At 40.0% G+C, this 144,179-nt stretch overlaps 2 protein-coding genes across 10 annotated transcripts; one reads left to right on the top strand and one right to left on the bottom strand.

The window, feature by feature from the left end:
• The first annotated feature begins 67,123 nt into the window (after positions 1 to 67,123).
• Positions 67,124 to 94,731, top strand: LOC107793267 (uncharacterized). The gene is made up of 22 exons (XM_075256055.1): positions 67,124 to 67,526; positions 67,735 to 68,119; positions 69,447 to 69,563; positions 69,667 to 69,749; positions 72,537 to 72,683; positions 72,776 to 72,924; positions 73,010 to 73,140; positions 73,254 to 73,376; positions 73,456 to 73,529; positions 75,884 to 76,471; positions 76,585 to 76,696; positions 76,812 to 76,949; positions 77,148 to 77,477; positions 85,947 to 86,196; positions 86,308 to 87,575; positions 87,907 to 88,300; positions 88,385 to 89,304; positions 89,429 to 89,494; positions 89,567 to 89,692; positions 90,105 to 90,349; positions 90,426 to 91,620; positions 94,421 to 94,731. The coding sequence occupies exons 1-22, from the start codon at positions 67,378 to 67,380 to the stop codon at positions 94,424 to 94,426; spliced, it is 6,996 nt and encodes a 2,331-aa protein (XP_075112156.1). The 5' UTR covers positions 67,124 to 67,377; the 3' UTR covers positions 94,427 to 94,731.
• Positions 94,732 to 101,633: 6,902 nt separating this feature from the next.
• On the bottom strand, positions 101,634 to 137,449 carry LOC107779489 (uncharacterized). 9 transcript variants are annotated; one of them, XR_012711001.1, is made up of 17 exons: positions 137,022 to 137,448; positions 136,791 to 136,846; positions 122,288 to 122,325; positions 121,328 to 121,421; positions 118,407 to 118,512; positions 118,242 to 118,312; positions 117,997 to 118,066; positions 117,361 to 117,423; positions 115,484 to 115,555; positions 115,293 to 115,394; positions 113,396 to 113,470; positions 107,412 to 107,528; positions 105,674 to 105,790; positions 105,172 to 105,228; positions 102,330 to 102,437; positions 102,114 to 102,261; positions 101,634 to 101,965 (listed from the first exon to the last, which is right to left on the bottom strand). XR_012711001.1 is itself a non-coding variant. In XM_075256053.1 (15 exons), exons 1-15 carry the CDS (start codon positions 137,283 to 137,285, stop codon positions 102,381 to 102,383), a joined length of 1,359 nt encoding a protein of 452 aa, XP_075112154.1. In that variant the 5' UTR covers positions 137,286 to 137,449; the 3' UTR covers positions 102,061 to 102,380. The 9 variants fall into 9 exon arrangements, 2 of the variants coding, with proteins under 2 accessions (XP_075112154.1, XP_075112155.1); XR_012711003.1 differs by having other exon boundaries at positions 102,114 to 102,243; XR_012711002.1 differs by having other exon boundaries at positions 102,114 to 102,180.
• Between the last annotated feature and the right edge of the window lie 6,730 nt (positions 137,450 to 144,179).

The following is a 144,179-nucleotide window of genomic DNA, read 5'->3' as shown; positions in this document are numbered from 1 at the left end:
ATCCCCAACCACGCTAAAATCATCCATGAAGACCTCCAAGATCCTCCACCATGTCGGTGAAAATAGCCATCATGCAACGTTAGAAAGTCGGCGGAGCATTACACAATCCAAATGGCAATCTAGAGAAAGTGAATGTGCCATAAGGACATGTAAAGGTAGTCTTCTCTTGGTCCTCTGGGGCAATTAGAATTTGATTGTACCCCGAGTAACCATCCAAAAAGCAATAGAAAGCCCAGCCCGCAAGACGATCAAGCATTTGGTCAAGGAATGGCAATGGGAAATGATCTTTTCTAGTCACCTTGTTCAGCTTCTGGTAATCCATACAAACTCTCCACCCCGGTGACCGTTCTAGTGGGAATGAGCTCATTGTTGTCATTGGTCACCACGGTCATACCACCCTTCTTCGGCACACATTGCACCGAAGAAGTCCACTAACTGTCAGAAATAGGATAAACCACCCCAGCATCTAGCCACTTGATAACCTCTTTCTTCACCACCTCTTGCATCGCCTCATTTAGTCTTCTTTGATGCTCCAAGGAAGGCCTTGCATCCTCCTCCGGAATGATCTTATGCATGCAAAATGCGGGGTTTATACCCCGAATGTCGGCCAATGTCCATCCAATTGCCTTTTTCTGCTTTTGAAGTACCGCTAAAGTGGCGTCAACCTGCATATTAGTTAAGCAAGACGAAAGAATAACAGGTAAAGTAAAATTTGAACCCAAGAATTCATACCTGAGGTATGGAGGAAGTGGCTTCAACTCCAACACCGGTGGCTCCTCAATCGATGGCTTTATTGGTGGAGTTTTGCGGTTTTCAAAATCCAAAGATAGCTTCCTAGGCTCATATGAATATGAACCCATACCATGCAATGCATTCACGCACTCCACTCTACTAGAATCATCATTGACATCCATATTAAGAAGCACGACCTTAAGGGGATCTTCAACATGGATCATGGAACTTGTGTCATCCACTATCACAGCTGTGACAATGTCCACAAATGAACACACCTCCGTGCTATTGGGTTGTCTCATTGATTTGCAAACATGGAATACCACCTTATCATCCCCCACTCGGAAAGTCAACTCACCCACTTCAACATCAACCACTGCCTTCCCTGTAGCTAGGAAAGGTTTACCAAGAATAATAGGCACTTCAAAGTCCACCTCACAATATAATATGACAAAGTCAGCCGACAATATAAACTTATCCACCCGGACAAGTACATCATCAATTATGCCCAAAGGTCGCTTCATCGATCGATCCGCCATTTGAAGTCTCATTGAGGTAGGTCGTGGTTGTCCAATTCCCAAAGTCTTGAAGACAGAGTACGGCATCAAATTTATGCTAGCTCCCAAGTCACAAAGGGTCTTGGCAAAATCCGCACTTCTGATAGTACAAGGGATAGTAAAAGCTTTAGGGTCCTCAAGCTTGTGTGCCATTGAATGCACTATGGCACTCACTTTATGAGTCATTTTAATTATTTCACACTCCATCGACCTCTTCTTTGTTACCAAATCTTTCATTAACTTAGCATACCCCGGCATTTGCTCAAGTGCCTCCACCAAAGGCACATTGATTGTGAGGCTCTTCATCATGTCAATGAACTTTTTGAATTGATTGTCACCCTTTTGCTTTGCTAACCGTTGAGGATAAGGTGGAGGTGGCCTAGGAAAAGGTGCCTTGGCCTTTGGTACAACCGGCTCAGGCATGTCAATCACGTGTTCCTTAGATGGGTTCACGACATCTTGAGTCTCTACCTCGGCTTCATCATCAATATCAATCCGCACATAATTGTTCATATTTTGATTAACCACATCATCAACAATCAAAGGCACATCATCATCACGTAGCTCAACATCATCCTCCACAATTTGCTTTTCTCTCGGGGCATGCACATCACTGCCTCTTTCACTCCTAGTTGTAACCGCCATCACATGGTTGTTATTCCCACCTTTCGGGTTCACTATGATATCACTTGGTAAAGCACCCTTGGGACGAGTATTCAAAGCATGAGAAATTTGCCCTAGCTGCACCTCCAAGTTCCGAATAGATGTATTATGAGAAGCCAATTGCGCATCAGAATCTTGGTTCTTTTTCATCATTTGCTCGAACATGTTCTCAATTCTCCCCATATCACCCCCGGAAGAACTCGGACCTTGAGAAGGAAAGGGGGTGGATTGTTCGGTTGTTGGTACATAGAGGGCCTTTGAAAGCCTTGCCCCCGGTTGCCTTGGTTCCCGCTATTGTTCCACCCTCCTTGATTGTTGTTGTTGCTCCAATTATTGTTGTTCTCGTTCCAATTGCCTTGATTGTTATCTTGATTACCCCAATTGTTGTTTTGATTGTTGTTGTTCCAATTGACACCACCTTGTTGTTGGTTGTTATTATTCCAATTACCGCCTCCTTGTTGTTGATTGTCCCAATTACCTTGGGGTCTCCATTGCTGATTCCCTTGGTTGCCTCTATTCCCTTGGTAGTTGTTGACATATTGGACTTCCTCACTTTGGTCATCAAAACCTTCATTCGAATACCCACCACCATCATTGTTGTTGTCATATTGTTCACAATTACCTTGAGGTTGTTGTCCTTTTTGCCTCCTTTTCAACATAGAAACACCTTCCATTGCATTGACTTGGCGCGGGTTTTGGACTTGTTGCAATTGCACCTTTGCCAATTGATTCATAGTTGTTGTAAGCTCGGCAATAGCTTGGCCATGATCATGCAATTCCTTGTGCAAATGGATAACTGTGAGGTCACATTGGGGCACATTTTCTCGGCTTTGCCATGCCGAAGAGGTGTCGGCCATTTCATCAAGTACATCACATGCCTCTTGGGAAGAAAATTTCATAAAGTTCCCTCCGGCCAATTGGTTCACAATGCATTGATTTGTGGTGTTGATTCCCCGATAAAAGGTTTGTTGAATCATACCCTCGGTCATGTCGTTATTAGGGCACTCTTTCGCTATTGTACTAAATCTTTCCCATATCTCGTGCAAAGGTTCCGTTGGTTCTTTCTTGAAGGCTAGAATTTCATCCCGAAGAGCCGCTATATGACTTGGAGAAAAGAACTTGCTAATAAATTTGTCCGCCAATTCATCCCATGTTGTAATAGAATGATTCGGGAGCCTTTCTAACCAATCCAATGCTTTACCCCGAAGAGAGAACGGGAAGAGCCTCAATCTCAACGCATCCTCGGACACGTTTGTCTGCTTGCTACCCCAGCATGTATCCATGAACCCCTTCAAGTACTTGTAGGCATTTTGATCGGAGGCGCTCGTGAAATACCTTCTTTGCTCGAGCAAGGTCAACATAACATTTGTGATTTTAAAGTTCCCCGCCCGGATTCGGGGAGGAACAATAGCACTGGCGTATCCTTGATTTGGTAAAACTCTAGGAGCCACTCTCGGCGGTGGCGGAGGAGGTTCTGGAATATTGTTGTTCTCATTTGCGTTTACATTGGCATTTCTGCCTCTCCGTGGAACTTGAGGTAAGACCTCATCTTGTTCTAGATCCTCTACCTCCTCCCCTGCTATCACATTGCTGAGAGGGTCATTTGCATTAAGAGCCATTTGTACCTGATTGATCGACACAAACAAAATTAGTTAACAAGAAGGAAAGAGAAGCAAAACACAAAACTAAATAAACAAATAGTCAACACCGTAAGCTCCCCGGCAATGGCACCAAAAAGTGGTTGCTGTCAACTCAACGCTACACTAAGGTAGGAAGATCGGGTCGCAATAGCTTTTACCTGATATGAGGGTAGGGATCGATTTCCTCAGGGAGCTAGTAGTGGAGTTGGATTGTTTATCTAGCCTAGAGATGTGTTTGCACTCCTAATGTCACTTCAAACATTTTTGGGTTTTCGAATTATAACTATTTTTCTAAAACTATTGATTAACATTAAATTATGCTACTAGAATATTGCTAAGTTGTATCTAATGAGAAGAAGGACACTAGGGTCGTGACACTACCTAGGTGGCTAATTGACGGGTAGATGTTACTAAGGTTCGATTGACATAATTGGGGCTTATGCTATAACCGTTGCACAATTTTACCCACTCTCACACCTCTCAGTAGAGAGACTGATTTTGCCCAATTGACTCTCTCGAGACCAAATGGGTAGGTAAATTAGACCAAGCAACTAGGGTTCAAGTATGGTAATTACTCTCTTGAGGGTTAACTCGTTAATTGGGACTATCATTTCTCATGAGTCCATCCCAATTTCTTGTTGGGTCAATTTTGGAGTCATAGACTCTCTTTCTCAAGAAGAGTTAAACCCACAAAGCTTGAATCAGTGTTTACAACCACCAATTCTAGATTAAAACATAAAATCAACCCAAATAGCAAACACCCATAGTCAATCTAACACTAGATGGCAACACCCATCAATTACTCACACTAGGGTTGAGCCACAACCCTAGCTAATGGGTTTAGCTACTCGTGCTAGATAAAGAAATTGAAGAAATAGATGAAGAACTAAACATATTAATTAATTGCTAAAATTAAACTACAAGAATCTATCTTAAATGTACAGCAAAAGTGCCAAAATGGCTACAAATATCGTTCTCAGGAGCGCAGCTCACGTCTGAATACAAAAGATGACCAAAAAATGGTTAAATGTTCTATTTATACTAGGCTAGAAAAACTGGACAAAAATACCCCTGCGGGGTCAGTGCGGGCCGCACTAGGCTCTTTGACTTTGACTTTTGATTCTCTGAACTTGGACTCCGCATACCGTGTAGAATGGACCGCGGCCTCGGAGGAAGCTAGCACGGTCCGTGCAATCACGACCGCGGACTGCATGGCATTGGCTTTTCAAACTTTCACCTCTCTGAATCTCATGACTGCGGACCGCACAAAAGAGTAGTGTGGCCGCGGAGCCTTCACCGCGGACCCCAAGATGTGTACCGCGGCCGCATTGCCTTTAGCCTGGTTTACCAACTCTTTGAACCACCTAGTACTGCCACATTCAACTTTGCGCGATCCGTACTAGGCCTTCTTTCCTTAGATTTCTTGGTCTTTGATACTTGAGCAGGTTTTACTCTTTTTGAGCCGATCTTTGATATTTCGTCACTTTGTCGATCAAACCTGCAATCAAGCACAACTTGTGAGCCTTTTAGGACTATTTTGTAACAATATATGATCAAAGCATAGGCAAGTAGGGGCATAAAACATTTAAAATCCTAACTTATCACTCCGCCCGCAGCCACCTCCGCTCCATTTGAAGTAGAAATGGTCACACCTTTTACTGTCACTTATCAACCACACCCTCATTCAACTCAAAAGCAATACCATAGGATTATGTTGCTGAGGCTAGGTGAAAAGGGAAGGCCAAGATAGAGGAATCTGACGCTGCGCAAGGAATGACTAGAACCAGAAGAGTCTATACACCTGAACACATGAGAGGTTCAAGTAAGGAGTCCACTACTAGGTAGCCTATCATTGAGACCGGGCCAGATGACCTGTGGAGGAAAGTACAGGCAAAGGAGTATTCTGTTGTTGACCATCTAAACAAGGTCCCTGCTCAGATATCTATCCTGTCACTATTGCATAATTCAGAGGCACACAAGAACGCTTTGATGAAAGTACTGAGCGAAGCTTATGTACCCAATAACATCACGGGTGGAGAAATGGCCAACATGGTTGGGCAAGTGCTGTAGAGCCATAAGATTATCTTCCATGAAGATGAGCTACCACTCGAGGGTTTGAATCACAATCGAGCATTACATATCACAGTGCAATTTGAAGACAAGTTCATTGCCAGGGTCCTGGTTGATGGAGGTTCGAGCCTAAATATTTGCCCATTGGACACTCCAAAGAGGCTGGACAAAGGTTTCCACGAGATACAGGTAGGAAGCATGAATGTGAAGGCTTTTGATGGATCCCAAAGGGCAACGATGGGGGAAATCAACCTTTGCTTGCAGATGGGGCCAACTTGGTTCGACATTAAATTCCAAGTGCTTGACATACCAGCCTCATATAATCTTCTGTTGGGCCGACCATGGATCCATGTTGCTGGAGCCATGCCTTCCACACTACATCAAGCCATGAAATTCGAATGGAATCGTCAGGAGGTGATCATCCACGAAGATGGGAGTGACCCCATCTACACTAGTCAAACCATCCCGGCCATTGGACATAGAAGAAGGCTAGGAGGGGAAACCTATCATCACATCGAACGGGTCAATGTCGTCGAGAAGGATAAGTGGTGGAGTGACAAAATAGAAAGCATACTAGCATGGTCCGGATATGAACCCGGCAAAGGGTTGGGAAAGAACCTCCAAGGCATCACCAAACCAATACAGCTGAAAAATCATGGTACCACCTTTGGGCTCGGATACTAGTATACATGGCTAGAGTACAATGATTGGTCGCCTCCATGGCACGGACCGTATTACCCTCTTGAGCATCCAGTGCCATGTTTGGAACAAGCTTTTCATCAGGCTGACACAATATAGGGGACAGTAGAGGAAGAAGCACTAGCTAGGTTGAAGGATTTGTTCCTGGAGGATGAGGACATGGACTGCGGTGCCATAAAATAGGAGGAGGAGGAAGAAGGCCTCACTATTCAGACCGTAAAGAAGGGAGCCATTTTCAGGAACTGGACTGCCACACCATCCCAAGCCCGCCGAGTCCCTGGGTAGCCTGGCAAATTTTACTTCTATAGTCGTTCTAGGCATTTAAGACTTTCAGTAATTTTGTTTTAAGATTTACTTGTTTCAAAATAAATGCTCGATTCATCGAGCCAAACTTTGTCTAAACAATTTTCTCAGTTTTAATCAAATGCATTTGTTCTTTATCATTATTCATTACTATTTCTATACTTTTTCCTTCTGCAGTATTATTATTACTTTTCCTAATGAACCAGTGACTGTGACATGTAATGAGGCAACGCAACATGGGAATAGTGATTCAGAGGAAGAAGATGAGATACCCGAGGAAATTGTCACGGAGGTCAAAAATTTTGAGAATAAGCCTAAGTCCAATATGGACGAGACCAAAGCAGTAAATTTGGGAGACGTCAAGACCGTCATAGAGACCCGCATTAGCATTCACTTGTCACCAATAGAGAAGAAAGAGTACGTCCGTTTCCTAAAAGAGTATGAGGACATTTTTGCATGGTCATATGATGACATGACCGGCTTGAGCACGTCCATAGTGGCTCACAAGTTGCCTACTAATCCTATGTGTCCTCCAGTAAAACAGAAACTCCAAAATTTCAAGCCAGACATGAGCCTAAAAATCAAGGAGGAAGTTACCAAGCAGATCAAAGCCAAAGTTCTTAGGGTAGTTGAGTACCCAACCTGGTTATATAACATTGTGACGGTTCCAAAGAAAGATGGGAAGGTCAGAGTATGTGTTGATTATCGGGATTTAAACAGAGCAAGTCCCAAGGACGACTACCCACTGCCGAATATACACATTCTGGTCGATAACTGCGCCAAGCATGAACTCCAATCCTTTGTAGAATGCTTCGCGGGTTATCACCAGATTTGGATAGATGAAGAAGGTGCAGAGAAGACAACTTTTATTATACCATGAGGTGTATATTGTTACAAGTTGATATCATTCGGTTTGAAGAATGCTAGGGCCACTTACATGAGATCCATGACAACCATCTTCCATGATATGATACACAAAGAAATAGAGGTGTATGTGGACGATGTCATTATCAAATCCAAGAGGGCCACAGATCACATAGCAGACATGAGGAAGTTCTTTGAAAGGCTGAGGAGGTACAATTTGAAATTGAACCTCGCAAAGTGTACATTCGGGGTTCCCACAGGAAAGTTACTGGGATTCATCGTCAGTCGTTGAGGGATCGAACTGGATCCATCTAAAGTCAAAGCTATTCAGGAGTTACCACCACCTAAGAGCAAAAAGGATGTGATGAGCTTCTTAGGACGTCTCAACTATATCAGTCGCTTCATAGCACAGTCCACATTCATATGTGAACCCATCTTCAAAATGCCAAGAAAGGATGTTGAAACAAGCTGGACCGAGGATTGTCAGAAAGATTTTAACAAGATCAAGGTGTACCTGTTCACACCACCAGTTCTGGTCCTGCCAGAACCTAGACGACCTTTGCTACTTTATCTATTTGTATTAGATTGAGCCTTCGAATGTGTTTTGGGACAACATGACGAGGCAGGAAGAAAGGAGCAAAGCCATATATTACTTGAGTAAGAAGTTCACACCTTATGAAGCATGGTATTCTCTACTTGAACGCCCTTGATGTGCTTTAACCTGGACAACCCAGAAATTGAGGCATTACTTATGTGCCTACACTACATACCTCATATTCCAGAAACCCATGCCGACTGGAAAGTTGGTCAAATGGCAGATACTGTTAAGTGAGTTCGATATCGTCTACATAAATCAAAGGCGGTCAAAGGACAAGCATTGGCAGATCACCTAGGTGAAAATCCGGTGGGAGGAACATACGAACCTTTGAAAACATATTTTCCTGATGAAGAAGTGTCGTTCGTAGGGGAAGACATTATTGAAGAATATGACGGTTGGAGGATGTTCTTTGACGGAGCTGCAAATTTCAAAGGAGTAGGTATTGGGGTAGTTCTGGTATTAGAAACGGGTCAACATTATCTAGTATCTGCTAAACTCAGATTTTCCTGCACCAACAACATGACGGAGTATAAAGCCTGCATATTAGGGCTCAACATGGCAATCGACATGACATCCAGGAGCTGTTGGTGATTGGAGATTTAGATTTGCTTGTGCACTAGGTACAGGGAGAGTGGGCCACCAAGAATTCCAAGATATTGCCATATCTGCACCATGTACAGGAATTGAGAAAGAGGTTTACAAAGATAGAATTCCGACATGTGCCCAGAATTCAGAATGAGTTTGCCGATGCATTGGCTACTTTGTCATTCATGATACAACATCCAGATAAGAACTATCTTGATCCCATTCCGGTGAGGATCCATAATCAACCGGTATATTGCGCTCATATCAAGGAAGAAGCATATGGAAAGCCTTGGTTCCATGACATCAAAAAATACTTATCGAAAGGAGAATACCCGGAGCATGCAAATCATACTCAGGAACGCACACTCCGGAGATTGTGAAAACACTTCTTCCACAATAGGGGAAACTTGTATAGAAGAACTGCTGATTTGGGTTTACTAAGGTGTGTCGACGCGAAGGAAGCTTCTAAGCTACTTAAGGATGTACATGTCGGGACCTATGGCCCACACATGAATGGTTTCGTCTTGGCAAAGAAGATACTCAGAGCTGGTTATTTTTGGATGACCATGGAGACATATTGCATCCAATATTTCCGCAAAGGCTTTCAATGTCAAGTGCATGCCGACATGATAAAAGTGCCGCCAAATGAGCTCAATTCAACAAGCTCTCCTTGGCCATTCGTCGCTTGGGGAATGGATGTTATTGGTCTGATTGAGCCCACTGCTTCAAACGAACACAGGTTTATTCTGGTAGCCATTGATTACTTCACAAAATGCATAGAAGCTGCATCGTACAAAGCTGTAACCAAGAAAGTCATCGCAAATTTTGTCAAGGATCATATTGTCTGCCGATTCGGAGTTCCCAAGTCCATTATTACTGACAACACCGCCAATCTCAATAGTGATCTAATGAAAGCTATATGTGAAGTTTTCAAAATAAAGCACAAGAATTCCATAGCCTACAGACCTCAAATGAATGGAGTCATAGAAGCCGCCAAGAACAGAATGTCTAGCTTTCAACAAAAGAGTCAAACTAAGACAGTTCGCACCAGGGCAACTGGTATTGAAGAAAATCCCGCATCAAGATGAAGCAAAAGGGAAATTCTCTCCTAACTGGAAAGGTCCGTACATTGTTCACATGGTACTAACAGGAGGAGCACTCATACTTGCAGAAATGGACAGAGAAATCTGGCCAAAGCCAATCAATTCAGAAGCAGTCAAGAGATTCTATGCCTAGATAGTTTACATTTCCCTTCTGATGTAATTAAACTATGCTTGGAATGATTCCCATTTAAGAGGGGATATGTGGGCAGCCTTATGGGTTCAGTCATATCATTATAAAATTTTCATTTTTCCCCAAGCTTAGAAACCGGGGCATAATTTTGAGGAGGACCCTCAAAATTCCGGAGCAAGTCCAGCCAAAGCCATCACATGCCAGAAAGTCAGTAATCAGTTAAGAAACTGGGGCAGAATTTTGAGAAGGATTCTCAAAATTCTGAAAAAGATTCAGCAAGGCTTATTATCCACAAATAGTTAAAAGATCATCCACCAAACTGGGGTAGAATTTTGAGGAGGACCCTCAAAATTCCAACATAAGAGAGCTGCAATGCCTTTGAAATGTGTTACAATCACTAGTTAATCAAATGTATCAATATATTTCTGAAATAATTCTATTTTTATCAAATTGCATATTTTCGAATACTCTATTTTTATAGCAGTCATGTGTCACCCAGGGGAACTCGAAAGTCTTAAGCGAAGCAAAGTCGGCCGACAAAAACACGAACCAACCTTCCCCCCACCTCCAAACTTACAATTTTTCTTTGAATGCAGGCACATCCGACGTAACGATAACATCCACATAGCAAGATCACTATCAATCAGGCCATCAGACACCGAATATGTCTCTAGCTAAGACATATACTACCCTTATTTGCTGTGTGCTCTTTGCATGAGGCTAATTCTTGCCTCCACAATTGCATGAGGCTAATCCCTGCCTCCCTATTTGCATGATTATAATCCTTGACTCCATCCTGCATGAGGCTAATCCCTGCCTCCCTATTTGTATGAATCTAATCCTTGACTCTATCCTGCATGAGGCTAATCTCTGCCTCCCTATTTGCACGAGTTTAATCCTTGACTCCATACTCGCATGAGACTAATCCTTGCCTCCCTATTTGCATGAGGCTAATCCTTGTCTCTCCATCTGCATGAAGATAATCCTTGCCTCCATAATTACATAAAGGCTAATCCTTGCCTCCCCACTTGCATGAGTCCAATCCTTGGCTCCATACTTGCATGAGGCTAATCCTTGCCTCCCCACTTGCATGAGTCTAATCCTTGACTACATACTTGAATGAGGCTAATCCTTGCCTCTCCATCTACATGAGGCTAATCCTTGACTCCATACTTGCATGAGGATAATCCATGCCTCCCTACTTGCATGAGTCTAATCCTTGACTCTATACTTGCATGAGGCTAATCCATGCCTCCCTGCTTGCATGAGTCTAATCCTTGACTCCATACTTGCATGAGGCTAATCTTTGCCTCCCAATTTGCATGAGGCTAATCCTTGCCTCCATACCGTCATGAGGCTAATCCTTTCCTTCACATTCGCATGGGACTAAGCATTGTCCCGTTATGCACAGATATTGCTCAACTTTACTATCTATTTGTTTTCCAACCAGGCTAAGCTCTGCCCTCCATTTCACAAGACTAAGCCTTGTCTTGTTAACATCATATTATTTCATATCATGGGCTGAAATATCGCCAATCTATCCGAAAGCGTCATAGTCTAAAGGTATCATCCTCATAGCCGAAAGACACTATGCCATGACCTAAGGATCTCTCAAATTTGCATATCATTATTCAAAGGCGTCATGGTTCAGAGGCGCCATTTTCATGGCCCGAGAACATCATTTCATGGCTTGCGAATCTCTCATCAAACAATTCATGGCCCAGGACGTCATGGTCTAAGGACACCATCCCTAACCGTCCGAAGACAACTTTCATAGTCCAACGGAAACCTGCATCATGTTTAAATTGATGCACGGTATACGTTTATATTGCTTCTATTTGTAGGTAACCCCCGAGATCAACGGCTATCCCAACAGGAGCGATCCCGCTCCATTTCTCTCAGCCATATCAAACCTAACCATTCCCGTAAACTGTTCACTCACCCAACCCTAGATGTTGTGTCCGTTCTTGAAATGACTTCATCAGTATACTTTGATGACGAATCCAGAACTACGCATGGCCTGATTCTATAAGATCAGGGATATGTAGGCAGCTTAGAAGCCGGAGTGCGGCCTAATCTCTCGAACTATTTCGCGCGGTCAAAATTGGCCATCATTTCTTTACCCGAAAACTCTTTCATCCCTCCCGAGTAAAGAGGGGCAACTGTTGATACCCAATTTTTTTCCCAAAATATTCTAAAATTGCATATATACCTTCAAAATAATGCATTAATAGAATTGGGTATTTTTTCCTATATTTTTATTAATTTATCCAGCATTTTTGTTTCCAATAAATAATTACAAAATGGCATTACAAATGATTTCAGAAGCATCTCCTGATTTAACTTATTATTTATGGTCTTATTTGAATCAAATTATTTCATAATCAGCCAAATTGACATCTTTTGGCTATAATTGCAATAACCTTGCAATTATAGCCCAATCATATGATTTCATACTATTTTTGACATGAAATTAATCTTTTGTATTTTTAAATACCAAGTAATCTTTTTAAACTATTTTTTATGCATGAAATTCATTTTGTACAGTTATCAGCTATTTTTATAAATTGTTTTATTTAGTTTAATTTGGTATTTAACAAATAGCCCATTTTATTTCAATTTTAACCCAATTAAACCAGCCCCAAAACCCCAATTAAATCAGCCCAATACCCCAGGCCCAAACCTAAATTCTACCCGACCCAAGTCCGCCCAGATCCTGGTCACTGATCATTTTTTATCAACGGTCCAGGTTGATTCCTTCCTAATTTAACCTAAAAGACTATTCCCCCCCCCCCCAACCCTCATTTCTCTCATCACTCTCCCCTGTCTCACCCTCTCATTCTCTCTCAAGCCCTCTGCTAAACCTAAGCTTCTACTCACCGGATGTTGGCTCGCCGATATCAATGATGATTCCACCACCACCCCTAGCCTCCATGGTTCCCCCCACACGCCGGATTCTTGTCATCTCGAAGGTCCTCAAGGGACCGGTGGCTGTTCAACTCACACCTATGGTCTGTGCTCACCGTTCTCATGCCACCTTGGCCCGTCCGGAATCTCTCCATCTCTGAGTTCTCTCTCTGAAACCCTGATTTTGACTCTTTATTTCTAAGATTTGTAACAAGATCTGAGTCTATTCGAGTTATCTTTATTGTTTTCTTAAGGATTTCTCCGATTTCTTCTAAAATGACTCTTCGTCTTCAAACTAGGGTTTCTTGACCCATTTTCATAAATGGATTTTCCTTCAGATTTTAGCATTTTTTCACCATGTTTAAACGTTTATTTTAGTTTTCTCCTTTTATCCGAGTTATTATGTGAAAGCCCTAAGTTTCCTGGGTTTAGCCTGTGATTCTGAGTTCGTTTTGATAATGTGTTCTACTAATTTGTATGTTTCTGTGATTCGATGATTTTTACCATATGTTTGCTTGTTAGGGTTCCTGATTATGATTATTCCTGCCTATTATGTGATTTTACCCTATTTTGTTCATCAATGTTTCTGAGTCTTCACTTCTCCTACCTGTATCATGTTTATTTAATTCAAACTATGCTCTACATGAATCCCTAATTTTTATATGATTTTTACCCTACTCGGCTTCTTAGAGTTCTGATTTTGCTTACTATGTGCTTGTTCTCATAAAGTTGTGCTAAATCAGTGCTATTTTCTACTTTTGAATCCTTGAGTCTTTGTAATTGATCCTTCACTGATTTCGCACGATACTCTCTACTAATTTTTAACCTTGTAAAATATTTTCTGACCTTATTCTATGGTCAATTATGCTATTAGTTGATTTCTTAAGTATTTTTCCTTGATTGAAATATGCTGAACCTAGCCTCTATTACATGTTGTATACTTGTACTATGCTGAAAATATTTCCTTATTCGTTATGCTCAGCCTTATACGACTTCCTTCCTTATTTGTCACATGTTTATTACCGTTTGAAGTTGACTCCTCAACTGAAGGGAGTACTTACCTTGATTTTATGCTAATTGATTTTGAGTCCCCATAATTACTAATGAACTTTGATTTTTACCTTATTTGCTACCTGCTTTCAAACTATAAATACCTTGGTGTCTCATTAGCACATACACGAACACTTTGGTTCAAAAAGCACTCTCTCACACTTAAACTTTATGCTCTCTCTTTTTGTGCTACTTACTATTATTCTAAGTTAGTCGGCTGCAAGCCAAGGCTAACTATTGTGCTCTCCTGCCCCTTCACTTTTGTGTTTATTGTCTTCTTTACTTGTATGTCCTGATTTTAATTGAAGTCTCAAAAACAATATGTTTCTTTTTCTCCTTCAGTTCATCATGTTCTTGATTTGTTTCTACCTCTGTTTCTACTGTTCAACATGTAATTGATCTCTTTATGTTAAGTATATACTACCCCTTAGACTCATCATGTTTATGAAATGTTAACCCCCTTCTAGTGTACCCCAATATGACTCTCCCTTACTGATGTTCTATGCAAAGTAGTTGGCTATCCTTAAGTAACCTGATTTTGTATTAATTCTTAAGCTCCTAACCCTTTAGCATGTTGTTGATTCTGTACTTAAGTGCTCCTGTCACTATGTGTTTACCTATGTAACCTATGTGTCCCCAAATCCCTTGAACCCCTGTTTGTGATTGCTAAACCTGCTTTGGTTCTATGATCTCTGCCTGTGTATAAACCTGTTTTAGGGGTGCTGTGTTTGGACTGTTGTTTACTACTCCACTCTCTTTTCAAATCTTTCTTTGTTGTCTTTTGCAATACTATTTCCAACAAGTCCCTTTTTAAACTATTTCCCTGCTTAAATCTTTTCAAGCACTCTCACATCTACTCTTAGGTTTTAAGTTCTTCCCCTCTAATATGTGACTGCTTAGGGATCCCTATGAGATCCCTCTGAACTCAGATACATTAGAGTTGTCCTTCCACACTGCACTTACTCAACTATAACTATGAAATCTGGTGTGAGTACTGCCTGGGATCCCTTGAGGTCCTTAGGGAACTCTGATACACCTGGATTATGTGAAAGGCTGTGAGGCAATCTGGCATTAGAAATTTTGGAAATCTGGGCCTATTGGTAGGCTCCCTATAGAGTAACTTCTTATTTTTCTTATCTACTTATGTAATTCATTCAATATTGGCCTGTAATAATTCGTAAACGAATATGGGGATTGGATAGTGAAAATGGGAGGGTAGCTATACATGTTATAAATATCAATGGGTAGAAAACATGATTTAGGTTTGTATCCTCCTGTATCTGCATTAGAACTCATGTATAGGACCAATACATGCAAAGTATATCATGTATTAGAAACCGTGCTCCTAGGTTCCATGTCTACTGCTTTCAACATTTCATTTTTTGACATCTCTATCATCACTTAGAAATCCTATTTCTAGAATAAACGACATTAAAGATAAACTGTCACCTATGCGTTTTGATATCATGTTGTAACCTGCTGTGCATTTCGAAATCCTGCTTTAGGAATTCTGCATATAAACCATTATGAACTTTATACACACATCTTAGATACCATGCTTTAGGATGTCATTCGTACTTGCTCAGTCACACCTAATGTAAACCACTGATTATGGAAGATGTAAAAACAGCTTCACATTTGATTATCCTATTTAAAATAAATTGGTAATAATCCTTTCATTTTATAACACTTAGAATAATATGCTTTTAGGTAAAATAACCCCTCATTGCACTAATGGTTCTGGTAACAATTGTGCATTATCCTACGCCTAGGCAAGCCTTAGGTAATCCAATTTCTTATAAAATTGGAAACTACCCCTTTGTGTACTGCTTAATGATTAACATGCTTAAAATCAGTAGGCAAACTGATTAGGGCCCCTGCTTCTGAGTTATAAAATGAACCTGCATATCTATTATGTTCTAATACTCACATAGACATCATATCCTAGGATACTATTGCCCTTATCTGTGTTTGAGTCGTGTTGTTTACATGTCTTATCTGTGGAGGTAAACTAAGCCTCTTATTTGCTCCTTCCTATTCTTATTTGCGAAGAGTCCTATGTGTTATTGCTTGTCGCCTTAGTATTTTTCTTTAAACCTTAGGGGTCGGTCTAGAACATGCTTATAGGTAGAGGTCCTAAATCTCTTCTAGGACCATTAAGAAGGGACGAGTAATAACACGCAATAGAGATCGCTAATGTCACGTGTAGTCCATCATTGAGGAGTATTTATTGGACATTATGTGGGGTGATCTTATAGGCTAACCAACCTAGGACTTCTCCTTTCCCAAAAGTCCTTTTGTTTAAAACTTTGTCTTATACAACTTGTTCAAAATATTTGCCTTGTTATTTGAGTTATACAACGTCCAACGTGCTTTAATTGCAAACTATTTAATTCAACTATTTATTTGTTAATGGACTAATTCGTGAGTATAAGTTCGGCCGGTACCCATAGTTGTGGACCGAGAGGGGTGCCTAACACCTTCCCCTCAAGGTTATTTTGAGCCCTTACCCTAATCTCTAGTAATGCAAACCAATCCAAGAATTAATCGCTCAAGGTGCCCTAACGCACCATAACCCATTAGGTGGCGATTCTTCAAATACCCAATTCCCAAAATGAAATGAGTTATTACCCCCATGAATGTCGAAACCCGGACCTTTCTTCGCGGAGGAAAAAAAGGGGCGCGACAGTACTTAGAGTCGGGCTTGTGATATTCTTTTGAAAGAGATGAGTGACATTTTCTCTATCCTTGCTTCGAGTGCTACATTCTAAAGTGAGATATGCTAATGGAGAGTAGAGGAGGAGTTTGGGATCCACAATGACCTACATGAAAGATCGTGCTTACTTGATGAATAGAGAGTCAACTTTTGATGCTCTAGTGTGATATTAGAACTATTGTACTAAAAACGAAGTCAAATCATTGCATTGTTGATAATTCATACGTGTTGTGGGTAATTGTTGGTCCCAATTGATGTGTGATTGATTCACCTTAGGCCAGCTGAAATATATCATTTTCTAGTGGAGGAGGGAATTGCCTTAATTTCTTGAGGACAAGCAAAAACTTAAGTTTGGATGAGTTTATAAGTAGGAATTTTGACCGCTTATTTGCTCTCTTTTACTTGAGTTTTAGCTCAAAAATGCTAAAAGGTATTCCCGAAAACTAATGAAATGTGCTTGCTTGCAGGAGTGTTGCAATATGAGGAAAATAAATCAAAATCAGCTCATAAAGGAGTCAAAAGTGAACAAGGACCAAAACAAGGCAAAAAGGCCCACAGTGTGAACCGCACAATAATATGTGCAGCCCCAAAACAAAGAAAGAGCCATGTTAGTTTCTCTTCAAATTATGCGGACCGCGCAAATATTGTGCGGCCGCAAAATAGGAGATTTAGAGAGTTGGTTTTGAGCAAGAAGAGGATATGACCGCACCATAATTGTGCGGCCGCACTCACAATTATGCGGTCCACATAAGAGAAGAATCAGAGAGCTGTCATGACCCTAACCCCGAACCCGGTCGTGATGGCGCCTCTCGTGAAAACAAGGCCAGCCAATCCAACACAATTCATCCTTTTAAGCAGTTAAATAACATAAATATAGTTTAAACATGATTTAATAGCAATATTTGGCGGAAATAGAGATAACAAAGTGGAAATCCAACCCGACACAGCCCTAACTGGGGTGTCACAAGTCATGAGCAACTACGGATCCTGATACAAGTCTACTGAATACAATATCTGGTACAACTGTTTGAAGAACATAGAAACAATAAGATAAGGGAGACACGGGGGCTGCGGACGCCAACAGCTACCTCGTAATCTCCGAAACACCGCCTAGACTGAAGGAATCAACACTCAGGAGCGGGACTTGCTATGCTTGAATCTGCACACACGGTGCAGGGAGTAATGTGAGTACTCCGACCCAGTGAGTAATAAACATAAAAAACGACTGAAAGTAAGAAAACACGTGAAAACACAAGGCATTCTATAATGAAGCAGTAAAACATCATTTGAAAACAGTTAAGCAGTGAAAACCAAGTATCATTAGGTAAAACAGGTAATTGACAGTTAAATAATGCAAAGTAAATAGATAGAAGTTCGCCCCTCGGGCTCATTATCCACAAATCTGCCCCTCAGGCTATACCTCAGTACAGTACCAGCCCCTCGGGCTCAATCTCATATCACAACTATGTACCCGTGCTCACTGGGGGTGTACAGACTCCGGGAGGGGCCCTTTACGGCCCAAACGCAATAACAAGCCATCTCGTGGCACCAAGTCCAGGCCCTCGGCCTCATATCAATCAAGCCACCTCGCGGCGTATATATGTATCGTAGGCCCTCAGCCTCATATCAGTATCAATGCTCCTCACAATATAGGCCCTCGACCTTACTCAGTCCAAAAATCATCACAAGCCCCTTGGGCATTAGTAAACAGTGTTTTCAGCCCAAACATCATTTAAATATCATTTAAGTCTTAAAAACTGAGAAAGAATGGCTGAATAGTAAAACAATGGAAATTATCAGGACTGAGTTCAAGTAATAAGTCAAAACAGTGAGGAAATAGTAAAGAAAATCCCCAAAGGGTCCAAATAGTTGGCACGAAGCCCAAATATGGCATTCAGCCCAAATCATGATAATAGCAAATAAGTTTCAGTCAAATATGCGGTAAAATCATCAATCGGGACGGACTAAGTCACAATTTCCAATAGTATATGACCCCACGCTCGCCATCAAGCGCGTGTCTCACCTTAATATCGCACTACGATGTGCAAATCCGGGGTTTCAAACCCTCAGAGCATCATTTACAATCATTACTCACCTCGAACCGGCCAAATTTCTAGCTCGTGATACCTTTGCCCCTCGAATCGGCCTCCACGCGCGTCGAATCTATCCAAAATAAGAACGAATACATCATAATATGCTAAGGGAACAAAGCCCAAGCGAAAACAATCGAAAAATATCAAAATTCCGAAATAAGCAAAACCCGAGCCCCGGGGCCACTTCTCGAAACTCAGAAATTGTCACATCAACAGGTTCCTTATCTCGCCACGAGTTCATACATATCAAAAGTTCTCCAATCCGGCCTCAAATGGTCCTCCAAATCCCCAATCAAAAGTCCAAAATCTCAAGCCCTAGTTCTTCCATTTTTAGCTTAAGTTTCCATGATTTTCTAGGTGGATTTAACAATATAATCGAGTTTTTAGGTCCGAAATTCTTACCTACAATCGTTCCCCCTTGAATCCCTCTTCAATCTCCTTCAAAAAGCTCTCAAAAAGACCAACTATAGAGGAAATGAGCCACAAAATCGCAGAAGAAATTAATTAAAACATTCTGCCCAAACCTGCTTTTCCTTCATCACGATCGCGGCACTAGCCTCGCGATCGCGAAGAACAAATCTTCATCTCCCCAAAATTACACTACGCGAATGCGACAAAGCCTACGCAAACACGATGCTTCAGCCTCCTACACCTTCGCGAACGCAGGCTCCCTTTTGCGAACGCGATGAACAATTCACCTTGGACCCTCAGATCCAAACTCCTCCACGCGATCGTGAGTTCCCTCTCGCGAACGCAATGCACAGCTCCCTAGCCTTCCGCGAACGCGAAGCCTCTCATGCAAACGCAAAGGCTTAATTTTGGCCTTCCTCAAATCCCTCTATGCGATCGCAAAACACCCTACGCGATCGTGAAGGGTAATTTCTCTGCAACAGCTGAAACTCAAAATCTGCAATCTTTTAAGGCACAAAATCTTTCCGTTAACCATCCGAAATCACTCCGAGGCCCCAGGGACCTCAACCAAAAGAACAAACATAGCTCAATACCTTATTCAAACTTGTTCCAATCATCAAAACACCTCAAACAACATCAAATCTACCAAATCACATCAAATTCAAGCCTAAGTTTCTAAAATCTTCCGAAATACGCTTTTGATCAAAAACCCAACAAAACCACGTCCGAATGACCTGAAATTTTACACACACATCCCAAATGACACCACGAAGCTACTGCAACTCTCGAAATTCCATTCCGACCCCTATATCAAAATCTTGCCTATCGACCGAAAATCGCCAAAATCTTAACTTCGCCAATTCAAGCCTAAATCTTCTCTACACTTCCAAAACCCATTCCAATCACGCTCCTAAGTCATAAATCATCTCCCGAAGCTAACCGACCATCGGAACTCACATCCGAGCCCTCTAACACATAAGTCAACATCTGGTTGACTTTTCCAACTTAAACTTTCCTAAAAGAGACTAAGTGTCTCATTTCTTATCAAATCTCTCTGAACCCAAACTAATCAACCCGATCATATAAAACACGGATAACGAAGCATAAAGAATCAAAAATAGGGGAAACGGAGGGTAACTCATGAGATCACTGGCCAGGTCATCACATCCTCCCCAACTTAAACAAATGTTCGTAATCGAACTAGTCAAGAAACATACCTGAAGCCTCAAATAGTTGAGGATATCTACTTCACATCTCTCGCTCGGTCTCCCAGGTAGCCTCCTTCATAGGCCGACCTCTCCACTGCACTTTCACTGAAGCTATATCCTTCGATCTCAACTTCCGAACCTGACAACCCAAAATAGTTACTAGCTCCACATCATAGGTTAGCTCATCATCTAACTGAACCGTGCTGAAGTCCAAAACATGAGACGGATCCCCAATATATTTTCAGAGCATAGAAACATGAAATACCAGATGCACACTCGACAAGCTGGGCGGCAAAGCAAGCTCATAAGCCACCTCCCCAATCCTCTGAAGCACCTCAAAAGGCCTAATGAACCGCGGACTCAACTTCCCTTTCTTTCCAAATCTCATAACACCCTTCATGGGAGAAACCTTCAACAGAACCTTCTTACCTACCATATAGGACACATCTCGAACCTTCTTGTCAGCATAACTCTTCTGTCGCGACTACGCTATATGAAGCCTCTCCTAAATCACCTTCACCTTCTCTAAAGCATCCTGAACCAAGTCTGTCCCCAATAGCCTATCCTCACCGGGCTCAAACCAACCAACTGGAGATCTACATTGTCTCCCATACAAAGCCTCATATGGAGCCATCTGGATACTCGACTGATAGATGTTATTATAAGCAAACTCTGCAAGCGGTAGAACTCATCCCATGACCCTCCGAAATCAATGACACAAGCTCACAATATGTCCTTTAATATCTGAATAGTGCGCTCGGACTATCTGTCCATCTGAGGACAAAAAGTTGTGCTCAACTCAACCCGAGTACCCAACTCTCTCTGTACGGCCCTCCAAAACTGCAAAGTAAACTGAATACCTCTATCTGAAATGATAGAAACTGGAACACCATGCAATCGAACAATCTCTCGAATATAGATCCCTGCCAGTCGCTCTGAAGAATAGGTAGTACACACAGGAATGAAGTGGGCGGACTTGGTCAGCCGATCCACAATCACCTAAATAGCATTGAACATTTTCGAAGACCGTGGGAGTCCAACAACAAAGTCCATAGTGATCCTCTCCCACTTCCACTCAGGAATAACCATCTGCTGAAGCAAGCCACCCGATCTCTGATGCTCATATTTTACCGGTTGACAATTGAGACACCGAGCTACAAATCCCACAATATCTTTCTTCATTCTCCTCCACCAATAGTGCTTCCTCAAATCCTGATACATCTTCGCGACACCCGGATGAATGGAATACCGTGAGCTATAGGCCTCCTCTAAAATCGACTCCTGAAGCCCATCCACATTGGGCACACAAATCCAGCCCTGCATCCTCAACACCCCATCATCACCGATGGTCACATCTCTGACATCATCATGCTGAACTTTGTCCCTAAGGACAAGCAAATGCGGATCATCATACTGGCGCTCTCTAATGCGATCATTTAAGGAAAACCGAGAAACCACACAAGCCAAAACCCGACTAGGCTCCGAAATATCCAACCGTACAAACCGATTTGCCAAAGCCTGAACATCAACTGCAAGGAGTCTCTCCCAACTGGAATATATGCCAAACTCATCATACTCACTGCCTTTCGGCTCAAAGCATCGGCCATCACATTGGCCTTTCCTGGATGGTACAATATAGTGATATCATAATCCTTAAGCAACTCCAACCATCTCCGCTGCCTCAAATTAAGATCCTTTTGCTTTAACAAATGCTGAAGACTGCGATGATCGGTGAACACCTCACAAGATATGCCATACAAGTAATGCCTCCAAATTTTCAATGCGTGAAGTATCAGCCAACTCCAAATCATGAATGGGGTAGTTCTTCTCATGGGGCTTAAACTGACGAGAAGCATAAGCAATGACTCTACCCTCCTGCATCAATACACAACTAATCCCAACTCTCGAAGCATCACAATACACGGTATATAAACCTGAAGTTGATGGCAAAACCAATACTGGAGTTGTGGTCAAAGCTGTCTTGAGCTTCTGGAAGCTCTCCTCACACCCGTCTGACCATACAAATGGAGCACCCTTCTGAGTCAACTTGGTCAAGAGCGATGTGATAGATGAGAATCCCTGAACAAACTGGCGATAATAACCCGCCAAACCAAGGAAGTTGCAAATCTCTGTAGCTGAGAACGATCTGGGCCAACTCTGAACTGCCTCTATCTTCTTCGGATCAACCTTAATACCTTCATTGGACACCACGTGCCCCAAGAAAGCCACTAAACAGAGCCAGAACTCACATTTGGAGAACTTTGCATAAAGTTTCTCCTCCCTCAATCTCTACAACACAACTCTCAAATGATCCGCGTGCTCCTCCTAACTACGCGAGTATACCAGAATATCATCAATGAAGACAATCACGAACGAGTCAAGATAAGGCCAAAACATATTGTTCATCAGATGCATGAACGTTGTTGGGGCATTGGTTAGCCCGAAAGACATAACAAGGAACTAATAATGACCATATCTGGTCCTGAAGGCAGTCTTGAGAATATCCAAATCCCTGATCTTCAACTGGTGATAACCCAAACGGAGATCAATCTTGGAGAACACTCTCGCTCCCTGAAGTTGGTCGAATAGATCATCAATGCGAGGCAAATGATACTTGTTCTTCACTGTTACCTTGTTCAATTGCCTATAATCAATGCACATTCTCATTGTGCCATCCTTTTTCTTCACAAACAGAATCGGCACACCCCAAGGTGACACACTAGGCTGAATGAGCCCCTTATCTAGGAGCTCTTGAAGTTGCTCCTTTAACTCCTTCAACTCCGCTGGTGCCATACAATACGGTGGAATAGAAATGGGCTGAGTGCCCGGCACCATGTCAATACCAAAATCAATATCCCTATCCGGTGGCATGCCCAGCAGGTCTGCAGGAAACACATTGGGAAAATCCCTCACAACTGGGACAGAATCAATACTGGGAGTCTCAACTCTGACATCCCTCGCGAACACTAAATATGAAAGGCAACCCTTCCCAACCATACGTTGGGCCTTCAAGAAAGAAATAACCCTACTAGGAACATAATCAGTCACACCTCGCCACTCAATCTGTGGCACACCCGGCATAGCCAATGTGACTGTCTTAGCATGATAGTCCAGAATAGCACGACACGGAGATAATCAATCCATGCCCAAAATGACATCAAAATCTACCATGCTCAATAGCAATAGATCCACTTAGGTCTCCAGACCCCTAATAGTCACCACACATGACCGGTACGCATGGTCTACAATAACAGTATCGCCCACCGGGGTAGATACATGAACAGGTAAAGCAAGAAACCCCCGGGGCGTACCCAAATAATGAGCAAAATACGAGGACACATAAGAAAAGGTGGAACCGAGATCAAATAATACAGAGGCATCCTTGTGGCAGACTGAGACAATACCTATAATGACAGCATCTGAAGCAATAGCATCTGGCTTGCCTGGGATAGCATAGAAACGAGTCTGGCCGCCGCCTGATCGACCTCCCCATCTAGGGTGACCCCTGGTTGCCTGATCTCTACCCCTAGCTGGCAGGGCAGGTGGTGAAGTATCTGGAGCAGAAGTCGAGGGCTGACCCCTCTGCTGAGACGAACTAGCAACTCGTCAAGGACACTGCCTCCATATGTGGCCCATCTCGACACACTCATAACAACTACCAGGAGCTGGAGAAGGGGACTGAAGGGGACCCCTCGCACCGGAGTGACTAGCCGATGCACTTGGCATAGAAGAGCCCTGAGCTGATGGAGCACGAGATGAACTCTAAGCTGGAAGGGCGTTGAGTGATGACTGGCCCTGCTGAGATCCATGATAACCACGACCTGAAAATGCCCCACGATACTCTAGGCGGGCTGACTGAGCAGGCCTGAAAGAACGGCCTCTACCATGCTGGAACTGGCCCCTCGAAGGAGCACCACTATAACTGCCCGATCCTCGAGGCCTCTTGGCCTCCCTCTCCTCTCGCTCTTGACGGCTAACCGTCTCAATCTCACGAGCAATATCAACCACCTCCTCGAACGTAGCACCCAACACTCTCTCTCTGATCATAAGAATACAGAGATGATAAGTAAGGTCATCAACAAATCTCCTGATCCTTTCTCGATCTATCGGAACCAACCAGACAGCATGATGAGTCAACTCAGAAAACCTCGACTCATACTGTGACACAGTCATATCCTTCTATCGCAACCACTCAAACTGTCTATGCAGCTCCTCCCTGCGGGACTGCGGCACATACTTCTCTAGGAAGAGAGCGGAAAACTGCTGCCAAGTAGGGGACGCTGCTCCGACAGGCCTACGCCTCTCATACGCCTCCCACCAAGTGATGGCAGCCCCAAAAAACTAAAAGGTGGTAAATGTCACACCACTAGACTCAAGAATCCCTGCTGTATGAAGCATCCGCTGGCACTTATCCAAGAAACCCTAGGCATCCTCACCCTCTGCACCGCTGAATGTCGGAGGCTGGAGTCTACCAAACCTCTCAAGTCAACGTTGCTCATCATCTGGCATAACTGGTACCATAAACTCCTGAGCTGGTGCAACCGGTTGGGCTGGAGGTGCCCCCAGCGTCTGAAGTCCTTGCACTACCTGCTTAGGTGTACAAGCAGCGGGGGTCTGATTGCCTCCCCCGGCCTATGTAGTAGTTATGGCTGTAAAGGTTGAAACTGCCTGAGCCAGGCCAGTGCAAACTGATAAGATCTGTGCCATGGCCTCCTGAAGACCCGGAATCACAATAGGCATAGCTGGTGCCTGAACTGGTGCTACTGGAGGGTCCACAGTTGGGACATGATCTTGAACTAGGGCAGCTGGTGGATCTATAGGTGCTTCCCTCGCTGCTCTGCCTCTGCCACGACCACGACCGCGTCTACGGCCTCTAGTGGCCTCAGCTGGTGGTACTGGTGGTCATCCACGTCGTCTGGTAGCACGAGTCCTCACCATCTGTAAGAGAATAGAATAACAGAAGTTTAGTACTCGGATCAACAATTCGCATGACAGAATTTCAAGAAGATGAAGTTTTCCTAAAGGTTCTGCAGCCTCTCGAGGATAAATACGGACGTCTCCGTACCGATCCGCGAGACTCTACTAACCTGCTCATGACTCGTGAGACCTATGTAACCTAGGCTCTGATACAAACTTGTCATGACCCTAACCTCAAACCCTGTCGTGATGGCGCCTATCTTGAAGACAAGGCCAGCCAATCCAACACAATTCATCTTTTTAAGTAGTTAAATAACATAAAGATAGTTTAAACATGATTTAATAGCAATATTTAGCGTAAATAGAGATAACAAAGCAGAAATCCAACTCGACACAGCCTTAATCGGGGTGTCACAAGTCATGAGCAACTGTGGATCCTGATACAAGTCTACTGAATACAATATCTGGTACAACTATTGGAAGAACATAGAAACAATAAGATAAGGGAGACACGGGGGCTACGGATGCCAAAAGCTACCTCGTAATCTCCGAAACACCGCCTGGACTGGAGGAATCAGCACTCAGGAGCGAGACTTGTTATGCCTGAATGTGCACACATGGTGCAGGGAGTAATAGGAGTACTCTGACCCAGTAAGAAATAAACATAAATAATGACTGAAAGTAAGAAAACACGTGAAAACACAAGGCATTCTATAATAAAGCAGTAAAATATCATTTGAAAACAGTTAAGTAGTGAAAACCAAGTAAAATCTCTTTTCATTAGGTAAAACAGGTAATTGACAGTTAAATAATGCAAAGTAAACAGATAGAAGTTCGCGCCCCAAGCTTAGTATCCACAAATCTGCCCCTCGGGCTATATCCCAGTAGAGTACCAGCCCCTCGGGCTCAATCTCATATCACAACTGAGATTAAAATTATGGTGTCCCAAGTCACCAGTTTAAAATCCGGAATCGAGGAAAGTTAACTCTTATTTATGGTCTACGAACATAGAAATCCGGGTAAGGAATTCTGTTAACCCGGGAGAAGGTGTTAGGCATTCCCGAGTTCCGTTAGTATGGTCGCTTTAATCATACTGGACTTAATTAAATTGTCTAATTACTTATTTTAGAACCTATGTGCATTCACCTCCTTAACCGCTTTTAATTGCTTAATTTATTCATAATTAAAAAATTATCTTGAAACGGGTCACGCGCATGTGTACCCATTTGTTTGGCTCGTCAAAAATCATGTCACACGAACGTGTCCACAATTAATAACTTTTTATTGTTATTAAGAAAATTTGGCCGAAGTTGCGCGAACGCATACCTTGATTTAATTTTTTTAGAAAATCATAATTATGTCACGCGAATGTGTACACAATCATGATGATAAATTGAGTGCCTCAAAATATTCCAATAGTATTCATTATTCTTCCTACATCTTGAGATTATTAGGAGGCCAAAAGGTATGAGAGGGATCATTATAAAGAAATAATGTGATTTAATTATAAAAATTATACGAAAAGGCATGTGGTTGATTGAAGTTATTGAATTATTCAACTAATTAAACATTCTTATTTTTAAATATTCACCCTAAACATTTGATAATCTAACATTATAAATTTAAGATAATAAATATACGAAACACAAGCAATAATACAAACAAAAACAAACTTCATGAATCATGTAAAATCCAAAGCACACCCCGCAACAAAGATGTAACCACCAGATTAGCACAAACTTTTAACATGGTCACAATCAATAGATCAAGCTAGACAGAAGAAAGAGAAAATACTACTAATAAGGATAACATGAAAATATTCACCGAATAATATAACTGAACATATATTTTCAAACCGCAATTTAAACTGAACAATATTTATTAAATATAGTGTGGGTTTATTCACGCAATTACACAAAAAAAATGACAAAGATTAGAATGGACTTTAGCTCAATATTCTCCAAATGTGAAAATCCAGATCGAGTCGACCACAGCGAGCTACTGAAACTTTGAACCGGCGACCTCGACGTAATGAACTTCGCTACTTGACTACAACTGGTACTCGAAGGCAAAGAGGTTCATGCCATGGATTCTCAGGGTTGTTTCAGGGTTGGTTTTCACAGCCACTTGTTACTGTATTTTTACTGTTTTTCAGTGAGTTATTGGACTGCAAAATTGGTGGTTTTAGGTGGGTTTAACGGCAGGTTTAGCGGCTTTGGACTACCGCATTTTAGAGCTGAATTTTTATGTATTTTAGGACAGTTATTAACTGAATTTCTGGGGTGTTTTTCAGCGAAAATGGGAGCAATTTGAGCTGCTATTTTGAATGTTTTTGGGGACTGTTTTTGGCTGGATTTTAGGGCTAAGAACATTGGTGTTTTGGAGCTGACTTTTGGACTCTTTTTGGACGTTTTGCGGTTGTTTTCAAGGTTATGGTATTCTTAGGGATGGATTTTTTTGGGTTATAGATGAAGAAGACCAGCTGCCTATGTCCCTCTGTTTTTCTCCCGTTCCATCAGTTTTTTGTTTTTCTATTTCTCTGTCACCTTACCCTTGGATCTCGTCCCCAGGCCCCCCTTTCTTTGCATGTGTGTGTTTATCTCCCTTCCCCTAGATCTTTTCGTTCCTCCTCCTCTTTCTTTTTTCTTTATTTTTGTTTTTTTCGTCCCACTCTCTCTTTGCACACCTCCTCCTTTTGTGTATATATGTGTACTTTTATATAGTGTTGTATCTTGATGGGAAAGTTAATGTGTGGTCCCCATGAAAATGCCAAAATTAAGAGTGTAACCAAAAGGAATCAAATTCTGTTATGGATAGAAGGAAGGCACGTGATTTTGATAGAAGATATAGATGAAAATTAATTTTGGAGGTGGGACCTACTAAAGAATAAGAAATTAAGGAAGGACAAAAAATATGGGAGCCACGTAAGGGGAATCTAATTTTCTTTCTATCTTTTTTTCTTTCTTCTTTGATTTTTTTTCCTTTGCTTTTTCACGTTTTTTTGCTTTCCATTTTTTTCTATTCTTCTGGTTGTTTTCAATTTTAATCTTTTGAAGATGAAACAAAATTGTTAGTTTATCTAAACTAATGGGATATTAAAAGAAAGAAATAAACTAATTTTTATTTAAAAAAAAATCTAACTACTCAATATTTCATTAGAGGCTTACAACTTTTAAACTAAACTAAGTAAATATAGATATATTTTTTGAACTTTTTCTTCTTATTATTTTTTTTTTGGAAAATAAAAATGCCAAAATTATTTTTTGTATTTTTTCAAAAGTAAAATTAACTAGACAAAATATCAACTAATAGTTAAAATAAGAGAAAATATTTTTGTAATTTTTAGTTTTGTGATAAAATAAAGCAAAAGAGAGCAATACTAAACCTAAACTAAATATTTACGCTAAAAGGTGTAAAATCTTGGAGAGGATCAAAAATTACATGTCTACAGCTGCCCCTCTTTGACTGAAAATGCGAAGAGTTTTCATACAAAGAACGACGAGACAAGTTTTTTGACCCGAACCTTATTTAGAGAGACCGAACACTTATAAGAAAAGAGAATGTGACCGAACCCTGGTATCTGAGCTGCCTACATATCCTTAGCTATAAAGGAATCAGGCCACGTGTAGTTTAGCATTGAATGAGGTGATGGAACATACTGAGGTGGAGAGCCGAGTGAGGTTCCGTTCCGTTGAGGTTCCGATCTGTGGTCCCGTTATTACATCAAAAATCAAAATTGAAAAAACTAACTATGCCTATCAGCTACGAGCAATGTTTTAAAAGACGGGGGCGTGAGGCGAGACGTTTTACCTTTGATGGGGCGAGGCGTAAGCCTTGAGACATGGGGCGTAAGTCCCAAGTATCTTTAAATTTTATTAATTTCAAGAATTTTAAGATAGTATAATATTAAAATAATTATAAAAATTACATTAAAATCACAAAATTATGACAAATAATCTGTTTAAAATATTTATAAATTATAATTCAACTATGAATAATACGAAAAGTATGACATATATCAAATATGCAAATTAGTTGCAACGTCGTTATAACTCAAATATCAAAAGTAATGTATTCAATACGAAATCTTAGAGTTTTTGACCTTTTTCATCTCAATTGTTTTACCTCAACTTTCACTACATCCTTATAATATCCCACTTAACTAAAAACATCTCTCGAGAACATCCTTCTGTTAACTTTTCCTTCACTTTCTAACGGAGCTTTCTTTTTCTCATGTGCATTGCTTCTTCTTCATTTTGTTATTTTCGATAATTTCCAGCAAGCTCTTCAAAAAATAGAAACAATTGACTAATTAGTCGTCCAACATCAAACCAGCAACACACCTTCTCCAAAAATTTCTCTTTCTTTTTTGTGTTCAAAACCTCACAGATTCAACCCATATCACTAGATTCCTCATATGCAAGGCCAGCCCATGTTAGAGAGAGAGAAAGGTTTTTTTTTCTTTTTTGAGAGGACGGGAAAAGGGGGGGAATCAGAGGGAGTGAATGAAGGAGAACAGCAAAAACCTGCAGGAAAGATGAAATTTGATCTCTAGTTTCAATAATCAAGTTAATATCTTTTCTGTTGTTTTATTAATGGTTTAGTTTCTTCAATAAGAGTATAAATCCCTTAGCGGAGTAAATTAGTTTCTGGTAACTGTAGAATGTAAAGCATTTCATGAACCACTAATTTTGCAATTAAGGGTGTGTTTGGTATGAAGGAAAACATTTTTCGAAAAATATTTTCCAATTTTCCCATGTTTGGTTGGCTTAAATGTTTTGGAAAATATTTTCCTTATCAATTCATTTTCCTACAGTTGGTGTTCTTAGGGATGGATTTTTTTGGGTTATAGATGAAGAAGACCAGCGGCCTATGTCCCTCTATTTTTCTCCCGTTCCCCTCAGTTTTTCGTTTTTCTATTTCTCTGTCACCTTCCCTTTGGCTCCCGTCCCCAGGCCCCCTTTCTTTGCATGTGTGTGTTTATCTCCCTTCCCCAGATCTTTTCGTTCCTCCTTCTCTTTCTTTTTTCTTTAATTTTGTTTTTTTCGTCCCACTCTCTCTTTGCAGACCTCCTCCTTTTGTGTATATCTGTGTGTGCTTTTACATAGTATTGTATCTTGATGAGAAAGTTAACGTGTGGTCCCCATGAAAATGCCAATATTAAGAGTGTAACCAAAAGGAATCAAATTCTGTTATGGATGGAAGGAAGGCACGTGATTTTGATAGAAGATATGGATGAAAATTAATTTTGGAGGTGGGACCTACTAAAGAATAAGAAATTAAGGAAGGACAAAAAATATGGGAGCCACGTAAGGGAGATCTAATTTTCTTTCTACCTTCTTTTCTTTTTTTTGATTTTTTTTCCTTTGATTTTTCACGTTTTTTTGCTTTCCGTTTTTTTTCTTCTTTTTTTCTATTCTTCTGTTTGTTTTCAATTTTAATCTTTTGAAGATGAAACAAAATTGTTAGTTTATCTAAACTAATCGGATATTAAAAGAAAGAAATAAAATAATTTTTATTTAAAAAAGAAAATCTAACTATTCAATATTTCATTAGAGGCCTATAACTTTTAAACTAAACTAAGTATTTTTTGAAATTTTTCTTCTTATTATTTTTTTTCGGAAAATAAAAATGCCAAAATTATTTTTTGTATTTTTTCAAAAGTAAAACTAACTAGACAAAGTATCAACTAATAGTTAAAATAAGAGAAAATATTTTTGTAATTTTTATTTTTATGATAAAATAAAGCAAAAGAGAGCAATACTAAACCTAAACTAAATATTTACGCTAAAAGGTGTAAAATCTTGGAGAGGGTCAAAAATTACATGTCTACGGCTGCCCATCTTTAACTGGAAACGCGAAGAGTTTTCAGACAAAGAACGACGAGACAGGTTTTTTGACCCGAACCTTATTTAGAGAGACCGAACACTTAAAAGAAAAGAGAATGTGACCGAGCCTGGTATCTGAGCTGCCTACATATCCTTGGCTATAAAGGAATCAGGCCATGTGTAGTTCAGAACTGAATGAGGTGATAGAGCGTACTGAGGTGGAGAGCCGGGTGAGGTTCCGTTCCGTCGAGGTTCCGGTCCGCGGTCCCGTTATTACATCAAAAATCAAAATTGAAAAAACTAACTAAGCCTATCAGCTACAGCCTACGAGTTACAAGATTCCTATCTATGAGTCTTCTAAAGCTTGATCTTGAGTATTGGTTGGTTCTTCATGCGGACTCTGATCTGAATCTTGATGCTTGTTAGCTACAGGTGTTGGTTCAATCTTCTTCAGCTTTTTCAGATCAAGACGGGACATGCAGAGCTTGTGACTTCAATTATGTCTTGAGCAGACCACATCTTTTCTCCTCTTCTGCACTTTGGATTCACTTTTTTTCTTTTATTCTTGATTGAGACTTCTTTTTTGTTATCCCGGACCCCTATCGACCCATATTTTTTAGGCGAGCTTCTGCTACTTCTAACTTGAATCGGATTCTGAAATGACTTCCCTTGTCCTCCAGGTGGGCACCTGATTGCTAAAACTTGAACTGACTTATTTTGAAACTTGAATTGTTTTCCCTTGAAACTCGAACTATTTTCCCTTGAAACTTGAACTATCTTCCTTCAAAACTGCTTTTCCTTGAAACTTGAACTGTCTTCCCTTGTTCTCCGGATGGGTGCCTGATTACAACAAAACAGACAAAACAAAAGAAATTTTTTCTGCCCCAGTTTGCACTAAGAAGATTTGTGAGTTGTTAGCAAAATTGTAAACCACTTATACCATTGATGCAATGATGAGAGTAAACTAAAGAATAGACTAGGAAAACTATAAACTAAGATTGACTAAAGTAAAGACTGACCCGATTCTCCAGGCGAGGCCCCTGATTTCAAGAAAACTAAACATTGATAAATTAAGAAAACTAAAAATTGACCCATCTTTTTTTCAAATTCAGACTTCCCCCTTCTTCTTTTTAAATTATTATCCTAGGAGAAAATTTGTCAGATTAGGTTTTCTATCTTAGGAGAAAGATTCATCAGACTAAGATTTTGATCCTAGGAGAAAGTTCATCAGACTAAGTCTTTTTTTGTATCTTAGGAGAAAGATTCATCAGACTAAGATTTCTATCCTAGGAGAAAGTTCATCGGACTAGGTCTTCTATCTTAGGAGAAAAATTCATCAGACTAAGATTTCGATCCTAGGAGAAAATTCATCAGACTAGGTTTTCTATCTTAGGAGAAAGATTCATCGGACTAAGATTTTGATCCTAGGAGAAAATTCATCAAACTAGGTCTCTTATCTTAGGAGAAATATTCATCAAACTAAGATTTTGATCCTAGGAGAAAGTTCATCAGACTAGGTCTCTTTTCTTATCATAGGAGAAAAATTCATCAGACTAAGACGTTTATCCTAGGAGAAAGTTCATCGGACTAGGTCTTTTATCTTAGGAGAAAGATTCATCAGACTAAGATCTCGATCCTAGGAGAAAATTCATCAGACTAAGATTTTAATCCTAGGAGAAAGTTCATCAGACTAGGTCTCTTTTCTTCTTTTTTTTTGGTATCTTAGGAGAAAGATTCATCAGACTAAGATTTCTATCCTAGGAGAAAGTTCATCAGACTAGGTCTTCTATCTTTAGGAGAAAGATTCATCAGACTAAGATTTTGATCCTATGAGAAAATTCATCAGACTGGGTCTCTTTTCTTCTTTTTTTTGGTATCTTAGGAGAAAGATTCATCAGACTAAGATTTCTATCCTAGGAGAAAGTTCATCAGACTAGGTCTTCTATCTTAGGAGAAAGATTCATTAGACTAAGATTTTGATCATAGGAGAAAATTCATCAGACTAGGTCTCTTTTTTTTGGTATCTTAGGAGAAAGATTCATCAGACTAAGATTTCTATCCTAGGAGAGAGTTCATCAGACTAGGTCTTCTATCTTAGGAGAAAGATTCATCAGACTAAGATTTTGATCCTAGGAGAAAATTCATCAGACTAGGTCTCTTTTCTTCTTTTTGGTATCTTAGGAGAAAGATTCACCAGACTAAGATTTTGATCCTAGGAGAAAATTCATCAGACTAGGTCTCTTTTCTTCTTTTTGGTATCTTAGGAGAAAGATTCATCAAACTAAGATTTTTATTGGAAGAAAAATCCATCAGACTATGACTTTTTATCCTAGGAGGATATAATGTGAAGATCAATGGTAAGATTTTATGTACAATAACAAGACAAATAAAGGCAGAGATTTGAGAAACTTCCCTTTGTCGACTTTTTTCTTCTTCTTCTTCTTCTTTTCTTTTGGTTTTCTTTTTCTCTTTTTTTTGAACAACTATCCTTGCACTGCTTTGTTCCTGTTTCAAACAAAGAAAATTTTATCAGTTTTGAAAGTGGTGGTCGGTTTGTGGCCTTGAGTCTTGAGCAACTTGGCTTTGTGCTCAATCAGCTTGAGTCGGCCTCAAGAGACTTTTGTTCTGCACCAACTCTGATTATTTCTCACCTAGTACCATTTGTATTTGTGGCTCAGTCAGCCTTATCTCAAAAAAGAGATTTCTTTCTTAGATAACCTTTTCAGATATCTTGAATGTCTTTGCTTTTGGAACAATTTACCTGTCAGAGAGAATCACAACTTGTAAGAGCCTTTTGCATGATATGCACACTTCATAGTCGTTGTTCGGTACTACAAAGAATCCATGATTAACCTTGAGGTTATCTTTGCTTGCTTTAACCGAATAGGCTGACAAGAGTCTTTTGGGGAGAAACCTTTGCATTAATTCTCCAAGGCATGTTAACAGTAACAACTGAGTGCGCTGGCCAAATTTACTTTGTGCAACTGAAAAGCTGGTAGCAGATTTTGAAATCTTTTCTTGCTTGTTTTGACAAGGACGGACTCAAAGTGAAGGACACAAATGATGCAAAGAAATAATATTAATAAGAAATGTCTCTGTCGGGAAGGATAGAAGGAAGATTTTTTTTTTTAGAAAGAAAAGGCTTTGTTCTTTTTTTTAATGAGGTAACTAGCCTTAATGATCATGACATGCATTTTGGACTTAACGGCCTGATCTATCCAACTAATCCAATCTTCCTTTTTACCATTCTTATGACCTTTGAAGTCGGGCTTGTTTGTGCTAATTCTTTGTATCAACTTCATGTCTCACTTTCGACTAGTGGTGCCTCGAGGGGTTTTCACCACCAAGTCTCTCTTATTTATTCATCTCTGCTTACCGTCGTCTTACAGTGTACGTGAGGGTTTTCACTAGTAAGACTCTCTCATTTTTTCTATTTCTTTTTCTCTTTCTTTTGTGAGCAACTTGATAGTGTTCTACGTCATGCGACAACTGTTGCTCATCGCATGCGTCTCTTAGCATTCTTGAAGGCTGATCACGAGACCTTTATTTGGAAGGTTTTTGGATAGGGTTGGAAAGAAAGGACGGCATGAAGACCCAAAGTAGACTCAATATGATGGGTTGTACACTTACAACTCTTGGAATCGACTCTTTCAAAAGTGAAATAAAATCTCTGCCCCAGTTTCAAATATTGGGATTTTTTTTATTTGGATTTTTTTGTTACGACTTTTATTTGGTTGGACCGAACCGTGTAAGGCTGTCTACGTATCCTTTTTTTAAGGAATCAGGTCTAACGTAGTTCAAACATCTGACCTAATTATTTTTTTCATCTGTCTTTCTTTTTCTTTGTTTTTTTTTCTTTTGTCTTTTGTTTTTTGTTGTTTTCAAAACAAGTTGCCCCAGCTTCTATTTTCTGGGGGCATGGACCTTTGCCAGTTCTTTTCTTCTTCATTTTTTTTCATTTGAACTTTCTAAGAATTGACCCGGTTTGTACTCTTAGTAGTTTGGACATGGACATTTTTTTCTTTTCTTTTACTCTTTTTTTTCATTTTTTTGTTTTTTGACTCTTGACTCTAAACTTGATTCCAAAAGAGGGTGGTCAAAGAAAATAACACAGGCTCAAAAGGGGTAGCGAAGGTTATAAAGTGTTTGGATAGCAGAAAAAGGGCCTCCCAGCCTCGAGAATGCCAAACATAGTATCTTTTCGCGATCACAGCAATTGACGAATATGTCTGTCTTCTTGGTGTGTCGTGGTCACAAGATACTTTCCATCCCTTAATGTCAAACTTTATAGCAAACTTCAATTGATTAAATATCCTCAAGTCCGATCTTCACAATGATTTGAAGGTGAATTTTACTCGACCTTAGTTCCAAAGTACTTCAACTCTTTATTCATCCTCAAAAGTGTTTTTTTTCAATTTCAGATTAAATCAGTTTCTAAGATTTAGCCAAAATTTCCGCATGCATGTCATGTTATTAGAACTAGCGAGAAAAGAACTAGGAACAGAATGACATAAAATGACAAACTGTATTTTATTAAATAATGGATGAAAGGGTTTGACAATAAGACAAACAACCTAAAATCCGAGTTACAACCCTAAAATAACTCGCATAATGAAAATAGCAATAGAACACACAGACAAGACTCACACAAAAAGAATTGATGGATAGAAGGGTTTGACTAAATAAAACAAATAAAATCTGGATGACAACCCTGAAATAACCCAGATAGTAGAAAAAACATCAAAACAAGCTACCAAGATTCCTTCCTAGTGAGGAGAGAATAACTTTTCAATTGTTAAGCTTGACATTTAGCCACAAATTTGCTCATCAGAATCACCATGGCCTTCTCCAATTTTAGTCGGCAAGTTCCCAAGAGGATTCTCATACTCCATGTCACCAGGAATTATCCCCACAAAGTGTGCATCATCATGTGCATGTAAAGGATTCTGTGCGATATTCTGGGTGTCACTGTCTTGGATCACAATCGGGTTTTCCTGGATCATCCTTTCTATTTCTCTTTTCAAATCCCGACAGCTTTCAACATTGTGCCCCTGGGTATTGGAATGGTATTCACACCTTTTAGAAGGGTCAAAGTTTCTTGCACATGGGTCCACATGATTTGGAGGAATAGGTGAAATCATGTCATAATGCTTTAATTTCTCAAACAAGCTTGCATAGGACCCTCCTATTGGTGTAAAATTATCTTTCAACCTTTGTTCCCCTCTATACCCCTGGCTTGGATGTGGGTTATAGGGCATTTGAAAATTTTGTGGAGGTTGGTGGAGATTTTGCGATGCTCGTGCTCACCTTCTGGGGTGTTTTGGTGGCTGGACAACATACTGAGGTGGAGCGACAGAGTATTGTGAGTTCTGAGGGGGATAGTAATACTCCAGAGGATCATCGGAAAACAGACGAGGCTGATCATACCTTTGAGATGCTCTCCTAGGATTTGTTCCCGACCCTGATGTCATCATGATTTCTTCGTCTTTCTCATTTGTGTAACTAAAATTATCAGATTCAATGTGGACAGCCTGAGTTGCGGCTTTGAGAATTGCTTGACTTACAATTTTGCCTGTCTTAAGATCATTTTCAACCATTTCCCCCATTTTGATTGCTTCCGAGAAGGATTTACCCATTGCGGACATCATGTTTTGAAAATAATCTGGCTCTTGAGCCTGAAGAATGACAGTGATTAGCTCGTGGTCATCCATGGGTGGTTTAACTCTAGCTGCTTGCTCTCTCCATTTAGTGGCATTTTCAATGAAACTCTCAGTTGGTTTCTTCTTCAGGTTTGTAAGGGAATTGTGGTTTAGGGCGATGTCGATGTTGTATTGGAACTGTTTGACAAAGGCATGTGCCATGTCATCCCAGACATACCAGCGAGACGTGTCTTGATACATAAACCACTCGGATGCTACTCCCGTAAGGCTTTCCCCAAAATAAGCTATTAGCAATTCTTCATTTCTTCCCGCACCTCTTAGTTGATTGCAATGCCTTTTCAGGTGGGCTATGGGGTCTCCATATCCATCATACTTTTCAAATTTGGGAGTCTTGAAACCAGGTGGCAAGTGGACATCGGGGAACATACATAAATCCTTGAAGGCAATGCTCTTCTGACCCGCCAACCATTGTATGTTTTTCAACTTTTGTTCTAAGATTTTCACTCTTTGGGTCATTTCTTCCTGTGCCATCTTTCGGGCAGGCTTCTCAATCTTTGCAAGAAGATCAAATAGGTAAGAGTGGTACTCAGGAGAGTGGTACTACTCTTGCTGGATAGAAAATTGTGACTCATGACAAGGTTGTCCTTGGCCATTGGCCTATGCTTGACACATTTTGGCCATTTACTGTTTCAGTATTCTTTTTTCCTCAAACACGGTAGACTCTTGTTGAACCATCTGATCCTGAGTCTCTTGAGCACTTGTAACAGCTTCGATGTCAGTTATCATTTTTCCTTGGATCTTGTGTTGTCCACTTACCACGAACCGACCACCTCAAAATTTCTTCACAATTTAAAATAAAAGACACGTTAGAATGGACTCAGTCAGTCCTTATTATTATCAACATTTTTTCACTTTTGTTTTCTCATTTTTTTTCATTTTTTCTCATTTTCCTTTTCAATGGTTGATCAAACCTTATGTGGATTGCCTACGTATCATGTGGGAACATGAATCAGATCTTGCGTAGTTCGGGAAGATCAGGAATAAAGTAAACAAACTAACCTTTTTTTGGATTTTGAATTTTTCATTTTATTTTTTCGAAAGAAACACTTATAAAGAAGAAAGAGAATATTTTTGGATTTTGATTTTTCTTCAAAAATTTTGCAAAGAAAAACTTCTAAAGAAAAGAGATATATTTTTTAATATTTGTTTAATATCAACCTTTTTTCTTTTTTTTGGAATTTCGAAGAAAAACTTCTAAAGAAAAAAGAAAATATTTTTGAATTTTTGGAATTTTACTTTGAATTTATGAAGAAATGCTTCTAAAGAAAAAGAAAATATTTTTGAAACTTGAATTTTCTTTTCATTTTTTGAAAGAAAAATGAAAATATTTTTTTTGGATTTTTAGAAGAAATTAAAAGAAAATATTTTTTATATTTTTTTTTAAAAAAAATGGGGTATAAAAGAAAGACTTTCTAAAGAAGAAAGTAATGAAAAATATTTTTGGATTTGTTTTACAAATTGTGGGCTGGAACCGATGAGTTTGCCTACGTATCTCACATCTAGTGGGAATCAAACCCGCGTAGTTAGCCCAATTTTGACATAATTGGAAAAACATGATATTGACTCACTTTCATTTTTTTTTTGAAATACATTTTCTTTTCCTTTTCTTTCAAAAATTTTGGCAGAGTTTTGAGGCATTTTCAAATAACAGAGTTTTCAGAACCGGGTGAATTCTCTATCCTACCTCACTCTTGTTTTTTTTTGTTATTTTTCTTTCCTTAGCCGGTCAGCATACAAGCCAAAGCAAATAAATATACAAATAGCACGTAAGATGCTCCAGGATGGTCTTCCATTTCGGGTACACTTGTCCTAGACGGACCCAACCCCTGTGTTGAGCCCCCTAAGGTCAAATGCACGTGATGCAAACAAACGTTCCTACTAGGGATCCAGCATAAGGCTATGTCATTCTAGATTTAACCTGGGGTTGTGTTCTAGACTTGGGTTACCCGAGCGGATAACTAGGGCCGAAGAGGGGGCAATGTACCGGAAGCACTAAAGTCTACCCGGCCTTGTTACTAGTCCAGCCTCGAATTATTTGGTATAATTTCTATAGAAAAAGCGGGTCACGTGAACGCGTGCACCATTTTCAGAAGACTCAGAGGAGTGGCGTAAGAAGACATTTAAATACAGTTCAAGTAATATCATAGCAGTAAATGACAAATAGCACATTAAGTCCACAAAATACAGTAATATCAACAATAAAGCCAAATAAAAATCGCATTAACAAGCTCGAATTCTTGAACCCTGAACTGGAAGTTCTGGGTTCTTATCCCCAGCAGAGTCGCCAGAGCTGTCACACCTCCTTTTTATCACCCCAAAAGGGATATAAGGGAGTTTTTATAATTTAAGTGACAATCAAAACGGGATTATTTATATTAAATTCAGAGTCGTCACTTGAGATAATTTATGGTGTCCCAAGTCACCAGTTTAAAAATCCCAAATCGAAGAAAGTTGACTCTTATTTAAGGTCTGCGAATACAGAAATTCGGGTAAGGAATTCTGTTAACCCGGGAGAAGGTGTTAGTCATTCCCGAGTTTTGTGGTTTTAGCACGGTCACTTTAATCATACTGGACTTAATTAAATTGTCTAATTACTTATTTTAGAACCTATGTGCATTCACCTCCTTAACCACTTTTAATTGCTTAATTTATTCGTAATTAAGAAATTACCTTGAAACGGGTCACGCGCACGTGTACCCATTTGTTTGGTGTGTCAAAAATCATATCACGTGAACGTGTCCACAATTAATAACGTTTTATTGTTATTAAGAAAATTTGGCCGAAGTTGCGCGAACGCATACCTCGATTTATTTATTTATAAAAAATCATAATTATGTCACGCGAACGTGTACATAATTACGATGATAAATTGAGTGCCTAAAAATATTCCAATGATATTCATTATTCTTCCTAAATCTTGAGATTATTGGGAGGCCAAAAGGTATGAGAGGGATCATTGTAAAAAAATAATGTGATTTAATTATCAAAACTATAGGAAAAGGCATGTGGTTGATTGAAGTTATTGAATTATTCAACTAATTTAACATTCTTATTTTTAAATATCCACCCCTAAACATTTGATAATCTAACATTATAAATTTAAGATAATAAATATACGAAACACAAGCAATAATACAAACAAAAACAAACTTCATGAATCATGTAAAATCCAAAGCACACCCCGCAACAAAGATGTAACCACCAGATTAGCACAAATTTTTAACATGGTCACAATCAATAGATCAAGCTAGACAGAAGAAAGAGAAAATACTACTAATAATGATAACATGAAAATATTCACCGAATAATATAACTGAACATATATTTGCAAACCACAATTTAAACTAAACAATATTTATTAAATATGGTGTAGGTTTATTCACGCAATTACACAAAAAAAATGACAAAGATTAGAATGGACCTTTGCTCAATATTCTCCAAACGTGAAAATCCAGATCAAGTTGACCACAGCGAGCTACTGAAACTTTGAATCGGCGAACTCGACGTAATGAACCTCGCTACTCGACTACAACTGGAACTCGAAGGCAAAGGGGTTCATGCCATGGATTCTCATGGTTGTTTCAGGGCTGGTTTTCACGGTCACTTGCTGCTGTATTTTTACTATTTTTCAATGAGTTATTGGAATACAAAATTGGTGGTTTTAGGTGGGTTTAACGGCAGGTTTGGCGACTTTGGACTACCGTGTTTTAGAGCTGAATTTTTACGTATTTTAGGACAGTTATTAACTGAATTTCTAGGTTGTTTTTGAGCGAAAATGGCAGCAATTTCAGCTACTATTTTGAATGTTTTTGGGGACTGTTTTGGCTGAATTTCAGGGCTAAGAAAGTTAGTGTTTTGGAGCTGATTTTTGGACTCTTTTTGGATGTTTTGCGGCTGTTTTCAAGGTGGAGGAGCTGCTTTTTGGTAGTGAACTTTACATGGACTCTATAGTGTTCTTAGGGATGGATTTTTTTGGGTTATAGATAAAGAAGACCAGCTGCCTATGTCCCTCTGTTTTTCTCACGTTCCCCTCAGTTTTCGTTTTTCTATTTCTCTGTCTCCTTCCCCTTGGATCCCATCCCCAGACCCTCTTTCTTTGCATGTGTGTGTTTATCTACCTTCCCCCAGATCTTTTCGTTCCTCCTCCTCTTTCTTTATTCTTTATTTTTGTTTTTTTTCGTCTTATTCTCTCTTTGCATACCTCCTCCTTTTGTGTATATCTGTGTGTGCTGTTATATAGTATTGTATCTTGATGAGAAGGTTAATTTATAGTCCCCATGAAAATGCCAAAATTAAGAGTGTAACCAAAAGGAATCAAATTCTGTTATGGATGGAAGGATGACACGTGATTTTGATAGAAGATATAGATGAAAATTAATTTTGGAGGTGGGACCTACTAAAGAATAAGAAATTAAGGAAAGACAAAAAATATGGAAGCCACGTAAGGGAGATCTAATTTTCTTTCTACCTTCTTTTCTTTCTTCTTTGATTTTTTTTCTTTGCTTTTTCGAGTTTTTTTGCTTTCCGTTTTTTTTTGTTTTCTTCTTCTTTTTTTCTATTCTTCTGTTTGTTTTCAATTTTAATCTTTTGAAGATGAAACAAAATTGTTAGTTTATCTAAACTAATCGGATATTAAAAGAAAGAAATAAAATAATTTTTATTTAAAAAAAGAAAATCTAACTACTCAATATTTCATTAGAGGCCTACAACTTTTAAACTAAACTAAGTAAATATAGATATATTTTTTGAACTTTTTCTTCTTATTATTTTTTTTTGGAAAATAAAAATGCCAAATTTTTTTTTTATTTTTTCAAAAGTAAAACTAACTAGACAATATATCAACTAATAGTTAAAATAAGAGAAAATATTTTTGTAATTTTTATTTTTGTGATAAAATAAAGCAAAAGAGAGCAATACTAAACCTAAACTAAATATTTACGCTAAAAGGTGTAAAATCTTGGAGAGGGTCAAAAATTATATGTCTACACTAGGTTCAAGTCCAAAGTCAAGAATTTCGGATCGCACTATAATTGTGCGGCCGCAGAAGCAAGAGTGTGGCTGCACTCATAAATGTGTGGTCCACACAAGAAGAAGGAATGTGGCCGCAACCCAGAATTGTGCATCTGCAGAGATGGAACCTGTCAAGCCAAGTCTATTTGTGCGGTCGCACAACCTTCGTAGGGGTATTTTTGTCAAATATTCTCAGCTTAGTATAAATAGAACTTTTTATCATTTTTAGGTCAAGTTTAGTATTGGGGAGAGAACCTGAGCCGTTTTTTTTATTATTTTGAGTAATTTTGTACTAGCATAGCTTCTAAACATTAGATCTTCTTTCCCTAATCAATTATTATGCATTTTATCTGAATTTCTTCTTTATTTTCTGTATTTTTCATGAGTAGCTAAATTTCTAACTAGGGTTGTGGCCCAACTTTAGTGTAGGTACTTTATGGGTGTTTGACTTAGGGCTTGTTTCTGATTGGGTTAATGATATTTAGCCTAGTTATTGCTTGAATCAAAGAATTAATGGTTGCAAACATTGATTCATGCCTATTTGACTTAGTCTCTACTTGAGAAAGAGAGACTAAGTCTAGGAAAACTTGGCTAACAAGAAATTGGGGTGAACTCAAGAAATTTATATCCCCAGTTAAAGGGTCAAATCTAGAGATAGTAAGACCCGACTTGAGCATATATCTCTTGTTTTGTGCAATACTCATTTGGTCTTGAGAAAGCCAAATTGGGAAAAATCACTCAAACTACTGAGAGGTATAGAGTAGGTAATTGCGTGTGATTGCTATATTATAACCCCGACTAATCAAACTTGTGCTTGAGTTTACGACCCGTCAGGTAACCACCTAGGTGGAGGTCACAATCCTAGATCCTTTATCATTTGAAAAACAACCAAAACCAAAAATATTATCTCCTAATTTTATAATTGCAATCAATAGTTTAAAGTAGAAATAGAAACAATAAAGAAGAATGTGGAAGTGCAATTTGAGGCACATCATACAATTATACTAAATTATACCTAATCTCAATTCTAACTCTTTGTGGATTCGACCCCGACTTACGTTGGGTTTTTATTTATTGCATCGACTGCCTCACTACCTATAATTGTGGCGTAAATTTGAGCGATATCACCAAGTCGGAGGCCGAGGTGGTTAAAGTCGATGTCGATGAGATGGTGGCCGTTTATAAGTCCGATGCCGAGGTGGCTCAGGTTCGAGCAAAGGATACCATGGAGCACGTGAAGCGGCAATCTCGAAAGGAGGCCTCGAGGAAATTCATGCTCGGGGTTTCGACTTATCAGCTAAGATTGAGAGTGCCAAGGAGCTTGAAGCCGAGGCAAAAAAATTAGCCTATCGCGAAGATGATGAAGATTCTAAAAATTTGGGCGAGTCCGAGGGTGGAGGAGGCCCCGAAGGTAATAATACGGGCCTCGACGAAAACTAGGACACTTAGGCTCTTTTCAGATGTTTTGTTTTTTCCTTTTGTATTACCCTTTTGTTGAGGCCGTTTGGCCTTTGTAAAAATGTGCATCGGGGCCGTTTTGCCCTTGTAAAAAGAATTTTTGATATGTATATAAGACTTTTTCCCTTCAACAACTTCTGAATTTTCCCTTTGCTTTATTATTTATATTTGCAAAGATTCAAATGCCTTAGCATGAAATAGTTAGGTTACATTCGGAGGTTCGAACAAACCGTTCCTTCAACATTATTTTGTTTTAAGGCATCGTGGGGGTTCGGTGTGACAAAACCCCCCCCCCCCCCCAAAGTACTTAGACCTTTTCAGATTATAGTTTGTCGAGGGTAGCCTTTAGAAGCGATTAAGAAATTTTAAGGCCTTATTGTTTTTTTTACGGGTCTCGGACATCTCTAAGCCATTTTAGTATGATCATAGCCTTTTAATTCGGGTGTTGCCTAGTGATCTTGTTATCCCAAGTTATCCGGGCTTGCCTAAGATAACAATCCCCAAGTAGGGATGTCCATAACCTTTAAAGTTCGGGCGTTGCCTAATAGGTCTTATGCCCTCAAGCTTCGATAGCCCGGGCCGTCCGAGTTTATATTTGGATGGAAGTCCCCAAGTGGGAGTGACCGATCTAATTCTGATTAAGGCAGCCCTTGGGCTCGATACCTTTAGAGGATCGGATGTAGGAAATGTTCCTTGAAAAAAGAAAAAAATTTAAAGGAACATATGTTAATCCGCAAAGTAGAGACTTCATTTTATTCTTGTGCGCAATAGTTACACATGTGTACAAGCTTTATGTCAAGGCTTGAGTAGTCTATGTGGGTACGGTTCATTTGACCGTTTGATCTTTACAGTAAATCCTATCGATCGAGCCGAGACCGTTTAATCATAAAGTCTTTGTCCTTGCTAAAGTCATTATCTGAGGGTAATGCGAGGTACCATTGATATGATCTTTGAGAAGCTTTGGATACCATTGATATGATCTTTGATACCGATTCATGAACGGCCTTTGATTCTAAGTTAGCACGATCCACTGCTGCCTCATTAAAAACCTTGTCGGAAAACCCATTTGGGACAAAACCGGCTCAAGGGAAAAAGAGTGCAACGCGTGCTTTCAGGGCTAAAAATTACACGGTTCCTTGTTGGTTACCTGCAAGTGTTAGTTCAAAAATAAGTAAAAAGGAATGAATGGGGTTGTACCTTAGCTGTAGTATCACTTCAAGTGAGCTATGCTCGAGTTATTCGGTAGTCGTTCACCATTCATTGCCCCAAGTTTGTACGATCCTTTTCTGCTGATCTCGAGAATTTGATACGGCCCTTCCCAATTCAGACATAGCTTCCCATCGTTCGTATTCTTGGTGCTTAGTATGACCCTTATTAACACCAAGTCCCCGACGTTGAAGTGTCGAAGGTTGGTCCTTCAGTTGTAATATCACTTGACCCGTTGTTTATGGGCGGCCAATTGGACAAAGGCGGGTTCACGCCTTTCAATTAATAGTTCCAGGCTCGTTGTTTGGGTCATCACTTGTTTTAAAAGTCCATTCTATGTTCTGAGGCCTTAAAACCCTCCTTTTATCCTACCTCGATTTGTATGCATAGTCTGGGCATATATCCGGAAAGCTTTTATGTGAAAATTTGATAAAAATGCTAATTTTGCCTTTAAAATTGAATTTAAGTTGACTTTGGTCAATATTTTGGGAGAACGGACCCGGACCCGTGATTTGATGGTCCCGGAGTATCTATAAAAAAATATGGGACTTGGGCGTATGCCCAAAATTTAATTCCGAGGTCCCAAGCGGCCAAGCCTGAGAAATGAATTTTCGAAGAAAATTGTTTAACTGAAATTATAAGAGTTTCTGAAAATTTAAAGATGTTTGAATTTGATGGTACCGGGCCCGTATTTTGGTTCCGGAGCCCGGTACAAATCTTATATGGTATTTAAGTTAAGCCTGTAAAATTTAGTAAGAAACGGAATTCAAATGATGTGAATCGGACCCTCGGTTGTTGTCACGACCCAGATTTCCCACCATCGGGAGTCGTGATGGCGCCTACTATTGGAGCTAGGCCAGCCAAGTATTAATACATTGCTGATAACATCCACAACAATATAAATAAAACGAGACAATTAAATAAAAAAGGAAGTCTTTAAACTTAGATAACGGAAATCAAATGCGGAAGTCTAAATACATATCTACCCAGAGTCTGGTGTCACTAACTCACGAACTACTAGAGAGACTACAAACAAGGTTTGAATAAAAGATACAATGCTTTGTTCTGATACAAAAGGGAAACAATTTAAGTAAAATAGGAAGGAACTCCGGCCTGCGGACGTCAGCTAGGCTACCTCGAAAGTCCCTGGACTGAAGTCAGCTCCCGATCAAATCCTACTGCTGAGGTCCAAAAGCTGTCCCTGGATCTGTGCAAAAAGATGCACAGAGTGTAGCATCATCACAACCGACCCCACGTGCTGGTAAGTGCCTGGCCTAACCCCGACGAAGTAGTGACGAGGCTATACGGAGCCTACCAAAAACAACCTGTGCAGATATATGCAATAAAAGGGAATACACAGAATTTAAACAGCTAAGAGGGAGGGGGAAGCATGCTATGGGAGTGTAGCAGTTCAAATATAAAGTCAACAGATAGAGAAGTAAATTGTACAATAGCAACAGTTAAGGAGAACAGGTTAATCGACAGTTGCACGACATCAACCTTCGTGCTTTTACTCTCGTTCTCACCAAAACAATCATATAAGGTACACGACATTAACCTTCGTGCTCTTCCTCACATAAACTCTCATATTAAGGCACAGAATGACCCTTCGTGCATAAATGTTCAAAACATGGTACAGAATGACCCTTCGTGCATAATATTCAAAACATGGCACGGAATGACCCTTCGTGCATAATCATTCAAAACATGGCACGGAATGACCCTTCGTGCATAATTATTCAAAACATGGCACGGAATGACCATTCGTGCTTTTACACTCTTTCCTCATAATAACTAACAATGCACGGCATCACCCTTCGTGCTCTATCGCTCTTCCTCACCCAACAACAATCATAAACAAAGGGGGGCAAGGGAGCGAACAAATAATGATAGGAAATCCCGGCAAGGGAATACAATTAAACAACTAAATCCCGGCAAGGGAGCACAATTAAACAATCAAAGCCCGGCAAGAGAACAATATCAATAATCTCAGTATCCCGGCAAGGGAGATAATCAACAAAACGACAAACATCCCGACAAGGGAATAATTCGGTAATTCTTTCTCTTTCTTTCACTTTTGCCTCTTATCTCACTTTACCACCTGAGCCAACGCTCCAAAGGGATTCAATCATTTTATATACTTTCACGCTTTATAATATACTCGAGCCAATGCTCCAAAAATGTACAAATCATAATTCTTCCTCAAACTCTTCACATCATATGAAATTTATCAATTTAACAAGGAAGAGATATCACAAAATCCGAATAAACACAAATAAGACTCACGGTCATGCTAGACTCCGGTGTATAGATACTCGTCACCATGCCTATACACCGTACTCAACAATTAACAAATAGCAAACAACACTCTAATCTTATTCCCTCAAGCCAAAGTTAGAATAAACACTTATCTCGGTCCAAAGAATAGCAATCAACCCTCAAATACCGCCTTTCCTTTATAATCCGACTCCGAAACAACGATATCTAGGCATAATTAATTCAATAATATCAATGAAGACTCGATAACAAAATCTCATAGCTTAGATATGAAGTTCCTAATATTCTTCCAAAAATACCAAAATTCGACCCCGGGCCCCACATGGTCCAAACACGAGGCTCGGACCAAAATCCGATTACCCATAACCCCACGAGTTCAAATATATAATTTATTTTAAGATCCGATCCCAAATTGAGTTTAAATCACTCAAAATTCCCAAAAACCTAACTCTAGCCAAAACCCCTAATTTCTACTCTAAATTACATGTTTTTCGGCTTAGGAATTCAATAGATATTGATGGAAAATGAAGAAAACGAGTTGAAATTTACTAACCCAAGAAGTATTGGTGAAAGAGAGATTGAATGGACGCCTAAGGACCTTGGAGAAGAAAGAGCTCATGTGTTTTTATGAAAATCCCGTAACTACACTGTTCTGGAATTAAAATTTATAACTAGGCAAAATTGCTCTATGCGATCACGGAGAAGGGATTGCGATCGCATATGGTCAGGTCTGGTGTGCACTGCGATCGCGGAAGCAAGGTTGCAATCGCATAGGAGGAAAATATAGGGCTTCTCAGGCTAACACTATGCGATCGCGGGAGGATCTATGTGATCGCATAGAACAAACTGGAACCCTGAGAATTTACACTATGCGATCGCGGACTCAGCTATGCGATCGCATAGAACAAAGAACTGGGCAACAACAGACAGCATATTCTGCAACATCTCTAAGGCTAAAACCACTCCGAAACACTTCCGAAACACTCCCGAGCCCTCGGGGCTCCTAACCAAACACACACACTAACTCAACAACATCCTATGGACTTAACCATGCGATTAAATCGCCAAAATAACATCATAAACAAGGAATCAAACCTCAAGATCATCACTTTTTCATAAAACTTCATAAACTTCCAAACTTAGAGTTTTAGGTTCGAAACACGTCAAATGACGTCCGATTTCAACCAAATTTCACAGGAAGTGCTTAAACCACATATAAGACCTATACCGGGCATCGGAACCAAAATACGGGCCCGATACCAATGCTTTCTAATCCAATTTCATTTCAAATTTCCAAATAAATTTCAGAAAAATAATTTCTTTTAAAAATTCATTTCTCGGGCTCGGGACCTCGGATTTCGATTTCGGGCATAGTCCGAGTCCCATATTTTTCTACGGACCCTCCGGGACCGTCAAATCACGGGTCCGGGTCCGTTTACCCAAAATATTGACCAAAGTCAACTTTAACCATTTTAAAGCCACAATTTACCAAATTTCACATAATTTAACACATAAGCTTTTCCGGCTACGCGTCCGGACTGCGCACGCAAATCGAGGCAACTAAAGGTGGGGTTTTCAAGGCCTCGGAAGCACGAAAAAAGGGAGAAAACTGGCGATGACCCTTTGGGTCGTCACATTCTCCACCTCTAAAACAACCGTTCGTCCTCGAACAGACATAAGAAGGAAGTACCTGAGTCGGGGAATAGATGAGGATACGGCTCCGCATATCGGACTCGGACTCCCAGGTCGAACCGAAGGAAAACCCTTCGACCTCAACTGGCGAATCTGTCGGTCTAACATAGTTATAGGCTCCTCCTCATAAGATAAGTCCTTGTCCAACTGGACAGTGTTGAAATCTAACACGCGGGATGGATCGCCGTGATATTTCTAAAGCATGGACACATGAAACACTGGATGTATGGCTGATAAGCTCGGTGGCAATGCAAGTCTATAAGCCACCTTTCCCACTCGATCAAGAATCTCAAATGGACCAATGAACCTAGGGCTAAGCTTGCCCTTCTTCCCAAATCTCATCACGCCCTTCATAGGCGACACTCGGAGCAATACCCGCTCACCCACCATGAAAGCCACATCTCGAACCTTTCGATCTGCATAGCTCTTTTACCTGGACTGAGTTGTACGAAGTCTATCCTGAATGATCCTGACCTTGTCCAAAGCCTCCTAAACCAAATATGTACCCAATAACCGAGACTCTCCCGGCTCAAACCATCCAACCGGAGATCGACATCGCCTCCCATATAAAGCCTCATAAGGATCCATATGGATACTCGACTGGTAGATGTTGTTGTAGGCAAACTCTGCTAAAGGCAAGAACTGATCCCACGAACCTCCAAAGTCAATGACACAATCTCGGAGCATATCCTCCAATATCTGAATAGTCCGCTCGGACTGCCCGTCCGTCTGAGGATGAAATGTTGTGCTCAACTCAACCTGGGTGCCTAACTCTCGCTGGACTGCTTTCTAGAAATGTGAGGTAAACTGTGTACCCCGGTCTGAGATGTTAAATATCGGCACACCATGAAGGCGAACAATCTCCCGGATATAGATCTCAGCTAACCTCTCGGATGAATAGGAGACTACCATAGGAATGAAATGCGCCGACTTGGTCAGCCTATCAACAATGACCCAAACTGCATTGAACTTCCTTCGAGTCTGCGGGAGCCCAACAACGAAATCTATGGTGATCCGCTCCCACTTCCACTCGGGAAGCTCAATCCTCTGAAATAAACCATCAAGCCTCTGATGCTCATACATAACCTGCTGACAATTCAAACACCGAGCCACATAGGCAACGATATCCTTTTTTATTCTACGCCATCAATAATGCTGTCGCAAGTCCTGATACATCTTCGCGGCGCCCGGGTGAATAGTATACCGAGAACTATGGGCCTTTGCTAAGATCAACTCTCGAATCCCATCAACATTGGGCACACAAACTCGACCTTGCAGTCTCAAAACTCCATCAACATCTAAGGTAACCTGTTTGGCACCTCCACGTTGTACCGTGTCTTTAAGGACACACAAAAGGGGATCATAAAACTGCCGATCACGGATACGCTCCCATAACGAAGAATGAGCAACCGTGCTATCTAATACTCTACTAGGCTCAGAAATATCCAACCTCACCAACTGATTGGCCAAAGCCTGAACGTCCAAAGCAAGCGGCCTCTCACCGATCGGAATATAAGCAAGACTGCCCATACTAGCTGACTTCCTACTCAAGGCATCGGCCACTATATTGGCCTTTCCCGGGTGATATAGGATAGTGATGTCATAATCTTTCAACAACTCCAACCACCTCCTCTGCCTCAAATTCAACTCCTTTTGCTTGAACAAATGCTGAAGACTCTTGTGATCCGTGAACACCTCACACTCCACGCCGTACAGATAGTGCCTCCAAATCTTCAATGCATGAACAATGGTCGCTAACTCCAAATCATGTACTGGATAGTTCTTCTCATGAACCTTCAACTGCCTCGGAGCATAGGCAATGACCTTGCTATCCTGCATCAACACTGCACCAAGCCCAATACGAGATGCATCACAATAGACCGTATAAGGGCCTGTACTTGTGGGCAAAACCAATACTGTGCCGTAGTCAGAGTTGTCTTGAGCTTCTGAAAGCTCGCCTCACACTCGTCCGACCATCTGAACTAGGCTCCCTTCTGGGTCAACCTGGTCATCGGGGTTGCAATAGATGAGAACCCCTCTACGAACCGACAATAGTAACCTGCTAACCCTAACAAACTCCGAATCTCTACGGCTAATGCTGGTCTAGGCTAGTTCTTGACTGCCTCAATCTTCTTTGGATCAACCTGAATACCCTCTGCTGATACAACATGACCAAGAAATGCAACTGAGCTCAACCAAAACTCGCACTTAGAGAACTTAGCATATAATGACTATCTCTCAAGGTCTAAAGAACCACTCTAAGATGTTGCTCGTGCTCCTCCCGGCTGCGAGAATATATCAAACTATCATCAATGAAGACTATCACGAACAAGTCCAAATAAGGCCTAAACACTCAGTTCATCAGATCCATAAAGGTTGTTGGGGCATTGGTCAACCCAAATGACATAACCAAGAACTTATAATGCTCGTACCGAGTGCGGAATGCTGTCTTAGGGACATCGGATGCCCTAATCCTCAATTGATGGTAGCCAGATCTCAAGTCATTCTTTGAAAATACCTTGGCACCCTGAAGCTGATCGAACAAATCATCAATCCTCGGCAGTGGATACTTATTATTAATTGTAACCTTGTTCAATTGCCGGTAATCAATGCACATTCTCATCGAGCCATCCTTTTTCTTTACAAACAAAACCGGCGCACCCCAAGACGATACGCTGGGTCTAATGAAACCCTTCTCAAGCAAGTCTTGCAACTGATCTTTCAACTCTTTCAACTCTGGCAGGGCCATGCGATATGGCGGAATAGAAATGGGCTGAGTGCCCGGAGCCAAATCGATGCAAAAATCAATATCCCTATCGGGTGGCATCCCTGGCAAGTCTGATGAGAAAACCTCAGGAAACTCACAAACCACGGGCACAAAATCAATAGAAGGGAACTCAGCACTAGAATCACGAACATATGCCAAATAGGCCAAACACCCCTTCTCGACCATACGTCGAGCCTTCACATACGAAATAACACTGCGGGTAGAATGACCAGGAGTCCCTCTCCACTCTAAACGGGGCAAATCCGGTAAGGCTAAAGTCACAGTCTTGGCATGACAATCCAAGATCGCATGATATGGGGACAACCAATCCATCCCTAATATAACGTCGAAATCCACCATATCTAAGAGCAACAAATCAACACGAGTCTCAAGACCCCTAAACACCACAACACAAGAACGATGAACCCGATCAATCACTATAGAATCACCCACTGGTATAGACACATACACAGGAATACTCAAGGCCTCACTAGGCATAAACAGATAGGGCGCAAAATAGGTCGACACATATGAATACGTAGATCCAGGGTCAAATAGCACTGAAGCATCTCTATCACATACCAAAATAGTACCTATAATAACAACACCGGATGACTCAGCCTCTGGCCTGGCTGGAAAAGCATAACATTGGGGCTGGGCCCCACCTCCCTAAATCACATCCCTAGGACGATCGACTGCTGGCTGACCCCTACCTCTAGCGGTCTGAGCTCCACCTCTATGACCTCTACCTCTACCTCTACGTCCTCCACCCCCGCCTCTAGCTGGATGGGCAGGCTGTGGAGTAGCTGGTGTCTGAACCATAGGACGAGGACCCTGCTGCTGAGAACTACCCGAAGCTCGAGGGCAAAGTCTAACAATGTGACTCGGGTCACCACAATTATAACAAGCCCTCGGCTGCGGAGACTGTTGAACCTGTCGACTTGAATGTCCTCCCCTGAAACTCTGAAATGGTGGTGCACTGATGGACTACTGCTCAGAATCATATGGCTGACAACCACTACCACTTGGAGTACCATAAGAGACCTGGAGAGCTGACTGAAAGGGCCTAGAAGGATGGTCTCTACCATACAAATCTCTACCTCTAGACGAGGTACCACTGAATCTACCTAAATGACAGGGCCTCTTATCCAACCCATGACCACCTCCCTGTAACAGAACCATCTAAACTCTGCGGGCCACATTGGCCGCCTCCTAAAAAGTGATCTCACTCCTAGTCTCCCTATCCATCTAAAGACGAATCGGCTGAATCAAACCATCAATAAACCTCCTCACCCTCTCCCTCTCGGTAGGAAGTATGACAAGAGCATGGCAAGCTAAGTTGATGAACCTGGTCTCATACTGGGTAACAGCCATGGAACCCTGCTGGAGGCACTCAAACTGCCTCCGATAGGCCTCTATCTAAGTAATGGGGAGAAACTTCTCTAGAAACAACACTGTAAATTGCTCCCAAGTCAAAGATAGCGATCCGGCTGGTCTCGCTAAGCAATAATCCCTCCACCAAGTCTTGCCGGATCCATACAGGCGAAATGTAGCAAAATCAACCCCATTGGTCTCAACAATACCCATGTTTCTGAGAACCTCGTGGCAGCTGTATAAGAAATCCTAGGGATCCTCTAAAGAAGCACCGCTGAATGTGGTAGTGAATAGCTTGGTGAATCGATCCAATCTCCACAGAGCATCGGTGGACATAGACGCACCATCGTCGGTCTGAGCCGCTGCACCCGGCTGAACTGCCACTGCTAGATGAACCACCGGAACCTGAACCTGGGGAGCTACCTGCTCCGGAGTATGTGTAGCAGGAGTCTGAACTCCTCCCCAGCCTGAGAAGTGGTTGGTGCTACTGGAAGCAAACCCGCTCGAGAGACGCTCTCTATGAAGCCTACCAATCGGACCAAAGCGTTCTGAAGCACTGGAGTGGCTATGAAACCCTCTGGGACCTGAGCTGGGCCCACCGGAGCTGCTGGAGCTGGAACCTCCCCATAATAATCAACATGAGGTTCCACCTCAGGAACTACTGCTCGGGGCTGAGCTCTGCCCTGGCCTCGCCCTCTACCCCTACTAGGAGTTGCTGCTGGGGACTCGGGCTGCTGCGCGATCGATGAGGAAGCGCGTGTCCTCGCCATCTGTGAAAGAATGGAGTAGAAAGACAATCAGTATTTGAGAAACAGAACTGCACGACAAGAAAGAACAAATGTGAAGTTTTCCTAACTTTGTAGCCTCTGGGGGATAAATACAGACATCTCTGTACCTATCCCTCAGACTCTACTGAGCTTGTCCGTGAGTTATGAGACCTAAGTAACCTAGTGCTCTGATACCAACTTGTCACGACCCGAATTTCCCACCATCAGGAGTTGTGATGGCGCCTACTATTGGAGCTAGGCCAGCCAAGTATTAATACATTGCTGATAACATTCGCAACAATATAAATAAAACGAGATAATTAAATAAAAGCGAAAGTCTTTAAACTTAGATAACGGAAATCAAATGCGGAATTCTAAATACATCTCTACCCAGAGTCTGGTGTCACTAACTCACGAACTACTAGAGAGTACTACAAACAAGGTTGGAATAAAAGATACAATGCTTTGTTCTGATACAAAAGGGAAATAATTTAAGTAAAATAGGAAGGAACTCCGGCCTGCGGACGTCAGCTAGGCTACCTCGAAAGTCCCTGGACTGAAGTCAGCTCCCGATCAATTCCTATTGCTGAGGTCCAAAAGCTGTCCCTGGATCTGTGCAAAAAGATGTACAGAGTGTAGCATCAGCACAACCGACCCCATGTGCTGGTAAGTGCCCGGCCTAACCCCGACGAAGTAGTGACAAGGCTAGACGGAGCCTACCAAAAACAACCTGTGCAGATATATGCAATAAAGGGAATACACAGAATTTAAACAGCTAAGAGGGAGGGGGAATCATGCTATGAAAGTGTAGCAATTCAGATATAAAGTCAACAGATAGAGAAGTGAAATTGTATAATAGCAACAGTTAAGGAGAACAGGTTAATCGATAGTTGCACGGCATCAACCTTCGTGCTTTTACTCTCGTTCTCGCCAAAGCAATCATATAAGGTACACGACATTAACCTTCGTGCTCTTCCTCACATAAACTCTCATATCAAGGCACGGAATGACCCTTCATGCATAATATTCAAAACATGGCATGGAATGACCCTTCGTGCATAATTATTCAAAACATGGCACGGAATGATCCTTCGTGCATAATTATTCAAAACATGGCACGGAATGACCCTTCGTGTTTTTACACTCTTTCCTCACAATAACAAACAATGCACGACATCACCCTTCGTTCTCTATCGCTCTTCCTCACCCAACAACAATCACAAACAAAGGGGGGCAAGGGAGTGAACAAATAATGATAGGAAATCCCGGCAAGGGAATACAATTAAACAGCTAAATCCCGGCAAGGGAGCACAATTAAACAATCAAAGACCAGCAAGGGAACAATATCAATAATCTCAGCATCCCGGCAAGGGAGATAATCAACAAAACGGTAAACAACCCGGCAAGGGAACAATTCGATAATTCTTTCTCTTTCTTTCACTTTTGCCTTTTATCTCACTTTACCACCTGAGCCAACGCTCCAAAGGGGTTCAATCATTTCATATACTTTCACGCTTTATAATATACTCGAGCCAATGCTCCAAAAATGTACAAATTATAATTCTTCCTCAAACTCTTCACATCATATGAAATTTATCAATTTACAAGGAAGAGATATCACAAAATCCGAATAAACACAAATAAGACTTACGGTCATGCTAGACTCCGGTGTATAGATACTCGTCACCATGCCTATACACCGTACTCAACAATTAACAAATAGCAAACAACACTCTAATCCTATTCCCTCAAGCCAAAGTTAGAATAAACACTTATCTCGGTCCAAAGAATAGCAATCAACCCTCAAATACCGCCTTTCCTTTATAATCCGACTCCGAAACAACGATATCTAGGCATAATTAATTCAATAATATCAATGAAGACTCGATAACAAAATCCCATAGCTAGATATGAAGTTCCTAGAATTCTTCCAAAAATACCAAAATTCGACCCCGGGCCCACACAATTCAAACACGAGGCTCGGACCAAAACCTGATTACTCATAACCCCACGAGTTCAAATATATAATTTATTTTTAAGATTCGACCCCAAATTGAAGTTGAATCACTCAAAATTCCCAAAAACCTAACTCTACCCAAAACCCCTAATTTCTACTCTAAATTACATGTTTTTAGGCTTAGGAATTCAATAGATATTGATGGAAAATGAATAAAACGAGTTGAAATTTACTAACTCAAGAAGTATTGGTGAAAGAGAGCTTCAATGGACGCCTAAGGACCTTGGAGAAGAAAGAGCTCATGTGTTATGAAAATCCTGTAACTACACTGTTCTGGAATTAAAATTTATAACTGGGCAAAATTGCTCTATGCGATCGCGGAGAAGGGATCGCATATGGTCAGGTCTGTGTGCACTGCGATTGCGAAAGCAAGGTTGCGATCGCATAGGAGGAAAATATAGGGCTTCTCAGGCTAACACTATGCGATCGCAGGAGGATCTATGTGATCGCATAGAACAAACTGGACCCCTGAGAATTTACACTATGCGATCGCGGACTTAGCTATGTGATCGCATAGAACAAAGAACTGGGCAACAACAGACATCAGATTCTGCAACATCTCTAAGGCTAAAACCATTCCGAAACACTTCCGAAACACTCTCAAGCCCTCGGGGCTCCTAACCAAACACATACAATAACTCAACAATATCCTACGGACTTAACCATGCGATTAAATCGCCAAAATAACATCATAAACGAGGAATCAAACCTCAAGATCATCACTTTTTCATCAAACTTCATAAACTTTCAAACTTAGAGTTTTAGGTCCGAACAAATAACGTCCGATTTCAACCAAATTTCACAGGAAGCGCTTAAACCACATATAAGACTTGTACCGGGTGCCGGAACTAAAATACGGGCCCGATACCAACGTTTTCTAATCCATTTTCATTTCAAATTTTCAAATAAATTTCAGAAAAACAATTTTTAAAAAAAATTCATTTCTCAGGCTCGGGACCCATATCTTTCTACAGACCCTCCAGGACCGTAAAATCACGGGTCCGAGTCCATTTACCCAAAATGTTGACCAAAGTCAACTTTAACCATTTTAAAGCCACAATTTACCAAATTTCACATAATTTAACACATAAGTTTTTCCGGCTACGCGTCCGGACTACGCACGTAAATCGAGACAACTAAAGGTGGGGTTTTCAAGGCCTCGGAAGCACGGAAAAGGGAGAAAACCGGTGATGACCCTTTGGGTCGTCACAATTGTGAAAATGGAACTTTAAGAGTTCTTGAAGTTTTTTTGATTTTGATGCTAAATTCGTTGTTAAAGATGTTATTTTGGCGATTTGATCGCACGAGTAAGTCCCTATGATATTTTTGGGTTAGTATGCATGTTCCGTTTGGAGTCTCGAGGGCTCGGGTGAGTTTCAAATAAGTTTTGGGATGTTTTGAACTTAAGGAATTCTGTTGTTTTGCTGCTTCTAGTGTCTTAATATTTTGTTCTTCGCGTTCGCGATGCAGCTCAAGCGAACGCGAAGCACAAGCTGCGCTGGGGAGGAATTTCTTCTACGCGAACGTGAGGCCTTGGTCGCAAACGCGGAGCACTGGGGGGTTTGATCTTCGCGAACGCGACTGGCCACATCCGAACGCCTAGTGCAATGGAGGTGGCTGGGGGAAAACTTTGAGTTGTTCTTCGCGAACGCGGTCCTAGGCCCGCGAACATGATGGTCAGGGGGATTGACCATCGTGAACGCGAGAAGCTCATCGCGAACGCGTAGGCCCTTCTGGCCATAAGCTTCGGGAACGCGAAGAAGGTCTGTCCAGCGATTTAAAATAGAACCAAAACGGGAATTTAGCCATATTTTCATATCTTCTTCCCCAAAATCGGACCCTAGGCGATTTTTGAAGAGAAAATTTAACCCAAATCATAGGTATGTATTCTTGAACTCAATTCCTTCACTTTCCATCAACACCCCTTAGATTTCTAGGCCTAAATCTTGTTCTTCAAGGGTAGAAATTAGGGATTTTAAGAGAATTGTTTTTTTTATACATATTTGGGGATTTAGACCTCGATTTGGGGTCGGATTTCGAAACTAATTGCATATTTGGGCTCGTGGGTGAATGGGTGATCGATTGTTGGTCTGAACCTCGAGTTTTAATCAAGCGGGACCGGGTCGATTTTTGACTTTTTGGGAAAATGATAGAAAACCTATAATTAAGCTTTGGGTATGAATTCTTTAGCATTTATTGATGTTGTTAAATTAATTTGGGTTAGATACAAGTAAATTGGAAGCAAATTCTAAAGAAAAAGCAGTGTTTGAGGCTTGAGTTTGGCCATGGAAGTTCGAGGTAAGTGTTTGCTCTAACCTTAGCTTGAGGGAATAAGTATTGTGCCTTATTTGTTGTGTGCTAGTGTAGTGTACAACATATAGGTGTGGTGACGAGTATCTATACGTTGGTGTCAAGCATGCCCGTGAGTCTTAATTTGTGATCATTGTGTTCCTTAACAAGTACTATAAATGCCTAAATTGTTGATTATCCATGTTGAGCAAGACTTATGATTATCTTCTTGGTATTAGTTTATTATTGAGCATTGGCTGCAGTTGAGGTTTATTTGTGAAGTTAATTGTTGGTACAAGTTTGGTTATAGTTGATTCCCTTGCCAGGACGTATTTAATTCCTATTGTTGATTCCCTTGCTGGGATGTATTTATTTTTGTTGTTGATTCCCTTACCGGGGTTGTTGCTATTGTTTAAGAGAGATAAAGCACAAAGGGTGATGCCATGCACATTCATACTTATGCATTTGGTGAGGAAAGAGTGATAAAGCACAAAGGCTGATGTCGTGTACATTTATATTGATATTGATGAATATGGTGAGGAAGAGAGATAAAGCACGAAGGGTAATGCCGTGCACATTTCTAATATTTACATGGTGAGGGAGAGAGATAAAGCACGAAGGGTGATGCCGTGCATATTTTCATTATTTGATTGTTTTGGTGAGGATTGAGAATAAAAGCACGAAGGGTAATGTCGTGCACTTATTGCTAGTTTACTATGATTTCTTGTTGTTATTTGTTCAAGTGCCTTAATTGTTTTATTCCGATATTACTGTGATTCCTTATGTTGTTATTCCTCCACAGCATGATACCCCTCCCTATTACTTTTGAATTGCTTCTTTTACTATTATTTTGCTAGATTCTGTTTAACTGCAGGTTATTATGTTTGTTGTGTCCTAGCCTCGTCACTAGTTCACTGAGGTTAGGCTTAACACTTACTCAGTACATGGGGTCGGTTATACTAATGCTACACTCTTCCGTGCAGATCCCGATACTGGAGCATACTGACCTTAGCTAGGGGTTGTTGCCTTCAGTCCATCGAAGACCCGAGGTAGTCCTGCAGGCGTCCGCAAGCCTTGGTGTCCCCCCATATCTTGTTTCTTCTGTTCTTTTCTATTTCAGAAACAGACATGTATTTATTTTATTTAGACCCTATTTGTAGTATTATTATATAGTCCGTGAGATTGTGACACTAATTCTGGGTAGTTTGTGTTGATGGATTCATATTGATATTAGCTTAATCGTTAAATTTCATTCTTCCGCATTATTATTTTCATTGTTTATAATATGTTCATTTGCAATTGTTAAGAGATTAAAACTGAAAAGGGTAAATTAATTGGAATAGTTAGCTTGCCTAGCTTTCACTAGTAATCACGACTCCCAAGGGTGGGAAATCTGGGTCGTGACACTCGTACTCATGGCCTCGTCATTTGATTCTTTGGTTGTGTATCGGAACCTGAGACTTGGTTCTCCGACTTCGACCGGTATTAGAGCTTCGGCGCCATAAACTAACGAGAATGGGGTGGCCCCAATAGCGGACTTTGAGGTCGTACGGTATGCCCATAAAACTTCGGGTAGGATTTCCTTCCATTTTCCTTTGGCGTCAATTAACCTCTTTTTGAGGTTTTGGAGTATGGTTTTGTTGGTCGATTCTGCTTGTCCGTTCCCACTAGGGTGATAAGATGTTGATAGGATCCTTTTGATCTTATGGTCTTCGAGAAACTTGGTCATTTTGTTGACGATGAATTGTTTCCCGTTGTCATACACAATCTCGGCCGGCATGCCGAACCGGCATATGATGTGGTCCCAAATGAAATCGATGACTTTCTTCTCCCTGACCTTCTCGTATGCCTGGTCTTTCATCTACTTAGAAAAATAGTTAGTCATAAACTATATAAATTGAGCCTTACCGGGTGCCCATGAAAGGGGGCCAACGATGTCTATTCCCCACTTCATGAATGGCTATGGTGACAAAACCGAATGCAGCAGCTCCCTAAGTTGGTGAATCATCGGATCATGTCTTTGACATTCATAAAAATTTTGTACGAAACTCCTTCGTGTCCTTTTCCATATCGATTCAGTAGTTGGCTCCGATCACCTTTCGAACCAATGATTCAGCGTCTAAATGATTTCCACAGGTGCCCTCATGAATTTCCCTTAGAACATACTCGGTATCTCCTGGTCCTAGACATATCGCTAGTGGATCATCGAACGTTCTTCTGAACATGGTTCCGTCTTTAGACAAGCTAAATCGGGTTGCCTTTGTACATACGGCCCTCGATTCTTTTGCATCCGATGGTAGTTTCCTAGTCTTCAGATATTCTATATATTTGTTTCTCCAATCCCAAGTCAAACTTGTAGAGTTTATCTCGGCATGACCTTCTTCCACTATCGATCTCATAAGTTGTACGACTGCCCCCGAGTTGAGCTCGTCGTCCTCGACCGACGACCCTAAGTTTGCAAGGGCATGTGCCTTGCTGTTTTGATCCCGAGGTACGTGTTGTAAAGTCCACTCCTTGAACTGATGTAATGTTACCTGCAACTTATCCAGCTACCTTTGCATTCATTCTTCTCTAACCTCGAATGTCCCATTAACTTGGTTTACCACGAGGAGGGAGTCGTACTTAGCTTCGATCACCTCCGCCCCCAAGCCTTTGGCTAGTTCGAGAACTACAATGATGGACTCATATTCGGCCTCGTTGTTAGTTAATTTCACAGTCCTAATAGATTGTCTAACTAAATTGCCTGTTGGTGGCTTTAACACGATGCCAAGTTCGGACCCTTTTGCGTTCGAAGAGCCGCCCGTAAAGAGGGTCCACATTCCTGAAGGCATCCCCAAGTTTACCAACAACTCTCTTTCTACCTCGGGTATTGGGGCCAGCGTAAAGTCAGCCAGGAAATCTGCCAAATCTTGAGATTTAGTGGATGTCCGAGGTCGATATTCAATATCGTACCTGCTGATTTCCATAGCCTATTTGGCCAGTCGTCCCGAGAGTTTGAGTTTATGCATTATATTTCGCAATGGGTAAGTAATCACAACACATATAGGATGCCATTGAAAATATGGTTTCAGTTTTCTAGAGGCGCTTGGCAAAGCGAGCGCCAATTTTTCTAGGTAAGGGTACCTAGTTTCAGCCTCACCTAGAGTCCTGCTAACATAGTAAATTGGAAAATTGCGTACCTTGTTCTTCCCGGAACAAGACTACACTTATCGCTATCTCCGATACTACTAAGTACAGGTATAATTGTTCGTTTGCCTTCGGCGTGTGAACCAGTGGTGAGCTCGATAGATATTGCTTGAGTTCCTCCGAGGCTCGTTGGAATTCCAGGGTCCATGAGAAGTTGTTCTTTTTCTTCAGTAGTGAGAAAAATCGGTGGCTTTTATCGAAGGGCCTTGAGATAAATCGCCTCAGGGCGGCTATGCGCCCCATTAACCTTTGCACGGCCTCTAAATTGTCCACCACTGTGATATCCTCGATGGATTTGATCTTGTTTGTGTTGATCTTGATTCCTCGGTTGGATACCATGAATTTGAGGAATTTACCTGATCCGACTCCAAACGCACATTTCTCTAGGTTCAGCTTCATATTGTACTTCTTCAATATGCTGAAGGTTTCCTACAAATATTTTAAATAGTCCTCTGCTCGCAAGGACTTAACCAACATATCGTCAATGTAAACTTCCATTGATCTTCCTATTTGTTCCTCGAACATCGGTTTTACTAAGAGTTGATAAGTGGCACCATCGTTTTTAGTCCGAATGGCATCACGTTATAACAATATGTACCATACTTAGTGATGAAGGAGGTTTTCTTTTGATCATCCGGGTTCATCCGTATTTGGTTGTACCCAGAATAGGCATCGAGAAAACTGAGGATCTCGTGGCCGGCCATGGCATCGATCATGTGATCGATGTTGGACAAAGGGCAAGAGTCCTTGGGACACGCCTTATTCAAATCTTTATAGTCTACACACATTCTTAATTTGTTCCCTTTTTAAGGGACTACCACTACATTTGCTAACTACTCCGGGTATTTAACCTCCCGAATGGATCCTATTTTAAGGAGTTTAGATACCTTGTCCTTGATGAAAGTGTTACGCCCCGCAATATTATGATAATGTTATGCTCCGCAATATTATATTATGATGATGTTACGCGAAGTATTATATTACGACGATGTTACACCCTGCAGTATTATACGATGAATTTGTCGTAAGATAATTGACATCATTTCAAGGACAAAATTGTTTGGAGATTATAAGTATTATGTCATTTCAAGCAAGTGATAAGTAAATTCGTGAAGGTGGAGGGTAAGCAAATTGAAGGAAACGAGGTTGGTCGAAGTTTGACATTTGAAGATAAAATAATGTTCAAGCTATAATACCCAATATTTATGAATTAGTGTTGTACAAAATACCACATGGCCATGATAGTAAGGTGTATAAAGTGTGTTAAAAGTGAGTATTATTTTAAGTAATTTGAGATAATTTTTAATTATGTGGATAATTGGGTTATTAACAAATTTTAATGGGAGATTAATTAAAAATCTTTGGATAAAGTTAAGGCCCCTAACGTGGCAGCCAATGGAAGCTAAAGAAATGACTCTTGAATTATATAGCAACATGGCACACTTAGAAGACTAAGTGGATAAGTCATCAAATTAGTGGAGCCTACCAACTAACACTTTTAAAGAATTCATTTGAAACTCCAAGTCCTTGGATGCTAAACTTACGGATGGAACTCCAAAAATTTCATTTGAAACTCCAAGTCTTTTGATGATAAGCTTGTTTAAGTAAGGGATGGAATTCTCAAAAGGAATTCTTATAAACTCCTACAAGATGCAATGTGAATTACAAATTCTAAGGAAACACGGTATAATCTTTCTCAAGAATATCATACAGATTTTTTCGATCCCCCGTTACATATTTTGCCGCGTTTGACGTGTGTTGGAAGGATTGTCAAAAGAATTGGCTCAGTTATGTTAAGGCTAATCCTTCTTTCTTTTGGCATGATCCAAGTAACGATACGTAAACGTAATGTTATTCTATAAATGGTTCTACTCTTAGTAGTTAAGGATGTCCACATTATTCACTCCTATAGAGTGTAATTCAAAGCATGTCTAAGTATGTTCCTAAGTCTCTATTGAGCTATTTGATAAAGGTGTTAATGTTTATAATATAGTGATACATGCATTTTCATTCATTTACCACCGGGCTACGGCAATTCGGGCAGTTACCGCCGGTTGGGCAGTTATGTATCATTATTTACTACCGGTTGGGCAGTCATATATTTACCACCGTGCTACAGCCAGTTGGACAGTCATGCATATTCATTTACCATCGTGATACGACTAGTTGGGACATTTACATATTTACTATCATGCTACAGCCGGTCGGGCAGGCATGCATTTATTATTGGGCTATAGCCAGTCAGGCAGTTACCACCGGTTGGGGAATCATACATTTACCACCGTGCGACAGCCGGTCGGGCAGTTACCACTGATCAGTTGGGCAGTCAGGCATCATACGATATGGATAATAGAAATAGTCTCAAAGAGAAGCATTATATATATACACACACACGGTGGCACTTCAAAGATTCATGTTGATTCTTATATGTCTTTAATTAATGTTGGCTTATTGTTATGTTTTAGTTCCGCCTTACATACTCGGTATATTATTCGTACTGATGTCCTTTTGTTGGGGATGCTGCATCCATGCCTGTAGGTATAGACAATTAGTTTGACGAGCCCTCATAGTAGACGAGGGTAGCATTCAGTAAATGATCGGTAAGACTCCACCTCATTTAGAGTGCAACCATGTCTATGACTCATTGTGTCAGAGTTTTGCTACAAACTTATGGGTAGGTTGGTACCCTGTCCTATTTGATGTCAAATAATCGTAGATGCTTTGTAGACAGAGGTTCATTTTGTACAGTATGTCAGAGGCCTTGACGACCCATATGTATTCATGTTTTAAGAATGATGGTTCATTAATATAGTGTTTGCCCACTTATAGTTATACATTATGAGTTGTGACCATGTTAGCCCATGATAGTTACAAAAAGGAATAAGTTCAGCCAAATCGACCTATGTATATTCTAGTTTTCGTCGAATGATCATGAGTTACAAAGTGGTTTGCTCGGGCCAGCACGACACCAGGTGCCAGCCACATTTCCCCAGGTTTGGGGCGTGACAAAAATCATGTTTGACCTCAGACTGAGGTCTCCTCTTCTGCATGTACCCGAACTTGGTTCCTTCGATGTTGCGAGTATTGATACCGGAATCACTTAGTCGACTGTAAACATTTCCTTGCAGCTGGTTGTTCCCTGTAGATTGTTTTAATCCCTCATAGCATTGGGAATTTTAATACTTGGTGAAGAGTCGAGGGCACTGCCCTCATGTTGTGGATCCATAGCCTCCCGAACAGAGCGTTGTACCTCATGTCTCATTCGATCACATAAAACTTTGTTTCCTCGATGGTCCCAGCGGCATTCACTGTAAGGTTATCTCTCCCTTAGTGGTTTCACATGCCATATTGAATCCATTTAGAATTCAAACTGCAGGCACAAATTGATCTTGTAGGCTAAGCTGTTCTACGACCCTCAATCGGATGATGTTGGCCGAGCTACTTAGATCAATTAACACACGCTTAACTCGAGATTTATTTATGAGTACAGATATTACCAGTGCATCATTGTGGGGCTGCATAATCCTTTCCGAGTCCTCGTTGTTGAAAGACAAAGTTCCTTCTAGTATGTAATCTTAAATCCGTTTTTCCCTTGTGATGACTACTTTGGTGCGCTTTAACATCGGCCCTTGAGGAAATCGACCCCCCGATGATCATGTTAATGATGTGTTGAAGTTCTTCTTGTTCGGTCTGTTTATTAGAATCTCTATTTTTGAAATGATTCTTGGCTCGGTCGCTCATGAATTTTCGAAGATGCCCATTGTTGAATAACCGGGCCACTTCCTCCCTCAATTGTCGACAATTCTTTGTTATGTGGCCGTGCGTGCCATGATATTTGCACATCTGGTTAGGATTCCTTTGGGATGGGTCAGATTGTAGAGGTCGAGGCCATTTTGTGTCCTTGATGCGTCCGATAGCTGATACGATGGCAGCATCATCAACATTAAAGTATATTCTGATAACCTCGGTGCTTTTTTAGGCCCGATAGGCTTGTCGAAATCGTTCTTTCTCATGAGTCCCCGGCTGCTCTGACCTCGATCATTTCTCCTTTCATTTCGCATAGAATTTCGTTCGGACCCACTTCTTCTTCGATCTTCATTGGACGGCTGGTATCGATCCATGTTTGACCTCGGTTCAAGGTCGATATCTTTCTTGACTTTGTCAATGGCTTTAACGGGATAAACGGACCTACAAGGAGCCTCAAGTTGACCATCTTCGACTCTGATTTTTGATTAATATTGGTTATACTCATCAGCCCAAGAAACAACCGGACACTCTATCAAATTCTGCTTTAACTGATGTGAAGCCACCGAGCTTCGACCATTGAGTCCTTGGGTGAAAGCTTGAACAACCCAATCATAAGCGACTGGTGGCAGATCCATCTGTTCCATTTAAAGCCTGGATATAGACCCCCTGAGCATTTCATTACCCTTCCGTCTTACTTTGAAAAGGTCTAACTTCCTGGTTTCGACTTTGATAGCCTCGACATATGCTTTCACGAAAGAGTCTGCAAGCCTAGCAAATGAGTCAACAGAATTAGGAGGTAAGTTGTGATACCATATCATAGCTCCCTTTGACAGGGTTTCTTCGAATTTCTTCAACAAGACAAACTCGATCTCATCATCCTCCAAGTCGTTCCCTTTAATGGCACATGTGTAGGAAGTGACATGCTCGTTTGGGTCGGTCGTTCCATTGTACTTAGTCATCTCAGACATGCAAAATTTTTTAGGGAACGACTTTGGAGCCGCACTTGGAGGGGAAGATTTTTGTACGAACTTCTTGGAATCCATGCCTTTCAGTATCAGCGGTGCTCCCGGGATTTGGTCGACCCTGGAATTGTAGGTTTCTACCTTTTTGTCATTTGCTTCGATTTTCTTCTCCCCTGATTCTATCCGTTTTGTCAGCTCCTTGAGCATTTTTATGATCTCAGGGTTGGTCCCCGACTCATTTTCATTCGACCTCTCTACGACCGGTTCTTCCATGTGGGCGATTTCCCGGGATGGATCAGGTTCAATTCTGCTCAGTGTGCAGCTTTGGTTCTGTAACTAAGCTATCGCCGCCTGTTAAGCTTGTAACATTTCGAAGACCATCCGTGGTTGATCCCATATCCCCCATTGTTTTGAGTATTCTGCTCTGTCAATCGAGCTCCACCACGAATGCTATTCTTGTGGTCGGTAGGCAGGTTTGTATCGATAGCCACATGCGAGTTAGCGTCCAACGGGTCCGTGACTGGAATTCCGATAGGATCAACGGGCGATATCTCGTTACCGAGCGCTATGTTGTTACTTTCACCGTGGTGACTGGGCTCATTGTCAATAGGTAGGGTGCCAATTGTGAGTTTGACATTTTGAGCTTTAACCCAAAATTAGAGGCACTTCAAAGAACAAGTGTAAAGTAGTGTGTGTAATGGAAAATTTATATCAAATAACCACTATTATCCTTAGCCCCACGGGTGGCGCCAAACTTTTTGCCTCAAAATCGGATAACAATTGAATTTGTAAGTAGTTTTAAGGATACGTGGATTTAATTGACACAAAACGATAAATTGAATTGCAATTGAAATAAAGTAGGATAAAGTAAATTCAAACCATACGAATTGAAAAGTTGCAACCTTGTTGGATGAGCCACCCTTGAACAGAATGCACTTCGATCAATCACAAGACACAGTTGAATAAGAACTTAAAGAGAAAAATAACACTATGTTGCTTCTGAGTGCGTATAACAATGTGTTTTACAAGTAATTAGACCCCCTTTATATAGTAGGGGAGTCATACTTTAGGTACAATTCTATAAAAAGTAAAAATCTCTTGATTTACCGGTTCTTTAATGATACGTGCCGAGATTCCCGCCGTAATACTCGACCGGTCACGAATATTTCGGCCTTCTATTATTTCGGTCTTCTGTTGGTCACACTGACAATGTTTCCTCGAACTCGTTCGGGGTCGGGGTCGATTCCGGAATCATGGATCTAATATTTTCGAGGACGGACATTCTTACCTCGTGTTCTGGTTCGATGAGACTTGGGGTCGATCTCCAACCCCTCATGTTCCGAGCCCGATTTGCCGTGTAGTAGACGAGCTCGATTTCGACCGTATACAATGTTATTTTCAAGTCTATTATGTATAAAAATAAAGAGCTTTTGTAAAAAATACATAAAACTAAAAATAATTGTGCAAAGATCTATTCAGCAGTAAGTATGAACTTCATAACATATTTGTAATTATGTGTATGTTCCTAAAAGTCCATAGCAATTTTATAACCATATAGGATCCAACAATTCACTGTTACGGCATCTCATCTCTTAACTTTTTGTTAAAATTTTAATTTAAAGTTTTTTGTTTACTGATGCATCAAGAGTGTTTTGCACAATTGCTCTTCCTTTGCCGCTTTAGGATTTATACCTATGCACCGGGAATGCGAAGCCAGGCAGGCGGGATACTTTTCTTTCGTACCCTCGCAGTGAGCAAAATCGCGGTGACTTATAACTACACGGCTTCAAATATTGGGAAGGTGGAAAACCCTAACAATTGAAGGTGGGTTATGACAGCCGAAGGTGTCGGGAGAATGTCGAAGAAGATGGTCACAAGGAGAGAGCTGTTGGACCGATGGAGGGGCATCGAAGAAGACGACGACATTGCATCTGTAGACCTTCTCAAGCGACATCGTTTCCGCCTGCTCAAAGAAGAATGGTTTGCTTCTTCATCATCTTCTTCTTTTTTTCTTGCTCCCAATTCTCGTTCCTCGTAACTTATACGTGTCCACATTTGCTAAACCTTTCACTATCGACCCAAAACTAGCGAAAGAGGGAGACCATGCCAAACTTCCATTTTAAAACAAAGAAAACAATTGTTTGTATACTTCCAATTTAATTAAGTCAGTTTTCCTTTTTGTATGCAGGTTTTCAGATGCATTCAACTACTTGATCTTTTTGCCGGAAGAAAATCATATTTGGTGTGGTTCCTGGGACCTAATGGGACCTCTTCTGGAGACTTTCTATAATTATTTTAAGGATGATCGCAGTGATTCTCCTCTAAAGCTCCTATTGGACAGAACATCTAGGGAAATGCGCCAGTGCACTCAATGTATATGTCAATACCATCAAGCCCAAGAGCTTTATAGTACAGAATACGACTCAAGTTCCATTGGTCCTCTTCTTGAGGTGCTGCGCACTCTTGATGAAGAAAGGATCAGTCAGCATCTTAAAGAGATTAATAGCAGAATAAGATGTGGAGAGTACGACATCGTGCATGACAGCGGAGAAATAGTTAGCGTCATGTTTGAGGTGTTTCCATTTACATTTCTCCTCTTCCTTTATATGAATCACCAATTCATCTTTTGGTTCATTTTCTGCATTAGATATACTGGCATGCTTCTGCAGGAGAAGGATTGTATTCAGTTGTTGCAGCATCCTTAATTTATTTCTAAGAAAAGAGCAAGTTTAGAATTTAGATTGCTCTCAAGCAGAGAAATGGCTGTAGAAAGCTGTTGCAGTAGCAGAGAATTGCGGAAAAATAAAAAAAAAGAAAGGAGAAAGAAGAAGAAGAGAGACACAAGGTAGAAGAAGCAGAGAAAGGGAGGGAAAGGATGGAGAGCTATCAGATACGAGTTTCAAATATATCTTCATTTTAGAACTGCTCAAAATCAATGATAAGTCATGAATATATGAAAGGAAATAACTAGGAGATCTAGTAAACTTCTTACTGCCAGACCAGCTGACACCTGCTAGCAAAAGTGCTGTGAAAGCTTTCCTTAATGGATAGTACTTAAATCTTAATAATAAAGCTACAACTGGGAAATCTAAAACCCTATGAAATAGCAAAAATCAGGAAATAATCAAGCAACTAAAGGATGACTAACAAGGTAATCAAACAACATGGACGTAGAATACCTAAAAACTTTAAGTCTTAAGTTTAAATTCTTGTCATTAGTCTAGTAGGGGATAATCTAAGTGGAGGGAAAAGGGGTTTCCATGAGATGGAAAATCAAAACTTGTTGTGTCCCATCACTTTATTGCCCCCACTTGGGTCAGAAGTCCATGCTACTACTCGACGGAAATGAAAACTATTTTCCCCATACAGGTTCTATATAAGTGGTTGTCTGGTAATGAGCAAGGAATATCTGTCTTTCTGCTAAATAAGACAGATTTGAACTGTCTGGCTATCCAACTTACACCATCTCTAGATGTGCGTTAGCTACTGTGTCAATAGTATGCAATATAACATTGCAAACGACATGGCCAGCACCGATGCACTCTAGTTACAATTTGTACTTTCCCGGATCCCGTGCATAGCGGGAGCTTAGTGCACCGGCTTCCCATTAAGGGCTGCATTGCGAGTGGAATGTTGGGTTGAATTGATAAGCCATGAAGGCTACGTACACATGAAAATCAAGCCTAATTCTGAACAATTTTATGAAACGTTGATTTTCTGCTTCTAGATGATGTAAATGATTACGAGTATCCTTTTTATCAGAAGAAAATAAGATTTAGTTTACTTGGCTGATTTGATCCTACTTTCCATCCATTCTTTTCTTCTTTTTTTCCCATTCTGTCTTGATTTGTGGTCATTGTTTCTCTGTGATTATATAGATCTCTCTTTTTTGAGTTGCAGGTTTTGATGTTCCCAATTTTGTTAGATGATTCTTATTTGGCAAGTGAATTTGAAACATTCATTGACGCAATCGACAAATCTCATGAACTGACCTTGGGTGGACACCAGCAGTATCCGGTTTGATCTGCCTTTCTATGACTTGATGTCTCTACTTCATGTCATGCTTCAGCTGTTTTTGTTATAGTCATCTTCATTTGATTTTGTCATTTTTATATTTTAGGGAGTTTATGCATTACTTTTCCATAAAGGCCGAAGAGCTCGTTCTATAGGTTTGCGGCTGGCTGGACGCATGAGTAAATTGAGGTATTGTTTCTATTGGACTTCGCGTGCAACTATATTCTGTGGTTTGTAACTCTAGCCAATTCTTGTATATGCTGTTGTCATTTTTGGTCGAGCGAACATGGTTTTGATAATAGAGAAGTATAAGGTTATTAAGTTTTCTGAATTTGATTTGAAATCACTTACTTTATCAAAAAAAAGTTCTATGAATTTGATAACAACAACAACAAACCCAGTGTAATTCCACAAGTGGGGTATGGGCCCTATGGGGAACGGTAGTGTGTACACATACCTTACTCTTACTTTGAGAAGGTAGGGAGGCTGGTTCCGGTAGACCCTCGGCTCAGGACAGATAAAAAGAAAGGAGTAACAACAAGCAACAACACCAACAAACCAGTCAGAAAACCGAAGCGAAAGAAATAATGAGATATAGAAATCTAAGAATATGAAATACAAGACTAACACTAAGTCGTACACTAATACTACTGGTATAAACAAGTAAATCGCTTGGCTACCTAACCTTCTACCCTAATTATGAATTTGATATTAATGTCTTATTATTAATGCTATGTAAGAGTACATTGTTCTAGGTTCTTTTAGCTTAAATTGCTAAGCCTGCGATGATTTGTGTCTTCAAATGTTTTTGCAGTTAAGACTAAACATTGTCTATCATTTAAATTGCTTTGCAATATTATTCCTTAGATGAAAGAAAATCTCATGCCTAAAGAAACTTAGATGTAGATATAAATATGTAGGACTCCTTGAGCGTCTAGAACTGTTAATATCACCTTAAAACTTATCTTGACTGCTCACTGTGTTCTGCCATAAATTATGCAAGGACTATTTCATTTCTTTTTTTTTGGAGATGCATATAGCAGGATAGGTGTCTTCTAAACCCATTTTCGGTGGGATTCATAATTTACAATAAAAAGAGGACCATTTAGACGCTTTACTTCTGGATATTTTAAAGGACAGCAAAGCTGGTAATTATGTGGGATATATTGCCTTAGCATATCACGAAACAGCATAGGCACCACTAATAATGGTAGTTTTGGGTTAGTTGGCTTTCCAGTTGAGAATACTAGAATTCTATTTGCAAAACCAATGTGGATGATTTATTGTTGAGAGACAATGGAACTAGAACGGAGGAGGGAACATGTCAGGACATACTCTGTTTTTTTGATAAGTAGGTATATATTATTCACAAAGCACAAAGGCGACAAGGGTACAAAAATGACTTGCCTGATTTAGGGCTGGGCATATATTGGGTAAGACCGATAACCCGAACCGTTAATTGTTTATTGGGTTATCGGTATCGGGTTATTGGGTTAACGGTTCGGTAACGGTTTAGAATTTTTCACTAGTGGATTATCGGTTCGGGCCTCGGGTTACCAATTTTGTTAATGGGTTAACCGATAATCCAATAAGAACTAATAAAATTATGACTTTACCCTTAAGTATATACATATGCTAGGGCTTCAGTTCATTTTCTCCTATTCTTTTTCAGCCGCACTCTTCAGCTGCTTCATTTTCATTCTTCATAGACCTTACTAGTTACTCCTAGCATAAATCTTTAGTCTTATACATTAGGCTTTTAATTTCTATAACAAAATTCATCTTCATATTGGTATTTTTGACGGTTAATGATTCTTTATTTTTTTATTTTCGTTTCTTAATTTTGTGAGCTCACGTTGTGTAGCCTATAACAACTACCAATTTCTCTTTGCACCTATCAATTCTCAATCGACAATCTTCATCAGTTTCGGGATATTTTGAACATTATTCTTTTGCAACTCCAGTGAATTGTCTTCTCTTTTCTGCTTAACTCTAGATTGAGTTATCTTATCGGGCAAACCGATAACCGAACCGATAATGATCGATAACCGATAACGGATATCTTATCGGTTCGATTATCGGTTTATCAAATTTGTAAACCAATAACCAATATGCTAAACCGATAATATTCATAACCGAACCAAACCGACCGATGCCCACCCCTAGCCTGATTAGCTCTGCCCTCGGACAAGACTGCAAGCTTGATAAATTCACTCAGCTGCAAATCCTTTAGGGAAAACTCATCTTAACAATATAGGGAAACTGCAATTAATATAATGTAGGAAACCTATAAATGATTTTTTCTTCTTCAATAGGCTGGCATGCCCATTGACTCCTAATTGAAAAACAAAAGAGAATTATAAGTGAGAGGCCACACGAGTGAGGATTGATCCATTGAGTGTTTCACGAGGAGGAGTTATGTGAAAAGGCTTGTTTCTCCAAGTCCTAGTGAAGTCATTAAAAAAAGTCCACCCTTCTTGAATGAACTCTTTAATAGAAATTCCATCCTCTTTGAATGAATTTTCCTCTCTAAATAAACCAAGCTGGTCCTCTTGGTTCTGCAGGTGGAGCTTGAGGAAGTGGTTGTTTCAGATCCCAAGTTCCTCACATGCAAAACCAGAGACCGAAGGAGAAGCTGCTCCGTGCCAATCTAAGAAGGATCAGCTTGTAAAATAGTCCATGTTCAAGAGATAACTAAGGTAGTTATTAAAAAAAGAAAAGAAAAAAAGAAGTGCAGTTAGCTCATTGTAGCCCGCTTATGCAAATTATGAAAATAACTAGGCTCTAATTTTCTGCCTTGATATCCATTATCAAAAAAAATTTCTGCATTGATATCACAGATTAGCATCCTGAAGTATTTATAGAATAGCCATTCTTTAGGAAAGACTTCCTCTATTTTGAGTTACTAGACCATTGGTAGAAACTAATATGTGCACACCTTATTGATGTTGTTTTTATTCTTGTCTTTCATTGCAGGCAATCAGCAGATTTGGATGCTTTGCAGCCTTTGCTGAAGAAGTACATTTCTTATTTGGCAGCAGACGTGTTGTCATTGTCTAGTCAGAATCCAAGGCCTAGGGTTGAGTTGGATCGAGTAACTGTATGGCTTGGGATCAAAGCATTGTAGGAAGTAGTTGGCTTCTGTTCCCGCGTGCATGAGCTATTGTATTCATCATTTTTATTTTTTCTTATTGTTATCTATCTGTGTCTTGAAGGCTTGGATTCTTGGAGCCTCCAGCATTTGAAGAAGGCATATTAGATCGTTATCCCATTTTTCTGAGTGTTGTTCTTAACCATATCAGTGATGATTCACCAGAATTTTCTTATGCAGTTAATTGTCTGAGATTATTGTTTGAGATGCTCGGTATGTTTTCCATATATACCATTTTAAGGTTCTGAATTTACTCATCAGCTAATACCTGATATATCTCCAATCACACTTTGTTAAGGATATAAGCTTTGGTTGAAGACTTCATTATCTCCAAGTGTGATGCGCAATACACTATTGGGTCAGTGTTTCCACACTCGAAATGAAAAAAGCCATAAGGAAATCTTTGATCTTTTCCAGCCTTTTCTACAGGCATGTTATTCACTCAGCTATGTGATTTAAGTGCTGTGTGGTAATCTTCTTTCTATTGATGCTATCTGTGGTCCTAGTTACCATTTTCCACTCTTATGTGTAAACCCCTGCAGTCTCTTGAAGCTTTACAAGATGGAGAACATGAAAAGCAACGAAGGAATCTTCTTTATTTTCTCCTGCATCAAGTTAGTGTGAGTAGTAACTTCAGCTTGCTCATGAGAAAAAAGGCTTGCCAGGTTATTATCTTGTCATCAACCTAAAGCGTGTTAAATTATTTGTCCTGTCTTATTTATCGCGAGATTCAATATATTGCAGATAGCTCTTCTCATAGTTCACCGAGGTTATACTATGAACCCGCCTTCTCCACCATATGAATGTGCACATATGTGGTATGTACCTAGAGGTTAATTATTTATATGATTGACTGGCTGTTATTTTTGTCCCTTGCATTGGCTACTTTACAGATGTTCTTCATACACAATGTTTAAAAGAGAGAAGCACAACAAATAGGCAAGGTTCATGGGGCTTGAAGCGTATGCTTTTTTGAAGTGAATCGCACAACTTACTAGAAATAGTAAATACCAAAATATATGACTTCAGTACTACAGTAACCAAATTGTATTTTTTGAGTAATTTCAGCATCTGATGTACAATGATACTGATATTATTTCATCTCTTCAAACTTGAAAAAAAAAAGATCCGACTGCTTTTCCTTGGGATCAATTTGTGTGTCAGTGTTTGAAGCAGACACTTTACTAAAGTGCATGGCTTCATCCATGAAGCAATAACCCCTTGTTTCACGTCACTTCATTGCTTTAGGCAACGAAGAGATGACTTTTACTAACCCCGAGCAAACATGGCCAAGAACTTGGTCTTTGCTTTCTGCTAGTTACTTTTCCCTTCACATTATTTCCTCCTTACTGACCTTTCAGAAGTAAAACCGGATTTTGTTCGATTCCCTCTTCATAAAAAAGTTTGCATTATGTTAAAGATGCATATGATAGTTGTTGTCCTATTCATTCTTGTCATTAATTGAAGAAAATTGTTAATTTAAAAATGAAGTTGAGCAAAGTCTATTTGACCTTGAAAGCAAAGCAAAAACATTGATTTTATAAAAGAGAGAGACGACCGGAGAGAAAACAACCTGTCTAGATGATTAAACTCATTATATTGTTGTTTCCTATATATGAGTTGTTAGCCTACTTTAATAAGGTAAGTTACCTGAATTAGAAGGATCCTATTACTTCAAAGTAATCTTTTTAAATTAACACACCATATTATAGAATACTCTACAAATTTTGTGCAATGAATTCTGGGCATATGCTTGATACTTCTTTTCAAGCTGGAGCATATAGGTCATATGTCCAATTATTTTTCTCCAGTATGGTAAACCCTGACGTGTCATGACAAGTCTAACATATAGCTTACGTGCTGTACACATGGCAATGACTGAGACAACGTTTGGCCCATGATTTCGTGCGCCAGTGAGCGGCAGTCACAGTGACAGCGAGTGAGGTTTTGTACAGCAGCGAAACTTAGTACTGTTTGGTTAGTGTATGTCTCATCAAGACAAAGCTCCTGGTATAGGCTGACTTGGAGACAGGATAAGCCCAAACCTTTAAGCAGTTTATTAACCTCTTCCTAAACTTGCTAAAAAATCTTTTCCGTGACCACACATTTGTAACAAATTAGAGAACTTCCGGTGACTATATTGGTCTAGATGCGGATGTTATTTCTCTTGATTCTGATACTCTGTGGATGTGTGGATGTTTGATACTGCATTAAAATGCAAGATGAGAAGAGAGAAACTATTTGTCTTGAACATTGAACTCAATAGAAAGTGACCCTGTTGGAGTTATTCGCCTATTCTAAGATAAGTTACCTTATTTGCAGAATTCTATTAATATGAAATAGTCCCTCCTAATCACTAACAATATTTTAAATTGCATCTCGCTTGTGGTGGGAAGTTTTGGGTTGGTTTGGCCTTCAGTGGGTGATGCCACACACGGTTAAAGAAGCAATGTTTAGTTGGTCTTTCAGAAGGAGGAGGAGAAGATGCATTGGCATGGGAGGCCGCTCCACTTGCGGTTATGTGGATCATTTGGAGAAAGAGAAATAGGAGAGCTTTTGAAGGAATAGAGAAGAATTTTGTACATTTGAGGAGTAGCCTCTTTTCCCTTTATTATGTTTTGATGCACCCTTTCCGTCTTTCTGAGCCGAGGGTCTATCGGAAACAGCCTCTCTGCCCTATCGGGGTAGGGGTAAGGTCTGCGTACACATTACCCTCCCCAGACCCCACTTTGTGGGATTTTACTGGGTAGTTGTTGTTGTTGTTATGTTTTGATGCACCCATGGGATTCCTTAAAGCATAGAAATTGGGGGTGTTTCGTAGAGAACCATATTTTTTTGTGAGATTTCTCCTTTTTTGGTATTTTTCTTGTATGCAGTTACTTATGCCCTTCAGTAATGTAATCTTATTACCTTATCAAAAATAAAATATAAAATAAAATATCTTTTTGATTCCGGGCAATGGATCTAGACATATTCTTGAAAGATAGCGTACTTGAGTATAGTGTTTTAATGAACCTCTCTTCTAGTTCATTGTATTACTTTGTTGGAATTCGCATCATTCGATATGCATATATTCTAAAGTGCTATCTCAAAGCAGCCATATATCCAAAATAATTGACGGAATGTTGGATTCCTGATACATAACTTTGCATTGTCCTACTTAATTTTGCAGGGGACCTTCTCTTGTGTCCTCTCTGAAGGATTCATCGCTTCACAGTTCTCTCCGTCAACCTGCATTTGATGTTGTTCAAATTATTATAGTTTCTGATGCTGCAGCTCTGGTAACTTCAATTCTGAAGTATGGACTTGCTTCAAGTGATGAAAGATGCTTGCCGTTCCAGCTTGATGAAGAAGATGGCCAAGAAAATTTGTTTGGTTGTGATTTTGAAGAAAATGATGACAGTTGTTGGAAGGAATTTAGTTCTCAAGCTGATATATCATCAGATGTATGTGGGGATTGGATGTGCATCCCAATGTTGTGGTTTGAGGTTTTAGTTGAAATTGATCCCTTGGTTCTTCCAGTATCATTTGCTAAGGCTGTTTTCTGGGCTTTGTCACGCCTTTCTTTACTAGAATCTGATAATGACGCTGATATGACACCTTCACTTGGTCATTGGTTGAGAACCTGTGCTTCAGATATCTCTCATGTTTTCAATTGGAAGGTTCCATCTGGTTCAAATGATGGTGGCGAGGGAGTGGAATCTAAGAACTCCATTAAGGTCTCAACAAAGTGTATACCTCTAATTAGGCTTTTCAAGAGGTTTGAGTTGATCCTATGACTAAATGCTGTTGATTATGAGGTTTTGCTAGTGATCGGAAGAATTTCGTTTTCATATAAACATTTTTTCTTGATTATTCTGGAGGTTATTACAGGTTGACTGCTCATTTCATCATTAGAATGGATCAAGGAGAGCTAAGGAAGCAGTGGACCTGGGAGCCCATGATGAGTGACAGTTTGATTCTTCTGCTCATGGATCCCAATGATGTAATATTTTCATTCAAAATGTTCCATTTTGAACAATTGAGTTAGTTTTCGTGTATTTACCTACCAACATTTGCCTCTAAATTGATGCTGTATCCTACTTATCTGGTTGATGCAGAATGCTAGACATGTTGGTCGGTGTATCCTTGAACAAGTTTCAAACACACGAGGCCTAACAAGTGGACTGCAGTTTCTTTGCTCTAGCCCATCTTCACTCTCAGCTACCTTTACAGGGTTAAGACATGGTCTTAAGCTGGTAAGATTTAATAATGAAGGGAATTGCTCTTTTTGAGTGTTAGCCAGCATTGGAATTTATAGCACCCTATCTCTATTTCTTTCGTGCAATTCCTGTACTGTCTTTGATTTCCTTTTCTTCTGGCTTGCATGTTTTCTAAAACTGCCATTGTTTTCCAGTTATATTTGTCTGGCATAATTCTGCTTGTCTCTTTTCCAGGTTCAGTTGGACTGTGTTCTATCAGAATTTCAGACTTTACATCATTTCTTTTTTGTATTGTGCAAACTACTGAAAGAAGGGAATTCATGTACCCAGCCTCTAGTGAGAAAATCATCCGAGGACTCTAGTATCTCAAAATTTTCTTCCCAGGGTGGATTCTTAAAGCAGCCAGTGCTTCAAACTCAAACTGAACACATGGATGCACATAAATCAGTTGTCAGTTTCATTGTATGGGAAAAATTTTGTTGCCTACTCTCAGAAATGGCTTGGATCTCTGTTCAGAAGTGCTTGGCAGCTGGGAAGGTGTTTATAGGTCAAAAACCATCTCAGGTATGGATCTTAGCGTGTTTATCTACTATCTCGTGACATTTCTTTCTTTCCTGGATACGTATATTGTCTACGGCTGTATGATTTCAGGAATTGTATGTTACCTTCTTGTTGTGCAGAATAGGTCGAGAGTGCCTCTGTGGTTTGAAAACCATGATACTAATAATAAAATAGGAGGCTTCCAATAAAAAACGAAAATCATCCCCATCTACCTGTCAAATGCTTCTTGAGTTCCTCTTGCCTCCAAAAACCTCATGAAAGATTAAATACCACCAATTCCCATGTATAAAGTACTATATGATAAAATATTCATCACATTATCTTGTTAATTGCAGTTTGTATCAAAATATTTATCTAGTATAAGAGTGCGTTGTTTTTAGTTACTTTTCCTTATATAAGAAAAGCCAAAAAGTCCAAATATACACTTGAACTTTGTGAAATTAGTACCATATGCCCTCTGTTAATAGCTTGCTTAAAAACAATGTTGCCCTTAATGGACTGTGTCACATATGCCCTTATTATTTAACAGAACTCATTTTATCCATAATGGAGCCATTTCGATGGCACGTTGACTTCCCCTTCGTTCCCCATTTCTCCCATCTTTCTTTTTTTGATAAGGAAAAAAAAAGAAAGATGGGAGAAATGGGGAAAGAAGGGGAAGTCAACGACCTTTCTCCCGTTCTCATAGTCCTTCGATGGAAAAACATGAAATAAAGATAACATTTTGAAATTATCCAAATTTCAGTTTTTCAGTACTGATTCAATGCTTTGTGGTCAAAGAAGATTAAATTCAAGACTGACATCAATGAATAAACTCTCGAAAGGATAGAAAACCCACAACGACTCAGTAATTCTTCTTAATGAATATTTTGAAAAAGACCATTAATTGTTTATATAGCCAAAAGGTTTTCAGAAACTAATCCTAACAAATTATTCAAACTCTCAAGCATATACAACTCTATGTAAAAATGAAAGAGAAAGGCCCCATATCCTAAAAATAATCATCCTAATGGATTGAAGATTTTCACCTTCTTCAAAACCCTACATCTGTTGTCTGTCCAAATTCTGACATAATCATATATGATTTGGAATTCTAATTTTCTCATCCCTATCAAAGTAAAGAGCCCCAGAAATAAGCATGGAAAACTAAGTCTAGTATGTAAATGGTGAAGAATAGAGGGGCGAGCCCATTAGCCCCGAGTCTTGGAGGTTGCAGTTGGCCCTAAGGGTTGGGCCCAGACGGATTTTTGGTCATAAAATTAATGAAAATAAAAAAGCCCCAGAAATATCTGCGGCTGCAAACAACGAAAGCTTATATGTGATTCATATTAGAGTTTTAAATAGAAGGTTTAGTTATTTATATGATTTCTAAAAACGCAACATAAGAACAATGACCTACATGTTGAGATGGTTGAAGAGCTGATACATGAATTGGAGTTGGACTCCATCGAAACACCTCTGATTCCTATCCTTCCAAATGCTCCAATAGCAGAAAATGGCACCATTTTCCAGGTATTTCTGTACTTCCCAACTTTCCACCTTTCCTAGCTAACAAATGCTTCTTTCATACAATCTAGTAATACCCAATGTACTCGAAAATGCACAAATATATGTTCCCAAACCTTCAATGTTAGACATTGAAAAAACGAATGATCTATATTGTCTTTTTTCAATAAGGTAAATGATTTTATTAATAATTGGGGAGAACCCCGTGTACAAGCCATATACCAAAAAAAGAGAACCCACACCAGGATGGTCTCAACAACAAAGGCCCATCCTCTGTACAAATAGGAACCTCATAAAGGACAGCCAGGTGCACTAAGCTCCCGCTATGCGCGAGGTCGGGGTAAGGGCCGGCCACAAGGGTCTGGTGTACGCAATCTTATCCTGCATTTCTGCAAGAGACTGTTTCCACGGCTTGAACCCGTGACCTCCTGGTCACATGAGAACAACTTTACCAGTTACAAATAGGAACCTCATGAGTACACCAAAAAAAAACTAAAAACAAAAGACTACATTCCACCCCTTCAAATGCCCTTCTATTTTCTCCTTTCCAAATAACCCACATAATTGCCTAGGGGGCAACACTCTATGCCCTTGGACTTCTCTTCTCCTTCATACGAGCCCAACTATACAACTCCTCCTTCACTGTGTCCGGCATCACCCATTGCTCCTCAAACAAATTAAGGACCACTCTCCACAAACAACTTACCACTTGACAATGCAATATGAGATGATCTACATCTTCACCCGGCTTTTGCACCTGAAGTACCAACTAACATAGGTGATCCTCCTCTTCTCAAATTTTTCGCTGTTAAAATCACTCCCCTCACTACCAATCAAGCAAAGAAACACACCTTTATTGGTGCTCTAGCAATCCAAATAGAGCAATGAGAAAAAGTATGTTCATCTCTTCCTAATATCAACAACAACAACAACCCAGTATAATCCCACAAGTGGGGTCTGGGGAGGGTAATATGTATGCAGACCTTACCTCTACCCCGAGGGGCAGAGAGGCTGTTTCCAGGAGACCCTCGGCTCAAGAAAGCAACAAGAGACACTATATTAGTACTATCAATAGACTCATAATAAAATAACATAAAATCTATAACATAACATAAAATACCATAAAATAACAAAATAACAGCAATATAAGCAATATAGGAAATACGAGAAAGATGTAAAGTATACTAATAACCAACAGATAAAGCCCATCATCAATAGCTGATCAGTAGCATCCTAAGACTAACTTCTAACTGGCTAGTCTCACTCTAGTGCGCTGTAGAAATATTCACAATTTTCCCCTAACCTACAACCTTAATACTCGACCTCCACAATTCCCTGTTAAGGGCCATGTCCTCAGTAACCCTAAGTTGCGCCATGTCCTGCCTGATCACCTCTCCCCAATACTTCTTAGGTCTCCCGCTACCTCTCCTCGTACCCACCATAGCCAGTCGCTCACACCTCCTCACCGGTGCATCAGTGTTCTTCCTCTGAATGTGTCCGAACCATCTGAGTCTTGCTTCCCGCATCTTGTCCTCCATGGGGGCCACACCCACCTTCTCTCGAATATCTTCATTCCTAATCTTATCCCTCCTTGTATGCCCGCACATCCACCTCAACATCCTCATCTCTGCAACTTTCATCTTCTGGATGTGTGAGTTCTTAACCGGCCAACACTCGGTCCCATACAACATGGCAGGCCTAACCACTGCTCTATAAAATTTACCTTTCAGTAACGGTGGCACTTTCTTGTCACATAGGACTCCCGTCGCTAACCTCCACTTCATCCACCCCACCCCTATATGGTGTGTGACATCCTCGTCGATCTCCCCGGTCCCCTGAATAATTGACCCAAGGTACTTGAAACTATCCCTCTTAGGGATGACTTGAGAATCAAGCCTCACTTCCACTCCCGCTTCCGTCGGCTCGGCCCCAAATTTGCACTCGGGGTATTCCATTTTCGTCTTGCTCAACCTGAAACCTTTTGACTCAAGGGCATGTCTCCAAACCTCTAGCCTCTCGCTGACGCCGCGTCGTGTCTCGTCAATTAGGACTATGTCATCAGTAAATAACATGCACCATGGCACCTCCCCTTGAATATGATGCGTTATGACATCCATCACCAGGGCAAATAGGAAAGGGCTGAACGCATACCCTTGGTGCAACCCCATAACAACCGGAAAATGCTCGGAGTCGCCTCCTGTTGTCCTAACCCGAGTCTTAGCTCCATCATACATGTCCTTAATCACCCTAATGTAGGCAACCGAGACCTCTTTAGCCTCTAAGCATCTCCATAAGACCTCCCTAAGAATCCTGTCGTACGTTTTCTCTAGATCGATAAACACCATGTGGAGATCCTTCTTCTTATCCCTGTATTGTTCCACCATCCTCCTAATAAGGTGGATAGCTTCTGTGGTAGATCACCCCGGCATGAACCCGAACTGGTTGTCTGAAATAGACACCGTCCTTCGCACTCTCATTTCTACCACTCTCTCCCAGACTTTCATGGTATGACTTAGTAATTTGATACCCCTATAGTTGTTACAGCTCTGGATATCGCCTTTGTTCTTATACAACGGAACCATTGTGCTCCACCTCCACTCTTCAGGCATCCTATTAGTCTTGAATATAACATTAAACAACCTAGTAAGCCATTCCAAGCCTGCTATACCCACACACCTCCAAAGTTCAACCGGAATTTCATCTGGCCCGGTAGCTCTGCCCCTCCTCATCTTACGCATTGCCTCCATGACCTCATCGACCTTAATGTCCCTACAATCACTTAATTCATGGGGGTTGTCGGTATTCCTTAATTCACCTAGTACAATATCCTGATCCCCTTCCTCATTTAGAAGTTTATGAAAGTAGGTCTGTTATCTCCTCTTAATCTGGTCATCCCCTATCAAAACTTTGCCGTCATCATCTTTTATGCACCTCACTTGGTCCAGATCCCGAGCCGTCCTCTCTCTCACCTTAGCGAGTCGGAGTAACTTCTTCTCCCCGCCTTTGTTCCCTAATTCCTCATACAAACGAGCAAAAGCTGTCGTCTTAGCCTCCGTCACTGTCATCTTCGCCTCCTTCCTAGCTACCTTATATCTCGCAATTTTCTCTCTCTTCTCCTCCTCGCCAGTGCTCCCTACTAACCGCAGGTAAGCCACCTTCTTCGCTTTCACTTTACCTTGGACAACTGCATTTCCACCACCAGTTTCCTTTGTGGCCACCGGTGCGGCCCGAAGATATCCCTAACACCTCTCTCGCCGCCTTCCTTATATAGTCCGCCGTCGTCGACCACATAGTGTTTGCGTCCCCACTACTTCTCCAAGCTCCCATTGCCGACAACCTTCCTTCCAACTCCTGAGCTTTATCCTTAGTCAATGCGCCCCACCTAATCCTCGGGTGGCCTCGTACTGACCTCTGCTTCCTCCTTATCATAATACTAATGTCCATCACCAAAAGCCTATGTTGCGTTGCAAGGGTCCCACCTGGGATAACTTTGCAATCCTCACACAACCTTCTGTCGCATCTCCTAAGGAGGAGATAGTCAATCTGAGTCTTCGCCACCGAACTTTGGTAAGTAACCAAATGCTCCTCCCACTTCGGAAAACTTGAGTTCGCAATCACTAGATCGAATGCCTTGGCAAAATCCAGCAGCGAAGTGCCCCTCTGTTCCGTTCCCCGAAACCAAAGCCGCCATGCACCTCAGTATAACCACCTGCAGACGACCCAATATGACCATTGAAATCCCCTCCTATGTATAACCTCTCGGAAGGCGGAATACTACGAACGATGTCATCCAACCCCTCCCAAAAGCGCCTTTTAATCTCCTCATCCAAGCCTACTTGCGGCGCGTACGCGCTAACGACATTTAAAGTACACTCACCCACCACCAATTTAATAGTCATTAGTCTATCATTCACACGCCTGACCTCTACCACCGACTCTCTAAGATGTCTATCTACCAGGATTCCCACTCCATTCTTACCCCTCACGACTCCAGAGTACCACAACTTATACCCATCCGCGTTTTTCGCCCTCGATCTGACCCACCTAGTCTCCTGGACGCACGCTATATTAATCTTCCTCTTCTGAAGGATCTTTGCCAACTCTATAGACTTACTCGTTAGCGAACCTATGTTCCATGACCCGATTCTCAACCTATAGGCTCCCTTGCCCCCTCTACCTCCCCTGCCTCCCGACCCACACCCTGACCCCGGCCCCACCCTTTGCCCCACACTCTGCCCCACCTGAGGACATGCCTTTAATCTATCATCCCAGACTGCAGCCACTACGCCTACGACAAATCTAAAGAAGGCTCGCTAGAGCACATCGGACAACGAATCAAACTAGAAGGAAACAAGTGACTACCAGTACACTAGTTGAATGCTTTAACTATTGTGAACTAAAGTAACATCAATTTAGCTAACACCAAAAGGGAAACAGTAGAACGGGAGGTACCAATTCCCGAGAACCAAACCTGTGTTGATTTGCAGTACTCAATGTACTTGCAAGCTCACGTACCGCTTCCCACCGCCCTTTGCTGACGCTCGTCCAGGTTGCTCTCCTTTGCTAGTGCTCGTGCGCCCAACTTGCCTCCAACAACTTCGAGAATTTCCCTGAAAACACAGAAAATACCACAACCCAAAAACCAAAAAGGGCCGTCACCGCTACCACTGGTGTAGCCCCGAAAGTAACTAATAGAGAATGGGTTAGTATTCTTCGGACCAATAATGGTCAGATCTGGCTTTTATCGTGGAGACCAAACATGAGAAGGAAACGATGGACCTAGATCAGCGAGCTCCACAGGTCACTTGAAAACGAGATCTAATTGAGCAAAGCTTTTCAGCAAATTTAAACCCAGAAGATGAAAAACCAAGGGCGTAGCTCAATTGAGTGGTGTTTGGAAAATAGATCAACAGTAGCAAGAGCCAAGAATAATAGTTTTATGTGGAAAATGCCAAAATAGATTAGCTAAACTGCAGAAATGTTAGCTTGCTGGAATGACCCAGGTATTCTACTGAGGCAGAAGCATTGGTGGAGGTTGATCCTAGCATGTATTTGGTGGACAATTTGGTTGGAGAGAAATTCAAGATGCTTTGAAGATAGAGCTAACACTGAACAGAAGATCAAGACGAATTGTATATTTTTGTTTCACTTTTGGTGTAAAGAAGCTCTGGTAGAGGATGTAGAGTCTATAGTGGATATTATTGGGTCTTTGTAACTACCACAAGTCTGGGTTTGCGTTTTTGCTCTTTTTCGAGGGTCTTGTAACTATCTTTAACATTTAGCATAATCTTTATGCTAAAGGTTTTTCTACTTAATTTATAAAATTTGTTACCTTCTCAAAAAAAAAAAATGTTGTACAACCATACAAATATCTATTGCTTGTTTTAGACCACAAGTTTCAAAAGTCTTTTTTTCTTTCTTAAACTACGTGTCCAGTCAAACATCCGCCACATAAATTGGGACGGATGGAGTACTCTCCATTGCAATTAAACTTTACGGCATTATCGCAGAATCTAGAATTATCTAAACAAACTGATGATGGAAGTCAAAATTGTAAACAAAAGCAGAAAAAAGTAGCTTTATCACATGGTATGCAATGTTGGGAGTAACTCTTACTACTGGCGACTTAAGAAGGGGAGGTCGCATTGTTGTTAGTTTGTGTTGATTGTGCAAAAGCGAAGGGGAAGAAGTGAATCGCCTCCTAATGCATTGCAGCTTTGCCTCGGAATTATAGTCATTATCTTCTCTGCCTTCAACTTCTAGTTGGTGTTCCCAAAGGAACTGTGGTTGAGAAAATGGAATGTTGTAATGAATCAGCCGGATGCAGAACGAAGAAAGACTTGAAAATTGCAACTTTATGTCCTTTTGGCTAATATGGAGAGAGGAACAAAATAACTTTTAAAGAAGCGGAGAGTTCAACTCAAGATGTTAAAAATTCTCTTTTATTTCATTTGATTTTTTGGTGTAGAGAGGAAATACCATGTTGTACTGATAGTAGGAAGGTTTTTTTTGGATTATAACATTTTCGTGTTTAAGAGCGTTGTACTTTTAAGTTTTATCACCATCTTGGTGCATATCAATAAATTTATTTGACTTATGAAAAGAAGATATTTGCTTAAAAAGTAAAATCGTTAAGTATTGCAGTTCTCGGTTGAAGGAAAAAATGAGTTTATTCTTTTAGCATTTACGGTTCATATAGCTGAGATTTGGTAAGGAACGATATTTACTATTTCTACAAGTTTGAAGGATAACAAGGGCAAAATTTTCACATGTGGGGGTGATAATGCATGGTTTTCTAAACCACATGATGGCTCTTAGCCTTCTCCACCTCCTAAGTCATCAGCTTCATATACTTGTCTAGATCTGCTGTTTTTTTTATTTTTTTGGATAGCGGAGTATGAATTTCTGTCACATATATGGAAGTGTATTGTCCCTGTTTTCTCTTATTTTGTGGATAGCGGAGTATGAATTTCTGTTACATGTGTGGAAGTGTATTCTGTATTGTCCCTGTTCTCTCTTATCCTCGATGTGGTCCGGCATTTGAATTATCTGTTGAGTTCTCTCGAAGTATCACTTCATTTCTATGAAAATGAGATTTCATTACTCGTTAGTACCAAAAGAAAGATTAAAACAAGGGATGATTGATTTTGTTGAAGTTTTACTGTACTGATAAATAAATGATTGATTTTGTTGAATTTGAAGTGTTAAAATATGGCCTACAGAGTGTATACATTGCATCTTCTTGATGCCAGTAATGAAACAACTTATCTCATTAAAAAATATGGTGTACAGACTTTTGAAAAATTTCCGGATGCATTTGGCCAATAGCTGAGTACTTTGTTGGAAAATATGAATGCTGAGGATGTAGAAATCTTCTTTTATTCACGACTAAAAACTTTGATGTGCAATTCTGAACCAAAGTTTTTCTGCAATTTTAAAACGAAGTATGCTTTCTTCTTATTCCAGATGACCTGCATCAGATTATTAGAGACCCTTCCTGTGGTTTTCAGAAGGCTTTGCAATGATCCAACTACAGTGCTTAATAATGCAGTGACACAATGTCTTCGTAATCTGATAGATTGGGGGCATTCACCACTTGCAGTAGTGGTAAGATATTGGAAAGATGCGTTAATTTCATTGCTGATTCTAATTAAAGCATCATGCAGTGGTGTCCCTGCCTCATTAGTTGCAGATATTGAGAAAATTATTTTATGTGGTGAGTTTGTTACTCTGTTTGTAAAGTTATCCTGGGGGTTCTTGTCTGTTGTGCCATTATGATAATGAGTTTCTTAGATAAAATTCCTTTTACCACGTTGCTGGATTGCAGATAATATTCCAATGAGTGAGTTGACCAGACAAGCTGCTCGGCTTTCTGTTTCACTTGTGGATGGGAGTTCCACTGACTTGACAAAAGCTAGTGTTGTTTCCAAATGTTTGTCTGATGTAGAATCTGTGCTTGCTGACAAATCTTTATTTGAAACAGCGAAGCCTTTTAGTGGGGAGGTTAAAAAAGTGCATGTTCTGGACTTGAAAACATTAGTTGGTGAGGAAAGAGTTAATTTGGTAGTTCATTCAGGTGATAAAAGAGAAACAGATATTTCTGCCAGTGCAGATATTAATTCTTGTGTCAGCTTTAATCCTAAACCTGTTGGCCATATTGCTGGAAGAGGTTTGTATTCTGATCCTGTGAAAGGAATTGACTCCAAGAAGATTTCTCAGCCAGTAGATCTTTGTTTGGATCTGGATATACCACTTGAATTAGATGCACTGCAGGCGGGGAAGGAATCTTCTCTCGTCAAATCAAAAGCTGTAGAGCCTAAGAGCAAGGAAACTGATATCAAGTGCCGTTTGAATTGTACAAATTTGATTTCAAAAGAAGATAGTTCTGTCGCCTCTCAGCTTTATTCTGCTCTAGGGAGCTCATCTGATGGAGGTGTGAGTATCAAAGAAAATGATGGGGAAGGTGATCGGGTTATGAAAACTAATAATACAGTCCTGAAAGAGATTGTAAGTGAAAACAAAAGTGATCGGGAGTTAGCTTTCCTCACTTCAGCTAGGCGTCAACAATCATTCTCCATAAAAGCAAGTCTCTCTGGTCCAAAACGGAAAGTCATTCAACTCAGCTTACCAGTTGAAAATAGGTCTAACGTTTTGAGATTGGATGATGGAGTGAAAAGATTTAAAGCTGTGAGGCTTGATGACTGGTATAGACCTATTTTAGAGTTCGATTACTTCTTAACAGTTGGATTAAAAACTGCAGGTGAAGGAAAGAATGATAGTTTGACTAAATTAAAGCAGGTTCCTGTTTGTTTCCAATCTGCTGACGAATATGTTGAAATTTTTCGACCACTTGTACTGGAGGAGTTCAAAGCACAACTGCAGAGTTCCTTTCAGGAGATAACTTCTCTAGAAGAGATGTCTTGTGGTAGTCTGTCTGTTATGTCAGTTGAAAGAATTGATGATTTTCACTTCATTCGCTGTGTTCACGAGGATGTTGATTCAGCTGGTTCTAAAAGCTGCTCCGAAAATGATCTTTTTTTGCTTACAAGACAACCCCTGAGGAATTCTTCTCATGATATTCACATGGTTGGAAAGGTGAACCGTTTTCTTATTTGCATAGGCTTCTTTAGTTGAACTTCATTACGTTATGACCAGTTATTGGTGGATATTTACATTAAATTGGTTGCTGTTGGTATGGCACTTGTTGATTTTTTTTTTCAGTGCATAAACTCAGTATATGTTTTCTGTCTTTAGGACATTGGGGGGCCGGGGGGTATTATTGATCACTATTAATGAGTGCATTAGCTCCTTTTAAATCCTACCTCCCCCTTGTTCGACTTTTCATTGAAAACCGTGTACCATCAATTAGACATTTAGATGTGAATGTCTGGGTGCTGTGGTATTGAAGCATCCTGACTGTTTGCAGGTGGAAAAGCGTGAAAAAGATTGTAAAAAGAGATCAAGTATCCTACTCATCAGGGTGTACTTGCAAAATAGACCTCATCTGATCCGAGCTCGAAAGCTTCTCGTAGAGCGCAGCAAATGGTGCATTAGTCGTCTAATGACCATAACTTCTCAAGTACGAGAATTTCAAGCATTGTCGGCTATTAGGGGAATTCCTTTGCTTCCTGTTATCTTGAATCCCAGCAGTTACGATCTTTGTAAACATCACAGTGAGAGTTTTTATAAACTATCTAGACCCTTGCAGCAAGTCCTCAAATCGGCATATAATGGCAGTCAACTGGAAGCTATTAGTGCTGCTATTGGACCTTTTGATCCTAAAAGGGAATTTCAGTTGTCCCTAATACAGGGTCCTCCAGGTGTGTTATTGTTATCTATTTCTTTTTATTCATTGTGCTGTGCAATTTTTTTTTCTCTGTTCATTGTTGGATAACTTCTATTAGGTACCGGGAAAACCAGAGTGATCGTAGCCATTGTCAGTGCGTTGCTTGCTTTCTCTCAAGTGGACACCAGGAGATCATCAAGTGGAGGTCCAAAGTCTACTGGAATGTCTTGCACTGCTTCAAGACAGCGGGTTTGTCAAGCTGCAGCTGTTGCTAGGGCATGGCAGGACGCAGCCTTGGCTAGACAACTTAACGAGGATTTAGAGAATGATAAACCAATGGGAAACAGCATTAAGAGAAGAATACTCATCTGTGCACAATCAAATGCTGCAGTAGATGAACTAGTTTCAAGAATAACCAGTGAAGGTCTTTATGGTAGTGATGGGATGATGTACAAGCCTTATATCGTTAGAGTAGGTAATGCAAAAACAGTTCATGCTAATTCATTGCCGTTCTTCATTGATACACTTGTTGATCACCGCATAGCTGAGGAGAAAATGAATGCAAGTGATTCAAAGAATGACGCCGACAAGGATACTTTGACATTCTTGCGGTCTAATCTTGAGAAGTTGGTTGATACTATCAGATGTTATGAAGCTAAAAGAGCTAGTTTACGGGATGGAAATTCTGATTCCAACTGTTTATTAGAAGGAGACACTGATAAAGCAGATAATGCAAAGGAATTGTCCGATGCCGAAGTCGAAGCAAAGCTGAGAATATTATATGAAAAAAAGAAATCAATATACATGGATCTCGCTTCTGCTCAGGCACGGGAGAAGAAAACTAATGAAGAAGCAAAAGCTCTTAGACATAAATTACGGAAGGCTATACTAAAAGAGGCTGAGATTGTGGTGACTACACTGAGTGGTTGTGGTGGAGATCTTTATGGGGTTTGTGCAGCATCTGTGTCCGGCCAGAGATTTAGCAGTTCATCCGAGGGTGTCCTATTTGATGCAGTTGTGATTGATGAAGCTGCTCAAGTATGGAATTGTTTTTCGTTTATTTCTTTCTTTTCCCCTGGTTTCTTTTTCTTTCTCCATTTGATGTTTATAGGATGGATTACCATTCATGTTTACCTAATAATTTGCCTTTTGCAACTTTCAGGCTCTGGAACCTGCTTCCCTCATTCCACTTCAGCTCTTAAAATCAAAGGGAACTAGATGTGTCATGGTAAGCTTTGGACGGATATAAATTGTAATGAAGGTTATTAATATTAACTGAAGAGTAATTTTGGTGTTGAAGGTGGGTGATCCAAAGCAGCTTCCAGCCACAGTTCTCTCTAATATCGCCAGCAAATTTTCCTTCCAATGTAGCATGTTTGAACGCTTGCAAAGGGCTGGTTATCCTGTTACCATGCTCACACAACAGGTAGTGTACACTCAAACTTCGTATACTAGTTTCAAAATATACCTCCAAGATTTTGGGATGACTATAGGTTGCATGAGACAGCAGCCAATTGATGTGAAATGAAAGAACTATTGCTGTGATGGTGCTTCCAATAATTTCATATTGCAGTTTTCTTGATCAACTATCTGCTGGTTAAATTGTTTGCTCTTGGTCAGCACTAACCGTTAAACATTGCATCATTTGTCTTTAATAAAGGATATGGTGTCTGTACTTTTTTCGATCCCCAAAGTGTTAACAAATGCGGTTATCTTCATGTCTACCAAATGTCAAAAATAAGGAATATATGGTGCCTGGTTGTTGTACAGTTTTTTTGGGTTTTGTTTTATCAGCACCTAGAAAATATCGGTCATCTAATGGTTTCTGTAAATGGCAGTATAGGATGCACCATGAGATATGCCGCTTTCCTTCTTTCCATTTTTATGATGGTAAGTTGGTTAATGGAGACCAGTTGTCCAGCAAAGTTGCATCATTTCATGGGACTAAGGGCCTTGGTCCCTATGTATTCTTTGATGTTGTTGATGGCAAGGAGCTCCATGATAAAAAATCTGGCACATTGTCGCTCTACAACGAGTGTGAGGCTGATGCTGCAGTTGAAGTGTTAAGATTTTTCAAGAATAGGTACATTTCTTTTGGTTTTCTGTTCTAAAATTCCACTTTCATTGTTTTTAAGCTGTACATCTTGTGCCATATTTAGGTTCCCGTCTGAGTTTGTTGGTGGAAGAATTGGTATTATAACTCCTTACCGGCGCCAGCTTTCTCTATTACGCTCACGATTTTCAAGTGCATTTGGATCTTCTATCACCGCTGACATGGAGTTCAATACAGTTGATGGTTTTCAAGGTCGAGAAGTTGATATAGTTATACTCTCCACAGTGAGGGCACTCGAGGCATGCTCGACTGCAGCACAGGTTAATGCTGGCCGTATTGGTTTTGTGGCTGATGTAAGGCGGATGAATGTTGCTTTGACTAGGGCAAAGCTTTCTTTGTGGATCATGGGGAACACAAGGACATTGCAGACGAACCAAAGCTGGGCAGCTCTAGTGAAGGATGCAAAAGAAAGAGAATTAGTGATGGCACTTAAAAGACCATATAATTCTACTTTTACCTCAGTTGATCTGGAGAAACATTTGACTTTAGAAAACCCAGAAAATTGTTCAAGGAAGTTGAAGCATGTTAAAGGGGATGAAGTCACATGTGAGCGTACGGATAGACAAAATAAGAATGTAAAGCATGTGATGGAAAGGAAAAGAAAAAACACGAGCTCTGGAGCTCCAATTGACACTCTAATATGTGCTGATCTGTCTGGAAAAAATGTTGAGGGAAAACAGAGAACTAAAGATGAAAGCAGTCTTTTGTTGAAAAAGGATCTCGATAATTATGATGGAAGAAATGCCAAGGATGTGCATATTTTGCACGGGGAAAATCAATCAGAATCAAGTGAAAGTTGTGAAAAGATCAGTAAGAAGCACCGGAAAGAGAGGAAAGCTCATGGCCTTCGCGGAAAACAATGTGAAACATTAGAGAGTGGGCATTCAAAAAAGTCAGGGGGTGATAATTATAAACGTTCAATATCAGTTGCATCTGAAAGATGTCAAGAACCTTTGGTACACGATGACAAACAGCGGGACACCAGAGGTTGGAAGAAGCCTCCTAAGGCAACTCTTATGCAGAAGGATGCGGAAGATGGAGTTGGAGCTTGTAATCAGGTTAAAAAACTTAATCATACAATATCAGAGAGGAAACAACAACGTGATGCCGTTGATGCTCTTCTGTCTTCAGCACTAATATCTTCAAACAAGTCTAGGTCCTCACTAAGATCTGTGCCTGCCAAAAGGATGAGTTCACCAAATGCTAGTGGCCCTCCAATTAGACCACCTAAACAAAATAAGGTAAAGTTACATTTTGCTCCTTCCATCCCATGACGGAAGTCCTTGTGCACTATCAACGGTTAATATGACTATCTGACGAGTTAAAGTCACTAGGCGGTGAAGTTAAATTTCGACAGAAGTTTAGATGTTCGTCAACTATGTGATAAATGCGAGCTTTTCAAACTTTGCACATTTGAAAATGTTAAAATATTTAAAAGAACCGTTATTTATAACTAATTAAGTTGGATTCTTGAATGAGTAATAGGTCATTCAGCCTAAGATGGAGGGAGTATCATTTTAATTTTTACCAACAACAACAACGATTACACCTCAATCCCAAGCTAGTAGGGCCAACTATACGAATAGTCAAATTCGTTTTACTCTATTTGGACCCATTTCATCCTAATACTAGTAAAACTTAAAACTAAAAGTTCTTGACATTTTTCTCTACCAAACTAATAGCTAAATAGACCAAAAGACGCTTACCAAACCAGACCTAGATTGAGGGTACCAACTATTCTAAGCTTCAATCCTAATTAGTTGATATCTCCTATTTCATTAGTCCACATGATATCTAGATTGCCGGTTTTCTGATACTACCTCTTTCCATGTGATTTAGGTCTACCTAGTTTCATTTTAATATCTTCATTCACTAGTGTCATACTTATTGATCGGTGACAACCTCGTTTTATTCTTTGTATGGTAGTTGTATCTTCTACTCAATATGTGCTACTTGTACCTTCTATCGCCTATGATCATTTTCAATCTGTCTAATCTTGTGTTACTGCAAATCCATCTTAACATTTGCTTTTCTGTGGCACTCATCTAGTTTATATGTTGGACCTTAGAGGGCTAACACTTTCTTCTATATAACATTGCTAGTCTCATAACCTTTCTATAAAGCTTGCTTTTTCACTCTGATAGGTATTTCCTATTGCATAGCACTGCCCCAGGATTCCTTCATTTTAGCCCTCTTATTCTATCCAACCATTCTACTAGAGTACGGAGCCTAGATACCAAAATCGTATATATTTAGGTATCACGATCTTGTCACTCTAGCGTGGTTCTTTTACTAAAGTGCAGATAGTACTAATTGTAAAATTATTATTCTCTAGCTTGGTTCTTCATAGTTTAATTTTGCTCGAGTCGGTAGCTGGCTTTTTTAAACACTGTCTGCAACTAGCTTGCGCTATGATATCTTATCCTTATACATTGGTTAGCTTATCCATAAATAAATGAGGGCTCAAGCCAGAGCTTTGATGTAAATCTACAATCACGGAAAATTCCCATGCATCTCCTTAACTTTCTCACCCTTGTGATGGATCATTTGTGCATATACATTATGGCATAAATATTACTCCCTCCATTTCAATTTATGTGAACCCATTTGATTGGGCACGAAGTTTAAGAAAAGAGAGAAGACTTTTGAACTTGTGGTGTAAAATGAGGCACATATATTTTGTGTGGCTATAAATCATTGCATAAAGGTAAATTGTTTCCAAATAAGGTAAGGGGTCATTCTTTTTGGCACGGACCAAAAAGGAAATAGGTTCGCATAAATTGAAACGGAGGGAGTATATAAAGAATATGAGTCCTTTCTTCTCTGGTACACCCCAAAAGACATTCGTGTGATGGATCATATGTTTGCTGTAGGTGAATGAATATCAAGTGGAGATACTTTTTATTCTAAATTTCTCTTCTTTGCAAAGATGCAATTCCTGTTATAGATCTAGCAAGCATAAATCTGAATTGTTCACTATCCTCCTTGTAGTGTTATAAGTATATGCTGTATCATTCTGTACAAAGGTTTCATCATATGACGTCACAGGTTTAATAACACATTGCACGGCTTCATCGTTCTTATATCACACTCAAAGTACTCTTTCTCCACATGTTTGGCCAGTTTCCACTGCGTAATATATGGTTGAATAGCTTGGTGCCATGCTGCTCCAACCACTGCTTAAAGTTTATCTTCTGTGGATGTATGCTGATCTTTAAAGTTATCCTCCAAGATTTGAGTGGAGCAATTCGTCATAATAACATCTTCTCTCTCTGTTCTCACTTTTTTCTGTCAAAACTTGGGGAATTGTCCTTAATACACTTATCATATTTTAAATTTGGACACCTTTCTCTATCATTCGTGCTAGCTTTGTGTTTCTTTCTCCTTGTTCAATGTCCCTAACTTTTTGGTACACGTCATCTAGAGTCTTACCTAAGGCGTTGGTAGCAACCTTCTTAGGTTCTCTCTTAACTTTGTTGCACTCTTCAAAGATTTTACCATCTTTTGCTTTCCGTAACTTCCTATACCACAATAGCTCTTTGTACTTATTCCACCACCATGATTCTTGTGGTTGAGGTTCTAGGTCTTGAGGCACATCTAGAACTTTACCAATGCATTTGGTTTATTATGCTGAAGGTATTATGTTACTTTTGGCTGTTTGAGAAGTATCTTTTTTTACAGTTAAGCTGGGGACTCTATTCCTATTAAATGGAGGTTGCACTTCTTTTTAGCCTTGGGAATTTTGATACACTGATACTATCTGTGTCTTTCCAAGTATGGTAGCATTTGTTGATACTATCTCTGTGGATGTTCAACATTCAAAAGCATACCATAAACCTAGTTATTGACTAGCATTCTGACTTTCCAATATTCAATAATTATGCCCTCTGCCCAGACCCAATTTTCTGATGCAGTTGGACTGTTTGGCTGCACATATTTGCTTTGACTCACTATAGTAGGCTGTTGAATGTGTTTTTTAGTCTGTAAGCAGTAGTGTCCTTGGTTCTTTCTGCATCTAATCAAAACATTTTACTTTTATAGAACTAGCAGCAACTTCTTCTTATGGAAGGACAGTCCGATTCATCAAGGTGGTTATGAGGTGTGCATTCCAGAGTCATCAGTTGAAACATTTGAGATGTGCAGGTTAGAGTAGTTTTCCTTCTTCAGAGTTCCCAGTCAATGAAGATATAGGAGTTTCCTTTTCTGTTTTGTTTCAACAAGGTAAGGCTAAGTGTTCCCTAAGAAATCTTCAACAATTGAAGGTGTGATGTTGGAAAATTGTTCAAAATTGATCATCCTGGATGTACTTCCTTTTCATGTTTCTGCTCTTTTGAGGTAGTGTGCCCTGAAAATGGCGTTTGGTGGCTTTGATTGTTTTCTCTGCAGATAAAGTTCGTATATATCTGTGAATCAAATAGTTGATAGCTGCAAATTACTCCGATTCCTTGTTAGTAGTTCTTTTTGGTACATGAATGGGCTGGACTGTATTTTTTTCTACCGTCTTAAAATTTATTCTGCAGTTGGCTAGTCACTGCGAAAGATAACTCCTTTCCTGATGCCCCCCTCCTAAAAAATGACACCAATCATTTCGGTGAATGGAAATAAACTCGTTGTTGGTATGCCAAGTCATTTTCGTAGAAAAGGTTTTCTGGTATTTGGTTGGAGAGTGAAAAATATTTGTGGGGAATAATATATAATTAAATAATAATAGCAAATTGAATAGTGTTTTGGATTTTTTTTAGTATTAAAGATTGATAATAATGTCTAAGTGTGTTGAAGCAAGTTAAGTGAATCAGTGACTACCGCTATAGTGAGAGAAGTCACTTTCTGATAATCAAACATCTACAAAGACTTCTTTATGGAATATATATTTTTGAAATATCTGTCACAAAAACATATTCAGTAATATGCAAAAATTTATCTTTCCAGCAAAACATGTATGTTGGCTCTTAAGATTCTCATTTGGGTAATCTTGTCTTACCTTTTGTTGACCCTCAGTCTATCTTATTTAATCAAGTTATTCGTTTGTACCAAAACATTAACACGAATGAAAGGTAAAGTTGCTTATTAAGGGAAAAAGCACAATGGGTAATCTGTTGGGAACAAAGAGAGTGGTGCAGCAGCAAAGCGTTCGAGGAACAAAATGGTGCCTTCAAGTTGAGTCGCAATATCTTACTTTGATTCTAAATTCACCCCGACTGACGTGCCAGAATAAGTATTGAGGGTGTGCTAATGAAAGTTTAAAAATGTGACTCTTGTTGGTTAAGATGCTTGTGAATCTAATTCTGAGTATGGTATAGGAAGTTCCTGTATAACTGAAGGGGGATATATGTTAAGAGTTTCTGTGAAATCTCATTCATTCTCTTGTTGCATCCCTAGTTACTTCTCTTCCTGTTTCTTCACCTAAGTAGTAAATATGGCGTTGGAATAAAAAATGTTGAGTTCAGGCAAAGTGGAGGGACAGTTGCGTAACATGGCAGTACAAAAATGTACCCGCCATTGCCTTTACTGATTAAAATAGAAGGGGAATTAAGTAGCCAATGAGAGCAGCAATGAAGCTGGGCACATGGCAGGGTGGAGTCATGAGAAGAAGTAACAATAATGTGTAGTTAAGTTACGTTCCCCAAGAATGAATCACGTTATTTCCGGATTTACGTCAACTTGGAATCCCAGTATGCAGTTATTACGCGTATTAATCTGCTGCACGTTCATCTCCATTAGCTACATCATTATTGCAGCTTTGACTTTGATCATGTGCCTAACCCAAACCAATCATTTATTAATGAGCCCCTGCTTTCTTCCAATTCTTGATTTATTTTCTCTAAGGGTCACAATTCATTGCATTTGCTCCAACGGCATGCACACAACTCCTGCATTAATACCGCCTTCCTTCCTGGATTTACCTTACTTTTTATGATGTATGTGTACATCAATATCTATGATGAGACTACACAAATCCAGCCTCTGCAATGGATTCTTTGACCACTATTTATTACTGCTAATAAATAAATTCGCCTCTTTAACAAATATTTCAGTTAGACCTGAATAGTATCAGTCTACGTAATTATAAAGTTTACTAAACGTATTTTCACATTTGCAAATAAAAATCTGGTCTCAAAGAAAAAATAAATCTTTTTGAATGATTTTAATTAGTACCATACATTGTCAAAATATGTCTAGATGGCTTAAAATATTTGAGTATATTACAATTACAAATACGTTGCACATTAATCATTTGTCGAATCATGCCTAATAATGATTGCTTCGAATGATTTTCTTAACAAATAAACGATTATTTCAGTTCAAAATACTAACTTTGGTAGTTGGGAAAAAGTCGGTTCCTTAAAATCCATATTTCAAAATATTCTTGACCTATGGAATACTAATCTCGATGACTCCGACTTCATACTACGTTGGTAGACTTCTCAGGAAGTTTAGAAGAATATGGAGAATCAAGTAAAAGGGTGCACATATATATTATATTGAATTAGAAAAAAAAAAGCGTCAGGTAATTCAATAAGAAATGAAGCAGGAAATAGTTCAAGCGAAGAATAGGGACTAATCACATGCCAAACGAAATTATGATGCCACATAGGTCATAAGCCTTTTAATTTTTCATTAAGAGTGACCACTCCAGTAGCAAATTGTGTTTTGTTTATTTTAATTTTCACCAAGGCTTAAGAGTGTCCAGTTACTTAATTAACAAGTGGACTTGTAATATTAATAAGAATACAGCACAGCAGCATTGCTTTCGTATAGCTGAAACAATTAGAATGTGGAAAGCCAGCGTAACAAAAGCATTGTAGCTGTGATGAATTGAAGGATGTGACAGTTAAGATGCAACCCTAGAATTTACGCTATTAAATAATAAATATCCTTCATTCTCTGTATAATAATAACAAATAATAACTCTCTCCTGATCACTTGATTAATGGGGATAGGACAAAAGTGAAAAGGAGAAGAGGTGTAATGTAACTTGTACGGAAGAGAGTATCCTGGGTTCTCTAAATAGTATCCAACCCTATATTTGAAAATAACTAAAAACAAGGTGGTTAGGCACCAAAAACCGATGGAGAGACTCTTTTAATTTATTTATTTGTACGTTAATTAATTAATGGGGGATTGGTTGCAAATAATGATGAAGGTACCGTACCTATAGGCAACAGGTCATCCGCATTATAGGGGGCTAGCTAGTAGAATAATTCATCCAATAATTAATTGTAAATTGCAATTGATTAACACACTAGGCTTGCTTCTCCCCCTCCTATATATATAGTAATGTGTTTTACCTGATCATCCAGCTAGCAAATTAATTAAGCTATGGATCCATCAAACAAATCTGTGTCTGCAGGCAGCTCTTCTAATAAGATCAGACAAATAGTTAGGCTTCAACAGCTCCTCAAGAAATGGAAGAAGATAGCAGCTGCCTCCCCCTCCTCCACCCACCTCCATAACAACCTCCTCAGTATAAACAACAGCACAAGCAGCAGCACCAAAAGCATCAATAAGTTCCTCAAGAAAACCCTTTCATTCTCGGAAAAGGACAGATCATCACCTGCAGAGGTATGCAGCATTAATAGCTCCGATGTAGCAGTCCCCAAAGGGTGCCTTGCAGTATCCGTTGGCAAGGAGGACAAAGAAGAAGTCAAGAGATTCGTCATCCCAATGGATTACTTGGGCCACCCATCATTTCAAGTCCTCTTGAGAGAAGCCGAAGAAGAGTTTGGTTTTCAACAACAGGGACTCCTCAAGATTCCTTGTGAAGTCTCCGTCTTCGAGAAGATTTTGAAAAACATTAACTCTAACAACAAGATCAGACAACCACCAGCACCAGCTCATGATCATGATGCCTTTTTCCAACTGCAGCAGCCTCATCATTCTTCTGATTTATCCACCATTAATAGCGTCGTCGTCGATGATAATAATATCATTCACAACGTTGGCTGCTGCTCTCCAGACAATCACCAACACCACCAGGGAATCATGCCTCCTCAATTGTGCAGTTGACCGCCTAGCGTACGTAATTCCATGCAATATTGCGCATGCAATTAACGATCGATCTAATAGTTAATGATCATCATTGTACTGCTTTTTCTTATTCATTTTTTCCTTTGCCGGCCCATGCATGGTAATTCATCTATTTTGCTACAGAAGAAGAGAAAGCGAAAGAGTGTTTAGTCCAATAAGTGTTATTCCTCCACCATCTTAATTCATCTCAAGTTACCGTCTCATGCATGTTGTAGATTCTTGCCAATCAGACATGTTTTCTTTTGTTTAATAAAGCATCACTACATCGTGCAAGCTTGGAGCATTTCTTTTCTTCTTTGTCTGTTCTCTCAAGTTATTCATACTAATTTCATCAATTAAAAGGCCCGACCCATTCATATTACTTATTAGAAGCAGGAAATTAGCACCAGGATTATTCATCTTACTAAGAGGGAGAGAGATTGACATCCTATTCTAGTTTTGGGGCATAATAGAAACTTCCAAATATAATTTGAGAGGGAGAGAGATTGACGTCATACACAAACCGCTCTTTTGCGAGCTTTCTTCTTTCATTTGTTTATTTCACTTTCCCGGCATCGAGGCTCAACTTTTGCCACCATTACATCACGAGGCCCTTCGGGTCTTTGAATATTGGCCACATTAGCAAAATAATTCCATCATAAAGTTTCACATATACATTTTTTCACTTGCTGTATAAGAAAAAATTAAATCCACCCATCAATCATGCAGTATTTGGTTCGCAATAAGCTTAATGCCACCATTATTTATGTAAAAATCAATGTATTACATTATTGGATCGAAAAAGCTATTGGGTCGGGTCTAGTCATAAGGGGTACTAATTAGCCTATTAGCTTGTCCTCCTCCAACATACTACGTATTAGTGGTGCACAAAGGAAACCGACAAATCGCACCAACCCGATAATTCGAGTCAAACCGAGAAAAAAAACCCGACTATGGTTTGGTTTGGTGTTGGAAAAAAAAATCCGACCATAATTGGTTTGGTTTGGTTTTAACTAAAGAAAGTCAAACCGAAACCAAACCAACCAGACATTACATATATAGAAATTTTAGATATATTTAATATATAAATATACTTATTGTGATGTAATTTATAAATATTTCTTAAATTTTTTCATAATTTTATCTTTTAAGGTATTATTTCAAGGTTTGACTTAGAACTTTTGAATGCTCCAATAAGTTTTATAGTCATTAATATTAGTAAATTAAATAATGCTAACAAAAGCCCAAACCAAAATCAAATCAATACTAATGCTAACAAAAGACAATCAATTCAATATTACGAACGGGAACATATCGAATATCTATTTTTTGTTTTGCAATAATTTAGATAAAAATGTAAAACCTATCTTTATTTTTCTTTAGCGTTTAGTCATGTAATTAATACTCCCTTATTAGTCTATTTATTTTAGCATGGCTTAGTACTTTTAGATTATGTTTATTTTTATTATGGGTTTTTAATGAGCAATATTTATATTACATAATTTTATTGTTTTTATTGTTGAATATTTTAGGATAATGTCATGGCATATCTCATATTTTGTATTATTTTCTTGGAAAATACTTTATATAGTTATATCTTACTAGGATTAAAGAAATATTTTGAGCATACGTTATATGTTTTGTTCTACGAAGATTTTACCGGAGAAAACCCCCGAAAAAACCCGAGAAAAACCGAGATTGAAAAATCCGAGTTTTATTGGTTTGGTCTTTAGATTTAAAAACTCGACACAATTGGTTTGGTTTGATAATTATAAAATCCGAACCAACCCGGCCTATGTACATCCCTACTACGTATAACTCATAAATACACCATTGTACGTGTAGAGAAAGGAGATTTTGCTCACGTTTTTTGGGAAACAAATGACGACTAGGGATAGTACTTCCTTGCATCACAAGAGGATATCTAGAAAGGGAGTTCATCGTTTCGCGGTATTTGCAAATCCTCTTCCCTAAAGAGAAACCCGTAAGCAATAGAATGTAAAATAAGATTACATGTATTAACGATACATAAATAAAAGTATCTAAAGACAAATACAACAACAACAACAACTAACCCATTTTGATCCCAACATGTGAGGTCTAGGGAGGGTAGTCTGTACGCAGACCTTACCCCTACCTAATGCAGGTAGAGAGACTGTTTCCAATAGACCCTCGGCTCAAGAGAGCAAGAAGAAGAGGGAAGAAAGGAAGGAAAACAGTATCCAATAATAGCAACACGAAATACAATACCTGAAGCAAACAAAACCACATACCATAATAAAAATCAAAGAATATGAAGGGAAATACATGCTACTAAGCCTATCGGTGAACACTATAAACTACCCATATACTAACCTTTTACCTTAATCCTCGAACTCCACACCCTCCTATCAAGTGTCATGTCCTCAGTGAACTGAAACAACGACACGTCCTGTCGAATCAATTCTCCCCAGTACTTCTTAGGCCTACCTCGACCCCTCCTCAAACTCTCCATGACCAACCTCTCACACCTCCCGACAGGGGCATCAATGCTTCTTCTCTTAACATGTCCGAACCATCTCAACCGCGATTCCCGCATCTTGTCCTCCACGGAGGCTACTCCCACTCTGTCCCGGATAGCTTCATTGCTAATTCTATCTCGCCTGGTACACCCACACATCCATCTCAACATCCTCATCTCTGCTACTCTCATCTTCTGCACGTGAGAGTTCTTGACTGGTCGACACTCAGCCCCATACAACATAGCGGGTCGAACCATCACATACTTTTAAAATAAGTGTACCCCACATAATGTTCACTGTATTATTATTACCACGTAACAATCTCTACATGATGTTCAACTGCATAACTACCAACATTATAAATTATTGCACAAACAATCCCTCATCACACTTCAGGTCGCCCACATAACTAGTAAATGAAATAAAACAACGCACTTATTTTGAGAACCCAATACTTTCCTTGACTCAGTAAAACTGCAATTTCTGACGAGAAATAATCTCTAACGAGTTAACTACGATTGCAGATGAGAGTACAGCGAGCCACAATTAGGCTATAGGGAAAGGGTAAGGCATTGGAGGAGGGCAAGACGAGAGGAAGAGCACAAAGTCCAACTCCTTGGTTGTTAATGAGGCACACAGCAATCACGTACTTCAATCCGCATAAATGCGTGCTAAGAGAGTATATAATTCGTCAAATTATGGATATGATCCGATCACATCAACTATCCATTCCCAGAATCATCAGATAGCGCTCAATAAGAGAATTAATTGTATTATTTTGGTATTAAGCTACCAATGGCAGTTCCCAAAATGGCTCTGCAATTGAAACAGAATAGTAGAATATATTATAATAAAGTAGTTAAAGGAAATTATTGAATAGTTATCTGTCCACGCCCTGATAACATCGAGGCTTATAGGTTAACCATACTGCACACTAGTCATTGACCAGCTTATTCTTGATCGATGATAAGGGAATGCCGAGCCAAACAGGTAATGCTTTCTATTATTGCTTTCCCTTAATTCAATCTGATTGGGTAGATGGCTCTGTTTCCTTCATTGGATCCCTGCAGGATTTTGGCTGGTGGACACCAAATTAGCCCAGTTAGTACTGCGTCAATATCGTGAACGTATCATCTAAGGTGCTGCTGAGTGCTGACCTCCCGTATTCATTAAAAAAAAACCAACACAGTAAAAATAAGAAGAAATGGAAAAGAGGTAGTCCCAACCTCAGTGTACACCGAATGTCAAACAGAGCTTTTCGACCATCGTCCACATTTTTCAAACAGAAATGTCCTATGCGTACACAAGTAGTACATCTTAAATATACAATTCCAGTAGCGTACCTAGCAATTTGTACTGAAGCAGATGCGAAAACTGCCATCAAGTTACTACTTCTCAGTTGCTGAAGAATCTCACAATTGACAAATTCTTGGCCTACTAACCTATCTCAAATAGTCCAACAGCCAGGATATCAAAGGTCACTTTAACGGTAATCACTTTGAATACTTATCAACAAGCGCCTTCGCATTCTCTGGTGCAAAGAATCTTGCCTGTGACATCATCCCCCATGTTAGAAGATAAATGATAATCTAAATGTTAACAGGAAATCCTTAAATTTTTCAAAAACAAATTGCAGGTGCATAAATTTGGATTAAGAGATAAAATTTAACAAGTTTGCATTCTGTCATTAAAACCAATCAGGCAAGCATGCCGATATCACAGAATGATCAAATAGCTTGCAGCATTTTTGAAGGTCCCACGCAGGTGCAGACACATTTTTGGAGCATTCGAGCAACATAGGTAGAAACATAGAGGACCTATCATGACACTGCCGTTCAGGAACCTAGAAATGTCTTGTCAATGACTAAATTGTATATGGGAAAAAGAGCATAGCTAAACTAATACAAAGCAAAGACCGGTCATGGATAAGCCAAAATACGAAGCATATGGTTTTCAGAGATGGCAACAAGATCCTAACGACATGTATTTTTCCTGATTACATAGTCCCTTTGCAAATTAACTATGCAAGTTTATCCTTACCAGATTCCATAATTCACCCTCCCAAGATACAAGCCAGTCATTCTGCTCAAATATAAGACTGTATATTCACCTTAGCGTCCAAACTGAGCCGCATGCTTTACTACAAGGCCTATGCCTAGCACAAAGCTAATCTTATCAATGATCGCAGGTTCTTGATCAGGTAGCTGGATAATCCATCACTCATACATACAGGGAGCAGAATGGGATGGCAGACCAACTGGCTAAACATGGATGTAGCATGGAGTATTCAGACACAAGCAACTTTATTTATGCTCCATCGCTTTTTGTTTCAGATATGCTACAAGCTGATCAGTGAGGAGTAACTTATCTTAGATATATAGTAACTACTAGTAGTTGTACTAGTAGATTAGTAGTAGTCTAAGTTGCTCCGACATAGCAGTTTAGGTGCCGCACCCGTGTCGACACGACACTAGTATGAGTGTGGGTATGGGATCCGTACCGGATCTGGTCAAACAATTTTGGGTACTTTGACCACGACGGACGGAAAAATTCGAGACCATATAAAATTTAATTCCCAAAATCAAAACCAAAATTAGGATAAATTTGAAGAAAATAGCATACCTTATCTAGGAAATCTATCCTTTTCTTATCTACAACTTGAGAATAAAAAGGAAAGCCACACAAGCTATACATAAGTATTCCCAAAATTTCTCATAATTTAGAGATATTTTTTATATTTTTATTTTTTGAATTATTTTTAGCCGGATCCTTGCACCCGTATCCGTATCCCCGAATCTTAAAATTTACATCTCGAAGGATCCGACCTCTAGATCCGCACCCATGTCGGACACCTACACCAGTGTCCTAGCAACTTAGGTAGTAGTAGTATCCTTTTAAACTCCCCTTTTTGTAACGACCCTTCTGGGGGTCGGATCCCATTTCCTCATAGTTTTGCTAGTTTTGACAATCAATGTATGCTGTACACCCTCCTTGTCCTAGTAATATAAACGGACTAACCAAAAAAGGAAGAAGCATATCCATGTTTTTCTGTAACCATATTCGTTACCTTTTATTCTTGAACTTGACAGAGCTGCTACTACCATCCAAAAATTTGTAGTTTCACATCAAGAGAGGTATTCTATACCGGTATACTTCAAAATACTGAAAATAGTTATTCTGTTCCTTTTAGCATACAAGCATCTATTCCCAGTCTGTAAACTACCTGGAGAGTAAGTGTTGAAAAGATTCATGGGAAGTGGACTCAAGCTTGAGAAAGCTGAGGCAAAAGTTGGATAGGATTATCGGAGTGGAACAAAGCAGCAGTGCTCAAACATATTAAACTACTAGTGGAGAGGAAGCCTGTGCAGACCCACAGGCCCAAGCACAATTTAAAAAGATAGTTCCTCTATTCCATTTTTATGTGTCACTATTACTATTTGGAGAATCAAAGAAAATTTTTAAATCACCATTTCTCAATATTTTTTAATATTTTGACTATTAACTATCATGACCTATATTACTACCCCAGTAACAGTTTATGTGACTCTAAAGATTGACCCTTTCTAAATCTAAGGATTGTCTGATCAAGCTTAAAAAATGAGCAAAATGAAGCATACTTATTTTCATGTACTCCTTGTTATTTGTTAAAAGCAAAGGTATAAAGGAAAAAGTAGTTCAAGCAGAATCTATATGCTCAAATCTGGAAATCAGACAAATCTTGAGGAACTCCTTTCTTTTCAGCATATGATCTCCATTCTCCAGAACTCTGAATCTGGGTTCTTTCCCATCAGCTACTCTTTCACATTTTTAGACTCTAGAGAGAAGTAGGACTCCTCTCCCTACACTTCATTTTTTTGCCTTCAAGTTATCTGGGGTATTTAAATATGAATAGAAAGTTTCATCAGTGTCAAGTCTTAGAGTAAAGAGCACATCCTTATGTTGCCTATGAGGAGGCAAAACAAGAATGCTTCCCAATAAGAAAGGTAAACCATTTGTCATATCTGGGACAGTAATAATTGTACCATAACTAATGACCAATTAAACTTAGTATTTTGTTTATAGAAATTATAGAAAATAATTGCAAGGGAAAGGGAGAGTTAACACAAGGCCCCAGTTGGCTTTAACTACCTAATAATCTCAAGCCAAGGACCTCATGCCAAAGGAGAAGCATAGCACGTTGATCATTGTCTCTTAAAAAGACGAAGATGGAAGGAAGCGTTTATCTTGGTGTCAGCTTATGGGAAGGGTGTCTGAGACTATTCATATTGCTATTCATATACTCACTTGTATAAACATTCTCTCAGCATCACCAACATTTCCGTTCTCTTTCAAAATAATACCCTGCACAAATCGAGATGATCAATATCTTAAACCTATAAATAAAACACTAAAATTTAAAAAATAATTATCACGTCATTATGAAACATTTTCCAATGTATAGGATATTATGCTATTTATTGATTACTATTCCTTTACAGTACTTTGCAATTTGCTGAAAACTAGCAATTTATTCCTTAAATGCTACATTTCACACTATCCTTTGAATCTTATCTCTACTATCTCCACATTAAAATAAGCTTTGCAGATTAGGAACTCTAGTATTTCTTTAGTAATTAAACTTAACGTCAATTACACAATATTACTAAAGTGTGTCAATACTAAAAATTGCACAAAACACAATTTTCGGATCACCCAAATGTGTAATCCACTTATCGCGCAAACTTTAAGTGAAAGAATATGGAAATAACCATCGCGGTAAAATATATAAGGACCAGATGGAAAAAACCTTTGCTAAGTAACCCCTAAAGTCATCAGGATAGGTAGAAATGAGTTGATTATATACAGACACCGCATCGCTGACACGGCCCCATTCTGAGTATGATTTTCCAAGAAGCAGGTCAATCTGTAAAGGAGAAGAAAAAAAATCAACATAACCACAAGCAATGAGTGCATTCGTTCAAGCACAAGAGTGCAACACTCCTTGCCTTTGAGACTGGTGCCTTAAATAGTTATATGAGTGAAAGATACCTTGTACAATTTCCCCCTTCCCTTTCAGCTAATCCAAAAGTTCAGTTCGCTCAAAAGTGGCTCGCCATTAAGGAAAGTGGTTATTTACTTGTTTATTTCACTTGCATAGTAGGCCAAATTAAATATAAAGACTAGTTTTGTGAAAACAGAAAACACAATTTTGCATTAAAAGACTAGCTCATAATGCTTTGGAGGATAAAGAGTTGTACAGAAGTTAGCAACAAGAGAAAAGTTCCAAATTGTCATTGACTACTTAATTGCCTCATTTTCTTGAATAGGATTTTCAAAATTACATTTGGCACTTACAAAATAGATGACATGAGAGAGCGTGATTGGTAAGGGTTCCAGATAAGATCCTATCAACCTCTTGCCTATGCTATGCATAGAGGAAAAGACGAAACAACTTTGTACAAAGGCGGATTTAGAATTTATAGAACATGGGTGCACCACTATAGAAAGAAGAACAAAAAAAGTATTTAGTGGGAATTGATCCCTCTTCTTTTGGATAAATAACTCAGCATTCACCCAAGTGTACCATTGAACCATTTTGGAGCATAAGGGCCAGCAAATAATATTTGATCAATTCTAGGAATTATGTACAAAAATACCAGTTTGGCAGAAAGATCATGGGTTCACGTGCATCATAATTTGGGCCTAAATCTGCACCTGACTTTGTATATCTTGTGGCAAGAAGTTAATACTCATTAAGAGCCCGTTTGGATGAGCTTGTTTTAAGTGACTTTTAAGCCAAAATAGCTTTTAAGCCATAAGTTAGGAATTCTAACTTTTGGCTTTTGGCTTGTTTTTGTCATTTTAGCTTAAAAACAAGTGCTTAAAAGCACTTTTTTACTTTATCCAAACACTACAAAATGGTTTAAAAGCACTTAAAACAGCCAATCCAAACGGGCTCTAAATGTGCACTCTGCAGTATTCGCTCATATTAACCAACAGTACCTAACACATTTGAACAGCTTTACAATTGAACTAAGTGAAAGAACTGTAGAAATTGTTAACAGCTTTGAACATGATATTCTGGTAGTGCTAGTCATCTAACGCTAGAAACTTCTTCTCCATTGTCATTTCCTCAAATTATTAACTAGATTTTTATTTTTATTGATCTCTACTGTTGGTTTCATTCTCTGACATCTGCTCCAATGTATCGGACAGACGTGATAGTGGTGCGCCAATGTGTATTATTTGGATTCATGTGGTAAACTTTTTATAGATGAAGAAAGTTTTACATGCTACAAGATGAGTTAGTGGAAACATGATAAAACCTAACAACTATTTCCTCCGGTGTTCAGAGTGCAGGTGGCAACTCATCTAAGTTTCAAAGAGAACTTATATTTTAGATAAATTTACATGTTTAGAAATTCAAAGTTAGAAATATTTAATAAATGTTTGAGAATTTGTTTACTCTCCAAATAATAATTTTTGCCAAACAAATTAGGACTAAGGGACTAGCAGATTTGACATGCTATGATATCAAAGCTTACTTGAATTGGGTCAACATCTGACTTTGATTTCACTGCACTCTTCTTGATTCCATCACTGCTACCGATAGTTTTTTCTTCATTTAGACGTTTGCGAGATGCCAAAAGCATTTGAACAGCCTAAAAAAGTAACATAGTCATATCAAGTCCACATATTGACATGAAAATGATAGGAATTCAGATTTAATTATGTTATTATAGCAACAAACATAATTGATGAAGGATTCAACCTCTAGATCCGCACCCATATTGGACACACTCACCCGAGTCCAAGTAGACTATGTATAATATGGTAGGTAATTGATCCCTATGCTAATTTTATAATTAAAATAGAGAATATCGTAAGGCATATTATAGAAAGCTTTATAAGATTTCATTAATCAAGTGATGAATCAAGACGTATATGAATTTCGACACATGTTACATGCACTCATGCATAGACATGAATCCTGCACAGATACTTTATTTTGTCGTATATTTTGAAGGATCCATGTGAAGCACCGAATATATGTCATATCCAATTTTAACAAAGGTGCATCATTAACATGGCAGGAGTTTGAGAAGAAAACATTCATAAATATCATACCCTTGGCGAAAGGCTAAAATCTTAGGCAGTTTACATATCCAGTTTCACATAGTATCTTGAACACCAATGAGCGCAATACATTTTTACAGTTTTCACTCAACCTCAATGCATAATATTCATTTTGTCCATAATTGTTCATACTTCTAGGACTCACTTTTCTACTTATGAACAATGGTTATTGTTGAATGATGGAGGATTTCCAAGAAGATATTCTCCATATCAAGATTTGATCCTCTAAGATCTTTCCATATCAAATTTTGATTCTTTGTTTTATTTTATTTTGTATAATCCCAGATTTTATGGGATTTTGTTTCTAACCTCTTCTTGTATATAAAGCCATGTATATGACATTCAAAAATATGAATGAAATTATTCAAGTTTCTTACTCTTTCCACATGGTATCATAGCCTTAGGCTTATTACTGATAGATTTTTTTCATTCATCCATCTTTTCATCACATTTGTCCTCTTTATTCCGCCCAAGGGTTGAAACCATTTGAAAACCATGTCCGAAGAGAGTACTATTGCGAATACTCCAGTCTCTGAAAATGTTTCTGCCACGGTAGAGCATAGCTCTATAGTTTCAACTGGAGATTCACAAAATATTCAAGCCTCTTATCGGTTGAATGGAAAAAATTATCTAAAATGGTCTCAGCTTGTTCGTACCTTTCTAAAAGGTAAAGGGAAATTAGGACATCTCCTCGGTACAGGACCATCCAAAGAAGACCCCAAGTTTGATGCATGGGATGAACATGATTCAATGGTGATGTCATGGTTATGGAACTCCATGCTTCCAGAAATTAGTGATACTGTTATGTTTCTGAATACTGCTAAGGAAATTTGGGATGCAGTGAAGGAGACATACTCTAAAGTTCATGATGCTGCCAGGATCTATGAAATAAAAACAAAATTATCTACAACAAAACAGGGAGCTCGATCTATCACTGAATATTCTAACCTTTTACTGGGGTTATGGCAAAAGATGGATCACTATCAATGCATTCAAATGCGTTGCACAGGCGATGCTGTAATTTTGAAAAGATTTATTGAAAAAGAAAGGATTTATGATTTTTTTGCAGGGCTAAATGCAGAGTTTGATGCTGTACGAGTGCAAATTTTAAAGAAAGAAGATCTGCCATCATTGAATGAGACAATGGCCATTATACGAACAGAGGAAGGACGGAGGAGTGTTCTGCTTGAAACTCAAATAAATGAAGGATCAACTCTTATGACAAAAGGGACAAATAAAAAGGAATCTGGAGTTTCACAATTGGAGAGCACCATCAAGCCCGCAAGTTCATTCAAACCGATAGTCAACAGAGACAATCTTTACTGCACTTACTGCAAAAAGTACCGGCACACGAGAGAGATGTTGGAAACTCAATGGTAAACCTCCAACCAAAAATACTTTTGATGGAACGCAGACACACATTGCTAGCAGCCCTCAGGTTGATAAAAAAAGTCCATTAGTCCCAGAATTCAACAAAGAAGATATTGAGAAATTGAAGACATTGCTGGAATCTCTGGAGATATCATCTTCGGCAGGTAGTTGTTCAATGGCCTTTGCAGGTATTTCTTCCACTTTTGTTGCTAATGTTAGAGACAAATTTTCTCCAATGTGGGTGGTTGATTCCGGGGCAACTGATCATATGACTTGTTCCTCCCATCTCTTTATATCATATTCACCTTGCCCTAGCTATAAAAAAATAACTATAGCCGATGGTTCAGTTATTACTGTAACTGGCCAAGGAGATATACAACTGGGAAAGTCTTTGATACTTAAGAATGTTCTTCATGTCCCAAAGTTATTTGCAAATCTCATTTCTGTCCACAAAGTCACCAAAGATTCCAAATGCAAAGTAACCTTTTTCTCTTCATATTGTGCATTTCAGAAACAGGACACGAAGGAGATGATTGGGCGTGCTAGTGAGAAAGGTGGTCTTTATTTTCTGGATTTTCACAATGGTGGAGATACAATTAAGAATTCCTTATCTAGTTCATTCTTGTCTGAATCTGTTATGTCCAATAAAGAGAGAGTTTGGCTCTATCATCGTCGCTTAGGTCATCCTTCTTTTTATGTAATCAAGCTAATGTTTCCATCATTATTCAAAAATTTGGTTGGAGTCTTTTCATTGTAAAGATTGTGAAATCGCAAAACATAAACGTGTTTCCTTTCCAATAAGCAACAAAAGATGTCAGACTCCATTTTCTCTTATTCATTGTGATGTATGGGGACCCTCTTCCATTCCTAATATTTCCGGTGCTAGATGGTTTGTGTCATTCATTGATGATTGTACAAGAGTAACATGGATCTATTTGTTAAAGCAAAAATCAGATGTCAGTCACGTTCTTCCTACCTTTTTTAATCTGGTTAAAACCCAATTTGATGTGACAATTAAAAGATTCCGTTCTGATAATGCCAAGGACTACTTCAATCAAAACCTCTCTGTTTTCTTCAAAAATGAGGAAATTATTCACGAATCTTCATGTGTCAATACTCCTCAACAAAATGGGATAGCGAAGAGAAGAAACGGTTTGTTACTTGACATTACTAGATCACTATTGTTTCACAAAAGGGTTCCAAAACAGTATTGGGGGGAAGCTGTCCTAACTGCTGCATATCTTAGTAACAGAATACCATCAAGAATTCTGAATTTTAAGAGCCCACTTGATACTCTTAGGAGTTTCTTCCCGAATTTCGAAAATTCCAGTAAATTGATTCCTAGAATCTTTGGGAGTATTGCCTATGTTCACATTCATTCTCAGAATAGAGGCAAATTAGATCCACGTGCTTTTAAGTGTGTTTTCATTGGATATTCTCCTACTCAAAAAGGATATAAGTGTTACCAACCATCAACCAAGAAGTTTTTTGTTTCAGCTGATGTCACATTTGATGAAAGTGAGTCATTTTTTAAAAATTCTTACATTCAGGGGAGTCATTGGATGGAAAAGGATCTCTAGACTTATCACTACTTGATTTGTCTATTCCTAGCCATGACAAATCCTTATCTATGTCCTTGCCTGAGTCACCATCTCTTAACTCATCTGAGTCTCTAAATCCTAATGAACCTATTGAGTCTTCTAATCTTGATATAGATAAAGGAATTCAAGAAAGTAATCCACCATTGCAGGTTTATTCCAGAAGAAAGAGGCTAACTGATCAAACTACTCAACCACAATTATCTCCTCATGTTCCTGCTCCTAATACCTATCCTGAACCTGTTGAACCATCAGAAACACCAAACCAAACTGAACATGAAGATCATAACCAAACAAATGATCTTGACCTTCCCATTGCACTTGGAAAAGGAATCAGAACCTGCACACAACACCCTTTGTGCCTTTCCTTGACATATCAAAATCTATCCCCAAGCCATAAAGCTTTTCTCAGTAACCTCCACACAATTCCTGTTCCAAAAAATTTGTCTGAAGCATTAGGCAACAAAGAGTGGGAAGAAGCTATGAAGATGGAAATGGAAGCATTGCAGAAGAATAAAACTTGGGAAATTGTGGAATTACCAAAAGGGAAAAAGCCGGTAGGGCGTAGATGGGTGTTTACCGTGAAATACAAGTCCGATGGGTCTATAGAAAGATTTAAAGCACGTTTGGTAGCAAGGGTTACACACAGACCTATGGAATTGATTATTTGGAGACTTTTGCCCCAGTGGCAAAAATGAATATAGTGAGGATCTTATTGTCATTGGCTGCGATTTTTAATTGGAACCTACAACAATTTGATGTTAAAAATGCTTTTCTACATGGAGATTTAAATGAGGAGATCTATATGGAGGTACCACCTGGTTTTGAAAGCAAGAAGGGAATGGTATGTAGACCGAAGAAGGCACTCTTGGACTAAAGCAATCACCCCGTGCATGGTTTGGAAGATTTACAAAGGTTATGATCAAGCTAGGCTATCGGCAGAGTCAAGGAGACCACACTTTGAACATAAGGCACTCAAAAACAGGAAAGGTAACTGCTCTACTAGTCTATGTAGATGATATCATAGTAACAGGTGATGATTCAGAGGAGATACACAATTTGAAGAATTGTTTACTCGAGGAATTTGATATCAAAGATCTTGGAAAATTAAAGTATTTTTTGGGAATTTAAGTAACACATTCTAAACAAGGAATCTTTATTTCCCAACAAAAATATGTGCTTGATTTGTTGAAAGAAACAGGAAAATTAGGGTGTAAACCAGTGGTCACACCAATTAATTATAATCATGGGTTGTGTAATTCTCCAGAAGATTCTGTGGTAGATAAAGGCTCGTATCAAAGGCTTGTAGGGAAATTGATCTACTTGTCCCATACAAGGCCAGACATTGCTTTTGCTGTAAGTGTCGTTAGCCAATTTATGCATGACCCTAGAGAAATGCATCTCCAAGCGGCGAACAGAATTCTACAATATCTTAAAGGAAGCCCCGAAAAAGGAATACTATTCAGAAGAGGAGGAGACATGGTTTTAGAGGCTTATACTGATGCGGATTATGCTGGTTCATTAGTGGATCGAAGGTCAACTTCTGGATACTGTACCTTTTTAGGAGGAAATATTGTGACTTGGAGAAGTAAAAAACAGAATGTGGTGGCCAGATCAAGTGCAGAATCCGAGTTCAGATCTATGGCGATGGGAGTTTGTGAGTTGTTATGGTTAAAGATAATCCTTGATGATTTGAAGATAAGATGGGAAGGACCTATGAGACTATATTGTGACAACAAATCAGCAATAAGTATAGCTCATAATCTTATACAGCATGATCGCACTAAGCATATTGAGGTAGATAGACACTTCATTAAGGAGAAATGTACACCATTTGTATCTACAAAAGATCAGTTGGCCGATGTTTTAACAAAAGGACTGCCAAACAATGTGTTTCAAGACCTGATAAGCAAGCTAGGAATGGAAGATATCCATTCACCAGCTTGAGGGGGAGTGTTGAATGATGGAGGATTTCCAAGAAGATATTCTCCATATCAAGATTTGATCCTCTAAGATTTGTCCATATCAAGTTTTTGATTCTCTAAGATCTTTCCATATCAAATTTTGATTCTTTGTTTTATTTTATTTTGTATAATCCCAGATTTTATGGGATTTTGTTAGATTTTATGGGATTTTGTTTCTAACCTCTTCTTGTATATAAAGCCATGTATATGACATTCAAAAATATGAATGAAATTATTCAAGTTTCTTACTCTTTCCACAGTTATGATGGTAAATATGGATACTCTTTTCTCTTCAGTTCCAACAAAGAAGACACCTTCACATTTTTATCAGATCTGACAAATTCTCAAGCTGTCAAAAATGTGGTTAACTGGGACAAAGAAACTGAGAATCATTTCCTGTCTTGTAGTGCAGGCAATGAAATAATTGAAAAAGAGGAAACAGCATATTGACCAACCAACCTCATCTGGCTTCTTTGCAGCTATCAGTGCATTTGTAAGACCACGTAGAACTTCAAAATCAATAGTTCCGGACACCTGTAAGACCATCCTAGCAGGTTATTCAACCTTGTGTAAGTGCTGAAAAAACTTGGTCTGAATAATGTCTAATTAAATTTGTGTTTGTGGGATTCTGATATGGTCAACTAACATGACAAAACTTATATATATATATATATAAATCACAGAGCTTTCAGGGTAGGTAGATGTTTAGATTCCTAGGTAAAGTATTTTCAAGTTAGCATTCATCCATGTAAAGGGAGCTACAAGAAGAGGAAGAACATGAGGTTTCAAAAGAGGTACACACCATAAACAATGATAAACTATTTAAAGTAACTGTTAAATAGTTGTGTAAATAAGTATAGTCCACATGAAATAAGAGTACAATATGTATTGTGTATAGTTATAAATAGGGCACAGTATGTATCGACAAGAAGGTTGCTCTGATGGTAAGCAACCTCCACTTCCAACCAAGAGGTTGTGAGTTCGAGTTACCCCAAGAGCAAGGTGGGGAGTTCTTGGAGGGAAGGATGCTGAGGGTCTATTTTGGAAACAACCTCTCTACCCCAAGGTAGGGGTAAGGTCTGCGTACACACTACCCTCCCCAGACCCCACTAGTGGGATTATACTGGGTTGTTGTTGTTGTTGTTGTTGTATTATAGTTAAAACATCAATCAATAATATAATTTTTCTATTATTTTCCTATTACCAGGCAGGATAAGATTAGGAATGAAGTTATCAGGGACAAAGTGGGCATGGCTCCGTGGAAGACAAGTTGCAGGAATCGAGAATGAGATGGTTCGGGTATATGAAGAGGAGAGACATTGATGCCCCGATTAGAAGGTGCGAGAGGTTGATCATGACAGGTCAGAGGAAGGGTAAAGGGAGGTCTAAGAAGTATTGGGGAGAGGTGATTAGGCAGTACATGACACCTAAGTTGCTCGGACTCAGGTGTGGGTATCCGATACGAGGACGGATCCGAGTATCAGATTCGGCAAAATCTAAATTTTAAGATTCGGTGGTGCGGATCCGGATATGGATACTGGTGCGGGGATTCGACTAATAAAAAATAGAGCTATAAAAATATTAAAATTTTTGAGAGATATTCTGTGAAAAACTTACATAAATATTGTAAAATTCAATCTTTCATTCTTCAAGATGGACATTATTCTTTCATTCTCCTAAATCTGTTTTATTTTTTATTTTGAGAAATCAAAATCTTAATTTTTCTCCCAAATTTGTCGATGGACTCCGGTTAAAGTGTCCCAAGTCAGTTGACCGAATCCAGGATGTATCCCGCTCCCGCTCTCATCCTTGTCTCGTATCGAGACGGGGACGACACCAAAATCGAAGAGTCCGCGGAACTTAGCATGGCACTACTTCAGCTTACCGAGGACATGACCCTCGATAAGAAGGTGTGGAGGTCGAGAATTAGGGTTGTGGGTTTGACAGGTAGTCAAGAGTTTCCCCTAGTCTTACCAGTAGTATTAGTACCAGTCTTATATTTTCCTATTTCTGGTTCTTGTTATTACACGGTGTGTCATTCTTACCAGTAGTATTGACACTATTCTTGTATTTTCGTATTCCTAGATCTTTGTTATTTACATGATGTGCCGTCTGCTTCCATTCTCCTATTACCTTGTTGGTGCTATTGTTTGTTTATTGCTTCCTTTTCACTGTTCCTGAGCCGAGGGTCTATCGAAAACAACCTCTACCTTCATAGGGTAGAGGTAAGGTCTGCGTACACATTACCCTCTCAAGACCCCACTTGTGGGATTTCACTGGGTTTGTTGTTGTTGTATTTCTCATAGTAACGAAGTATACTAGAATAGGCATCTTATCCAGCATATAAGCTACTGACCATGGCAGACATCCTAAAAGCAGCAGCACTTCCTTCATAGTCCTTCAGTTCATATTTGACTTCTCCAAGCAAACGGTAGACATCAGGGTCATTCGGTTTCTTCTGCATTTGCAAACAGGTTATTTCATGATATCCATATGGACTCGAAAAATCTCTTCATAAACAAAATAATACATCAGCCAAAAGAAAACCTTAATCAAATCCTCAAGAAGGGAAGAGGCTCGATTGTACTCCCCCAGTTGAACTAAGGTCACAGCAGCTCCCTGCAAACCATTTAAAGAAACTTACACAGTTGTTCATTCTCAAAAAAAGAATCTTACACAGTTGCAGAATGAAATTTTAGAAAGTGGTCGTTTGGACTTATGCCATCAAAAGAGAATTTGTCAAACAAGAATTCTTACATAGCATTATAAAGGAAAATCCATATAATTGACAGGGCACAACGAGCATTTCTATCTTTCATCTCCTAAGAAGCACAAAAGAGCAATTCTTTTCTGAGGAATTTCTATCCAAAGCAATACCGACAATTTTTACAATTATCAGCCTTGTAGTCTGAAATTCACTGTTACTACCTCTATCAGCCCCCACAGAGAATTTCCCCTTTTGACTTCCACAAGACAGCTAATAGTTAAACTTCTGGACCTTAGGAAACCAATTTGACATAACCCATATAATCCACAATTTGATACTCAAATTTATTAGGGATTCCTATACCGTGAACCTCAAGCGCTGGCACTCAATAAAGAATGCACCTTTTCAGCAAACAATTGTTGTGGCCTTAATAAATCATGACCCAATCCACTTGATTGTTGTTGGAATATAGGAAAGAGAAGGAGAGTGAGAAATTAAACCCATGTTTTTCCGGAATAAGAACCTGTAGAAATTTGATACCACCTTTCACCTAAATATCACCCAAATGTGATCATTTTTGGTAAGGGTGACTGGGACAAGACATCAGTGTGGATTGAAACTATGATGCACAGGGATGTTGAGGACAAGGGGCATCATAAGGTTTCATGCTAGGCGAGGAATTAGTCGGTTAGGTCAAGTATAGTAGTTGCACACCAACAAAAAGTTGTCAAAATTTAAATATGAATATCAACTAACCCTGGGACTTTAGTGTTGCCGAACTGCGAAATTGTCTGCTCGATTCAAGCTGAATGACTCATTGTAAAAGAAATGGGTTGATGTCCATCAACTAACATAGCAAAAACAATTGGAGGCAAAGAACCACATAGTCTAAGGGTTCCAAAGTCTCTTGTAAAAGATAAGAGACTTGCTTTCATATCGTAACTCCCATAAAGTTAATAGAGCAGGGAAACGATGGGTGAGCAATGTTTAACTTGCAAAACGTTTTCACCTCCATACGCAATAAGTTAACTTTTCCACCCAGAGCACAAGTATATGCCACTCAAGGAGTCTAAACTAAGTGGGCGTTTGGACATAAGAATTGTAAAATTCCAAAAAAGGGTGAAAAAAATTTTCAAGTGAAAATGATATTTGATATTTGATATTTAGACAAGAGGGGTTGCTCTGATGGTAAGCAACCCCCACTTCCAACCGAGAGGTTGTGAGTTCGAGTCCCCCCAAGAGCAAGGTGGGAAGTTCTTGGAGGGAAGGATGTCGGGGGTCTATTTGGAAACAGTCTCTCTACCCTAGGGTAGGGGTAAGGTCTGCGTACACACTACCCTCCCCAGACCCCACTAAGTGGGATTATACTGGGTTGTTGTTGTTGTTGTTGAGTTGTGTTTGGACATGAATATAATTTTGGGTTGTTTTTGAAGTTTCGTGAGTGATTTGAGTGAATTTTGAAAAACAGGTTTTTGGAGTTTTTCAAATTTTCGAAAATTTCCAAAATGCATCTTCAAGTGAAAATTGAAAATTTTATGAACAAACGCCGATTTCGGAAAAAAGTGAATCTTTTGGAAAAAAGGAAAAAATTTCTTATGTCCAAACGGGCTCTAAGTAGGTATGCTATATCCTGATGAGCGAAATGAGAAATTCTGAAACTGTAAGCATAGGATTACAAACAAAAACATCTTAAATTACATCATATACAATAACTCACTTCAAGGGAGATTGAATCCTCTGGTGATGAAGCCAGTGTTGCCTCAATCTGCTGAAGCGTCTTCTGCAAAAGCATCAAATCTGATGATATTTCAACAATATATAGGGAAATAGATAAGGAAAATATCATCTAATAACAGAGCACACATATAGGCGTCCATGAAATTATACAAAATTGAGTGAATTTAACATATTACTAACAGTTTTTTTTCCTAAAGAGCTTCTATATGTAGAAATTGCTAGCATAGCACATTTTTATATCCTAAAAATTCATTTAACTCCATTTGGACCTGTTTCGTACTTTCATCCAATACCTAGTATTCAGGAAAACGCACACAACAGAGAAAACAAAAAACTGTGTATTGAAGAATGTGCATATAGAGAAAAGTTGTGCCTAAAAAACTGTGTATTGAAGAATGTGCATATAGAGAAAAGTTGTGCCTACTGACTAGCAATGAATACTACAGACAAAAGCCCATTAGATAGATGACAGGGATTGGCAATAGACGCCTTCACTGATATTGCCTATTCTTTCTGCAGCAATTCAACTGAACTCAAAAGTATGTCTTTCCTTTCTTATAGTTGTACTTGTACACTAGAAAAAAAATTAATTTTAATGTGACAGCAATCATTTTACCAGGAGGTTAGCTCTCTCATCTTCAGCAATTCTCTTATCAGTGCTGGCAATCTCCTCAGTGGGACTAACACTGCACCAATGGCTTCATTAGGATTACGTTAAGGAAAAAACTGAAAAGAAATAAGCAACAAGCAAGTCATGAAACTTTGTAACCTCTTGATTGAGTAGAAAAGAAAACCAGGATGCAAATGATGAGATCTATTTGATAACTAATAGCCAGCATAGTTGGAAGCACCACAATCTACCTTCCAGAAGGAAGAAAGTCACCAAGTGCAAATACGAGTCCAAATACAATAACAGCTGCTCCAACTCCAATCTATTAAATTCCACATGAATCTATTAGTGGCCATATGAAGAAAGAACTCAGATTGGATCAACACGGAGATGTGTCAGCTCCATTATAGCACTACCTTGGTACCCAGTCCAATTGTAGTACTTTCGGACTCGATCGGAGCATCATAGTCAATTGCTCCGTATGCTTTCTCTTCCTCTGCTTTTTTCTGCTTTAGTGCCAACCTACCAGTTAGTGGAAATGTCAGTCAATGAAACACATTTTAATCAATGAAGAAGAAAAGAGAAAAAAGGATAATGTCATCAACAAATTAGTGACATAGTCCACAAAAATGGAAATAAAAAATCTAAATGAAGGAATTAGACATCAATATTTGACACAGCATAGATTTAGCATAGTCAACAATGTAGAAGCAGCTTACTTTATAAGAACAAAGAATATCCCAAAGTAGCCTAGAACATAACGCAGAAGTTGAAATTGACATCAATTAGCCCCGGAATCTGAGGTCTAAATCTAAGTTGCTCCGACATGGCAGTTAGGTGCCGCACCCGTGTCGACACGACACTAGTATGGGTGTGGGTATGGGATCCGTATTGGATCTGGTCAAACAATTTTGGGCACTTTGACCACGACGGACGGAAAAATTTGAGACTGATATACAATTTGATTCCCGAAATCAAAACCAAAATTAGGGTAAATTTGAAGAAAATAGCATACCTTATCTAGGAAATCTATCCTGAGAATAAAAAAGAAAGCCACATTTTACAAGCTATACATAAGTATTCCCCAAAATTTCTCATAATTTAGAAATACTTTATATTTTTATTTTTTGAATTATTTTTAGCCGGATCCTTGCACCCGTATCCGTATCCCTGAATCTTAGAATTTACATCTCGAAGGATCCGACCTCTAGATCCGCACCCATGTCGGACACCTACACCGGTGTCCTAGCAACTTAGGTCTAAATACTTGATCGCGACACTTGTAACCAGTGATCATTCAGTCAGTCTCTAGCTTGGAATGCAAGCAAGTTCGGTTTCATGCCAGGGCGGTCGACTAAAGAAGCCATTCAACTGGTAAGGAGGTTGATGGAATAGTATAGGGAGACGAAGAATGACTTGCATATGGTGTTTATTGACTTAGAAAAAGCCTATGATAAAGTCCTTAGGGAGGTTTTATGGAGATGTTTGGAGATTAGTGGTGTCCCGGTAGCGTACAATTAGGGTGATTAAGGACATGTACAATGGAGCTAAGACTCGGGTGAGGACGGTGGGAGGTGACTCGGACTATTTCCCAGCAGAGATAGGGTTGCATCAAGGATCAGCTCTTAGCCCATTTTTATTTGCCCTGGCGATAGATGTGTTGACGCGATTCATTCAAGGAGAGGTGCCATGTTGTATGTTATTTGCAAATGACATAGTGCTGATTGATGAGACGCGTTGTGGGGTTAAATGCTAGGCTAGAGGTGTGGAGACAGACCCTGGAGTCTAAAGGTTTCAAGTTGAGCAGGACGAAGACAGAGCACTTGGAGTGTAAGTTCTGTGTTGGGGCTCATGAAGCAGAAGTGGAAGTGAAGCTGGATACACAAGTCATCCCCAGGAGAGATAGTTTCAAATATCTTGGGACTGTGATACAGGGTAACAGGGAGATCAACGAGAATGTCGCACACCGTATTGGAGCGGGATGGATGAAATGGAGGCTCGTTTCGGGTGTTTTGTGTGACAAGAATGTGCCACCTAAACTTAAGGGCAAGTTCTATAAAGCGGTAGTTAGACCGACCATGTTGTCTGGAGCCGAGTGTTGGCCAGTCAAGAAATCCCATGTTCAGAAGTTGAAAGTAGCGGAAATGAGGATATTGAGATGGATATGTGGGCATATCAGGAGAGATAAGATTAGGAATGAGTATATCAGGGACAAGGTGGGCGTGGCTTCGATAGAAGATAAGTTGCGGGAATCGGGGCTGAGATGGTTCAGGCATGTGAAGAGGAGAGACGGTTAAGAGGCGTGAGAGGTTGACAATGACAGGTCAGAGGAGAGGTAGAGGAAGGCCTAAGAAGTACTGGGGTGAGGTGATTACGCAGGACATGGCACTACTTCAGCTTACCGAGGAAATGACCCTTAATAGGAGGGTGTGGAGGTCGAGGATTAGGGTTGTGGGTTGACAAGCAGTCTAGAGTTTCGTCTAAGCATCCCAGTAGTATTAGTCCTAGTTTTGTATTTTTAGATGCCTAGCCCCTTGCTATTTCATCTTGTGTCATTATTTCCAGCAAGAATGAATCTATTTTTATAGTGTCGTATTCTTACATATCTGTTGTTGCACGTATTTCATTTGTTCCCATGTCTACTTACCTGGTTGTTGCTACTGTCTGTTTATTGCTTCATTTTCACTTCTTTTGAGCCGAGGGTCTTTCGAAAACAGCCTTTGTACCTTCATTAGGTAGGGGTAACGTCTGCGTACACTTCACCCTCCCCAAACACTACTTGTGGGATTTCACTGGGCTTGTTGTTGTTGTTGTTGTCGTCATCTTACTTGGAATGCAAAGTGGTGGTGACGCCTCTAGTAAGCATGGCCAAGCAGCTCGGAAATTATTTTTGTACTAGGTCATTGTACAAATGATAGCCGCTACCAGTACAAGGTGATTAATTGGTCAATAATGCTAAAAGAATCTCTCCTAGTCTATGATTACTTCCAACTTTTTCTTTTTTGGGGTGGAGGGGTGGGGGTGGGTGAGCGGAGACTCTCTATTTGAATCTCATTTGTGACTGTCCATACAAGATGATAAGATGAAGAATAGGTACGAAGGCTACTGGCATGTCTGTAACATCAATGAGTACACCACGTTCAGCGATGAAACATCATCTCTTTTAGCAGCTTTCGTGCATCATCAAATTTTGGACTCCAATACAATATGAGCGGAAAACTGGCTAAGAAAATTCAGAATGGCAAGTTACTGCAATCATATATCTAAAATTCTTATAAGGAAGATAGCTACTGCAGATAAGCAGTGGGGTAGAAACCATTCTAAATAGTAGTAGCACCTTTTTACTGCTTGCAACCGTTCCTCAAACTGAGGATCTGACACCACACTTTTTGCCTTTCCGACATCATTCATAGAGCTCAAACGAGGTGCTTCTGCACGAAAATGAGCCTCATATGATATATGCAACAAGATCTGTTACTCAGACATCACTTTAAACAAGAGATAACAAAAGAAATCTTTAAGAGACCACTTAGTATGATAACAGAAAAACGTGATCACACATTTTGGATTGGAAATAAGCTTCAGAAGAACATGATCACACATTTTGGATTGGAAATAAACTTCCAAAGCATAACATTTTTAGCCAGAAGTATCAAATTTATACTCCGGAAGAATGTGCAAAGAGGCAATTAAAAGATACGCTAATCATTTTTAAATAATTTTGACAAGTGGAAGGACGATGAAGGAATCAAAAGATAAGTTCGAAAGGGGAAACCACAAAAAAAAATGTTAGAGCGTTGCTAATCCAACTGGCAAGAGAAACATCAGAATAATTGATTGCAGAGTTTATTAACTGTTCAGTATGAGAAAAAATTGGATCCAGCGCTAAACAGTAATCTATTAACACGTTCCAGGTATGGCCAAAGGGTAACGATTCAACCAAGAGTTGGAAACATATTCAGCAGTTGTGAACTCGAGCAATACATCACAATTTAAACCCAAATGATTGTTATTCTTTATATTGTCAGTATTGCAGAACAAAAAAAAATTCCTCGTGCCTTGTTTTATTTTATTTTTTTCAAAAATAAAAGTTGAGGCACGCCTTGTTTTAGGTTTAAAAGTTTCCAATGTATAATATTTGTTTAAAGCTAATATTCTGATGCATCCTATAATTTATACATCTAATTAAACAAAAGTTTTCTATTTCTCTAAATTATTAATCGGTAAACCATAGGTACAAACAAAAAAGATACGCAACTACACACTGCAGAACATGCAAGGTAGGCTGTTTACTAACGATTAAGGAGGTCATCGGACTGTGGAGTGGATGAATTCCTGCAAAAGTAAACAATAGCTTTAGATAATAATTGCAATAAGCTGACTTACAATAGTCTCTCTCTATATATATATGTGTGTGTTGTGTGTGTGTGTGTATTTTTTTTCAAGAATGAAATAATGACAAAGAGAAAAGGTTGCTGACTTCAAAGCACTATTTAGATCAACATGTAATTCTAGACAACACCAAGGCACAAGTTCAATAGAACAAATACAAATAATTTCTAAAGCACTAGAAGGAGATGAGATAACTGAAAAAATATGAATCTTCTCCATTATGTCATGGTATCATTCAAATTAAATTAATATCTCTGACATCAAATGACCTTTCTATATCGCCTCTTAGGTTAGGTCTTCACGTACATACTGGTGTACCATCTCTTATTTGCAGATGATACTTTGGTGTTCTGTGATGCATATCACAGATGTTTCTCATACTTGAGGCAGATCCTCATCTGGCTCCAGGTTGTGTTATGCCTCAACATCAACCTCAGAAAATGTGAGATCATACTGGTTGGTAGGGTGGATAATTGGTGCATTACCTACAACCTCCTGGTCTACCTTTGGATGCTTCAAACAGAGATCTGCTCGTGTGGAATCCAGTGATTGAGAGGGTTGAGAAGCGGTTAGCAGGCTGGCGAAAGAGGTACTTGTCCAAATGAGGTACTTTGTACTCATAAAAGGTACTCTGTCTAGCATACCCACTTATTTCATGTTGTTACGCCAGACTCCAAGTTTCAGTTACTGAAACGTTGGAAAGACTTCAGTGGATCTTCCTACGGGATGCAACAGGCGAAACAAGGAAGTTTCCTTTCATCTAGTAAACTGAAATGTTGTTACGACTCTGAAGAAATGGGAGGACTTAGAGTGAAGAATCAAAGGGTCTTCAATAAAGCTCTATTAGGCAAGTGGATTTGGAGGTTTAGGATAGAGGAGAATGCCCTATGGAGGGGGTAATAGCAGAAAATTGTGGGATTATAGAAGGGAGTGGAGAATAGAAACGTCATTACTGTCTGGGTGCGGCTATTAAGTGCATATTCTCTTCCCTAAAACCTTCCATCCTCCTCCATAAACATCCACACTGATACACTCACAATATCATGTCAGATTACTCAAACTTTTGCATCCATGGAAGTCTATTCTCTTTGCATTACAACACTATAGGTGCCATATCCAGTGTGGTGCTTTTTTCCATATATTAGTTTCAGAATATCCAAAGGTGTGAAACCATAATGAGTAGAGGTGTTAAACAGGGACGAGGTAGACCTAAAATTACATGGAAAGAATTTGTCTCAAATGACCTATAATTTCTTGGAAGCAATGCGACTTAGTGACAGATAGGGCACAATGTGTGTGTGTGTAGGCAACACTAATTAGTTGCATATATGTTTTAAACATGTTATTATGTTTACTTTAGGTCATATGCTTTCTTGGGGGGAGGGGTGGGTTGGAAGACTCATTTATCTCTCACACCAGTGTTATCAAAGGCGAAAAGTGCAAAAAAGCTCTAAGGTCTGTTGGGGCTTTAAGCGTTAAGCGCAAATAAAGCACGGGCTTTAATGAAGAAAGGCACAAATGGAGAAAAACTACAAATATGCATGTGTAGTCCAAGACTAATATCTATAAGCATGAAACCCAAATATATGGACAAAGAAATTGAAGAAAATTTATAAAGAGAAATATCAATTGTTTAGCGTCGCCTCTTTAGGATTACGCTCGCTGACAAGGAAAAGTTTGCCTTAGAGCCTTGATAATAATTCTGAAGCGCCCCCTAAGCGAGGTGAAGCGCTCAACATGTTTTGAGCCTCGCTTCAAAGCTTAAGCGCGCCTTTGATAACACTGCTGTCATAGATTTTTATGCAAGTAGAAGATCTAGAGAACTCTTAGCACTTTTTATTATTTATTATTTTGTATAAAGTTGGCCCGAGATGAATTTAAATGGAGAAATGGTAGATACCTATAACTGACTGCAACTTGTTTAAGACAAGCATAGTTGTTGTTCTAGTTGTTTTGATAAGTAATGATCAGGTGCATGTCAAATCCCTTTCCTTTTACCATTTTTTCCATTATTTGACATGCAAGGAAATTTTATTAAAGAGGAACCCATATATGGAAGAAGAGTAGACTCCTAAACCAAAGGACTTACTATATCCGAAGAAACATCGCCCTCCAACCTCGTTGCAGATAAAGCAACATCATGAAAAAGACCTAGTGCTTTACATGCAGAGAAGATTATCACACATATTGAACCGAGAAACAAATCTTTCAATGTCCTCGTGTTACTCTCCATCCAAATACATCATACAACAGTAGTCAGTAAGTGAAGCTCATTTCAGAAAATTTCACCAAACTTTTGGACAAAAGTTCCAATGTTTGACCATTAAAAACTCGCTTAGTAAGAAAGACGAGTCATCATACATCTCAACTGAATTTAGTCCTCTGGCAAAAGTGCAAAGCAGAAATAATTGACTTTGGACCTCACTGTTCTTCTTGCATATGATGCATGAATCTGAAAATATAGATTTAAAAGGTTTTCTCTGTTGTAACAGGTTGGTGTTGTAAGGTCTCCCAAGTTACTTAATTTTAGACGGAACTTCACTTTCAAGGAAAAAGATACCAAAGGAAAGCTCGTGAGTGGTTGCATATAAGTGAGCTAGGAGAAAAGGATTTACGAGTGAAAAACGTAGAGGAATCTATCCATCTCTGAGTATCTGAAATCTGGAAAGAATGATGTTACTGATAAGAGAAGCTAATAGAGTTGTGAGATTATTTGATAATCTATCATTCAAATAGCGGAAAAAGTGGAAGTTCCAAGAAAGAGAATTATCTCCCAGTGTCACAATGATGATATCGTTTGTGGAGAGCAAAAGCAATAAAGTCTTATCCCAAATTGAGTCAACGTCCCATTACCAACTTTTCAAGAATCAAGAACGATATACGAAGGAAAACCCTGCAAAGTGGATTTCCACGGACACGAAACCCATCCCATTTGTCTTTTAACAAATTGGAGGAATGCACTCCTTAGAACCATTTCATACATATTTTTTTAGCTTGATTTTTGTTGTCATATAAAGAAACACCAACTATTGCCATATTTCTTGATCATTCATCAGCTTAATATTGCAAGAGTCGCTAAAAACGAAATAATTCAGCAAGATACAACTGTTAAACCATTTGCAGTGAATCAGCATATTTTGCATACCACTTACAAGTTGCCCCGAGAACCTGTGACGACCCGGCCAGTCGTCTCATGAGTTACCGCTCCGTTTTCCCTATTTCTGCTTCTTTATGCTTCGTTATCCGTTTTTTGTAGTATCGGGTTGGTCGGATCGAATCCGGAATGATTTTGGTAAGGTTTGAGACACTTAGTTTCTTTAGAGTGATTTTAAGTCGGAAAAGTCAACCGGAAGTTGATGTATGTTTTAGAGGGCTCGGATGTGAGTTCCGATGGTTCGGTTAGCTTCGGGAGGTGATTTGTGGCTTAGGAGAGCGATCGGAATGAATTTTGGAGGTCCGTAGTAGATTTAGGCTTGAATTGGCGAAGTTGATATTTTGGCGATTTCCGGTTGACAGGTGATATTTTGATATAGGGGTCGGAATGGAATTCCGAGAGTTGCAGTAGCTTCGTTATGTCATTTGGGATGTGTGTGCAAAATTTCAGGTCATTCGGACGTGGTTTGGTTCGATTTTTGATCAAAAGCGTATTTTGGAAGATTTTAGAAATTTAGGCTTGAATCCGATGTGTTTTGAGTGATTTGATGTTGTTTGAGGTGTTTTGATGATTGGAACAAGTTTGAATAAGGTTTTAGGATATGTTGGTGCCTTTGGTTGAGGTCCCGAGGGCCTCAGGTGAGTTCCGGATGGTCAATCGGATCATTTGAAGTTGGAAAAGATTGCAGAAAATACTTTTCAGCTATTGCAGGGATTTTACCCTTCGCATTCGCGAAGAGGCAGTTGAGGAAGGCAAGAATTAAGCCTTCGCGTTCGCGGAGGGCTGGCAAGTGGTGCATCGCGTTCGCGAGAAGGTCTTCGCGATCGCGTAGAGGAAATTGGGTCAGATGGGTTCGAGGTCCAGTGTTCATCGCGTTCGCGTATGAGTGCGCGCGCTCGCGAAGGTTAAAGTGGACGAAGCATCGCGTTCGCGATGGTCATTACGCGTTCGCATAGAGGAAAAGTTGGTCAACGCGAGTTTGTGCTTCGCGAACGCGTGGGTTTGACCGCGTTCGCGAAGAAGGAAATATAGGTCTGGGCAGGATGTTTTTAAGTCGTCTTCTTCGCGATTTTGGGGCTTATTTCACCCATAGTTGCTCGTTTTTGGAGATTTTTGAAGGAAATTGAAGAGGGATTCAAGGGAAATCGTTGGGAGGTAAGATTCTTGGACTAAAAACTCGATTATTATGTGAATTCCACCTAGAAAATCATGAAAGCTAAGCCTAAAATTGAAGAACTAGGGCTTGAGAAATTGGACTTTTGATTGGGGATTTGGAGGACCATTTGGGGTCGGATTTGAGAACTTTTGATATGTATGAACTCGTGGGGAGATAAGGAATCTAATGATGTGAAAATTTCTGAGTTTTGAGAAGTGGGCCCGGGGCTCGGGTTTTGCTAATTTCGGGATTTGTGCCCTTTATTGATTGTTTTCGCTTGGGCTTTGTTCCCTTGGCATATTTTGACGTCCTCATTTTGATTTTGGATAGATTCGACGCGTGGAGGTCGATTCGAGGGGCAAAGCCTAAAATGATGTTCTGAGGGTTTGAAACCCCGGATTGCACATCGTAGTGCTATATTGAGGTGAGACACACGCTTGATGGCGAGCGTGAGGTCATGCACTATTGGGGATTGTGACTCGGTCCTTCCCGATTGATGATTTTACCGCGTATTTGATTGAAAACTATTTGCTATCATCATTAATTGGGTTGAATGCCATATTTGGGCCTAGAGCCAACTCTTTGAACCCTTCGGGGCTATTTATTGATTTTCCTCACTGTTTTGACTTATTACTTGAGCTAAGTCATGTTATTTCCCACTGTTTTCATACTCAGCCATGTTTACTCAGTTTTAAGATTTAAATGATATTTTAAATGATGTTTGGACTGAGAAACACCGTTTTACTATTGCCCGAGAGGCTTCTGATGATTTTTGACTGAGTAAGGCCGAGGGCCTATATTGTGAGGAAACACTGATACTGATTTAAGGCCGAGGGCCTGAGATATATATACGCCACGAGGTGGCTTGATTGATATGAGGCCGAGGGCCTAGATTTGATGCTACGAGATGACTTGTTATTGCGCTTGGGCCGTAAGGGGCCCCTCTAGGAGTCTTTACACCCCAGTGAGCGCAGGTACCCATTGTGATGTGAGATTGAGCACGAGGAGCTGGTACTATTATGGGATGTTGCCCGAGGGGCAGATTTTGCTGATACTGTGCCCGAGGGGCGAACTTCTATTTGTTTACTTTATCTTAATTATCTGTCAATTACCTGTTTACTGGTTGAAAGAGGATTTTACTTGATTTTACTGTTTTTAAGTGATTTTACTGCTTCATTATAGAATGTCTTGTGCCTTACGTATGAATTTACTTTCAGTCGTTATTTACATTTGTTACTCACTGAGTTGGCGTACTCACTTTACTCCTTGCACCCATGTGTGCAGATTAAGGCGTTGCTGGTTACGCTCCGGAGTGTTGATTTCCTCCAGTTCCAGGCGGGCCTTTCCGAGATTACGAGGTAGTTGTTGACGTCCGTAGCCCCGTGTCTCTACTCCTCTAGCACTTTTGTTCCTTTTCAAACATTTGTAGTAGTTCATGACTTTAGCAGACTTGTATTATGGCTCATAGATGCTCGTGACTTGTGACACCCTGGTTAGGGTTGTGTTGGGTTGTACTTCCGCACTTTATTGGCATTATTCGCTACTTAGTATTGCTATATCATGTTCTAGACTGCTTTTACGTTATTTAACTGTTTAAAAAGTGAATTGGGTTTAATTGGCTGGCCTTGTCTTCACGAGAGGCGTCATCACGACTGGGTTCGGGTTAGGGTCGTGACAAGTTGGTACCAGAGCCTAGGTTACATAGGTGTCACGAGTCATGAGCAGGTTTAGTAGAGTCTCGCGGATCGGTATGGAGACGTCTGTATTTATCCTCGAGAGGCTGCAGAACCTTTAGGAAAAAGCTTCATATTCTTGAAATTCTTGTCGTGCGAACTTGTTGATCCGAGTACTGAACTTCTGTTATTCTATTCTCTCACAGATGGTAAGGACACGCGCTACCAGACAGGGTGAACGAGCACCAGTGCCACCTGTTGTGGCCACCAGAGGCCGTGGATGCGGTCGTGGTAGAGGCAGAGTAACGAGGGCAGCAACTGTGTATCCATCAGCTGCCCCAGCTCAGGATCAGGCTCCAGCTATGGATGCTCCAACAGCACCAGCTTAGGCACCAGCTGTGCGCATCGTGATTCCGGGTCTTCAGGAGGCCTTGGCACAGATCTTATCAGTTTGCACTGGCCTGGCTCAGGTGGTTTCAGCCACTACAGCCGCAGCTATTTCACAGGCCGGGGGAGGCAATCAGACTTCTGCCGCTCGCACACCTGAACAGGTTGTGCAGGGACTTCAGACGCCGGTGGCACCTCCAGCCCAGCCGGATGCACCAGCTCAGGAGTTTGTGGTACCAGTTATGTCGGATGATGAGCAGTGTCGACTTGAGAGGTTTGGTAGACTCCAGCCTCCGACATTCAGCGGTGCAGAGGGCGAGGATACCCAGGGGTTCTTGGATAAGTGCCAACGGATGCTTCGTACAGCAGGGATTCTTGAGACTAGTGTTGTGACATTTACTACCTTTTAGTTTTCTGGGGCTGCCTTCACTTGGTGGGAGGCGTATGAGAGGCGTAGGCCTGTTGGTGCAGCGCCCCTTACATGGCAGCAGTTCTCCATTCTCTTCCTGGAGAAGTATGTGCCGCAGCCCCGCAGAGAGGAGCTGCGTAGGCAGTTTGAGTGGTTGCGACAAGGGATATGACTGTGTCACAGTATGAGTTGAAGTTTTCTGAGTTGGCTCGTCATGCCATCTGGTTGGTTCCGACAGATCGAGAGAGGATCAGGAGGTTTGTTGATGGTCTTACTTATCATCTCCGTATTCTTATGACCAGGGAAAGGGTGACTGGTGCTACCTTCGAGGAGGTTGTGGATATCGCCCGTGAGATTGAGACGATTCGTTGTCAGGAGCGAGAGGAGAGGGAGGCCAAGAGGCCTCGAGGATCTGGCAGCTATAGTGGCGCTCCTTCGAGGGGCCAATTTCAGCACAGCAAAGGTCGTTCATTCAGTCCTGCTCAGTCCGCTCGCCCAGGTTATCGTGGGGCATCTTTGGGTCATGGTTATCATGGATCTCAACAGGGCCAGTCATCACTTAGCGCCATTCCAGCTCAGAGTTCGACCCGTGCTCCATCAGTTCAAGGCTCTTCTATGTCGAGTGCATCTGCTAGTCACTCCGGTGCGAGGGGTTCCCTTCAGTCCCCTTCTCCAGCACCTAGTAGTTGTTTTGAGTGTGGTGAGATGGGTCACATGTGGAGGCAGTGTCCTCATCGTGTTGCTAGTTCGTCCCAGCATAGGGGTCAGTCATCGGCTTCAGTGCCAGTTTCTTCACCACCACCCGCTCAGCTAGCTAGGGGTGGGGGTCAGTCAGCTAGAGGCCGTTCCAGAGGGGGAGGTCGATCAGGGGGCGGTTAGGCCCGTTTCTATGCACTCCTAGGCAGACCCAATGCTACTGCTTCAGACGCTATCATTACAGGTATTGTTTCAGTCTGCCACAGAGATGCTTCTGTATTATTTGATCCCGGTTCCACCTTTTCTTATGTGTCATCATACTTTGCTCATTATTTGGGTACGTCCCGTGAGTTTCTTGCTTTGCCTGTTCATGTATCTACCCCAGTAGGCGATACTGTTGTTGTAGACTTGTAGACCGTGTGTACCGGTCGTGTGTGGTAATTATTGGGCGTCTGGAGACCCGAGTGGATCTATTGCTATTGAGCATGGTGGATTTTGATGTCATTTTGGGCATGGATTGGTTATCTCCGTGTCGTGCTATTCTGGACTGTCATGCTAAGACAGTCACATTGGCTATGCCGGGTGTGCCACGGATCGAGTGGCGAGGTGTGACTGATTATGTTCCTAGTAGAGTGGTCTCTTTCTTGAAGGCCCAGCGTATGGTTGGGAAGGGTTGCCTTTCATATCTAGCGTTTGTGAAGGATGTCGGAGCTGACGCTCCCAGTATTGATTCTGTTCCAATTGTGAGGGATTTTCCCGATGTGTTTCCTGCAGACCTGCCGGGCATGTCACCGGACAGGGATATTGATTTTGGTATTGACCTGGTGTCGGGCACTCAGTATTCCGCCGTATCGTATGGCACCAGCGAAGTTGAAGGAATTGAAAGAACAGCTTCAGGAACTCCTTGATAAAAGGTTCATTCGGCCTAGTGTGTCACCTTAGGGTGCGCCGGTTCTGTTTGTGAAGAAGAAGGATGGAACCATGAGAATGTGCATTGATTATAGGCAATTGAACAAGGTAACAATTAAGAATAAATATCCTTTCCCTCGTATTGATGATTTATTTGACCAGCTTCAGGGAGCGAGGGTGTTCTCCAAGATTGATCTTCGTTCAGGTTATCACCAGTTGAAGATCAGGGATTCAGATATTCTTAAGACGGCTTTCAGGACCTGATATGGTCATTATGAATTCTTGGTGATGTCTTTTGGGCTGACCAATGCCCCAGCAACGTTCATGCATTTGATGAACAGTTGAGAGTTGTGTTGCAGAGATTGAGGGAGGAGAAGCTGTATGCAAAGTTCTCCCAGTGTAAGTTTTGGCTCAGTTCAGTGGCTTTCTTGGGGCACGTGGTGTCCAACGAGGGTATTCAGGTTGATTCGAAGAAGATATAGGCGGTTCAGAGTTGGCCCAGACCGTCCTCAGCCACAGAGATTCGCAGCTTTCTTGGTTTGGCAGGCTATTATCGACGGTTTGTTCAGGGATTCTGATCTATCGCATCGCCCTTTACCAAGTTGACTCAGAAGGGTATTTCATTTGTATGGTCGGACGAATGTGAGGAGAGCTTTCAGAAGCTCAAGACAGCTTTGACCACAACTCCAGTGTTGGTTTTACCATCAGCTTCAGGTTCATATACCGTGTATTGTGATGTTTCGAGAGTTGGGATTGGTTGTGTATTGATGCAGGATGGTAGAGTTATTGCTTATGCTTCTCGTCAGTTGAAGCCCCATGAGAACTACCCCGTTCACGATTTGGAGTTAGCTGCCATAGTTCACGTGTTGAAGATTTGGAGGCATTACTTGTATGTCGTATCTTGTGAGGTGTTCACTGATCATCGCAGTCTTCAGCATTTGTTCAAGCAAAATGATCTTAATTTGAGGCAGCGGAGATGGTTGGAGTTGCTTAAGGATTATGATATCACTATATTGTACCATCCGGGAAAGGCCAATGTGGTGGCCGATGCTTTGAGCCGAAAGACAGTGAGTATGGGGAGTTTGGCATATATTCCAGTTGGGGAGAGACCTCTTGCGGTTGATGTTCAGGCCTTGGCCAATCGGTTCGTGAGGTTAGATATTTCGGAGCCCAATCGGGTATTGGCTTGTGTGGTATCTCGGTCTTCCTTATATGATCGCATCAGAGAGCGCCAGTATGATGATCCGTATTTGCTTGTCCATAGGGACAGAGTCCAGCATGATGATGCCATAGATGTGACCACTGGTGATGATAGAGTGTTGAGGATGCAGGGCCGAATTTGTGTGCCCAATGTGGACGGGCTTCGGGAGTTGATTCTGGAGGGGGCTCATAGCTCGCGGTATTCCATTCATCCGGGTGCCGCGAAGATGTATCAGGATTTGAGGCAACACTACTGGTGGAGAAGAATGAAGAAAGATATTGTGGGATTTGTAGCTCGGTGTCTCAATTGTCAGCAGGTGAAATATGAGCATCAGAGACCGGGTGGCTTGCTACAGCAGATGGATATTCTTGAGTGGAAGTGGGAGAGGATCCCTATGGACTTTGTTGTTGGACTTCCACGGACTTTGAGAAAGTTCGATGCTATTTGGGTGATTGTGGATCGGCTGACCAAGTTCGCGCACTTCATTCCTGTGTGTACTACCTATTCTTCAGAGCGGTTGACAGAGATCTATATCCGGGAGATTGTTCGTTTGCATGGTGTCCCAGTTTCCATCATTTCAGATAGAGGCACTCAGTTTACATCGAAGTTTTGGAGGTCTGTGCAGCGAGAGTTGGGTACTCAGGTTGAGTTGAGCACAGCTTTTCACCCTCAGACGGACGGGCAATCCGAGCGCACTATTCAGATATTGGAGGACATGTTGCGTGCTTGTGTTATTGATTTCGGAGGATCATGAGATCAGTTTCTACCGCTTGCTGAGTTTGCTTATAACAACAGCTACCAGTCAAGTATTCAGATGGCTTCATATGAGGCTTCGTATGGGAGGCGGTATAGATCTCCAGTTGGTTGGTTCGAGCCCGGTGAGGCTAGGCTATTGGGGACAGATTTGGTGCAGGATGCTTTGGAGAAGGTGAAAGTGATTCAAGAGAGGCTTCGTATAGGGCAATCGAGGCAAAAGAGTTATGCTGACAGAAAGGTTCGAGATGTGTCTTACATGGTGGGCGAGAAGGTTCTACTGAAGGTTTCACCCATGAAGGGTGTTATGAGATTTGGGAAGAAAGGGAAATTGAGTTCGCGGTGGCTTATGAGCTTGCTTTGCCACCAGCTTGTCGAGTGTGCATCCGGTATTTCATGTTTCTATGCTCCGGAAGTATATTGGGGATACGTCTCATGTTTTGGATTTCAGCACAGTTCAGTTGGATGATGATTTGACCTATGATGTGGATCCAGTAGCTATTTTGGGTCGTCAGGTTCGAAAGTTGAGGTTAAAGGATATAGCTTCAGTGAAAGTGCAGTGGAGAGGTCGGCCCGTGGAGGAGGCTACTTGGGAGACCGAGCGGGAGATGCGGAGCAGATATCCTCACCAGTTTAAGGCTTCAGGTATGTTTCTTGACTCGTTCGAGGACGAACGTTTGTTTAAGTTGGGGAGGATGTGACGACCCGGCCAGTCGTATCATGAGTTACCGCTCCGTTTTCCCTATTTCTACTTCTTTATGCTTTGTTATCCGTGTTTTGTGGTATCGGGTTGGTCGGATCGAATCCGAAATGATTTTGGTAAGGTTTGAGACACTTAGTCTCTTTAGAGTGAGCTTAAGTTGGAAAAGTCAACTAGATGTTGACTTATGTGTTAGAGGGCTCGGATGTGAGTTACGATGGTTCGCTTAGCTTCGGGAGGTGATTTGTAGCTTAGGAGCGCGATCGGAATGAATTTTAGAGGTCCGTAGTAGATTTAAGCTTGAATTGGCGAAGTCGAAATTTTGGCGATTTCCAGTTGATAGGCCAGATTTTGATATAGGGGTCGGAATGGAATTCCGAGTGTTGCAGTAGCTTCGTTATGTCATTTGGGATGTGTGTGCAAAATTTCAGGTCATTCGGACGTGGTTTGGTTGGGTTTTTGATCAAAAGCGTGTTTCGGAAGATTTTAGAAATTTAGGCTTGAATCCGATGTGTTTTGGGTGATTTGATGTTGTTTGAGGTGTTTTGATGATTGGAACAAGTTTGAATAAGGTTTTAGGATATGTTGGTGCCTTTGGTTGAGGTCCCAGAGGCCTCGGGTGAGTTCCGGGTGGTCAATCGGATCATTTGAAGTTGGAAAAGATTGCAGAAAATGTTGTTCAGCTGTTGCAGGGATTTTACCCTTCGCGTTTGCGAGTGGAGCCTCACGTTCGCGAAGAGGCAGTTGAGGAAGGCAAGAATTAAGCCTTCGCGTTCGCGAGAAGGGCTTCGCGTTCGCGGAGGGCTGGCAAGTGGTGCATCGCGTTCGCGAGAAGGTCTTCGCGATCGCGTAGAGGAAATTGGGTCAGATGGGTTCGAGGTCCAGTGTTCATTGCGTTCGCGTATGAGTGAGCGCGTTCGCGGAGGTTAAGGTGGACGAAGCATCGCGTTCGCGATGGTCATTACGCGTTCGCATAGAAGAAAAGTTGGTCAACGCGAGTTTGTGCTTCGAGAACGCGTGGGTTTGACCGCGTTCGCGAAGAAGGAAATATAGGCTTGGGCAGAATGTTTTTAAGTCGTCTTGTTCGCGATTTTGGGGCTTATTTCACCCATAGCTGCTCGTTTTTGGAGATTTTTGAAGGAAATTGAAGAGGGATTCAAGGGGAATCGTTGGGAGGTAAGATTCTTGGACTAAAAACTCGATTATTATGTGAATTTCACCTAGAAAATCATGAAAGCTAAGCTTAAAATTGAAGAACTAGGGCTTGAGAAATTGGACTTTTGATTAGGGATTTGGAGGACCATTTGGGGTCGGATTTAAGAACTTTTGATATGTATGAACTCGTATGTGAAAATTTTTGAGTTTCGAGAAGTGGGTCAGGGGCTCGGGTTTTGCTAATTTCGGGATTTGTGCCCTTTATTGATTGTTTTCGCTTGGGCTTTGTTCCCTTAGCATATTTTGACGTCCTCATTCTAATTTTGGATAGATTCGACGCGCGTGGAGGCCGATTCGAGGGGCAAAGGCGTCGCGAGCTAGAGATTTAGCCGGTTCGAGGTGAGTAATGATTGTAAATGATGTTCTGAGGGTTTGAAACCCCGGATTGCACATCGTAGTGCTATATTGAGGTGAGACACACGCTTGATGGCGAGCGTGAGGCCGTGCACTATTGGGGATTGTGACTCGGTCCGTCCCGATTGATGATTTTACCGCGTATTTGATTGAAAACTATTTGCTATCATCATTATTTGGGCGGAATGCCATATTTGGGCCTAGAGCCAACCATTTGAACCCTTCGAGGCTAATTGATTTTCCTCACTGTTTTGACTTATTGCTTGAGCTCAGTCATGTTATTTCTCACTGTTTTCATACTCAGCCATGTTTACTCAGTTTTATGACTTAAATGATATTTTAAATGATGTTTGGACTGAGAAACACCGTTTTACTATTGCCCGAGAGGCTTGTGATGATTTTTGACTGAGTAAGGCCGAGGGCCTCTATTGTGAGGAAACACTGATACTGATTTAGGGCCTGAGATATATATACGTCACGAGGTGGCTTGATTTATATGAGGCCGAGGGCCTAGATTTGATGTCACGAGATGGCTTGTTATTACGCTTGGGCCGTAAGGGGCCCCTCCAGGAGTCTGTACACCCCCAGTGAGCGCGGGTACCCATTGTGATGTGAGATTGAGCCCGAGGGGCCGGTATTGTTCTGAGATTGAGCCCGAGGGGCTGGTACTGTTCCGAGATGTTGCCCGAGGGGCGGATTTTGCTGATACTGTGCCCGATGGGCGAACTTTTATTTATTTACTTTATTTTAATTATCTGTCAATTACCTGTTTACTGGTTGAAAGAGGATTTTACTTGATTTTACTGGTTTTACTATTTTTAAGTGATTTTACTGCTTCATTATAGAATGCCTTGTGCCTTACGTGTGTTCTTACTTTCAGTCGTTATTTACATTTGTTACTCACTGAGTTGGAGTACTCACTTTACTCCCTGCACCCATGTGTGCAGATTCAGGCGTTGCTGGTTCCGCTCCAGAGTGCTGATTTCCTCCAGTTTTAGGCGGGCCTTTCGGAGATTACGAGGTAGTTGTTAACGTCCGCAGCCTCGTGTCTCTACTCCTCTAGCACTTTTGTTCCTTTTCAAACATTTGTAGTAGTTCACGACTTTAGCAGACTTGTATGATGGCTCATAGATGCTCGTGACTTGTGACACCCGGGTTAGGGCTGTGTTGGGTTGTACTTCCGCACTTTATTGTCATTATTCGCTACTTAGTATTGTTATATCATGTTCTAGATTGCTTTTATATTATTTAACTGTTTAAAAAGTGAATTGAGTTTAATTGACTGGCCTTGCTTTCATGAGAGGCGTCATCACGACCGGGTTCGGGATTAGAGTCGTGACAGAACCATTGGAAAATATGAACTAAGAACACCACAGATGAAGAATAAGAACACGTTAAAAATGCTTTCCTAAAAGCGATATTAGCTCCCTCTCCTTCGCAAGATTGCGATGGGATTAATGCAAATAGCTTTATCCGGAAAAAAAAAAGATATGACAATCATTTGAATTTCTGCACTACGCAAATGGTGGAGAAATTCTTCTCAGGAAAGCAAGAAATACCAACTTGATTCACGTGTAGAACTTTAGACAAGGAGGAGAGTTTTGGAGGAAAGTTGTAAAAGAAGAAATATTTACTGCAAAAGTTAGAATACTTTCGAAAGGACCAAATTGTATTTAAATAGACAATAGTCGCTATTGGTGGCTACAAAGTTATGAAAGGATTGAATTTTTTTAAAAAATTATTAATTAAATGTAAACAATATATAACAAAAAGTTCCACAGAGGAAGAAAGAGAAGAGCACCTTTGCGGACGTACTATGCCCTTGGCCTGCCTTCTGGCAGTTGCAGAATTCTTTCCCTAAATTTAAGTAGCAGCAACCGTTTAGCATTAGATCCAAATTCAGGGATAACAGTTCAGCACTAGATTCAAATTATGGTTACAAAATCAAAAGGGTGACATCAATTGGGTCTGAAAAGAGAGATGAAATGTCAATGCATTGCAGAAGATAGAAACGAAAGATGATAAGCAAGACCTTGTTAGTGTTGCCGTCATTCGGACCACCGAAACCACGGCGTGAAGTTGAATCGGTAGAGCAGCATACACAATTCAGAATCCCATACTTGGAATTGGTAGTGTGCTCAAAATGATGATGATTGCTCCGGTTTATACCAGAAGGGAAAGAGAATGTTTTTCGAGTACATATACTGCAAGCGTCGAGCTGAAAGCGAGACCTAGAAGGAGCAAACAACAGTTGCGGCTGCCAAAGAATAGTAAAGTGAGTCGTTGCAACGGCCATGAGATAAGGTTTGCCGTTCGTTGCCTACAATTCCCGGCCGCTACAAATCTTCCTCGTGCAGCCGTCAATTGTTTGAAGCAAATGCAGAAAGTCAAAAAGTCAAGTATGTTTGTTTTACTTCAAAAATAGCCACTTTTAACCTCAAGTATTAGAGTTTAACCGATATTTCAAAAGTTACTAGTAAAGTAGTATTTATAGCCCGTTTGGCCAAGCCTCAAAAATCAGCTTATTTTGAGAAGTGTTTTTTTCAAAAGTGTTTTTCTCAAAAGTACTTTTGGTGAGAAGTTGTTTGTGTTTGGCTAATTAGTTTGAAAAACACTTCTGAGCAGCAATGAGTATTTGGCCAAGCTTTAAAAAACTGCTTCTAAGTGTATTTTTCTCAAAAGTGCTTCTCAAAAAAGTGTTTTAGGACAGAAGCTACTTTTTTCTGCTTCTCCAAAACTGCTTCTGCTTCTCCTTAAAAGCACTTTTTTTCCTTCCAAAAGCTTGGTCAAACACCTTAATTTTTGGCTAAAAGTGTTTTTGGCCAAACAGGCTATTAGTCACTCTTCTAATACGAAAAATATTTGAACAAAAATACCCCTGCTAAAATACGAAAAACCTCCAGAAACAACTGTTAGACTTTGAACATTTTCTAAATTCCTGGATTATAGTTTAAATTTTTTATGTGAAATCTCAGTATTGTATACTGGAATTCGAAACTTTTAAGAGTGAAACTCTAAGAACGACTATTGAAATTTAAATATTTATTTGATCAAACCCCATAATTTGTTCATGAAACTCCAATATAGTGGGCTGAAGCTTCAAATTTAGACAAGTAAAATTACAACATATTGTAATGGAGTTTGTGTGGCTCAAGTGAAGCTTACGTTGGGGTTTTACTTGTTAAAGTTTCGAACCCCAACATTAGGGAATTTCAAAGGAATTTTTGCGTACCTATATACTATTGGAAATTTTATTACCTTCCCTACTCAAATTTCAATTTAATTACCTTCTATATATAAATTTACCAATTATATACACTTTAGGAATTAAATGAGTATCTCTTTATATTAGAAATCAATTATTTCTCATCCTTGTTCTCTCTCTCTCTCTCTCTCTCTCTCTCTCTCTCTCTCTCTATATATATATATATATATATATATATATATATATATATATATATATATATATATATATATATATATATATATCAATCCCTAATTTCAGTAGTATAGAGCAAAGTAAAAGAGAGCAGCAATTTCACCGTTTACAGTCATTAAAAAATTTTGAAGCTTTGAATTCGAATTTGCGTTTTCAAAAAACATTATTTGTTTGAATTGAGTGTCGTTGCAAACAATTGGGAATTCTCTCTACGTCTCTCTCTATATCTCAACCCCTAATTTCAGTAATGTAAAACAAAGAAAAAGAAAGCAGCAATTCCACCATTGACAACCATTAAAAAGCTTTGAAGCTTTAAATTCGAATTTGGGTTTTCAAAAATCATTATTTGTTTGTATTGGGTGTTATTGCAAACAATTGGGAATATTGTTTGGAGTTTATATCTCAATTTTGAGGGTGTTTTGGTGAAGATTTGATTTGGTTTTGGCTGAATTTCAGATTGAAACTCGAAGAAGAAGACATGACATACATTATACTGCAGAAATTGTAGTAAAGTTGTAGAAAAATTATATTTTGTTGTTTATATATATATATTTTTATTTAAATATTATATGAAAGTTGAACAGTATTATATAAAAATTATATTTAAATTGTATGTTATTGTAGTTGTATTTAACTAGGTAGAAATAATGTGTGGAAATTGTAGATAAATTGTATAATATATAATTAGTTGTATGAAATTTGTTTTTACTATGTTAAATCAGATACAAAATATGCAAAAGGCATACTGTATAAATTTTGTAAAATTTGTCTTTAAGTTGTATGTTATTTTAGTTGTATTTAACTAGATAGTGTACGAAAAAATTCCCATGAATAAATTGTGTGCATATAAACGAATTCATAATATGTTAACAAACTGACAACATGCCGCTATTAACGAGAAGTGATGCATTCCAAGCACATAAAATGTATAACAATGTGCAGTTAAATGGGAAGCCTGTTAAGATTGAAATAGCTGGTTTCAACCCAAAAGTTGTCAGCTTGTGTAAATGTAGTTGGCAGCGCGAAGTGGATGAGGACAGGCGTATGTCAATCGATTAACCATCTTTTTCTTTGATTGAGAATTTTGTTTGTTTCATGTATGTGTATGTTTGAATGCTTACTATGATCTTATATGCTTAACTTTCTGTATTCTTTTTGTCTTACCAAGTCGCATGCGGTAGATGTATTATGATCGAAATTGTGCCTAATAGATTCTAGAGTCTGCTCCAATTGAATTGCTCTATTTCAGGCTAGAATTCTAAAGATGGATTGGCATCTATTTCAATCTCTGTTTTGCTTTGTTGATAGGAATGGGAAGTTATTTGTTGAATCAAGAAAATAAAAAAGAAACTTGTGATCACTTGATTTACGAGTAAATTCTGTGTTCCAAGGCCTTAGAAGCCTCCTTTTTCCTTATCTCGATTTGCGTACGCGGTTCAGGTGTATATCCGGAACGCTTTTATGTGGAAATGTGATGAAAATGTTAATTTGGCCTTTAAAATTGAATTTAAGTTGACTTGGGTCAATATTTTGGGTAAACGAACCTGGACTTATGATTTGACGATCTTGGAGGGTCCGTAGGAAAATATGGGACTTGTGTGTATGCCCGGAATCAAATTCCGAGGTCCCAAGCCCGAGAAATGAATTTTTGAAAGAAATTATTTTACTGAAAATATAAGAGTTTTTGGAAATTTGATTATATTTGAATCTTATGGTATCGGGCTCGTATTTTGGTTCCGAAGCCCGATACAGGTTCAAGATGACATTTAAGATGCGTCTGTGAAATTTAGTAAGAAACGGAAGTCGTTTGATGTGATTCGCACCCGTAGTTGTGAAATTTGATACTTTGAAAGTTTTGAGATTTTCTTAGATTTCTATGTTAAATTCGTTGTTTAAGATGTTATTTTGGCAATTTGATCACATGAGTAAGTCTGTAGGATGCTTTTGAGGTTGTGTACATATTTAGTTTAGAGCCCCGAGGGCTCGGGTGAGTTTCGGATAGGCGTCGGGGTGATTTGAACTTAGAAAATCTGGTGTTTTTGTTGTTTGCTGGTGTCCAGATTTTTGTGCTATGCGATCGCATAGTGTAGTCTCAGGGGCCCTATCTTGTGCTATGCGATCGCATAGCAACTTCCGCAATCGCATAGAGTTAATTCTAGGGGGTCACCATTTGTTCTATGCGAATGCAAGGCTTCTCACGCTATCGCACTGAGTTAACTAGGCCTGGGGGAAGGGAAACCTATTTTCCTCTATGCGATCGCACTCCCTGCCCCGCGATTGCAATGCCCATCCCCTCTTACCTTATGCGAACGCATTCAATTGTGTGTGAACGCATAGGTTTCTTGTCCAGTTATTTTAAAACAGTAGCAAAACATGATTTCTTCAAAACTTCATAACTTTTTCACTTAAACTCGAACTTGGGCGATTTTTTAAGAGAGATTTCACCACAAAACCATAGGTATATATTCTTAGACTTGTTTTCTTCAATTTCCATTAACATTCATTAGATTTCTAGGCCTAAATCATGTTCTTAATGGTAGAAAGTTGGGGATTTGGGCAGAGTTAGGGCTTTTTGAATAATTGAAATTTAGACCTCGTTTTGGGGTCGTATTCCGAAATTAATTACATATTCGGGCTCGTGGGTGAATGGGTGATCGGGTTTTGATCCGAACCTTATGTTTGACCAAGGGGGCCCGGGGTCGATTTTTGACTTTTTGGGAAAAATGATAGAAAACCTATAGTTTAGCATTGGGATTGAATTATTTAGCATTTATTGATGTTGTTAAATTAATTTGGACTAGATACAAGTAATTTGGAGGCGAATTCTAAAGGAAAAGCGGTGTTTGATGCTTGAATTGGCTGTGAAAGTTTGAGGTAAGTATTTGGTCTAACCTTAGCTTGAGGGATTAGGAGTTGTGCCTTATTTGCTACGTGTTAATTGTGGAGTACGACGTATAGTCATGGTGACGAGTATCTATACGTCGGTGTTAAGCATACCCGTGAGTCTTGTATTGTAATTTTTATGACTCTGTTGTGGTTTATTCATGCTTCATATGAGAATTATAATATTGTTCCTTAGCCTGGATGTTGTTGTGATATTATTGTTCCCTTGCTAGGATGTTGTTGTAATATTATTGTTCCCTTGCCGGGAGGTTGTTATTATGCTATTGTTCCCTTGTCGGGATTTTTTTATGATTGGTGTTGATAAATGAAATGGGAGCGCGTTGCACGCCTGCAACGATAATATATGAAATGGAGTGGGTTGCATGCCTACAACGGTAATATACGAAATAGGAGCGGGTTGCACGCCTGCAATGGTAATATATGAAATGGGAGCAGATTGCACGCCTGCAACGGTAATACATGAAATGGGAGCGGGTTGCACATCTGCAACGGTAATATACAAAATGGGAGCGAGTTGCACGCCTGCAACGGTACTATATGAAATGGGAGCGAGTTGCACGCCTGCAACGATACTATATGAAATAGGAGTAGGTTGCACGCCTGTAACAGTATTACATGTGTACTTGTTTTCTTATTTCCTTATCTTTTGCTGGTAATTGATTTATGGCGTTCCTTACATTTCTCTACTATTATTCTGTTGTTATCTGTAACTTCCCGCAGCATGTTTCCTCCGCCCAACTTTAGTTGTAATTATCTGCTTTTATTTCCATTGTATATGATTTAACTGTACAGGTTTATTTGGTAGTCTGATCCTAGCCTCGTCACTACTTCGCCGAGGTTAGGCTAGGCACTTACCAGCACATGGAGTCGGTTGTGCTGATACTACACTCTGCACTGTGTGCAGGTACTGATACTGGAGGATTTGGACCGCAGTGAGGGTGCTGTCTTCAGTCCACTCAGGCGACCCGAGGTAGTCCTGCAGACGTCCGCGGGCCTTGGCATCTCCTCCTATCTTTTCTCTTTCTATTTTTACTTATTCAGAGACAAACTTATGTATTTCCATTCAGACCTTATTTGTAGTATTCTTAGATAGTCCATGACTTGTGATACCAAATTCTTGGTAGTATTGTACTTTAGATTATGTAGCAGTGTTTGGTTGAATTATTAAGTTTTCGTCTTCCGTATTTCTGGTTATTTAATTTATTCCGTTTTTTAATCACTTATTATGTTAAATTGTTGAACATGTTTAATAAAAATGGTAATGATTTTATAATATTCGGCTTGCCTAGCTTCCACGAGTAGGCACCATCACGACTCCCTAGGGTGAAAAATTCGGGTCGTGACAAGTTGGTATCAGAGCTCTAGGTTACATAGATCTCACAATTCACGGACAAGCTTAGTAGAGTCTAAAAGATCGGTACGGAGACTTCTGTATTTATTCTCCCGAGGCTACAAAGTTAGGAAAAACTTCACATCTATTCTTTCATGTCGTGCGGTTTGTTTTCTCAATGCTAATTGAATTTCTACTCTGTTCTTTTGTAGATGGCGAGAACACGCACTTCCTCATCCACTGATCAGTAGCCCGAGCCCCCAGCAGCAGCTCCCACGAGGGGCAGAGGGTGAGACCGAGGCCGTGCTAGAGGCCGAGGTAGGGGCAGAGCTCAACCCAGAGCAGCAGCACCAGCGGTGGAGCCGCAGGTTGAGTATGATGATGAGGTTCCGGCCCAAGCAGTTCCGATGGGCCCAGCTCAGGTCCTAGAGGGGTTCATTGCTACCCCAGTACTCTAGGATGCTCTGGTCCATCTAGTGGGCCTTATGGAGAGTGTCACCCGGGTAGGCTTGCTTCCTGTAGCACCAGCCGTCTCTCAGGCTGGAGGAGGAGCCCAGACTCCTGCTACTCGCACTCCGGAGCAGATGGCTCCCCAGTTTCAGACTCCAGCAGCTCAGCTAGTTGGAGCAGTTCAACTGGGTGTGGTAGCTCAGACCGGTAATGGAACAACTAGGTCTACTAATGCCTTGTGGAGATTGGACAGGTTCACCAAGCTCTTTACTACCACTTTCAGCGGTGCATTTCTAAGGATCCCCAGGATTATTTAGACAGTTGTCATGAGGTTATCAGGAACATGGGAATAGTGGAGACCAATGGGGTTGACTTTGCTACTTTTCGCTTATCTGGATCCGCCAAGACTTGGTGGAGAGATTATTGTTTGGCTAGACCAGCTGGGTCACCAGCTTTGACTTGGGATCAGTTTTCTCAAATATTTCTAGAGAAGTTTCTTCCTATCACTCAGAGAGAGATCTATCAGAGGCAGTTTAAGCGTCTCCAATAGGGTTCTATGACTATTACTCAGTACGAGACCAGGTTTATTGATTTGGCATGTCATGCTCTTCTTATACTTCCCACTGAGAGAGAGAGAGTGAGTGAGGAGGTTCATTAAGGGACTCATTTAGCCTATTTGACTTCAGATGACTAAGGAGACGGGGAGTGAGATTTCTTTTCAGGAGGCAGCCAATATGGTCAGGAGAGTTGAGATGGATCTATCACAAGGAGGTGGTCAGGGGTCTGACAAGAGGCCTCGTCATTCAGGCAGATTCAGTGGCACCTCATATGGTTGAGATGGTTCTATCACAAGGAGGTGGTCAGGGATTCATATGGTAGAGGCCATCATCCTATGCCTTTTCAGTCAGCACTTCAGGTTTCTCACGATGCTTCAGGTGGTCGTGGTTCTCATATGAAGTATTCTGATCAGCAGTCCTACAGTGCACCACCAGCTCCTATCAGTGCACCACCGCTTCAGAGTTTTCAGGGTCGTCAGCCCCAGCAGCCGAGGGCTTGTTTTACTTGTG

Source organism: Nicotiana tabacum, chromosome 6 (genome assembly GCF_000715075.1).
Source record: "Nicotiana tabacum cultivar K326 chromosome 6, ASM71507v2, whole genome shotgun sequence".
Classification (NCBI taxonomy): Eukaryota; Viridiplantae; Streptophyta; class Magnoliopsida; order Solanales; family Solanaceae; genus Nicotiana; species Nicotiana tabacum.
The sequence above is the reverse complement of the archived record's forward strand: the minus strand, read 5'-3'. Positions and strand labels throughout refer to the sequence as shown.

Excerpts from the sequence above, each read along its gene's own strand:
- LOC107793267 (XM_075256055.1), top strand. The coding sequence starts at position 67,378 with ATGACAGCCGAAGGTGTCGGGAGAATGTCGAAGAAGATGGTCACAAGG. Across the intron at positions 67,527-67,734 it reads CGCCTGCTCAAAGAAGAATG|GTTTTCAGATGCATTCAACT; the intron begins GTTTGCTTCTTC and ends TTTTGTATGCAG. Across the intron at positions 73,530-75,883 it reads TATGAATGTGCACATATGTG|GGGACCTTCTCTTGTGTCCT; the intron begins GTATGTACCTAG and ends TTAATTTTGCAG.
- LOC107779489 (XM_075256053.1), bottom strand. The coding sequence starts at position 137,285 with ATGGCCGTTGCAACGACTCACTTTACTATTCTTTGGCAGCCGCAACTG. Across the intron at positions 118,513-121,327 it reads CGGTTGCAAGCAGTAAAAAG|GTTGGCACTAAAGCAGAAAA; the intron begins GTGCTACTACTA and ends ACTAACTGGTAG. Across the intron at positions 107,529-113,395 it reads CTGCAAAGAAGCCAGATGAG|GCTGTTCAAATGCTTTTGGC; the intron begins GTTGGTTGGTCA and ends TTACTTTTTTAG.